Below are 112,754 nucleotides of genomic sequence, written 5' to 3'. Positions count from 1 at the left end.
TTATAAGCTTGCCAAATACTGTTGCTGCCCAAGAGTTAACTAAGAGATTTATTGGCACTTACCAGCTTTTCAACTTAAAATACTCGAAAGTTTGTGTGTGTGCATGTTTGTTACTTCATCAGGCCCAAACTGGTCAACGGATTTTGATGAAATTTACCAGTAATATAGCTTGTACATCAGTCTATCATATAGGCTATTTATAATCCGGGTATAGGAAGCAGTTACATCAAAAGTGGGTGAAACCACCGCTCAAAGTAAGTAACCCAATATATATGTTACCGTAAGATTACAAACATCGTTAGATTACAATCTATCTCGAGAGATTGTAAACTGTCGAATTATTGTGAACCGTAACATCTGATTGCAATTTAACGCATTATTTTTCGCTATATTATAATCTATCGATGAGAAATTGTCAAATTGTCAACTGTCCGAAAGCTCTCTCTGATTGGTCAGTCTTTTTGTAAGATCGACCAATCACGACCAGCCGTTCTGTTCCCATGGAGTTCCCGTAGAGTTAGGAATGAAATAGAGGTGTCAGTTAAATAAAATAAATGCTCTTCAAAAATTTTTCAAGTATTAAATTTATATAAAAATAACTCTTGCATGGAAGTAAGCATGCAACATGCAGCAAGCATAACTTCTGTCACGGCTCCGGCGCTGCGGGGCTCCGGCGGTCCCATGCGAGCTTATCGTCGCAGATGGTTTTCACGCTCACCACCGCAGCTTCGGCTTGCTGGCCGGCTCCGCCGGCCAGCCTCAGCCGCGGCGGCGAGCGCTGAAACTACCTGCGCCTCAGCTCGCAGGCCGCCTCGCCCCTCCGCGCCTACGCGGTTTTGAATTGCACTCTAGGGGTAGGGCAGACAAGACTACGTGGAGTCGGTTTTGCAGCGATTCATTTTCGTCACTAACTTCAATTTTTAATACAATTTTTAATTGTGTGTAATTTGAGTCTTAAAAATTAAGTACAATTTTTGATTTTATAAAAAATTAAACCGTCACTTATTTTTGCACGTCAAAGAGCTGTGACACCGGGAGTTTTGACCGCTCTACATCGCTCTCGATCTTACAAAAAGACTGACCAATCAGGGAGAGCTTTCGGACAGTTGACAATTTGACAATTTCTCATCGATAGATTATAATATAGCGAAAAATAATGCGTTAAATTGCAATCAGGTGTTACGGTTTACAATAATTCGACAGTTTACAATCTCTCGAGATAGATTGTAATCTAACGATGTTTGTAATCTTACGGTGACATATATAAAATTTACATGCTACGTCCACGTCCCTACTTATGAATAATTCATTGTATCACACGGAATGAAAGTATCAGACTGATGCATATGAATGTCTGTCGTATCATTTTGAAGCTTTAGCTTGCGGCTTCAGGCAAATTCTTATAGAATATTATCTTCTATACGTGGTTTCACCTGCATCTTAAAGGAACCTGTATCCATTTGTGAATTGGTATAGCAGTTAAAGCGTGATTGCGTAACACATACAATAAATTCGTGTATGCCTAATAATACATAAGGATTCTTTGGCCTAATATACATTATATTTTTTTTAAGAATATAAGCATAAACAACAATTTAAAGGTGACAATAACTGGTGTTACGTAGCGACGCCAAAACATGGGAATTGTTTTAATTGAAACGTCATGACATATTTTTATCCTTAAGAATACAACATTTAATTTTTTAGAACGTATATTTTTTCATATCACCCAAGCAGGACCTATTGTACCTATTTTGAAAATAATTTAGGTAGATATACGTTCCAAGTCAAAACAAACCAGTATACAGTATCATTATTAAACCAGCAAGCTATCTAGAACTTGGTCAAACCGGCATTACCACATAACTAAACTAAATCAGAATAACTATGTTTTTAGCGTAACAAAGCGACTATTCTTGCAATAAATTTCGCAATCAACTCCCGGCCTACATCCGACCGATGCGAGCGACAGAGATACTAGATATCAAAACTAATTATACTATGGTGTGAAAGAGAAAATAAACCACGAATCTATGTAATGCATTAGTAAGAGTGAGATGGTAAGACGAAACCATGGAGAACGAAATGACTAACGGAGATGTCATAACGTAAAGTCTCCTAAGAGAATAGCGCGTCGACCACCCGCGGGGACCACCCGCGGGGACGAGGAACGTTACTAGTTCTACCCTTACGTACCTTCTATGAAACCCGTCCATTTTTGTCAAAATAAAATCACCAATCAATCAAGACCAATCTTAGACAGATCGGTTTATATTTGACAAAGACGAGTGCCTCGTTGGTTCTAGTAATCATAAGTTTATGACGTGTAAAATTGTTGTTTACAATCTATTTGCAAAGTAAATATGATTTATCAGTGACTGATCACGCTTACTATCGTTACTTGACCTACTACAAGGCACCTGACCTACCTACCTTATGGAATCTCCGCTGTCTTTCCTTCCTCCGTGGACAAAACTAATTATACAGAATGCATGACCAAACGATTAGTATGGAGTGCGATTTATTGTCGCAGATATCACAGCTGTCGCGATTTTTTTGTCGTCGCTAATATTTTGATTTAGTATCGAATTGGATTTGTTTCTTCACGGATTATGATAGAAGGGTGAATAGAATGATTATATTGTTTTGTATTGGGTTCGATACAATTGGTTTAGCGATTTTTTTATTTTGGGGTTAGAATAACGGGGTTTGCGTCTAAAGGAAGTGTAACTTTACAACAGTTGAGCCAATTTCGATAAAACCGCTGGTATTGGATTAAAAGCTTTCTTGCTAGAACTGCATCCAACATTGAAAGACTTTTTAGAAGATTATTGCGTTCAAGTGGTAACTAACACTAACAATAGATTTTTACTGGACTACTCCCAAGTTTCATAAAAAATCGATCAGCCGTTAAAGCATTTATAATTGAGGAACAAACGTCAAAACTTTTATATTTTACTATTTAATCGACTCCATACTTAGTTATCGGTGTCAAAACCACGCGAGTCGCGTGCGCTCTCAGTGCGCCACAGAGTAGACTCACATGTTGTACATACATCTGTTTTATTATGTTTTTTTTTATTTATGTACTTATACTATGTTTTGTATAACGCTTGTTAATTTGATACATACTTGTTAATATAAAAAAGTAAAGCTTAGTATGAAAATCTTTATTTCAAAGAGCTTGTCAGCTGATCATGCATACTTGTTGATAAGTATAATATATGTACTCGGCTTTTCTCATATTTAGATACGATTTAAGAAAAAAACTTGATTGAAAGAATTTAATAAATTGGTAGACAGTCATTCTTACTGAATTCGATTAAATAAAAAAACATCACCTGCGAATTCGCTTTCCGAGAGATCTACGCCTGTCAAAAGTAGCAAATCTTCTTTCGTTAGGATACTACTATTTCTTCACCAAAAGTCATAAACGATTTACTCCATAACTGAAAGAGCAACAAACAAACGATCTCATATTCACATAACTATGACGCAAAAAGTTGACCAATTAATAATGCAATCTCTGACTGCCCCAGCTACTCTGTGATCCTTTATGCAAATGAGTAGTAGGGCCCATTTCGTGTCCTACTGAATTATTTCGTTTTGTGTTACACATTATAAAAATCATGTTCTCCCAGTTTACAATACGGATTGCGTGCCGTTCCCTTAATGGTGGGCTTAGGTTCAATTCCCGTGCGAGGGATTTTGTAATAATGTAACACGCTTTTGTCATATTTTTTAAAAGGGTTTAATAGATGTTCGTGTGATCATAGTATGGAAGTTATCGTCATTTTTATTTCTATAAACAAAAAATCATTATTGTTTCAAGAAAATAATAAATCTTATTTCTAAACGAAAACAAATACTACTAATTCATCGATTTACCAGTCGCAAATGTGATTTAACATTAGGACCTTCAATTTCCCACTCCTAATGGAGTTTCGATCAAGATTGTGTGATGTGAAGTGCAAGTCAATTTACAATCGGCTCTTGTAATAGCTAGGCTAGAAATAGCTGGTAATTTATTAGTTTTTCACCCCGAGACGTAAAGAAAGCTTCTGTGTCTGTCTGTGGCACCGTAGCTTTTATATGGATAAACCGATTTAGGAGCTGTTTCTTTAAATGAAATATTGTGTTCACAAAGGTGAAGGAAAAAATGGTGTCACAGACTGCGTGCCTACACAGAAAGAACGGTCGAATTTATTACACTAGCTCACCTTGGAGACAGCTTAGGTATATAGGAACAATTATTGCTTAAAAGCTCTTGTCAAATAACTTGTGTATTAACTGAAGAAAATGTCGAGTCTGAAAATAAATTCAAAGGTAAATATATCTTGTTCCAATAGCAAAGTTTCTAGATAATAGATTCTCAGTGAAGGAATGTGCATAGATTCAGTCTGACCTGAATACTGAATTAGATGTGAACTTGTAAACAATCGGGAAGAATTCACATATTTATATAATGTGTAGATATAAGTAGGTAGGTATTTATGAACAGAAGATTTGAAAATCGGTATCATGTATAGATCTACATCTATATTTTTTAAATGTATAAGAACTATTGGTTTTAGTGCGAAGTTTGAAATATTTAATATGCAATCCAAAAGAAGTTGGTTTTACGCTCGACCCTTTGTTTGTATATCACGTCAAATCAGAATTTAAAATATTATGTTTCTTAAAATCAAAATCCACATAGATAGAGACACAAACATAAATTCATCCAACTACAGCTGTAATAATGAAATATTTAATGTCGTAGAAGTAATTAGCAAAATAGCACACATCTCGGAACACCGACTTCTAGATTAAGATGTTTTTTCGTTTTCCTATTTATTAAAGTAGAATTTCTTTTTCAGTGTTTGCAGAATTAACATAAGTACATTTCAATTCAAAACATTGAAATACAAAACAATAATAGGTTATATGTCCTAGAATTAATGGCATTCTTAAGATATACTAATCAACATCTTCTCACAAATCCGAACCTCATTTCTTTCATCATTTTCAACCACCAGCCAGTTTTAACCCAAAAACGTATAACGTAAAACGTAAAATCTCACAAACCTAGCCTAACTTATGATACGAACCAGCTGATGTCATTGACCTGTATATTCCGTGAGAGGGGGGCGGGGTGGGGCGACGAGGGAAGGGAGGTGGGGCGAGGTGGGGCGAAGGGGGCAGCTCTGATGTATGGGGTGGGGGTTAGTGAACATTGTTCGTGACGTCACGGGATCACCTGCTTGGGATAGTGTTTTGTTTCGGGATTTGTATGGTGGCTTTGAATAGACCGGTTTGTAGTGACCTGTATGATAGTATAATAGGATGGCAATAATAATGGGTAACGATAAAAGGAATAATTTAAGCAATAAAACTTTGTTATAATTCGTTTGGTCAGGCGAGACTTTGCAAAAGAAAGATAGTATTCTGTGTGTGTAACTGTGTATATAAACTATTAAATAAATAAATAAAGTGTAAGAGAAAGTTCTATTTTAAAATTTTCTTTGCATAATCTTGTTTTGATAAATGCTTTTCGTGTCAATGATAACTCTATGTTCAGTACTATGTTGTAAATACATAACAATATTTAATAAAAGTCAGTGAACTCCAAGTTTGATTTCGAAAATGATACCTACATTTCATTTGTATGACTACGGCGTAGCAAAGCCTTGCTACGATATTTGTAGCCAGGCTACGAAATCATGAGCCTACCTGCTACGCTTTACATTCCAATTCATGTAACAATTTAACGTTCCGTTATACTGAATAGTGGATGACTTCTCACAGCGAGAAGTACATATCACACGACTGTTCTATTTATAGAATGTATAGTGGAAACAAATTGCCACCCTTAAGACATCACTGCAAATGTACAACCGGTAGCAAACCCCCATTTTATTACTATTGAAAACCCAACCTTATAATAAAGCATTAGAGTCGAATTTACTATGGCTTATCATACAAACTTTATTGAATAAAGTGATACGCCATACCAATGCAAAACCGCCTTTCAACCGTTGGTATAAAGTCGATTTTCCTTTGTCTTTTAATTGAAATAGCTAATATTTCCTCTTTGAGGCCAACCATTGGAAATTATACTCTATATCTTAGAGTTAAGGTCGGGTTTTGAATGTGTAAAGTTAAATACATTTAGTATTACAAATACGGCCAGTTTCCTAGAGATTTGATGTCGTTTTTTGCTAGTGTCTCTCTGTACATAATATAGTATATAGGTACTTATGTATAGCTTCTCGTTTCCTTTGACAATTTTCTAACATATAACTGTGAATATTACTGCCGAGGTAATTGCTAGGATGCAGCGACCTTTTCAAAGAATTTGTTATTAGATGTAATGAAAGATAGTTTTCTCTTTGACTTCTTGTTTCTGTTTTCAAAATGGAAGCAAATAGTAAGTGAATATATTCGTTATTATAAATGTAATTATCAATATTTACTTGAAATTATAAATGCGGAGGTAAGTCTGTCTGTCGTGCTTTCCCGCCCAAACTACTGAGCCAATTTTAATAAAATTATATAAAAGTAGCTCTAGAGCTCTCTTTGTCACGTGCCTATAAACTATAAAAATATTGGTTCAATATCATCTTTTTCCTATATATTGTTTACCCAACTTTTCAAAAAGGAGGAAGATCTCAATTCGGATGTTTCTATATTTTTTTCTTTCCCGAACACCTCACATGGCTTTGTTAGTAAATTCTAACCACGTTGTCCTTTACTTTAACCAAAAACACTATCTTATCACGTACTTAAAAGCTAAATAGTTCAAGTTAAGTGTACTTACTGAACTCGTAAGCTATTTACCGAGTAATTTCACCCAGTAAGGTTCAAGTTACTACTTAAGGTCAGCGGTAACGTCAGAAGTTGTATGTATTGTGGAAACTGTTACAGAATCTTGCATTGTAGAGTGTAGACACGCGAAGTTAAAATGTTTTAAGAAACTGAAAAATTTGCTTGTGTAATATGATTAAAACAAGTATTATTATAATGTATTACGCAGGTACCGTAAGCTAACTACTGTAAGCTTTCGCCAGCGTTTTTGCTTAAGTCCGTAGGAACTATCTCACGCATTCGGTTAAAAAAAGCCTTCCACGGTAAATGGGCTATTTAACACTGAAATAAATTTTCAAATCCGTCTTCTAGTTCTTAAAATTGGCGTGTTAAAACTAAGTTACAGCTTTATAGTTTTAGGAAAAAATATTCAAACTTTTACATGATTATAATCTGTTCTCGCTTATTTTCGAAAAATCATAAATTCAATTCCATATTTTAAAAGCAAACTGACCAATCTTATTGCATAAGGTTTCAAAGTATAAGTGCTATGAAATGTCAAGCCTATTATGTATTAAAAGTTTAATGTTACCACAATTTATGTGCCAACACGCGATCATAAACTGAAATACAGCCTGAAATTCAGCTCGAAGTAAGGTGCATTAAAGTCTTCGTGAGTGACGATAAACGGTATAAGCACATACATATTGAATAACCCTTTCGGACCTATATTTTCTTAGCAATTTATATAATCAAATTAATCAGCCTTTTCATCGTATCAACTGCAGGACAGGTCTATTCTTAAGCAGAGAAATAATGAGTGACTTGCTCAAGTCAAGGTGCTATCAAACTTTCTAGTTTTTTACTGTGCGTCCAAAACACACTTTAAATAGTAGGTACTTTAACATTCACTTTTAGATAACATTTAAGATACTTACACCGATGAAAATAGCCACATAAATTAAAAATATTGCGGTTTAACTTGCTGCCTCCGCCTTCATAATCAATGGGCTATATAACAATAAAATAATAGGTACAAGCAAACAAACAAACTTTTCACACTTATATTCACGACATGATCAATCGCTTTGACACAATTATTGTCCCCACAAAGAATTCCCTCAGTCCCTCAGACACAACTCTGCCGAGCTCCCATCGCGCCGTGAAGGTGAATAATAAGCCCTGTGATAGCAAAGAGCCCGCGGCTACAAAATATTACCATTTAAATTGCCCAGTGTTTGTGCTTAGGGCTGTACAAACAGATTTTATATTTTAACAAGGAGATTTTAACAAATAGATCATTATTAGAAGAGGGAATTGAGTATCTTATGATTATATTATGTAAGTCGTTTTAAGAATTGTAGTTAAGATCCCATTCATACGCCTTCTTAGTTGATATCATTTTTGTACCTGTATAAAAAGCAGCATTCCTTGGTAAATGGGCTATCTAGCATGGAGAGAATTATAAAAATCGGACCATTAGTTCCTGAAATCTAAAAATAACTCATCAGCTTTATAATATTAACACGTGCTTTTTATGTTATCCAAAGTAGCGTAAATAGCGCTAACTTAGTATCTCAAATAGTTGGTTGATAAAAGGCCTACGTAACTCGAACAATTAACAATTTATTTAAGCATTGTAGACATTATTTCTGTTATGATAAAACAATTTCAACGAATACATAAGTATGTTTTTTTTTTACAATATTTCTAAATCAAAACACCAAATCTCATCAACGTTTAAAAATAACATCAAAAACAAAAACAACAAAGTTTAGTTAGCAACAAACTTGCACTGAATTAAAAGTTTCCGAGTATAAAACAATAGATTGGTAGTCGCGTGCCACCCCTGACGGCTCGCGGAAACTTTGCATAGTTATTTTACTTGTAAAAGCGTAAAATACCACCTAAGCTACTATGGAGTTGGATAAGTTTGATATAAACTGTGTTATAAAAGGGAGATTCAATGACACTGGGTCAAAAAATGTAAGCGAAATCTCTCAAAAAAGGACTGGCAATCAATATGAATAAAACATTTTAGAAAAATATTCATTGATTTACTTAAAATCTACTCCTAGATCTGACAAATACTACGCTGAAAACTGCATTAAAATAAAACAAGTTTGGTCAAACTGAGAAGCACCTTTTTTAAATCGGTTTAAAACCCGCTAGTGTGAAGCATTCTGTGAAACTGTGACAGACACATGTCTTTGATTTACTCGCTCTAGCAAACAGAAACAAATTGCAAGCGATTACTAAAATCATTCTAACTATTAACAATGGATTCTCACACATTCAAACCGAACAATTCAACCGGATACTCGCCATAATAACAAACTGATGGATTATAACAAAAAGTTGACGCCAAATGTGAATTTGTCCCCACGTCCCAAGCCACAGTAGTATAACTACCCTCACTTTATCTTTTAGCTGCTCGTTAGGTTTGCGCTGAAAATGTTCAAACAGCTCCAACTTTACATGTGTTGTCGTGTATCGTCAAACTGAATATATTCATTCAGTTTTGCCAGATATCTATCCTTTACTAATATAATTTATAGTTATGATGTCAATTGTTATATTGAAAAAAGTGAAAGATGAAATATCTAATAAGAAATCAGACCTCGTGTAGTATGAGCGCGATGTTATTCAATTGTGAAAGGTTAACATGTAAACCTCCAGTTTTTCATCGCAAGTCCTTTGTCGTCATCATCTCTTGAGCCTTTTCCCCTTTGTAGTATGTGACGAAAATTTGGTAGTCAAAATGGCAAGTAGGTAAGTTTGTATGATAATTTTGAAAACCCGTTTTTCAGTATCAACGGAGGTAGATGTCTTGAAATGGGACGACAGTAAAAAGACCGTGATGATTATTTATTCAAAGCTTATCTTCATATTTTTATGAATAAACATGAAGAAATTACCTTCAAAGAAGAATGTAGCCATAAGCGTTCCTCTAGTAGGCTAACCAACACTAAGAGATTTTTCGTGTTTAATTAGCCCAGAAGTACCTGAGAAAGCGTTCAAGCGAACCAACAAACATACTCTTCAGCTTTATAATATTAAGTAGTAGATAAAAGTTTATGAGAAAAATACACAGTTTTGCAAATAATATTTCAGCAGAGAAGTCGCTATTACGCATGACACAAATTGATGGAACAAAGCTCGGGACGCGTCGCCCTGTCTGACGTGACTTACTATCACTGCCCACTTCTTTGTTATAAACGAGGAATTATTAACATTGGTAGTTGTAGGTAATATGCAGGGAAGTTAACTACCAGTGTAATTTGTAAAGTCAATTATCAGTGAACGATTTTAGAAACAGAAAAAAATATTTAATGAACACAGACGTTTTCTGTAGATTTATTGGTGTTTTAGAAAGGTTTATGTAACTTTAAAAACTACTATTTTTTACATACGAATATTTTTTTATCTTTCATCTCGGACGGTTGAGATGTTACGTAAAAGTGGGACAAGGATCAAATAAATCTCATGTTTCTCCCTTTTTATGTTGATTAATAGAAACTATACATGTATATATGTAATAAACATTTATGTATGTATGTCTCTATGTCACATAAAAACAGTAACCTTTCAGAAAAAAACTTTTCTACCAAGCTCACTGCAGGCTCGGTAAATGCTACGGCGTAGCATCGTAGCGGTGTAGCGGCGTAGTAACGTAGGCTACGCCGGTCTCATATTTCAGTTCATAATGTACCTTCATTCAATAGCTCATTGACAATTTGTCAAAGGGAATATTAATTACTACGGTACTTTATTGGAGGTATAATTTATATAAGGGCTCGAATTCCAATTTAGAGAAATACATTACATAATACATAATACATTCTATGGTAAGTTTCAGATATTGTAAGGTCAGTGAACTGCTGGTTACTAACACATTTTTTTTATACGTCAATTTGTGCTCGGTCAGTGCATAAAAGATTTTACATGTATCTGTAACATAACAAAAAAAATATAGAGAAACGTTATTAGGATATTTGATTACCTAACCGACAATACAAAAAAAATAGGTGTGATATTACAAAAATATAATAATAAAAAGCGTAAATCTCATTTAGGAACCCCAAAGAAACCGTACTCCTCAAACAAATCACCAGTACAATTTGACCAACAATCACTTAAACCACTTGACAGGCTACCCTTTGTCAGAAGCCTTCAACTTCCCCTTCCCTCGCAGTTGGTAATTACGCTTAATTCTGATTACAACACATCGGACAATGCAACAACCCCGGCCGGGTCAACACACCTGCCATTGTCGAACAACCCTGCCTCACCCCCTTCCCAGAAATCTATATACAAGGAAATTACTACCATCCACATTTCCCAGCAACGGACTTTATTAATAAACAATTTTGTTGTCACAAATAGCTACCGGTTTCTATGGAACCTTAAAATAGATTCCAAGTTTTGTTTTCGTTTTTGGTCAACTAAGTTTTCCATTCAGAAATGTTGACTCAAATTATTTGTTGAGTAACTCAAAATTTTGTTGGCAAGCACTTGTTTGGTAAAGAATTATGACATTGTCGTCGCCGGTATAATAAGACGTAATAATGTAGAAATGCAACGCTGACACAATGATAAATCCCTCGCGAATTTCCGCGTAATTTTCGGCAACGTTTGTGTAGTACATAGCTCGCGTTCGTTGTCCCCGCAGCTCACGGAACCCAGTTAGGTAGGGGCCGCGGTTCCCGGGTGTCGATCGATTCGCCCGGGGTAGATCTGGTTTTTTCGGACACTATACCAGCGGAGGGTTAACGAACCCAGTTATGTAAGGCGGGTCGATAGGGAGCGACATGCGCGCCGGGCTCGCCGCTACCCCTCAATACCGTTCGCGCGCGCTACCCCGACGGACGTGCACTTTATTTTTATCGCGTTTTTTCGTTCCTCTTTCGTTCTTTCCGTTTATGATTTAAGCCGCCACCATGTCGAAAGGAGACGGTGAACAGCAAAACGGTGGTGGCGAGGAGTCCAAGACTAACCTCATCATAAACTATCTGCCGCAGTCGATGACGCAAGAGGAGATCCGGAGCCTGTTCTCCAGCATCGGCGAGGTGGAGTCATGTAAGCTCATCCGCAACAAGGGCGCGGCCTTCCCCGACGCGCTCAACCACGCGCTGCACGGCGGCGGCCAGAGCCTCGGCTACGCCTTCGTCAACTACCACCGGCCCGAGGACGCCGAGAAGGCCATCGCCACGCTCAACGGCCTGCGCCTGCAGAACAAGACGATCAAAGTGTCGTACGCGCGCCCCAGCAGCGAGGCCATCAAGGGCGCCAACCTGTACGTCTCCGGACTGCCCAAGACTATGACGCAGGCGGAACTAGAGCGGCTATTCAGCCCGTACGGCCGGATCATTACGTCGCGGATTCTGTGCGAGAACTCCGGCGGCCGGCCCTTCACCGGCGGCGAGCAGGGCCTGTCCAAGGGCGTCGGCTTCATCCGCTTCGACCAGCGCGTGGAGGCGGAGCGCGCCATCCAGGAGCTGAACGGGACGGTGCCGAAGGGCGCCACGGAGCCCATCACAGTGAAGTTCGCGAACAACCCCAGCAACAACGGCAAGGCGCTGGCGCCGCTGGCGGCGTACCTGCCGGCCGCGCTGCGCTTCCCCGCGCCGCTGGGCCGGTTCAGCTCAGGCAAGTCCCTCCTAGCCATCAACAAGGGCCTGCAGCGCTACAGCCCGCTGGCCGGCGAGCTGCTGGGCGGCGTGCTGCCGGGCGCCGTGGGCTCCGAGTGGTGCATCTTCGTGTACAACCTGGCGCCCGAGACCGAGGAGAACGTGCTGTGGCAGCTGTTCGGGCCCTTCGGCGCCGTGCAGAGCGTCAAGGTGATCCGCGACCTGCAGACCAACAAGTGCAAGGGCTACGGCTTCATCACCATGACCAACTACGACGAGGCGGTGGTGGCCATCCAGTCGCTCAACGGGTACACGCTCGGCAACCGCGTGCTGCAGGTCAGCTTCAAGACTAATAAGATCAAGACCATCTAAGGGGGTCGCCCCAGATTCGGCCTAGCCGGACGCTAGGACGGCACAGCAGGCGCGCACCCATACATACATACACGTACTGGCATCGGAGAGCCGACATCGCGCCACGGAACCTTCTCACCTTACTGTGAAAATATAGTATTTTGTCGTGTTATATACTTATATGTAAAATATTACGTTTTCACCGTGTTTTTGCGATAGTGGTGGACTTGAACTTTAACGGTGTCGATACAAAATGCCAAATACTTGATAAGCATGAGTCTAACTGTAATATAGACGTAGGTGACATTCCTCATTGGATCTGACTACAGACTGTCTTCCGAGACGGCCCGCCGACGGGCGTTTTTATAATTGTAAAACTAGAGAAACGTTTCGAGTGTAATGTGTGGTAACCCTTTGTTCGGCGCGGGGTACAGTCGGCCGCGAGAATTGGGTTAAGTGTTGAGGAAACAAGATGGCGCCCGGCGAGGCGCGCAGGCGCGGGGAAGATGGCGCCGGCGAGGGAGCCACGGTAGTAGCACGCTCCACATGAGATGTGGGACACCCGGCCATAACGCAACATACATATTGCTAATAGTCAATAACAAAATAATGATATTAAACTTCGCTTATGAACGGTTGTGGTTATCGAGAAAATAGTTTTCGAATATAAAATAATATTAGCAATAATAGCCTAAATGCTATGCTCCAATTTTTTATGCGATCATATCGTAATAATTACATTAACGTACGTATAATACGAGGTAAGGCCGGCTGAGACGCTCGCCGACACACATCCCGCGAGTACAGGCGCGCACACTGGCGTCGTACCGCGCGCGGCCGCCCGACTGGCCGACTAATCGAAGTAAAATAGTGTTATATTGTTAAAGATTGGAAAGAAAAATATATATTATCTATACGTATATTTTAATCATATATTAAAATTAAGGATGAAAAAAAAACTAATCAAAAACTGTGATAGGTTTTGATAAAATTTTAAAGATCACGCGATGGTGGAGGCGACTGTACGAGGTCCGCAGGCCTGACAGTAGTTAGTATTAGAAAAATTTTTGAGATACATTTTCGATTGTGGTATTACGCATAACACGACGGGCGATGCCAAGTCGTACGGGAGTTGACGGATGTTCCGAGCGGAGCTTGCGGAAAATCGATCGAGCCAGTTCTGGGGAGCGCGCACACGGCGAGCGAGGGGGCCGGGCGGGGGCCGGGGAGCCGGGGGAGTCGGGTGCCGGGGGCACGGGGGATAGGGGGGTCCACCCCCGCCCCCGCCCGCCTCGCCAGCGAGGACGAGTCCGTTCGCGGAACAATGGTGCATACTCTAGTCTAACGATATCGTTCCAAAAATATAATTAAATCGATGTCTAAACATATGATCGGTACCTGCTATAATAATAATGTATGGATGCGGCCCTGCGTCTATTCGAACTAGGCTTTAATTGTCTTAGTCTAAATGGAAATTTGTAAATAGAAAAAAAAGTTGTTTAATTTAAATAAATGAATAACTTATCTGTAACGCCGCGTCTCAACACGTCACACTAGTCTCTATGTATCATAAACTTTTACCCGACAAAGACCTACTATGAAACATCGAACTTGAATAGATATTTTAAATATCGTGCCGTCCTAACGACCCTACGATTTTTGTAAAAAAAATATATACTTAATATTATGTAAAAAACAGTTTTGTAACATTTCAAATATTAAATAAATAGGTATCTACTCATTACATACCAAAAGATGGAGATAAAAATTTACAAGTATTTATATATTTATTATAAATGTAAAACGTGCAATAACTAATAGCCACTAATTTAATAAAAAAAATATTATTAAAAAGTCAAAATGGCTCGAAGAGGCGTTGGTTGACAAAGTGTCAAGCGTGAAGCGCCATGGTTGTTTACTATTTATTGTAAACTATTTGTTTATCCGCACTCAGTACGCGCGAATTGAATTACACGGTTTTTTTCCATTAATTTAATAATATAAAAACGACAAAAAAATCGCTTGATTTCGATACAGCTTGATAAATGCTTTGACATTCCATTTTTAGTCTTAATACTTTTATTAGGAGTACTCTTATTAATTTAGAGAAAATTCGTGAGTTACCTATGCATTTCTGGACGTCACTTCACCTGTCGTCGCTGACAGCTGTCAATCCGAAGTGACGTTTCCGGGTGCAAATTATGTTTGATTTAATTCTAATGAAAACGTTCGATTGGCTAAGAAATGAGTATTTGTATGGTCGGCGTGTGAAGCACAAGTTTTGCTATACCTACTTATTATATCTATACTATGTAGTTGTCTCTTAGGTTAAATATAGTTGTTGTGTTTTGTGTTGTTTTCATTCAGCATGAAAATTTCAACTATTCTAGTCATATATTCCGAGAGGAGTCATTATTAAATTATAATAAAAAAAATATTTGATATTTTGAATAGTTGAAGTTAATGATCAATGTTGATAATAATAATCTTAACGATAATTTTGTCATAATATTTTTCATCTTAGATTTACTGTCATTAATTTAGTGTATGTGCAATTAATTGTATTTTATGTGTAAAACTTAGTGTGCATTTAACTTATTTAATATATAATTTATAATTATTATATTCCTAAATATTAATTTTTATCGATGTCGATATTTGTCGAGTTGTCTCGTATCTAGTCATGAATAGTACAGGTGCATAGAAATGTGATTCACCGGTTTGCTTATAAGCGTCGATAAAAATTGATGTTTGTCGTGAATTCGATAAGGTAAACCTAAATTGATTTATTTATTAGGGAAATATAGCGGGCAATTAATCTAGGTCGGAAGCTTGGATGTGCTGAATTTATTTGGAAAACGTGTCAACAACATTCGGTTTAATTACACAATTTTCGAGTCCTTCTTAAAGTTTTTTTCTCAAATATTTGCGTATAATAAAGCTTAATACGTCGTTTTGAATCGAAACATGAAACACCAAAGTATTTTACTGAAATTTCATCGACTTTTTAGATAATAAATAAGAAATAATGAGATTGCAAATGATAAAAAAATGCAAAAATGATATTTTGGAGTGAAATTGTTCGTTAGGAGTTCGGTTAGGTGTTACGTGAGTAGTTAGTAGAATGTTTTGTGCGCCCCTCTTCTTTCGGTAATAATTATAAAAAATAATAATAATTAATAATAGTGCTCAATAGCTTAGAGGGCCATGCCCGTAGTACGTAACGCGAAAAGCAATAAAAATATATGTGAATTTTATAAACAGAACACACGGGTAAAACTACACCATAATTAACTTAATATTTTTGTATGTATTTTAAAAATATACTGTAATTCATATCTTCATAGATGTAAGCGGCAGACACGCAAAACGTTCTACTAATTCCGAATGGCTCGCGTTTTGATTGCTTCACTAATATAATACAAACCAAATCGTGGTCGCAGGTCCCGTGCTAAAAATATGATAAAAATAAAACCTTGCTAGGTAACGCTAGAGCAATCCAAAAAACCTATTTTAAGAAAAATCGCCACGGACCGCGGACTACATGCAATAATAATGAAACCGTCGACTGAAACAGTGATGTGACCATGAATATCGATAAACGTGGAGTAACGAAAACGCGGACCATCGCAGCTATCTACAAAGCTATGATAAATAGGTTGTGGATACAAACGTCGATGCTAAGTAACTAACCCCGCTAAGTGACAAGGGATAATCTGATCAATAGCATAACGGCTACTTTTTGAATGGTGTTTTGATGCATTTTTATGAAATTAAAAAATAATAATATTATTAAAAAATATTAAAAAATCGTAAATTAATTGGCAACACAGAAACAATACTCTAATACGCATAGGCTAATTGACAATGAGGCTGTGAAATTAGCAAAAATAAAGTTAAAGAAACACGTGACGATTGATCGTAATTTAATAAATAAAATATTAACGTAAGTTAAATCACAGAACAGAGATCTAAATGGGAATATTTATTTCACGCGCCACAATACTTGTCGGCACACATCGTTTCCAAATCGTTTCCCAATGTGTCGATATTCATATTTTCCCAATCGAAAGCCTGAGCTTCGCGTAGCATGGAAGATGTCGAGGTGCCATGTTCACTCGTTACCAAACTCTTTCCTGTGTACCATTGAACACCACTTGTATAATATAAGGAATGCATGTATCTCCACGAGGTCGCTCCTAAGGGGCGAGCGCTCCGAGCGACGCGGGCGCCGCGCCGGCGTCGCTCGCGGCTACATGCAGCAATAAAGTGTAATGTAAAGATTGCGATAGGACATAAGATATAGGTTGCTAGCCCATAGCCTGAAAGCCTCTCTGTTCTGTGATTACAATCATGCAATCACGCGTACAAAAACGGTTAAAGCCCATAATTAATAAGTAAATCAATTGAAAATAATACTCCAAACTGTTTGACTGTCCAATGTGAAATAATGATAGAGAAATAGAGGTGCGATGGGAATAAAAGCATATAGAGTTTTTCTATACAGCTTATCGTGTAGAGTGGAATGGCCTTAAACTCGGACGCAAGCACAAAGATATCTGTGGCCGAGATGTACGCGATTCCGATAGTTAGGTCACAAATGAAGAAATGATCTTCCATAGTAAATAAATACGTAAGTTTTATATTTCTGCACGTAAAAATATTTCAGTGCAACATCAGGCCGTGTCTCGATACTGCGCGCGCCACACGATATGCTCAATTTAATAATGGACGCCGCGAGTAGTGTTGGGACACAGCTCCCCGATCGATAACTCACTCAAACGATTGAAATATTTTTCACGTCGTAGAAAACTCGAGACATCGACTAAATGTGTTACTATTACTTCATAAATGTCAAAATTTTCTAGTGAGAATCCAGAACGCATTGCACAACACCTACTAATACTTGTATGCTGCTACAGCTGTATTGTTATAAAATTATTAATAAAATTTAATACTCCATTTGCTCACCTTGTACTTCTTTGTATTTTTGATCCGTTTCTCTAGTAGTATAGCTTGATAGTTTAATGTCTTCGATAATTTTATAAATACAGCTACTTCTAGCGGCCCTCTGCTTCCCTAACATATGATCATCGTCACAAATGTTCCGAACACATAGTGTTGTACGATTTGTTTCGAATAAAATTCCTTTCTGACTAACTAATTAACGATTCTGATTAAAATAGCCCTATGTGTTTTTATCCCTGAATAATCGTTATAGACAGTGAAAACCGGAGCGAGAGTTAAAATAAAATCGACCTGATGTAGGATAAAAAGCTTTATTTACAAACATATTAGAATGAAATTAGCTTGACAATACGCCGTCGGGTAAAAAAACAGATTGCAATAAATATGTAAATAAACATCAAAGGATCGGTCCTGCTTCGGGTAAGCGAATTATGAATAAAAATATTAATAACCAATAGTTTCGAATTTAAAATAAAAAGTAATATCATGTAATATCAATTTCACTGTCTATTTATTAGTATTCGTTTTCGGTGTTGATTCCTCTTAAGCTGCATGATCACAGTTTGTTCCCATTTCGTATTCATCTGTAGTGCTGTTGTTCTGATAAATTCCTATAGTTCCCATTTTGCAATTACGTCGTGGTCATTATCGATAGTGTTCGGGCGAGCGTGAGCGCGTCGCTAGTTCCGCAATAGTTTGACGCGATGGGAACGAACTCAGCGTCATGCAAGTAGATTGTGATACTCCTAGTGCATACTGATAGTCATTACCCATATACCATAGATCAGAAAAGTTTCACTTTTCAAGGTCTCTTCGTGTGAATTTTATAATGTGTAAAATCAATCCGACTTCCCACAGACTCGATAAGGCTAGGAAATAATTTAGAAAAAAATGCATCGTAAGATAAGAATCTCAAAAAATAAAGTATTGAATAAGTATTTTACCAACTTCAAAGTTAAGGTGTACTAGACAATGAAAGCAATGATATTTATAATTAAAAAAATGAGATTATGAATAATTCGGTCAGCCATTTTCCTTGTTCGTACTCGCTGACGTCACTTTGATACAAATACGTATTTTATAAAAGTAATAAAATGCAAAAAAAAGTTTAAAAAAACACTTAAGATCTTCCGGTATTAACATTTAAAAATCAATGTTGAAAATTTCATTTTCGTCTTTTTATGAATTATTATAAAATTAAGAGGTAGATGTCTGTATGTGTTGGTGGTATTAACCGATTTAGTTGATATTGTACCTAAAAGTTAGGTATTTCTATAATAATTATTGTGTCGGTTTAAATAAATTACCTCTACATTATAGCTTTTGTGAGAAAAATTTTACGTTGCACAAGAAATAGTAGATTCGATTAAGGTCGGATCACTAAAACTGCGACTGTCCCTTGTTCCTCGTGGACTTGCCCGCTCGGAGCCAGGACAGTGACTCGTCTCAGACGAGGCGCCGCGTCTAAACGCAGCACCGCGTCTCCGACGGTTCAAAAAGAATAAAAAATGTATCAAATTGTCAAACCGATTGCAATAATATTTGACAGCTAATATATTTTTAATGTCCATTACAGTTTTAGTGTCGTCTTTAGTCATAAATGTTGTTTCCGATAATTTATAAGATCGTTCTAAGGATATTGTGTAGAGTTCTTCAAAGCGGCTAACTTATTCCTCAGAAGAAGCGAGCCTTTGGAAAATTCTACGCGCCATCTTTCTTTCGATAACGGATTAGAAAGATTTTGAATAAAAAAAGAATACTCATTCCTAAAAGTAAGCATTAATAACCAATATATTTACATCAGTAGATACTTGGCTGTTTTTACGTAATTATTAATTAATATTTTCACGTAATTTATGTGTCTATAATTAATTAATTTATTGGAATTAATTATAATAAAAAAATATGGAAAAAATGTCACATTCTTCTCACTTTATACAATAGTTTTTACAATATGATATTTAATATCCTCAATGGTTGTAACTATACATTTCTTGTTCTAAATATATAAAAAACCCGAATTGAGTTTTTTATTCATCCTGAAAGCATGAATCCTAATTTTCTTTCCAATAATCTGCTTCTTTCAAACATATAAAACGTAACACTTTTCTATAATGCTGCCTTCTGTTTATTTCAGTCACATAAAAGCTTGGATAACAATTGAATATCTATCCTGTTTCCATGAACATTTACATATTAGTGTAGGTACACAATTAGAGACTCCATATATGGACAAAATTACGAGGTAGACTCATTCTAAGTAGATTAAACAAGCATCTTCCCGCAGTTGGTAAAAACAATTTCACATAATCCTTACATGCGAAATGCGAAAGTAACTTTATCTGCTGCGCTTTTACCTGAACTTGATATGTTAGGGAGGTACACATACTCTTGTCTTTTATTGCTAGATTTGCTTCTTTTTCAAAATAGTTATTTTATTATTTTAGCCAGGTTCATGATTAGTTTTCTCGATAATCTGACTGTTTATAAGCGAGTGTTGGTTTTCTGGTGCCTTTGGTCGAAATTAATGCCTGAAAAACAAATTGAAAGGCTGATCTGTGCTCATGTTACCTTAGATTACAAGGTGGAAATATTTCTCTAGTGTTTCCCGAACGATGTCTGTACTTATGTATGTAATGGGTGCGCGAAAACTGCTGTAGCGATTTTGAACTTTAAATCGACTCTTTTAGGGTTATAAAGCCAGACAAAATAGGCAGTCAGATCTTTTCTTCGCTTATAGTTTAGCTAGAATTTGAGAACTATTGCCTTGGTAACATAAAAGTTGGTCTGAATCATGATTATACAGATTATGCTCCTTTAAGGTCCCTGCGAAATATTTGGTTTAGCCAAGTCTACTTCACATCAAGCAAAGTTTCATCAAAATCTATTCTATAGTTTTAACTCTTTCACACCGAATACATGGAACCTATTTACTTTACTTCAATGAAAAATACATTATTAATAAATATGCACTACTTACATCTATGGAGAAATCTTGCAGCGCCATCACCCAATAAAATCGGGATAAAGGAAGGAACATGATACTTATGACGGAGATAAATTAAGACCTGAGGCAGAATATTTATTATTCGAATTGTCTTTATTCGCCAATTCTTCAAATACCTACCTTACAAACATTTGATCCTTTTGTCTTTGTCATACAAAGCAAAAAAAGTATCTAGCGGAAGATTCAACGCGTAGGAGGAAAATACAGCGACACGAGTGGGCAGGGAAAGCGGTAGGGCAAAGCTATATAGCGGTATGTAGGTTTTGTATAAAAGCTAAAGGTCACTCGAAATTCAACTAGTAAAAGGTTAAATGTGATATAAAGTTTATTTGAATTTTACATAAGTACAGTAGGTACCTATGTATGTATAAACTTTTTAACGCAAAATGTAACATAATTTCGAAAAGCGTTTGAATTGGTTGATCTTTCGGAGTTAGAGAAAAACATCAGAAATTAAATTACCTACTTTGAGAAATGATATTTTCACGACTTCTCTTCTTCCCGCTTCCCGCCTCATATCTTAGGGAAAATATTTAGAAAACTACATTTGAGGATTACTTATACCAAGTAAATAGGATTATTTCATGCGATTACGTCCCCAACTATAGCTGCTCTTTAAATTTCAATTAATCTTTCTCCATAAAAGTACCATGCGATTACTTCCCCAACTAGCAGCTAAAGTCCTGTTTAGATTTCAATATTTTCCATTAATCTAGCTCCATACACTAACGTCTAAGTACAGGCATATAATATCGCTTTTGAACTAATGGAGATCGCGTATAAGCCGATAGTATTAATTCGCCCTACGGCATGACTCGCATACCTACTATGTATTTAGTTAGGTACTAATTGTTTTGGTTCATCCCTTTGTGTTTGTACCTAGATTATTATATAGCCCCATCTTGTTTCTTGTCTTGTTGTAGGTAAGGAAGTATACAAGTGGCTCAGTTTCTTTAGCTTTCTTGAGTGTTGGTGATGTGTATTTCATAAGTGGATATATGGCAATAGCTTTGCACAATATTCCTAAGTGTTCTGGCTTAAATGGTACTCCAATCACTAATCGAAAGCAAATATATTAGGCTTTTACACCAAAACTACGTATAGACCCGATTTTCATGAACTTTGGCACACTTTGGCAGATAGTCTCGAACCTGAGGAAGGCTCATTTTTATCCGGGTGTTAGAATTACATAGTTGCCTCAGTAGGTAAGTTGTTGGAAACACACAAAACAGCTAGAAGCTAACAAATAACCAATACATATTAACACAAAGAACACTCTATAAAACAATTTAATAACGAACATTTTAAACACCAAAAACATTTCAAAACCACCCTTCACAGACTATATACACAAAAACTACCTTATGTACAGTCTCGCAAATAATCCCCACATTGGAGCTCAAACCCTCAAAGGTACGTTTATGTGGCTACCTCGCTAATTGACTGGCCAGCCCAATCAAAGGCCACGGCAGCCAATATTGATTCAATCTCCGGTTCGCTACAGGCCCTCGGGGTGCAAACGCAAAGAGTTATTAAAACCCTTTGATGGGTGAAAATATTGTGGAGTTGCTAAATTATGTAGTTGGGTTTGGATGTGGCGGAATTTCGAATGGTAGATTTGGTTTTAGGTGATACTTTGATTTATTTGTTATGTTCTAGTTATCAAGGAAACATGTTGCTATATGTTTCTTCTTATCAACTGAAATGCAGTTTTGATCACATTATTCCAAATTTGACTGATGATGGCCTCTGACGTAGAATTGTAACAAGGACTGCTACCGAGTAGCATTTGGGAACATCATCTTAACGTGCCCTCTAAGGCACGGTGATGTAACATCGCCAACTTGAAGACTTCTGACTACTTTGTGAAGATTCCCAAAACCTACAAAGCCATTTCGACCCGTCTTCATTTTATAGCCAAAGGTTTGGGTCCAACTTACAATCGAACAGGCAGTTGGAACGCTTTATGCAACAAGTAGATTTTCTTTCTATAATTTACAATCAAAATAAAACAAATATCGTCCAAATAAGCTAATAAAAAGCCCCGACACCCGTCACCCAGTCGCGGTCACTTACCACAACATCTGGTGATTTACCTCACGCGAGTCAACGCGTGCAGCAAGCCAACCGTGACGTCACGACTTGTAGTTAAATCACTTATCAACTGGGTGCAGCTGATTTGTTACCCGAAGGGGTAGTAAGCTGAATGTATTGTAGGCCTAGCTTTATTTGGGATAGGTATGATAAATAAGATTAGACTTGACTGTGAGACTTGCTAACGTTACTAGTACGATCACTCGAAAATCATCGAATTTAGATTTTATACTTGTTGTCTCTCACTTTGTTAGGGTTTCGGGTTCGGTTGCCGGGTCGAGCCTATTTTTTGGGTTTTAAGATGTTTAGAAGTTGGTGATTAAGACACCCCAATATTTCTCCGATAGAGTGTTGGATTGCCATCCCATCGCGCTATGAGAGTGCAGGACAAAGAAAGCACTTGTGTCTTCGCAAAAGCTTGTCTTAATATGTCTTAAGCTACAATTAGACTGGTAGTCAGTCTACTATTCCCAAATCTTAACATTCAAAAAACCTTTTACGTCAATAAATAGAAATCCTAGAACATCAAAACACCAAATATTCGCAGTAAAGCGTTTGTAGCTCAAAGTCAAAACATGCACCATTCGGACCCACCCCCTCATTGGGCGAGGGGTGCGTGGTCGCTAACAAAAATCCCTTTGGCGACTGGAATTTAATAATGTTTCCCCCTAATAATCTGCCACCTCTAGCAAAGCATAAGGTGGACCGTGAAATAACGGAGAATGCGTATTCAAATTATTTTTATGGAGTTGTCATGTAATGTTGTATAATTTTATTTGTTGGGCATTGAATAAGATCTGTTCAAGTTAAGGTTTGAAGGGGAAAACTGCTTTGTCGCTGTGAGTTAATTAGCTACCTTGAATATACGAGAGTTGTTTTCAGTCTAGATAAAGATATATCGTTTTTCCGCATGAATTAGGATTACAGTTATTTAACTTTATGGAAGGATATTTACGTACATACCAAAAGTACAGCCAGCTATCGGACGTAATCATGTAAACATTATAAATCCTTCTAGGTACATATCTACATTATTAAAACTTATCACAAACGTTTATTTCCCAATACGATGCTACTCTATACTATTAGGTTAGACACTGTTTGGTTTAAAAAGTGCCGATTTATTTAATCATACTAAAAGGTCATCCTTTCTCCATTGGATATGAAAACGATACCTTATCCATACATTGACCAGTTCAATAAAACCCAAAGCAATTACAATCCGTTTACTCTAAACCTTCACATCAAAGGGACCTAACAAAATATTGCCATATTTCCCGTACAAATGTCCCCTTCACAAATAAACATAGCTCTTGCATTTGATGCTTCGATCAATCAAAGTAGTCTCGTCAAAATTAATAATAGCCGCTAGGGTGTTGCCATGGCCACAGACAGACAGACACCCCCTTTTGGGGTAAAAGGGAGTATTTGTATGACGTTAATCCCACTGTACCTGCCGGACGCTGATTTCAATTAGAGGTAGCACTAATTGAAATTTGAGAGCGTATGGAGATTATAGTTTGGGTGGATGTTGCTGTAGGCTAAATCATTTCGGCGTGTGTTTGCTAGTGTAGGTATTTGTATTTTTGTTTTCGATTAAAAACAGGGTGACTATAAACCTAGTTGAGTAGCATCTATCTATACGGTAAAGGACCATGCCCAACCGTGCCCCAGTAACGCCCAGAGAAAGTATATTACAAGATAGCCCTATTAAATAAAAACTAGAATTATGATGATAATTTGAAGTCTTAAAAAGCACCGGTTAAAAAATAAAAAAAATACGACATTCTTGTTGATATTGCAGTACATGACATCGTTTCAATCATGCTTTATTTATTACGGTCTGTAATCTCGTCCTTTGGCCCATGTATATATTCATTTAATGTATACAATATATTCAAATAACTGACATGTTTATCTAATAACATACAATTAAGTCATGAATTTATGATGATCATGAAGTTCCTAGTGAAAAACTAATAGCAATGCTGTCTATAAACGATAAAATGTATAAAAAACCAGTGGGAATTTATCATGTTTAATGTCCAATATCTTTTGAATCGGTGCTTTATATAATATTAAATCTAGATATCTTACAAATATGGCTGTAAAGCTGGAATTTGGGCATTGCATGGCGTTGCTGACTTTTGACTCCATACTAATATGGGCATGATCCTTTTATGACTCTCATAAAATACCCAGTTTCAACAAAAGAATGGTCTGCATGTAACATTGTACCACTTGACATATGGAATGCTAATAAGGAATTGAGCAAATAATTCAAAAATCATCTCAATGCTGATCTTTATTAGAGGATTTCTAAATGCCTATGTCTTATTAAAAACTCATTAATGCAACAAGATGATGATAATGTAGGATATTATATTATCTAACGTTTCTATATTTGGTGTTATCATTTCGTTCCAGGTTACCATCCAGCGGAATTGTACTACTACGTACAAAACAGCTAATGTCCAGAATAAGGGCTGTAAGAACATGAAGAATATAAGCTTAAAGAATAAATTATAACTTGAACGAGTGTGTTTTATATTCCTCTAAAATTTCCCTAATAAAAAAAAGGTTTAAAGAGTAAGAAACTTAAAGGACTGTTTTTATATCTCCATAATATACCACGGTACGCCGATTGGACTGGACTAGACTGGAAGCCGACCCCAAAGTAGTTGGCAAAAAGGCTCGGGAGATGATGATGATGAATATAGCAAGGTAAAAAAACTGCTGATTTTCCGAAATAAACTGTTAGATATAAGTTTCAGTAGACTTTATTTTGAATGCTGAATTTTGAGTAGAACAAATTTTGTTCTATTTTATCAGCTAGGAATGGGAAGGGCTAGGAACTCAAAATACTGATGGCATTAATTGTTAAGCCAAGAAAAACTTCCTGACATCATTTTAGCCTGAAACGTTTTTAGACTTATATACAGTCACTCCGCAGCATCATTATTTTTATATCTCCTTTGGGAGTCTTCAAAATTGCTTACACTTTCTCCATTCTTTCCTTCCCAATTCGATTGTTCCCCTCAAATGACACATCATATACAAGTTCCAATAACGGTGATCCGAAACTGTCAGTACGGACGAACCCTCCGAAGCGAATACCCTCTTTTCAATGTATTGTGTTAGATAGGGGCGGCTCTCGCTTTATTCGAATATCGTGTGGATATCGATACGGGAATTTGAATCGATTTGAAGGGGCATCTCTCGGTTTTAAAATGATTGGGGTTTTTGTGATGTTGTGTAATCTTTGGAAGGATATGTGTGAATTGAAAATAAATCCATATGAAAGTGGTGCCTACTTGAACCTACAAAAAATTGAACCTAAAGGATCATGCCCATATTGGTATGGAGTCAAAAGTCAGCAACGCCATGCAATGCCCAAATTCCAGTTCTATGTCATACGATAGCTTTATAGCCATATTTGTAAGATATCTAGATTTAATATTATATAAAGCACTGATTGAAAAGATATTGGTCATTAAACATGATAACTTCCTACTGGTTTTTATACATTTTATCGTTTATAGACAGTATTGCTATTAGTTTTTCACTAGGAACTTCATGATCATCATGAATTCATGATTTAATTGTATGTTATCAGATAAACATGTCAGTTATTTGAATATATATATATACATTAAATGAATATATACATGGGCCAAAGGACGAGATTCCAGACCGTAATAAATAAAGCATGATTGAAACGATGTCATGTACTGCAATTTCAACAAGAATGTCTTATTTTTTTTATTTTTTAACCGGTGCTTTTTAAGACTTCAAATTATCATCACAATTCTAGATTTTATTTATTAGAGCTATCTTGTAATATACTTTCTCTGGGCGTTACTGGGGCACAGATGGGCATGGTCCTTTGTGAAGGTTACCAACCTTCAAAAATTTAGGTTCAATTTTGAGTAAGTTGAGTAAGATTCATATTTTGAGATAACGTTTAGATGTTTTGGATCTGACGGCAAGTTAAATAGGACTACTACTGACCGGATCATAGCTCTCTGCTGACAAAAAATTGTCGCCTGCTCAGATCAAACTTTGATCTGAGGTCGCGTGTCTAAAAAAGTTGGACACAGACTTAGTAGGGAGCTATTGAAAGAATATCTAGATTGCCTGCTACTATAAACAGTTTTTGACATAATTATAGCAAAGCTTACCTTCTATCAGAAAACAATATATAAAAAATCCACAACAGCAAAATCTGATCTAACAGCATTTCTAACACAATTTCGACCCCAAAATTGGCACCCTAACAGCCCAAAAAAATTGGAGTGACGTAAGCAAGGGAAAGTTCATTGACCTCTCTCTCATCCCTTACGACGTAAACACGAGTCAACGACCTTGCGACGAGGGTTAGAATTTTGTTAGAAAATTTGACAGTGGACTGTGACGTCACGAACCATGGTTTGATGAAAAATGCACCAGTCAATACCCTTAGGGATTAGCGAGTCATAAATTGGGGAGCAACCGATTCAGATAATGGTTTTTTTTTAAACTGCCAAAATGGGATGGCAATCTGTTATGATGTGCCGAAAGTACTTTTTTTAGTCTTATTTTTTATATTACGGACGGTATCTAGTTATTTACACTGGAGAAAAGTTTGGTTAATGGAAACTGTTTTATTTAATTTGATTTTTTCCTAATCGTAAGTTATGTTGGAGTATAATCAGATACAGCCGAGTACTACCTACATTGTACATGGACTCACTTCCCAACCCGGGGATACCCCTTGGTAAGACCGGTTGGATTCTGACTACCCGTAACGACTGCTGAAGATGTTCAAATGAGAGCAGGGTCCAAATGAGCAATTTAACGTATCTTTTAAAATACGGAGGTACACTGAGAAGGTAAAATAAGATGGTGACCCATCCAACGACGGGCCGTCCTAACCGTTACTTAACCTTATGAACGATTAACCACAAACAGTGTACCTACCTTTTACTCAGCCACGAGCTCTTAAGTATACTCCTGTATGAGTTATGCCCGATTCGTCATTTTAGTGATTTGGCATCTATAAAAAACGTGTCCCAGTTGGTCATTCAATAAAATATTTTATTTTGCTTAGTCCCAATTGGTCATCCGTACTTTATTTTGTAAAAAGTACTGTCAACAAGATAAGCTTTACAATATTGTAATATGTTTTTTTTATTTATTTTGGTTATGTTTTTTCCGAATATGGAAGACGCTATTAATAAAATTGCGATTTCAACGGCGTCACACACCACGGCCAAAACCAAAATACCAGGATCGCATAAATCAGATGAGTAATATACCAATCAACGAGTGTCCATGGAACTGCCCACCGTGTACTAGGACCGCATAACTTACAGGAGTATAGCAGTCAAGAGTGTCAGGATTTTAGGTTTTTTTCCTAATTGTAGATAAACATACCAATTTACACCATCATTCATCATTTTTATGTATACAATCTCTTTGCTAGTTATGGGCCCCTGGTACTTTTGTTACCGGCACACACATCACATTTTCGGGTTTATAAAATGCTCAAGTTGTCTTCACCTGTGTTTTAATGTATATTTTATTATATTTATATGAGAGCTATAATATCTACCTTTACCTACATCGAAGTTTTTCATTTAAAATTTCTTTTAACACTTTTATTTCTGACGGTACTCTGATACGTGAAATTTTATGCGGGTGACGAATCGGAACTCAAAATTTAAATATTAAATTATTTATTTTGCTCGAATGACCAATTGGGACTTGTTGTATGGAAAAAATAGTTGGTGACCAATCGGTACTAATGACAAATTGGGAAGAACTCTCCTGTATGTATATGTAAAAGTTGGTTACTTACAACCTTTTATCGTCCCACTGCTGGGCCGCAGCCTCCTCTCACACGGAGGATTGAGCATTAATCACCACGCTTGCTCAATGCGGGTTGGTATATAGTACCCATTTTAAATCAATTTAATAAAAACAAACAATCCAATTGATTAGATAGTGGTTATTGTCAAATCAAATCAAACTTGAAAATCAAACTACTAATCAAACCTAACTTGAATTTGATAGATAGAAACACTCACATATTACCGAGCTAAAATTACATACTTATACATAGTTACAGGTTTTATAGATAAAGGTTAGTTATATGTGTATAAAAAGTTTACGCTAACATTGTTAATTAATTTGATTGGGAACAAAGAACAAATTGGAATTCACGCTAAATAACAACTGTTGGCGCCATCTAGCGGAATACTTTAGCAACATCCACTTAGTTCATTTACCTAATACCGTTCTAGATGGCGCTGTTATAGAACTGCTGATGAAATGGATTCTTGAAATCAGTCCTTACAGCTCTCGAGTTCTACTAACGTAAATCACTAGAATAGCACCCTTGTATAAATGCAAAACTTTATCGTCGTTAAAATTCATTACAAGACCTTTCTAACAAGTCCAAACACGACTATAATACGATGTTCCATCAAGGTTCACTTCATATCTTTCGGCTCCATCATCAGATCAGTTCAACTGTACCATATTATTGTATTGTCATCAGAACTACACAAAGCTACCAATTTTCTCGACGCTATTATCCTTGGGAGATGTTTAAATAACATAGTTACACAGTATATATACAGGTATAAACGCGTTTTAAAAATTAAACGACTATTAGTTGTATCAAATATATTTATTTTCTCATAATTAACATAATCTTACTTTATCCTATCTCGCCAAGTGGTTGCCGACTTCACAAGTGAAGAACTCAGTACCTGAAAAATAAATATAATTTTACTAGTCATACAAATCTACGAATTTACCACCAAATGAACCAAGTTGAAAAATCTATAGTGAAACAATATCCCGTCGCTTTTTCTGTCCCTATATCTCTATCTCCATTTGTACGCTTAAATCTTCAAAACTACGCAACCAATTTTCATGCGTTTTTTTTTATTTTTTATCAGATAGTGTTTCAAGAGAAAGGTTTATGTGTATAATACTTGTATAAAATAGTAGAGAAACACTAATAATTTTAGAGGTTACCGAAGCGCATCGATGGTGGCCCACTAGGCTATACATATTTTAACCTAGGGACGCGAGGTGAAACCACGGGAAAACAGCACAGCTATTGAACAGCTATTGAAGTATAAATTACACAAAGTTTAACGTACCTTGATGCGTAGTTACATGCTGCCTCAAATTCTTGATACTTGGAAACTGTTCGCGACACACTCGACACTTGTAATGGTAGTCCACAATCTGTAATTATAACACAAAAACACATTACAAAAAAAAACACATAAAAACAATGGAATTATAGAATGAAAGATATAGATAGGTACTTACTACGATACTTTTATCATTACAGTGTGTATTTTTAATTCTGCTTATAGTGAGTAAAATCGCTATATGCTATTTTTAAAATACTGACCTCTGCCAAAATAGAAGATATGACAGTCTTATACTTTTGCATATCTTCTGTAGAGTGAGTCTTGAAGTGAGACAGAAGATTGTACACCGTCACGAACGAACGAGAACAGATGGGACATGCAATGCTTTCTGAAAACAAATAAAATGTTGAATATTTTTAACCTATACACGGAAAAATAATTGCTGAGGAGATGACAGACGCTGAGATCAACACCAATACTCTGGTGAGTAAACCACAATGATGTACTAAACCAATTTAGTTGTTCTTTACCATATATAAACAGGAGGGTCATCTTCACAAATCTTACAAAAAGCAGGGAGCCTGAGAAGGAGCAATATCTTTTTAGCTGGTTGCTGAAAGTGGTTCTCACGGGATATGGGCGGAACCGCGAGAAACAGCCGATGGCTGTTATTTTCTACTGGTATGGGAAGCAGGTACCATGGTTTCTACCTACACTGAAAAAAACTAGCCATTAGTGGTGTTAAAGTAAGTATTACAAAACTCACTCCTAGTATTTTTCTTGACCCCTCTCCAAGAGGTCTGGAAGCAAGGTGCACACATCTTGCAGAAGGCCAACTCTTTCATAAACATTTTGAAGTCATCATCGTCTTCTTTATCTTCCGAGTCTTCTTCTTTACCTTCTGATGATTTTCTATAAAGGTAATATGGTTTGAGTTACGTAAATTTGGTAATTAGTCATAATTCGGTTAAAAAATTCATTTCCTATAAGTTGTCAATAGGTCTATACTAAATTTCTATGTATACTAAGTCTGCAATTAAAATATGTAAGAACCTGATTGATAGGTCATCAAACACTAAAAGAATCTTACAAACAAGGCCTGTTATTGACATAAGTATGTTTTTTTTAGTCTAGGACAGATTTAACTCTTCCAAGCTACTATTTTTCATGCCCAAAGTAAATAAAATCAAAAGCATCTTAGCACTACATTGATTTAAAAATAAAGTGTCATACCTATCAGACGCAGTCACCATCTTATAAACCGCAGAAGACGCTTCCTTAGGTTTATATACAACGAGCACCTCTCCGTCCTTACTATCCTCTTTACTCAGAATCACTTCATCAGACAAGTGGAATGGTTTTGGTCTCCGTGCAGCAAGATTGAAGGTCGTCAGCACCTTTTTCTCTTTGTACCGAGGGAGTACGCATTGGAAGATCTCTGACTTTTTGTCACCTTCGTCGTTTTCAACACAGGTTTTGCTCCAAATTGTTGTTTCTGGTTTTCCTGGAATGGTTTGTGTTAAAGTAGTATTAACAACTATGGCATTGGCTATTTTTATAGTGTTAGTTGACCATATAGTGGAGTATATTGCAATAGCTAACCAGATTTGGATAATATTCGAAAACTACTTTTACATACATTTTACTTGTGTAAATACAATAAAATTACCTATTCAAAAAGTATCAGATAACATGTTACAAACCTGTTTGTTTATTAGCAACATTCCTGAAGACAACAGTTCTCACAGAACTATAAGTGTCTCCCCTCTCCGGTTTCAGCAAGCTGTCGCAATGTTTGAAATGCTCCAAACACACGTTATTCCAGTTATTCAACCTTTTCACGTCAGAATCTTCACTTTTAATCGCTTTTACTGGCAAACACAAGGGATCATCATAATCAGGAATCCTAATATTACAAAGTTTTCGATCAATAACCGGCTCTTTGGCGGGAAAATGTTTAGCCTTTCTGCCTGATGATGATCCAACTTTCAAATTTTGAACACCCTCTCCTCTCTGGTAAGATTTAACTTTTTTCACAACATTCTGCCTCTTCTTCTTGCCTTTGGAACTTGGTGGACTCGGCGGCAAAAAGTCATCATTGGGATCATAGTCAGAATCTTCTTCATCTTTCCTCTTTTTCCTTTTTCTTTCAGCCGGCATCCGTTCCACCAGCAACGGGGAAGGCTTCTCAACAACGCGGGGTACTAAATGTGGCACTTGAACTGGAACTACTTGCACACATTGCTGAACAATGTCGGCATCTTCATCCAAATACTCTATATCGCCGTCTGATTCAGCCATAATTACTATACTAATTTCAGTTTATAAACAAATGCAGGAAAAATTACACAGTAAGTAGGTACGATGCGTCCAGCCAGATCTGACACTGACATTGACAGGACAGAACTATTTTTCGAAAAAATTGTTTTTGGTCTCAAATTCGAAAATATAAAACTTTTTTATGATTCATAATCACCATAAATAATCACCAAATTGCTGCTAGTTTGTTTTATTTACAGCCTTACTTATAAACGTGAATTAAATAATAAGTAATACTGCTAATTAACAAAATGGCGGATCTTTACCAGCCACTGACCTCTATATTTACCACACACATGTGTAAATATAGAGGTCAGTGTTACCAGCTGATTTTGAAACATCAAACGTTGCCGTTCCTTGAATAAATTCGCTTGGCGTTTTTTCGAATCGCATGGTGTCTTCTTCACAATGGATATTTTAGAAGATCTTGATGTATTGCGCACTTTTCGTAATGATATAGAGGAAATAAGAAGCTTTAACAGCGGAAGAATGAGAATGATTAGGCGGATTAGGCGGCCAAAACAATACAAGAAAAGAATGAATCCTTTACAAGATTTAAGTGAAAGTGATTTTAGGCAAAGGTACAGATTTAGCAAAGAAAATATGCTAAAAATAATAGATATTTTGAGAAATGACTTGCGTGTGGACAGACGTGGAGGCTCTATACCTGTGGAGTTACAGGTGATGTCTGTTATTAGGTACTGGGGCAGACATGAGGTAGGTTCCTAGGCTTTTATCATAGGTACTTAAACATATTTTTGTTTAGTTTGAATGTCATATTGTACTTACCTAAGAATTGATATTAATCAAGACTATTTACATCTCCAACTTCAGATTCAAGAAGACTGTGCTGAAATCCATGGCATGAGCCAGCAGACTCTATCATATCTATCTAAAAAAATAGGTATTGCACTGGCCTCAAAAAGCTCTATCTACAGTCAAATGCCTTTGGATATAAGAGCTCTAATGGAGTCAATCCAAAATTTGAATCCATATGTGGATTCCCACATGTTATTGGAGCCGAAGATGGAACCCATATAAAAATTCGAAAAGTAGGCGGAGAAGCTGGGCAATACTGTCAAGACAAAAGGACACTACCCTATAAACACTCAGGTAAATAAGTGTAGAAAAACTGTTGCATTTGGGTATTAAAGCAATGCATATGCACTTGTTAAAAATTGTTATGTTAACAGTGTAATTCAATTTTAAAAAATTAACGGTATAAGTATGACCTTGCTCTTAATTTCAGCTAGTTTGTGATGTCGAATTAAAAGTTTGCGATATATGTAGTTTGCCACTAGAGGGGTGATACTCACGATACACGTATTTTTCGTGGAAGTTCTGTCAGACAGACAGAGGTTTGAGAATCAAGAATTCAAAGTACCTCAAGAATTCCTGGTACTCAGCTGAATCCGGTTAGACTGGAAGCCGACCACAACAGAGTTGGGAAAAAGACTCGGAGGATGTATTACATAGCTAAAATAAAATAAATAAAATAAGATAAAAATAGCCTTTATTTACTTAGTACATTACATTACAACTTTTTACATGTAACAAAAAAATAATAATTTAGAACACTTGAATGAATAAATAAATATTGTTAAAATGTTCACTCTGTACTGGTAGTAGTCGCCTCTGCGGCGTAGGCCTCTCCTAAACCTATCCCGATGTTTCTCTCTCTGGCCATTTGCATCCAGTGATTGAAGACATAGCTACTCAATTTTATTTATTTTCTTTTTCCAGTATTCATACTCTAAATCCAAAATACTCATTTTCTTTTTATGTATTTCTTCTGCTCGTTCATATTCTCTCTCCCTAGATTTTTTGGCTAAAAGAAATAGTTTTCGCTCATAGTTCACATTAATCTGCAATGAAAATAAAAAATATCACAATGTAAATGAATGTTTTTATTCTGTGAGCCTAATATCAAGTTTACCTAGGTTACATACCTTATTTTTCTTTGGTATGCATTTCTTCTTCGAGAATGTGTTATGCACACGGTTGGATGCAGAATACAAAATACCTTTTCTTGTTTCTGGCTGACTTACATCTTCAGATATCTACAATAAAAAAATTGGAAATGAATACTAAAAATGCTACAGTTTCAAATTAACGAGTTTGGAATTAATTTTAATTACCTGTTCAGTTTCCTTAAGTTGGTTACTTGTGCCTGGCATTGGCGTCCAAGGATCATAAACTGGAGTAAAATTTATGTTTCCTGATGTCAGTGACTGCAATATTAAATTAATTAGAAAAGTTATTTTGAATGTTTCCTACAAAGATCAGAACCGAATCGTGGAAAAAGTGCATAGTTCTTATAATAACGAAAAAAGCAAATACCTCATTTTTGATATGCACGCTGTCGCTATCAAATTGAATCGTATCAACAATAAATTCATTTGGAATTTCCTGTATTATTGCTAGTTCTTCCGGTGGTGGGCTTGGTGGTCCTCCACCTGTCATTAATTTAGCCTGTTTGTACTCACTCTCTCTGGATTTTACTTTGCCCTTAGTGTTTCTCCACTGGGTTGTTAACTCTTTGAGATCCCGTTTTTTTTTATTTAGATTATTGAAACTGTAAAAAACATTATTTTTTGCTACGCACGACACATTTAACACATTTACTTCGTTATTGAAAGTAAACTAAGTATGTACCAAGACAAAATTTCTTGCCATGATGCTCTCTTTTTCGTATTTGTATTAGTAGATGTATCCTTATTTTCAATTACATCTATTCTTTCTAAAACAAGGTTTATTAGAAGTCTCTGAAATTTAACAAATACAAAGTTATAAATCTTAACTTTTATCAAAATAAAACACCATGCGCGAATAATACAATATTAATATTATAAACATACCTTTTCCTCTTCGTCCCAGTTGCAGGAACGAACTCTTTTTTTTAAAGAAATATCTTCTACACCAGCCATGGCAATAATTATATTTAAATAAAATACAAATGCAATACCTACACTACGATTCAAACAAATACGACAGTCGGTCGACAAACGAGTTTTTTGACAGCTCAACTTTTTAATTTTAACATATATTTTTTTATAATTTGTAATGGCATGGCCATAAAGCCTTCGTGCCAAAATTTTATATTTTACGGGTGCCATTGTTGCCATTACACAACGTTTTGAGGACAAATATTTTTTTAACTACAAACATTCCGGGGTAGTGTTGAGAAATTAGTATGTTTTATGTCATTATCCGTTCATTCGTTGAGAAACACTTAAGCAACGTAATCACTACTTAAAGTAGTAATTATTTAAAACAATGCTTAGAAGATGATTAGTTGATTTTTATAAGTAAGGCTGTTAATGTTTAGAATTACATGTTTTCAGTAACTTTGTTACACAACACTATCCTTCATTTTAGCAAATAATAGACACTGGATTAACTTGAACTGAATCTTGTACACCTACTGTTTCAAACTCAGTAGATTAAAACATCAAGTAATTTTCGACTTTGTTATAACTCATTTTCATAATCACTTTCAAAATATATTTTTCAAGAACCACTGCACTTTATCTATTAGATAGTATCATAATAAGGTCTTCCTTAGCACCATTGAATACCAAATAGGTACCTACACTCAAGTGGTTGACTAACATTGACACATTCCACTTGAGTTTTTCCCACTTCCTTAATTTTATCGCGAAATCTGACTCATTTGCAACTAATATTATAAATGCTATTAGCATGTGAGTTTTTTTTTGTTAGTGACACTTTCATGCTAAAACGTCTTAACCGATTGAGGCGAAAGTCATGGAACTAAGTTAATTTCATATAACATCAACCCCGATACCATTAGAAACTAGAAGGACTCGGATAGAATGTAAATACTTTATATCCGATTGAGGGAATAAGTTCCCTCAGAAAAAAGCTGAGCTGGGGCCCGATTCACCTAAGTAAAAAATGTCAAAATTGAATAGAAATTGAATCGCAATAGCAATTTTAACCTTAACGGGCATTCTGCTACACTTCTACTAATATAAGACCAATTGATACATAAATAATCGAATGTCGTTGGAATACTATTGCGATTCAATTTTTATTCAATTTTGACATCATTAACCTAGGAGAATCGGGCCCCAGGGTAATATAATAAAAGATTTCGCAATCCTTACAAATCTGCAAAACCTATCTTTGAAGGTAAGTATTTATAAATCTATAAAGGTAAGTCCTTATCTCTATACTTGTTGATTGATACTACACTTGATGCAATTCTAATAAGTAGTAACTAACAGTTGCTTAACAATCCACATGGAAATGTAATAGTCTAATCAAAAGTTAGTGCAAGTGTGCGAAATATTTACAAAATGTGTCGGATGCTAGTGAAAATAATTTTGTGTGCAGTTAACTTAATATTTGCGGTATGTCTTATGCTCAGTAAAAATCAGTATAAAATGATCTTCCGAGCCGATTCGCAATGGCACAATAAGTACTTCTGTTAGATTTACTCGACTGTGCCAAAAAGCGAGTCATGATTTTCGATCCATCTGACCGTCCATCTGTCACTAAGATGAACTATGCCATGTGATTTTAGTTTATTTTATAGAGGGTACAGACAGAACCCTGGGTGCGAAGTCCACAGGGCGGTTTTTTTAAACGACAATAACAAAAATCCATACTAACATTCATTTACCTATGTTATAGGCATGACGAATAATTTTCAATTGTTTCACTTTTCAGATTATCGGGCTAGGCCTGATTGGTGTTGGAATAGCATTTTTTTACTACATGGACCAAATACCAAAAGAAATATCCGTAATAATAAACTTGGATTACGTTCCTTACGAAGCCATTGCTGTAGGAATTTTCGTATTCCTTATTGCTTCTTCCGGATTCTTTGGAGCAATTGCTGAACAAACATGTCCACTTATAACTGTAACTATATATTTTTTTACTCAGAATAATTACTGCTATTTCGAACGGTTTCTATAAGTTTATTTATCTATTCTATTGCTTTCAGTATTCTGTATTTATGGGATTTTTCGCAGCCACAAAGATGGCTATTATAATACTATTGGTAATCAAATTGCCTGATTTCACGAATGAAGTGAAAGCTGAAGTAAACAATACTTTCGTGGAGCCCGCTCACAACATGACATTCCACGTCATCGAAATATTGGTAAGTGAAAATGGCAAGTTTGTTTTATCCTCCAAGAGAAAGAAAATATTGTATTAAATATTTTTGCAGTCTTTACGGGTTATGAGAAGTCAGTGAGTCTGACAACCACTCTTAGCAAGGGCAGTGTGTTGCCCGGGTAAATGAGTTGAGGAGGTGAGATAGACAGTCGCTCCTTGTAAACAGTGATACTGAGCTGCATACGGATAGACTGGAGACCTACCCCAACATAGTTGGGAATGTTTATAATAGATATCAGTGGGCGGACAGGGTTAAGCATCATTATGCTTTTCCTTGGGCTCAGAAATTAGTTACGAGCCGCCATCAAGTTTGGCAGGGAATAAAACCACGCTTCATCCACGCCTATTTGTCGAACCGCTTTAGGTATTATTAATCTAATAAAATTCATTATTTTTCCAGTTGCAATGCTGCGGTACAACAGGACCAGATTCTTATGAAAACGACTATAATTTAGTGCCCGTATCATGCTGTAAGGATCCTCAAGAGCAAACTGAATTATTTTGTTCCAAAGAAGACGCCTTCGAAAAAGGATGCACGACTATGATAGCAGAATACTTCAATACTTATGTGACTTATTTTGGATATGGATTAATAGGAATGATGGTTTGGGAGGTAACTAATTATTATATTGTACCTACTTACAAAAGCGTATATGCTTTTCACGTCACTCGAATATTAATTGATGTTAACTTTTTGAATCGTTATAATTTTGTTTTTTTTTTTTGTTTTCAGTTACTGTCCACGAGCTCTTCAATTTATATTTTGACTACTGCAAGATCGAAATTTTTCAGTTAATATTGAAATAACATGTTAGTTTGTTTTAATCGAATTTTTCTGCTCATGACTTTTAATTAAGTGATTGCAGAGAAACTTTTTCAAAACTATTGTTTAAAAGTTAAGATCCTTTGTTATTTTAAATTCTATACTATTTATTAAAGTTATATAAACAACTACGCCTAACCTGCACCTTTCATTGCTTCAATAAAAATATATTGAAATCCCGGAAAGTGTGAGGAAACACCAAGAACGTAGACCTATGTAAACTCGCTATATAATAGTAGAAGATTATTTTTGGCAACTAACGAGTATTTACGAAATCAAACTGCAAGGCGAGATTCATGTACACTATTCCAAAGCGAGGCAGGCTATCTATGTAACTGTGTCAAGATGTCAGTTTCCGAACGAACGATTTTAGCTTGCTCTAACCATAGACAAGCTAAACTTTACTTTTTATTATTGTCAACATGTCGGACAAGTTAGTATTTTTGTGAAATAAATTGTTATTTTTCAATATAAATCTTGCAATTTACACAATTTCATCATGAACATTTGTGATACAAATGTTATTAATACACGATAAATGTAAAAAAGTTGCAAAGTTACACATTTGTGAAGTGTTTTTATGCGTCGTAAATTCTCCAACATGTGTTCCATTTTTGTCGTGATCGATAATGTATGTATTTTCATTGCAGTGAAGACTTGTTAGGCGATGATTTAGGAGACCAGAGTCTCGCGGACTACAACCTTGGTAATGAGGAGGAGGAGCAGCTCTTGGCTGATGATTATGAGAATGCTGCGCCTCAAAATGTTCCAACATCGATTGGGTCCGGGTACCGAGAACCTTTGGACATGGTGCCTTCGGAATACCCCGCTCATGTTATCGAGTACAATAATCAGGTATTTATGTAATTTAGTAATAGCTTCTCAATTGTTCAATTGTTCAATTTGATCTTTAGACTCATGAAATAACTAATATAAATCATGTTGCATTTTATTGTGAAAGTGGGTCCCCTAGTTATACAGTTTCCTTGAAGTTAAAAATTTGTGACATTACATTGGCATGTCTTCATGAGTAATGTTTGAATGGGTATATGAATATCTAAAAATCATTTTCCTGTTATGGTTACCTAAAATACAAGTCATCCAAAGAAAACAAGACTGAATCATTGTTATTGTCAATCATGTTATAAATATTAACAAATGTTACATTCTAATTATTATAACATATTTTATAAGCATAAAGTGGCTTTTTATGGCACTAAAAGTCTAAAAACAAATGACAATATTTTCAAATAACTTTCTAGCCACCGATGCAGTACCAAGCAATGGCAGACACAGAATGTGTGGTTCCCAACATAACGGTAGAAGTACCGGTGGCACCGATACAGGAACTGCCGACGTACGCACCTTATGAACCACCGGCTTATGAGGAGCATGCCGTTCCACCGGCTATTGTAAGTTCCATATTACAACCTACTCGCTTCTGCAAGCGGTTTCAACCGCATACCGTTAGAACTTGTGCAAGAACCCGGATAAAAAGTAGCCTATAGCCTTCCTCGATAAATGGGCTATCTAACGAACAAGACGGGACTAATTACATATTTTAAAAAGTTTATAATTATGGTATTCATTTAAAAATTATGTCAGTTAATTTTTGGGTAATATAACAACAATAAGTATCCAATATAAAAAAAAAAATAAACATGCCTGTAATTATTAAGTTCTAAAGCTGGATTTTGACGCATTTTCTGTTTGTTTCACAGCCAGCGTCTCCCATAGAATCACCACAGATTGTACCAACAGACATGAATGCTCAAATACAAAGTAAGTAACAATACATTTACATATTTATCAACTTTTTTGTGCTGCCTATAGTTTTTATTAATGCGATCCCAGTTACCTGAAGAAGACAGAAAATTGATTTTAATTTAATTATGTTTTTGTGTATAGATGGTGATCTGGTGGGTAACCGCTCTCGCTTCGTGTCGGAGCGGCCGCCCGGCGCCCAGCGCCTGCCGCAAGTCAGGGACATTCCCGATAGCTTAGGTAATATAAATGGATTTACAAGCATTTTCTTGCATTAAACTTCTATGAGTTTTATACAAAAGATCATGAAAGAAAAAAAGTGAAGGCATTATTGCAAAATTCTTTATTAAAATAGTTGATGGATTATGAATTTAAAATCTTAATCACATTTTTTAACAAATCCGATTAATCCTAACTTTAGCTTTCAAAATATTAGCATGGATTTATAACGTGTTTCTTTCAGCAGATTACAGTGGTTTAACGTGCCATATCTCATCCTTAGCAAACTATGATCTTAAAAGAAATAAATTACTTAAACTTATATTAAACTAACATCAAAATTATATATTCAAGTTATTAAACATTTGAACAGACAAAGTGGTAATCCCTCGCGGTGGGTTCAGTCGCGGGCGCAGCACGTGGCGCAACCCACAGTTCGCGCCGCGGTACTCACATCCTTACAGACGGAATAATATGCATCGGGTAAGTACAAGTATCTACATTACAATATTACTTTACGCATGCAACAAAGTGTGTGCTAAGTAAAAATGTAGATGGAAGGCGAGGAAGAGGAAGACCTAAGAAAAGATGAATGGATTGCCTGAAAGATGATATGAATAGGAAGGTGTCAGTATGGCGAGTGACAGGGAAAATCTAAGCGTAAAACATATTGCACCGTTCCCGAATAAAATCGGGAACAGGGCAGGAGGAAGAAGTCCTCTAGTTGCTGACTTCTAGACTGATGTATCTACCAGTTTTTTTTGATAACTTTTAGTGTTTTTAAAAGTCGTTTTTTTAGTTAAAAAAATAAGTCAAAAATTTGTGAGAGAAAGGTAAAAGTAACTTATTTCCATAAATTCACAAAAAATATATATTGAACATCGATATTTCTTCCTAGGGTAACTTCAACCAGCGCGCATCATTCCCACCCCCTCAACTCCGCCCCAGTCCCCCACAAAACAGACCAGAAATTCGCCCTGAAATGCGTCCTGAAATCCACCCCGAAATCCGGCCCGACATGCGACCGGATATCCGCCCCGAAATGCGTCTCGAACCCCCCAACCTACCCCCACAAATGGGCCCCGAAATATCCCCTGAAAGGCCTATCCTACCCCAAGATATACCCATGTTCCGTCCCCCACTAGAGCGTCCGCAATTCATGCCTCGCTTCCAATACCGGCCGCCGATGGACGAGCGGCCTCAATTTGGGCCTATGAGGCCGAATTTCGAGCCTAGGCCTTTCTTTAGGCCTAGTTTCCCCCCTCGACAGTTCGGGCCTCCTATGAGGGAGATAGTGCCAAATGCTAGTCATATGCCTCAAGTGACGATACGTCAGGCGTTGCCATTGCCGGATAAGAAAGAAGTGAGGGAACCAGAAGTCCGGATGTTGCCGGTACCTTTGCCGGCTAATTTGCCTCCCGGTGGTCTAGCCGGCAAAAAGGTGCTCATCAATCCACATTTCAAAGGAAACTTCCAGCCGCCTGTTGAAGGTAATTCTTGCTGTTTTTTTTTTCTAAGTAGCTTTAAGCACATTTTCACTGGTTCCTGATAAAGTTTCGGTTAGTCCAAAAGTTAAGTTTCCGATAGGCTATCAGAAACTTTATGAGTAAGCAGTGCAACTGTCCAAAATTACTTCATATCCCTTTTCTGAAAAATCAAAATTTAATTATTGAAAAAAAAAATATGAACGAATTTTAAACTGGCATTAGTTTTTAATTCGATTTTAGTATCTAAGGATTAATTAGTAGGTATGTGTGTTTGTTACGTAAGATTTTCTCTAGAGATGATATTTTTTCTATATCGATTACATTAGGTGTTGCCATACTTATATAATTCATAGTACAATGTCGATAGGGTTGCCAGTCTACATTCCGACGCGAATACAAAAGTCGCCGCCCCTCAGTCCTACGATTGAGAGCAAATTCGGTAATTTTAGCATTAATTTATATGTATTGCATGGTTTTGTAGCAACCCTAGTGTTAGTGCCGATATCGATAAGTGTTGTGTTAATATCGATAAAAAAGACGTAACTATTTTGGTTTATTTTATTGAAAAAAAAAAGAATATTTTTTTTTGTTTTACAAAAATTTTAGAAGTAGTATATAAAAATACTTTATCGGTACTAGAATAATTGTTCCATATTGCACAGTATTTATCTACCCTGCTTATTGTGATCTAATATTAAGTTCCTACACAATACACAAAGCACTTAAATCTATTTAGAATAATGACGTAACTTGAGAACATAAGTAGTCTTTGAAAATATGACCTTATTGAAATACTCAATTACGTTAGATATAGGTATAAATACGGTCCCTACTTCGCCAACGGATAGGCAGACAAAGTCAAAGTCAAAGTCATTTATTATTTGCAAACATGGGTACAGGTACAGGTGTTAGGTTTATAAAAGTTCTCCATATTCTACCGTCACATGGGCATGCAAATTATATAAAACAGTTTCAGAATGAATAGAAAAAAAAATAGAAACATATCATTCAAATAAAGTAATAATAAAAATTAATATAGTGATAAATAATTGACAATGTAATTAAAAGACAATATAGGAATAGTGATTTTAATAAAATAATGCATTGATGGTGATTAACGTTCATTTCTTCTCTGTATGAGAAGAAAGAAACTCTGCAATGATACGATAAAAATTAAGATTCCAAGATTTTCTGACATAAAAAGTTAGTTACAAGTGAAGCTAATAAACTCTTTTGCAAAAAAAGCGGGCACCTATGCGAAATCTGAGTTTTAAGGACTTTACGTGTATTTTAAAGGGTTTTAATGATTGTAGTATGTTTCTAGCATCAAAAGGGTTAGCCAAGCATGCGTGAGAGTGTATTCTAAATTTGAATTATGTACAATTGCTAAGAAATTGGTTAAACCTTGTTTTGGACTAATTGCTGGCAGAAAGTTCGTCGGTGTTTTGAAAAGTTTTTGAAGTGATTTTCAGAAAACTGATAATGCAGTTTTAAATAATGATTCATGTACCTTTTTGTTTGATCAAAACATTTTTGAAAAACTATGCGTATTTGATAAAATTTTCACCTGCTCTAAATGGGCTATACTGATGATTGATGGCAATGTTAAGAGTTTCGGTATTTTAGTGTAAAGCGTTCTACTGTTTAGATATTGTACCCACGTGTTATAAAATATCGCTTTTTCATAATTAAACACTATTTAGAGGAGTATCAGTACATTGGGCTGCGACAAAACCGATTTAAAGTTAGCAGTGCCGATCACAACTCGTCTCCTATCAGACTTTGACATTTTTAAAAGTCTTGAAATTCTACAAAATACAGAAAATAGCGCATAGACTGTAAGCACGAGGTCTTAAGGTCTCGTAATCACTGATTTTTCTCGTCTCCTGGGAAACTCCGTAGACCACTGAAGATCTACGAGTCTGAGCGTTCAAATAGCGTGTTTTCATCCCACTGACATTTTATTAAATAAACTTGCCTGCACCGAGATTTTCTGACATCTACAGCACTTTCCTGCTTAAATCATAACAATAATAAGCTATCTTCTCATTTCTTAAGAAACATACGTTTGGCCAATAATTTTGAATTCTTGACTCCCTTTCAGCTAAATCATCGTTTAGTAACCGATACCTATGGAGTTATCGAGAGCTTCAACGCGTCAATAATTTGATTTTTTAGATAGCTTAAACCCTCCTCATCATTTTTCATATGGTTAATTTTAACATTTATCACAAAATTTGGTATTTTTTAAATGTCAAAGTCCGATAGGAGAGGAGTTGTGATCGGCACTGCTTACTTTAAATTGGTTTTGTCGCAGCCCAGTGTACTGATACTCCTCTAAATAGTGTTTAATTATGAAAAAGCGATATTTTAAAACACGTGGGTACAATATCTAAACAGTAGAACGCTTTACACTAAAATACCGAAACTCTTAACATTGCTATCAATCATCAGTATAGCCCATTTAGAGCAGGTGAAAATTTTATCAAATACGCATAGTTTTTCAAAAATGTTTTGATCAAACAAAAAGGTACATGAATCATTATTTAAAACTGCATTATCAGTTTTCTGAAAATCACTTCAAAAACTTTTCAAAACACCGACGAACTTTCTGCCAGCAATTAGTCCAAAACAAAGTTTAACCAATTTCTTAGCAATTGTACATAATTCAAATTTAGAATACACTCTCACGCATGCTTGGCTAACCCTTTTGATGCTAGAAACATACTACAATCATTAAAACCCTTTGAAATACACGCAAAGTCCTTAAAACTAAGATTTCGCATAGGTGCCCGCTTTTTTTGCAAAAGAGTGTATAAGCGTGTTAAAAATGAATTCAGTTGGACATTCGAAAATCTGTTTCCTATGGGCAACATCTGTTTCCTATGGGCATGCTATCCTGTATGCATGGGCAAGAAACTCCCTAGTAATTCTCTTTAAATGTTTATTTATACTACACATTGGAATATTTTATGCGGAAATCACGTAGAACCAATAAACTTACCGCAGGAGAAATAAAAAAAGTAAAAAATACACACATAAGTACAAGTTTCGTGCAGTCGGGTAAATAGGTCTACAAACTATGAAGGTAAAAATGTAATGTAATGTAAAAAAAAAAGTTTTTAGGTAAAATAAGGTTATGTTTGCACTGCACATAATATTATTTTATTTATTGCTACATTATTTACTATTCACGTAAATGTTGGTAACATGTTATATAAATAATTAATATTTTTAAGTGTAGCTTACAATAAATATGTACTTGGATATATTCACATAGTTTGCTTGCGAATGCAAAGACTATTTATTTTTTAGATTCATTTTCACTGTGTCTTTATTTTTTCCCAGGTTACTGAATAATTGATTTTTCGTATTTTACGCACTTGGACAAAAGTCCTTTAATATTCCTCGGCAAATGGGCCCTAAAACACTTAATTATTCCCCATTTGTTTCTGAGATTAGCTTCTCTTCAAAACAATTTTTCAACTGTAGTGAAGTTGTTTTCTGTTTCCGTCAAATAACTTTGCTATTCTTAAGTTAGCAGTTTGCGCAATAGTGTTTTTATATTTTCACAAACATGAACTGTAACTAGTAGCTAACTTTGGAAGAAGAAAACTATATAAAGGACCTTATAAAATCCCTGACAGTCTTATATAAGTCATACTTTATAAAAAAAAGTTTTAGGTTATTGTAATTAGTATTAATTAGTTGTGTATTGTTTATGCTAGGTCCAGTGAAAGACATAGATGACGCAGCAGAGAGGTTCATAGCGGAACAGAGAAACGCACTCGCTCGAGCCGCCGGCAGGAAATATAATAGGAGATCACCACAGAGGTTAGTATTCATATACCTGTAATATCCATTGTTCTGATTTCTTGCCTGTTTCGGAAGGCACGATAAATTGGTGGTGTTTGGCTATCATTTGAACGCGTTTGGCAGTCATTACGGGCAGTCAGAAGCCAGAACGTCTGGCAACCAGTCTTGCCCAGGGGTTGTGGGTTGCCTTGGTAACTGAGCTAAGGAGGTCAGATAGGCAGTCGCTCCATATAAAACGCTGGTGCATAAGTTGGACTGTAAGTCGACCCCAATTTAGTTCTGAAAAGGCTAGGAAGGCGCAGATGTAACAGACCTATAAATTATAAAATGTCAGACAGAGTTATTGGATGATTTATCACTATGAAGTCGTACCATATTATAATGGCATATACATTTTCCATAAATATATTTAATTTAGCTATAAGGATTAAAAAAACTATTTAAACGTCTAATACCCATTAGAAGTCACTGTACTCGATTGAGTACAGTCATATTCCTAAGTGTAAATAAAAGATCTCGTAAAGTTAATGTAGTTAACTTGTTATTTTACTTGATTTATAACACCCTTTTATGATATGAAAAATATTATGTGCGTAGCGTGTTTTTTTTTCACAAAAAATCCAATTATTTTCGCAAAAAAAATTTTTTTTTTCATATTTTTCGTGTATTTTGTGTTTTTCTGTTCCCAATTCTATATGAAAACAAAGAAAATTCCAAAATAATATAAGTACTTTTTCTTTGACCTCTAATGGGCAAAAGGGAACTGAACCTAGTATTTTAATATTATATGGTACCCTAAACACGTATATTTACAGCAAATACAATTTTATATTGTCTCCAGATACATAGAGAACACTACGATAGAGATTGAGAATGACTTAGCTCACAGTCAGCACAGGAGAAGCAACGATGATGATGACTTACTGCGGAGACAGGAGGAGTTCATCAATGCTAACAGGGCTGGTTTGAGAAGAAGGTTAGTATTAATAGGTTTATAAGTTAGGAAATATATTTTGGAGGTAGTAAATGCCGTGTTTTTTAGAGTAGGTGTTGTGGAGAAAATTGGGCAAGATTTTTTATTGGTACTTTTAAAGCAAATGTTTTCAAATAACTACTGATTTTTTATATAACACTCATCTTCAAGAAGATCTTCTTATACAAGTTTCGAATTTCAGATTTTTAGGTCCTTGTTTAATATTGTCGTTCTGACATTTTCTTCGTGATATCTTTTGGTGATTGATTAAGTCGTAAAAACACCACGTATAAACCAAAATATTGATCTCTAACTATCCTACAAGCATTTATTGAATTATTTTTAAGAAATATACATAGAATCAGGATATATTTTTTTAATTCAAGATCTATCAATTCATATTCACATCAGCTTATTACCGTTCACTGCTGAATATAGGCCTTTTCAAGACGTATACTCGTATAACATATGGAATGCTAATAAAGAATCGAGTATATGAATATTGTGTGTATGGTATAGGATGCGTTCCCCGTCCCCCGCGCGTCGTTCAGTCTCCCCGCGACGTTCTCCCGAGCGACGCCCCAGACCTGCGACCGACGCTCCTAGGCATAATGATGAGGTAAGGATCATATCACTAATGTCATTAATTATTTAAAACTAGATCAAGGGATGTTTTATCCGCCTAAATTTGGAATTTAAAAAAGATTGTCCCTTGAGTTTGTTTCGGTGTTCCTTCTCAAGGTATTCAAACAGGAAATTCAGACCCATTTGCAAGATAAATATCATGTATCATTTAAAGAAAGAAATTCTTCACCTATCTATACAAAATATAGTTTCTACTACTTGCGGATTGTCTAGCTTACCAACAATAATATACAAACAAACAAAAAAGTCAGACAGTAAGCGCTTATTTTTTGGAGTCTCGAAGTTGGTGATTGATTCACCCATGCATCAGAGAGCACGTTAATGTCGGTCCTGCTTGTGATTATATAAAAATAGCTGCTATGACCGATAATCAGCTAGTAGGACATAATCATCATTATTTACTAAACTGAAAAAATAAAATTTCGATGATTTGTAAATGTTTCTTTGTATGTAACCCTAGGACAGTGAATACAAGCGTCGTCTGCGTGAACAGGAGAGTTTACGTGAGCGAGTGCTGCGAGCTAAGGAAGTGCGGCGCAGGAAGAATGCCGTCGCCATGCATAAGATGATGCAGGACAAGTTAGTATATATGCACGTATATTTGAACTGAAAATAATCATCAAATACTCCAAACGTTAGAAGACGTCTAGTAAAGGGAAAAAATAATTAACTCTCTTCACTACATAGTATAAAAAAAACCCTTTGTGCGCTTAAATCTTCAAAACTTAAACCAATTTTCATGCGGTTTATATCAGATAGTGTTTCAAGAGGAATTAAAACTATGTTGAACATGATTCAAACTTGTCAAGCATTTTACTGCTTTTAAGACACACAACATAAAATAAGATTTTTAACGAAACACTAGACAAACCTTTATAATTCAAAATTAAATACACTTAAAAACCTCTTCCACAAAACTTTATCTTTAACGCTAATTCATCTTTCCAGGGAACGCGAAACTCACGAAAAGGAAAAAGATAAAGAAAAAGTAACCCAGCCCCAACCAGAGCCTCCCATCCAAGTAGCAGTTCCAGACCAACTGGTGACAGCTCCCGCAGAAATACAGCACAACAAACCAGACACAACCCGCACTTCTCCAGACAAGAAGGTGGAGAAGACTGGGAAAGCGGAGAAGGTCGAGAAAGTGGAGAAGGTCAGGGAAAGGTCGCCGGTTAAGGAGGATAGTGTTGAAGTTAATTCTACTTGTGGTGAGTTTTTTCGTTAATTTATTCTTATTTGTATTTTATATTTGGTTCTTGACACACAGTTTATTTTCTATTAATAGTTAGTAGAGTTTACGTATAAGTGCAGAAAATTCAAATATAAAATTGTATTTTTATATTTTACCTAAGTTTGTGAACTTTTCATCTGTGATAATAATTTACCGCAAAGTAATTTTTGATACCCTTGTCTCCGAAAGTTCTTTTAATTCAAAAGGTTCTCTAAAACATTTTAATTCAAATCGGTCTGTGTCTTTGAGTTATCGAACACAACAAAAAATATGCTGTTATATTGAATGCCTCGTTGCACTGGTTGTTGCGTAGCGCGACTGCTGTGTACGAGGGTCTAAATTGCATTGTGAGTTTTAGACACTTTCGCAAAGCCATCGGGAGTAAGAAGTCAGGGATTTAGCGGTGTTAACACAAGGGCTTGTCAGGAGATTAAACACGATAAGCCCTTTTTTATTTTGTTAAAATATCATAATATTAGAAAAAAGTCTTGGATTTTTAATTTTTTTGTTCAAAAATTTCATGAACCTTTTCTTTTTCCACAGAAAACCTAACCCCACCTCACAAGACAACCCAGAAACGGGAATCAGTGGACAGACTGACGCCTCCCCTGCCGGACAGACGGACGGACAGCGACGACGACCTCGACCTTATACTGGGCGACATCGACGGCATACTGTCCGACGATGACGATAGCGGACGGTTCAAGGATAAGAATAAGAAGTTAGTACAGTTTTTAAGTAACTAGCTTCTACCAGTGGTTTCACCCGCATCCCGTGGGAACCTCTGCACGAGCCCAGATAAAAAGTAACCTATAGCCTTCCTCAGTAACCAATTTATCGAGGAACCCATTTGTCTAACACTCAAAGAATAATAAGAATAATGTTTTTGAATCGGACCAGTAGTTGCTGAGATTAGCGCTTTCGTTAGTGTAAATTTATTAGTAATTACTAGCTTCTCTTAATCTTCTGCCTGTACCAGGATAAAAAGTAGCCTTTAGCCTGTTTAGATACAAACGAAGATTTCATTCTCTAAATTATTAAAAATTAGTATAGCTACGCAACGTGAATGCTTCGTCCCTAGTAACTACTTCAGTCTTCTTGATTAAGATTAAAATGTCGTTTTTGTAGGATCGCAGTCTACCTAAATGTATACTATATTATAATTATATTTTTTGTTCAAACGTTAAAGTGTAACTGAGAAATAGACATAGTAAAATTTCAAGCCTACAGAATTTAAACGTCAATAGTATTATGAAGCTTAAGAGTTTGTTTTTTCGCTTAAACGCGCATGTTTGCTCAAGGATAGTGATTTGATAAAATTTTTCAAAGTTAGATAGCCCATCGTCAAACAACGGTGCAACCTAGTATACTAATACGACATCATCAGTTTTGAAAACAGTATTTAATATGTACTCCTTGTTTCAGACCGGACCCGCCGAAGTCCAAGCCTCAAGTGGACTTACGTTCCAAGCTGCCCCCCAAGTCTTCCAGCGAACACAAGAAACAGCAGCGACAGAAGATCGTCTTCACTGACGATAATAAAGACGAGACCAAGACTAAGAAAAAAGGTTCGTATATTATGTTCTTCTCTAAGAACTAAAGTAATGTTGTGATATAGTACATATGCATATGATAATTTATAGAAAAATTGAATACTGACACTAAATACCAACAATAACACTGACCGAGGCCTTTAAAATGGCCAACGGTACTACTACCAAAGACACTGACACTGTAACTAACAACATTGACACTGGGACTACGGACATTGACACTGAAACTACCGACATTGACACTAGCGACATTGACACGGGAACTATCTACATTTATCCTGGAACTACCGATATTGACCCTGAAACTAACGACATTCACACAGAAACTGCCAAAATTGACTCCGATACTACCGAAATTATCACCGATACTACCGACATTGACATTGGAACTACATACTCTAACACTAGGAATACTGGCACTTACAATATTTTTGAAATCAATATTTATTTTACAGAAAGGTCTCCATCGCGTCGAGCCGTAGTAACGAGTTCGACTGTCACAGAAGACTCTACAACGCCTAGCGAAGCTAAAAAGCCAAAGGTATGAATATATTAAAATCATTAAATTAAAACCATCATCGGCCTATCCTTGTTCCAACTATGTTGAGGTCGGCTTCCAGTCCAGTTAGTACCAGTGTTTTACATAGAGTGACTGCCTATCTGACCTCCTCAACCCAGTTGGCAACCCAATGTGATAAGACTGGTAAACTAAAACTAAAAGTGGTTTACTAAAAAAGTACTGTTCTTTGCAGGTAAAAGCAAAGCTGGACGCAGCTGCAAAATCCAGACAAAGGATAACGTATGAGAAAGAGGTATGTATGAGCTGTCTTAAAAAAAAAACTAAACGTTATTTTTTTTACAAAAAGATAGAAAATGACATGGTTTTATTTTGATTCTTTTTTTTATATAAAACACCCACTTTATCGTCGCTCGGTAATTTTAGCTTTACAAATACATTGGCCGTTTTCCCGCGGTTTTTCTCGCGTCCTGTGGGAGCTACTGCCCGTACCGGGATAAAATATAGCCTATGATACTTGGCAAGAGTGTAGCTTTTGAATTGTGGAAGAATTTTTCAAATCGGTAAAGTATTTTTCCATTTCGCAGCAAGCAGAAAAAGAAAAAGAAGACGACAAAAAATCATCGTTCTCAAACCGCAGAGTTATTCTCCAACGCAAGTCAGGAGCTACCAAAGATAAGTCCGTCTTCTCCAGAATTGAGGTCAAAAGTGACCCTTCGAAGCCTAACCCTGGCATTTTCAGCCGGGCTGTCAGGACAGCTATCGGTACAGAAAGTACCCGAATAGTTATTAAAAAAGAGGAACCACAAGTACAATTTGAAAGTGATTCAGAAATTGATGAGGAATCGTTGTTAGAAGACACGGGGAATACTGCAACGGTGTCCAACTTGCCACATGGAATGACTGACACGAGGTTGAAGACTCTGGCCGGGAATGAAATACAGGTAATTAGAAATTTAGGGTCCTTTTTGAATTGTTTCTTTGGTTTTCTAAGGCGGTTCGAATGTTTCGTTTTGGGTGTTGATGGCATTTTTGGTGGGGTGTTTTAGGAAATAGGGGTTTGTTTATGATGGCTAATAGAGGGAATTCAGATTTTTTGAATATACAACAGAGAAGAATGTTCTCAATAAGTATCTAGGGTCTGTATTTTATGCCTAGTTCCACTTAATATGATGAAATCCTCAGACGCGGCTGTATATCTATCTGTTCGCGAAAAACTAAAAAAAAGATTGAACAGATTTAAATACCGCAACTGTAACAAATAAAATAGAATTCTTGAGGAAGATTTACATCTACCATTCCAAGTTCATTTTCAATGAAATGAATATGGCTGAAATGAAATAAAGTGCTCTTCAAGATGAAAAGTTATAATATGACATAGGTATCATCACTGTTGAACGTGTTGAATTTGGCTACAGTGTTCTTACAAAATTGAACGTGAAAAGTGAGTGAGTTTACATAACTTTCTGAACAAGTAAAACGAGCAGTGACCTTGATGATGAGCATTTTTTTTTGTCAAAATCGATTTTTGTGGCCGAACAAAATATAGCCTACATTACTTGGGTATAGACCATCCCGTCAGCGAAAGATTTTTTCAAATTGGTTTAGTACTTTCTAACCTTTAGAGTACAAAAAAAAAATATACATATATTAGTATAGAGTATAGATAGTACAGAAGTGAAGATTAGGAAGTATGAATGAATACATAGTGGATAATATGATCTGGTTAAAAACTGATCAAAAAGATAAAAATGATCTACAAAATTATTCATAAAATAAATGCCCTAGACTGAGTATTATTTATACATTCAAGCTGCCAAGCCTGTGATATTTGATTACAAACGCGCTGTGATATAACGTGTGATATTTATTTATATGTACATATATTCCTATTGCTTAGACATACACTGTAGTACACTGATTTTAGTATATAATCTTTATTGATTTTAATATGCAGGTTTACTATACATATGAGTTTATATATAAAAATTATCTTTTTCAAATATGTACATGATATTTTGAGTGTAGATTTTTAAAATCTTTTGAAAAATGATGTGGTTTGATATTTCTGTATCAAAACTAGATAATTGACTTCAATAGATTCATGATCGTATAAAAAGAGAAATAGCAAAGGCTGTTCAATATGTTCTGTATAGGTGCTAAATGTAAAAAAAAATCTAATAAAGGATCTCTAGCCTAACTATGTACTAAGTTTTATTGAAATCGGTTCTTTAATTTGGCTTTAAAGCGTAAAAAAACACAGATGAGAGGTACTTTCGCACATAAAATAATTTAGGTTAGAGATAAAAAAACTGAAGATAATGGTGGTAAAATAACTAAGAATTTCTGGTCATTTACTGTTACGTTTTTTTTGTATAATAATCTCACAAATAATTTTGATCGAAATATAGTAAGCCTGCATATTAATTGATATTTCTTAGCTAATACTAAATATGTCAACTATGCAAAAATGCAAACATCCTAATTGAGAATCTCCTTCTCTGACATCCAGTTGGTTTAAATAATATATTTAACATAATCCTGGCGTAATTAAAAAAATAAAAGATATTGACAAATATAGTACTAGCTAATGCTGTTTTTGAATAATGTCTTCGAAATGAAGTCTGTTTTTGGAATCTGAAATTATTTTACACTACCACAATATTTTGTTGTATTTTGAAGAAATGTTATATTAATATATGCCTTTTGCCGATTAAAAGATAAACATCACTATTTTAACTTTATCTATTTAGTTTATAAGTGTTGTAAATTTTAATAATAATGGAATATGGTCAAAATAGGATCTATTACCTATACAGTTTTATCATGATCTGAAAGATATGTTACAAAAAAGATCATGAAAAATTATATTAAATTTGTAGAATGGAGAGATTAGCGCGTTTTTTCTTTTATTTTTCCACAATATTCAATGTTGCATGCCATATGTTAAAATCATGTAATATTTTATAATGAATAATACAGTTTTGATGTGTTAAACTAATAATTTTGAATTTTTTAGAAGATTACTGTGTTTATAAAGATTTTTTTATAGTTTGTTAAATTATGTATTATTATTTATCAATTGGAAAATATTTTATTTCACTTAAATCTAGTCAACTCAAAGAGTATGCGAGAAACATGTTAAAATTGTATTATTGTTATTAAAATAGGAAAAGTGTTAAGTGATTGTTATTATTTAAGCCTAAATTAGATTTACTGTAATTGTGAATAAGTTTTTTGCAGAGATACTGTGTGTAGATCATAAGCGTTCATTCTAAAATGTATTGTATTTCATCTATGATATGTGTTGCCATGTATAAAATTACTTAACATTTTTCATATTTTTAACAGCTGTGTATCATGTATTTACTATTATACATTAACCTAAGTTATTAATATAAGAAAAAATATAAGTTCTGAACAAAAAACAAACACCCACGAATTTTCCAGAATTTAGTATTGGATAAAGAAGAACGATCAGCGAAGATAACTTTCAAAACTACAGTAGCTGCTGAAAACTTCAAAAAGAAATTTAATAACAAGATGGTCGCCGCCAGCCGATTGTCCGTCACGTTGCGCTGAACACGAAATGATGAAACTTTTTATCATTAATCATCACGTAGAAATGCGTCTTATGTTCGCTATGTTCAATGTAGTGGATGTTAACAATACTTTGTATGGAATTGTAAACATAGACACATGTTTTAGACTCTGGTAGAATATGTCAAAGTTGTGTCAAAATTGCTTACACATATGTAAAATTACAGAGTATACAATGTTATTGATATTTTTGTAATTAAGCCATGTTTAAGTTAAAACTAGACAGTTATGTTCTTACTTGGTTATCTGTATGTTATTTCTGTAGATTTAGAATCCTGCTACCGTTTGATAGATTGGTAATGTGTGACAGATAATTACCTATATTTGGAGTGACTCCAAAACATGAACACTAAACACCTAGTAGTGGCTCTGTATGTATTAAACGCAAATTTTACAAAAAACCCTGCGATATTTTGAAAAATACTCCTAATGTTCTTTGATCATAATAAAGAAACACTACAATAAACAGATTGTAAAGTAGAATCAGCACATATTTACTCAAACATGAAAAAGTCACTTAACTGATATATTTCATTTTTGGCTTCACTAGAATCATTCGATTGCCAATCTATATCTATGGTAATTTCTTAACATATTCTAACATTTATGTCACGAAATAGAAGATTAAAAAAATTGAGTTAGAGAAATCTAAAATTAATGTTTACAAATTGTACATTTTTAGCATTTAGTTCTAACGTTTTATATAGACAAACTAACTATCAATAAATAGTGTTCTCTTATTTGAAATAGAACTCGCAATATTATATAGTTCACTGCCAATACCGGTCATTGATGTCTTACGACTATTTCCAATATCATATGTATTCGTTAATTTGCTTACTAGACATAGGAAATTTGACATAACTTATATGGGACGTATGTAAAAGTATAGGGAACGTCAAAATGGCAGTTTACCATAAAATTGTTCTGCTTGATAACTGTAATGATATTTACATTACACATGATTTTTTTTTTTCAAAAATTTTGGGTATTTTTCTTTTCTTATTATGGTAAATAGGGGTTTTATTGTAGTATTATTTTTAGGTGTATACTGTTTGTATAATTAGAAGGTCAATTTAACTATTCATCACATTTTAACATGTTCCCAAAATTGTATACTCTTACCTAGGGGTATTGGGTTTCCCAGGAAACTGAGTTAAGGAGGTCAGATAGGCAGTCGCTCCATGTAAAAAGATACAGGGTGACAATTTGACAAAACGAATTCAGGTAAAGCAATATTAGATTTTTAGTTTTATTGCTCAAGTCTTTTATACACAACCTATACCTTTGATTAACACTAATATAAAAGTTTGGAAGTGTTTCAAAGTTATAAATAATTCTGCTAATAGGTTTATATTATATAGGATCACAAGGCTTCCTTTTATCAATAAAGTATTCGAATATACCAAATCTACAAAATGCTTTATGATGAATATTCGTTTTCAGATATATTAATGCCATATTATAATGTTATCTCAAATTATCACCCTGTATTGTTTAACTGTGAATTACAATATTAAAGATTGAAATTTGACATAATTTATATGAAGCCAATCCTCAGTAAGTTGTTGTATCTGTAACAAACTAAATTAATATGTATTTTTAGTTTGTAATTTTGTGTGTTTTTGACCAATAGTTAATTCTCTGCAATCAGTCAACTATGTTTGTAAAATTGCATTGGCAAAATATAAACGATATGGCAAATGGTCCCTACATGCAATATTATTTAAAACATTACATTTTATTTGTATGTTTATCAGGTAAAAACATATTTGATTAGTATAATACTGAATTGTACAAAATTTGCTTCTTTGTGGTTTCCAATTATCTTATACTTACAGAAACTTTGTTACAAGTAATTTATATTCGTTCATGCATATTTAAGTTTTTCATATCAATATATGTAATTTCAAAAATCTTGTATAAACAAATAATTAATAGCTAGTATATTATTTTTGTCTCTTCACTGTTTTCCAATGTTACCTAAACATTGCTTTGTATTGAGACTTACATGTATTACTATATTATCATAGGTGTGACAAAACGAAAATATGAAAAAGTGACACTACAACAAATATTAGCCACTTCACTGTTCACGATGCAGACACAATCTGTGTATCACATATGACTCCTGAGACAGGGGAATTATTAACTGTATTCAAACACAAAGTACTAAAATGCAATAATGTACATGTAGCACTCTATATAACTACATATATATGTACCTACTTACTAAGTTAAAATGTATTGTCGAATGCAAACTTATGTTTTTCTGTGTAAAGGACGCCATTTTATTGAATATTAAAATTATACTAGCTCATACTTAGCATTTTTTGTAAGTATTTCATGATTATGTTATCAAAAGGTTTCATCGACTTTTTAATTATTACTGAAATGTATGATTGACTGTAAAAGCTTCCAACTTTACCATTTACTTGAGTTAAAATTGCTACTAAACAAAGTTTGTATTATTTAACCAAGATATTATAACTATTTGTAGTTTTTCTAACACCAGTGTGACAAGCTATTTTACAACTAAATGTGGTTGTTTATTCACAGTGTAACTAAGAATTAATACATGTATTGTATGGAGAATTTTTACCTGTATCTTACATCCATACAACAGTAGGAAAAAATTGAATATGTTTGTTAACAATACATTAACATGTTTTATTTATATAGACGCTTTTAATAATGTGACTCCTGTTTACTAAACTTGCAAATTAGGTTATGCGTTAGGCACTGTCATAAATAGATGTCGGATTATATGCATCTACATCTTCACGTTATGCAAGTTCATATAAGGCAATTTAAGTGTTATTGCACATTTAGGTACTGTCCTATAAATTGTAATTATTTTAAGGGGTGCAATAAGTCACGCCTGTTTAATTTGGAAACTACGGACAAAGATATTAGGCGTTTATCTCACAAGATCTCTCGGCCAATGCGCTAATTGAAAATTGTGTGTGTTTGAACAGAAAATAATTTCTGTGGATTCCAAAGTGGGTGTTTTTTAAACAGACTTGAATGTCTGATCAGTCATATTTATACAAATTGTGAAAATAAACGTGATTTAACCACTTCACTGTCCACGATTCAGACACAATAGTTAAACAATTGGTGTGTATCATATATGACTCATGGGACAGGGAAGTTATTAAAACAAATATATTTGAACACTGCATTTCTGTACATATTGCCCACTTACTGCATATTTTGGCATTATGACAGTGCATATAATCCGATGTCTAGTCACAAATTACACATTTTTCTTGTGTGTAAAAGTTTTACTTACATAAGTAGGTTGAAAATACATATTTACTTTTTATTCAAATAATGACGAATTATAATGTTGCGATAACTTAGTACCATAGATAAAGTAATATAGGTGCTTTTAATATTTTTCTTGTATCTTTGCATTTATATTTCGGTACTCAAAACGTGTTATTTTAGTACTAAAAATTAGGGAAAATTATTCCTATCAAAGCCATAAAAATTACATTTATCAATTATTTTTATTTAGGCTCTCTTCAATCTAAAAATAAATACAGAAAAGTTTGCTGTATTTTGATGTTCTTCGATAAAAAATGTTGTTCTCTTGTCTTTTATTATAAAATATAACTTAAGTTTGTCTTTTTTAGTGTTTAGACGTGACGAAGTATAATGTTAGACGTAGAGCTAATTTTACTTTCGTCGAGGCCGCCTTGTACTGAGTGATTTTAAGACTTAGGTACATGATTCTTGCGATACTCGGTTTTGAAGCGAGATGGAATATTATAATATAATCGAGATTATTTGAACTATTGTTTATGTACAACAGTCTTTTTTTTACTGATTATTAAAAACTGGTTCAGTATTTTTTTGGCTGATATAAAGGTTTGCCTCGATTCTTTCACTCATTTCGAGGCGACCTCGTCAAAAGCAAATTTTCGCATTGCGACCCATTGTTATTATAATGCAAATAAAACTATGCTAGAAGTGGAAAATTTGTTTATTTTTTTGTACAAAATCCAGTTTCTAAATAATGTGATAGCGTTTTTTATATACTACATACATCGGATCTCAGGAAATAAATATTCAACGTAAATAGATAAAAGTGTTTAATTTCTCTTATTATAAGTGTTACCCTGTACGTTTGTACAAATTAGATTTAAGATTATTTATCGACTTTTTGTAATATTGTTTTTTTGTTGTAAATAGTAACAGAATAGTATTTTGCAATTTTGATGAAAATTGTAAACAGTCAGTACAGTTCACTTGCCAAAAATATGCGAAAAAGTATATGCACTTGTAAATAAATTTTAGCCAAATATTATAATCGAATTTTAAATTATGTTTTCAACATTTGATAAGTGAACCAATTGTTATCTTGTTATTTTTTTTGTTTTTGTGCTGCGGCTATCATAATGCTTTAAAACTATTCTTACGAATACGTTTTGAGCGCCATAAGACTGATTTTTTTACAATAAATGACGTAATTTTTTCAATCTCGTTTTTTATTGAGTGCCTGAAAAAGTAACTAATAATCCTTTACTTTTTTAACAGAGTTTATATTCACAAGGAAACGATCTTAGGACTACATTTTTATTCATTGAAAATAAATAAAACACGTTTTGCTTAAAAAAAATAATATTTATTCACTGGTCAATTCTTACGTAATTACGTATACCTAAATAACTTACAAATAAATTCTAAAAATAAATTAACAACAATCCCATACACATCTAGAAAAGCTTTCATACACACAACCCTCCTTTTACAAAGTTGGGTATAAATTAGACTTACGTGACTCAGTTTTAGAAATTAGTTTCATACAAGATATTTTTGTAAATTCTTCAAGCTTTTAACTCACAACCTTAAGTAGATGTCTAGGCTGTTCATTCGGCGTTTTAAAAAAATCGAGGGGAGTTTTCAGATACTAAGAATTCTACATTATTTAGGATATGTCCTATTTCCTAATAAAATTGTTAATTATTTCACACATCGCAGAGTCCTTTTCGTAATTATACACATTGTATGATGTTGTGAACATTAACATGAAAACATTGTATTTACACAAAAAAAAAACATTGAAACAATTTTTTTTTTGTAAAAATTGGTCCACTTTTTACCCAAATCGTCTCATCATTTTCAATTTCAGTAAAAAAACTCCCTTTACATAAAAATAAAAGTCCAAAATACTATGAAACTAACTCAATGATAATGACTAGAACACATAATTATGCCTGAAGCTAAGGAAGGTGGCTATATTGAAATACCGCGGCATCGCTTGCAGTATGTTCTTGTATTCCGCTGTGAACTCCTCGGGATGGTAGATCTTGTGCGAGTGGTGCGAAACATCCACTATCGGCTGAGATTGAAGGGATTGTGGTACCTGTGAGAATTAAAAAATGATTTTAATATTAGGTAACATTTTTTTGGGCCCCAGTACACCAACAGCTTAAGCGTCAAACGTCTGTTTTTCATTAAAAAAGAACTGTTTAATTTGTAATTGACCATGAAATATTTAATGAATATTTGATGAATAGTTGTTTAGGGAAAATTTTCTTAAATCAATGATGAGTTCTTAATTTTTGTTTTATTTCAAAAAGCTCTCTCGAAACGTCAATTTAGTTGCATGGTTCCGATAAGTGGGTCTCATGGTGAAGAACCGGCAAAAAATCTTCATAAAACATGTGTTCACAATAGTTTTCTTACAGTACAATTTGTCCTTAGAAAGTTTCTACTGAGTTGCATATGGTTAGACTGCAACCTCAACATAGTTGGGAAAAGTATTCAAATGTGATGAACATGTAGATAACTACTGGTTAAATACATTTGCCCTAAGCATCGGTCATTATCTGCCTAAAGAGGTAATGCCAATAAACATCATAGAAAGATCAAAACATCTAAAGTAAGATGAACATCATTTAAATGTTGTAAACTTACATCAAACTTAACTTCCATATTAAACACGGAGGCAGCGCCGCTATACGTTGCTAGCGAGTGGGTCAGCACGTACACCGGTCTGCCGCGCTGGTAGAAGCTCACTTGAGGAGCTGAGTTCAGAGACCAGGAGGATATCGTCACGTTGTCACGCGGCCAGAATGTGAATAAGTTGTGGTTTGCTCCTGTAAATAAAGATGACGAATTCAATGGCAGAATTAAATAAGAATAAGGCCGCCTTCACATTAGGTACGTCGCAAGCAGTGCGGCATCGCATAATTTTCCGTCATATTTGAGTCGTGGCGCGGACTCTGATGATTGATAGGTTACATTTAAGGGCAGAAAAGTTGTTAGACAGGCTGTAGACAGCCAGTAAGTGCAACGGGAATGTAAAATTATTCCATAGATAACTAGCTAATTTGGGAAAGTATTCACCATATTACTTATTACCAAAATACATATTTCAAATTAGGTACTTTACTATTCTACCATAAAATGTACTTACCAGTAAACTGGAACTTGTAAGTACAGACATTGGACTGACAAACTCTCTCCGTGATGTTGAGTGAGACGGGCGGGCTGAACGCGGCCGGCGGACCCGTGTACAAGAACGGAGCATGCTTCCTAAGGTGACAAATAAATCAATTCTTTTAGAAAAAGAAACACGAGTTGTATATTAGTAGCTATAATATTAGTATGTATGCAAGTATTTTATAAATTATTCTTAACTTCGCTTAATAGGTATAATCGAGATTCAGTATCAGTAGGTATTTATTCCCTAAGTTTTTGGGATTCTATGTCTATAACTTGAATATCTAACTAGGTATTGTATAATTTTACAGTTTAAGCCAAAGTTCACCAACCTTTTTCATACAAAGAAAGTAAACACTTTCATGTTCAAGTTTCAAAACAAACTATTGTTTTAAAAAAAAACAGACATTCATATTGTCGGTGAAGACGGGCCATACTTTCATAAAAGTCATACCTATAACTTTAATATAACATTGCCAGAGTATCATTAACTATGACCAACCATGAAATATACTCACAAAAACCTCCCAAAACTGGTTCTAAACAGCGGCAGGCCACAATACACCTGTTCCTCACAGTCGGCACTAAAGTCCTCTCTCGCATTAACATTGTACCCCTGCGCCGAGAGCGCGGGCAGCACGTGCTGCGTGCTGTAGGGATCGTGCTTGGTGACCACGACGCCGGACGTACGAGATGTCGTCGCGTTGTTGTAGTCGAATGAAACTATTTCTGAATGCTATAGGAAAAAAATAGGAATTGAGTCTCTTTTTTGACCAAATAAACTCTTTTGCAAAAAAAACGGGCACCTTTCCGAAATCTTAGTTTTAAGGACTTTACGTGTATTTCAAAGGGTTTTGATGATTGTAGTATGTTTCTACCGTCAAAAGAGTTAGCCGAGCATGCGTGAGAGTGTATTCTAAATTTGAATTTTGTACAATTGCTAAGAAATTGGTTAAACCTTGTTTTTGACTAATTGCTGACAGAAAGTTCGTCGGTGTTTCGAAAAGTTTTTGAAGTGATTTTCAGGAAAATGATAATGCCGTTTTAATTAATGATTAATGTACTTTTTTGTTAGATCAAAACATTTTTGAAAAACTATGCGTATTTGTTAAAATTTTCACCTGCTCTAAATGGGCTAAACTGATGGTTGATGGCAATGTTAAGAGTTTCGGTATTTTAGAGTAAAGCGTTCTATTGTTTAGATATTGTACCCACGTGTTTTAAAATATCGCTTTTTCATAATTCAACTCTATTTAGAAGAGTATCAGTACCTTTGGCTGCGACAAAACGAATTTAAAGTAAGCAGTGCCGATCACAAATCGTCTCCTATCGGACTTTGACATTTTTAAAAGTCTTGAAATTCTACAAAATACAGAAAATAGCGCATCGACTGTGAGCACGAGGTCTTAAGGTCTCGTAATCACTGATTTTTAAACAACCTCGTCTCTTGGGAAACTCCGTAGACCACTGAAGATCTATGAGTCTGAGCGTTCAAATAGCGTGTTTTCATCCCATGGACATTTTATTAAATAAACTTGCCTGCACCGAGATTTTCTGGCATCTATAGCACTTTCCTGCTTAAATCATAACAATAATTGGCTATCTGCTCATTTCTTAAGAAACATACGTTTGGCCAATAATTTTGAATTCTTGACTCCCTTTCGGCTAAATCGTCGTTTAGTAACCCGATACCTATGGAGTTATCGAGAACTTCAACGCGGCAATCATTTGATTTTTCGGATAGCTTTAACACTCCTCATCATTTTTCATGTGGTTAAATTTAACATTTATCACAAAATTAGGTATTTTTTTAATGTCAAAGTCCGATAGGAGACGAGTTGTGATCGGCACTGCTTACTTTAAATTGGTTTTGTCGCAGCCAAAGGTACTGATACTCTTCTAAATAGAGTTGAATTATGAAAAAGCGATATTTTAAAATACGTGGGTACAATATCTAAACAATAGAACGCTTTACTCTAAAATACCGAAACTCTTAACATTGCCATCAACCATCAGTTTAGCCCATTTAGAGCAGGTGAAAATTTTAACAAATACGCATAGTTTTTCAAAAATGTTTTGATCTAACAAAAAAGTACATTAATCATTAATTAAAACGGCATTATCATTTTCCTGAAAATCACTTCAAAAACTTTTCGAAACACCGACGAACTTTCTGTCAGCAATTAGTCAAAAACAAGGTTTAACCAATTTCTTAGCAATTGTACAAAATTCAAATTTAGAATACACTCTCACGCATGCTCGGCTAACTCTTTTGACGGTAGAAACATACTACAATCATCAAAACCCTTTGAAATACACGTAAAGTCCTTAAAACTAAGATTTCGGAAAGGTGCCCGTTTTTTTTGCAAAAGAGTGTATATTGTTTTTTTTTAAGTTTAACGTCCTATTTTATAGGGAGGTTTGAAGTCTGATTCTTTCGTTCGAATTTCGAATTCGCAATTGAAAGCAGCCATATGCAATTTTTTTAGCTTCTTGTATCTGTCAAATTTCTTTAATAGATTTCAACCTTATTACAATAGCGGAAGGTTAATGTTCGATTGGTGAAATTTGACAGCTTCAGGTAGGTGTTAGGTTGGTATATATTGTGTGATAGTGAAAGGTGGGCGTTTTGGGCCCTGTCTTTTATAAAGTTGACATTCGAAAAGTGCTGTTCTGCAGCCAAGTTTGAATAAACTTTTTGACGCGGTTTTCAGCATGATATGTAGGAGTCGGTTATATTTTTTGACCAAAGCTTTTTCCAAATACAAAACACATAAAAATAAGCCATCTATACTCACAAACCAGTAATGTCTCTGTAGCGAAGTGCTGTCTTCATCATAAGGGTTGAAGGGTATGAACATGAGAACAACGCAGATCGCTCCCACGAATGACAACACCATCCATAGACGCTTACGGGAGAATAACAGTTCCAGGCCCGACTGTAGAAAAATATATGGATGACTAAGTTATTGGAAGAATTGATATAGTTGTATTTTTGTTTTGGGCAGGGAGTATGTTGCAGTAACAAGCAACGAAACACAGAACAAGTGCAAACATAAGCAACTAATATAGAGGTAATTTTACGATGGGCTAAAGGAGCGGAAGATTACTGCTCAAAGTAATATTATATACTTCTAATATTACTTTACTTTTTTTTACTTCAAAGGATCCTACAATACTGAACCCATTTGAAAGATTATTTGACTTTTATCCTAATTTAAGTATCATATGCTATATTTTATTCGGGTACCTCCCTCAAAGTTCTCCAAAAACTACAGAAAGGGACGCCTTTCCGCTGAGCTTTTTATACGCAATTTAAACTAATCAATAGAGCTAATTATAAAGAATCCGTTAAACAATACTCACAATAGTAGTAGAAACAAGAATAGCCAGCGCCACATTAAGCATGGCGACCGTGTAGTCCGGCTTATCACTTCCCGACCGCGCCATGGTGGGCAACATCTGAGCATCCAGGCGTAGTGCCAGGGAGAACATTAGCATTACCGACGGGAGAGATAGGCATATCTCGAGGATTAGGTGCTGCCAGCCTGGGGAAAATATTAGAAATTATGTAATAAAATCCATTGCATCCCGCTCTTAATCAATTTTAAATGAAGTAATCATAACGGTATTAGTTCAAAAATACAGCCTCATCATCATCATCATTCCCTCACATTCATCATCATCATCACCCAACATCCATTATCATCCCCCAACATCCATCATCATCATCCTCCGACATCCACCATCATCATCCCCAACATCATCATCACCCAACATCCATCACCATCCCACGACATCCATCATCATCATCCCCACAACATCCATCATCATCACCCCACAACATCCATCATCATAATCCCCCAACATCCATCACCATCATACCCCAATATCCATCATCATCACCCAACATCCATCATCATCCCCCAACATCCATCATCATCCCCCGACATCCATTATCATCCTAGTTTTTTTTGTTTGTAAATTTTTTTTATGTTTACATGCAGTGAATGTTGTGTTCATCTGTTAGAGATTACATAGAAGTTCTCTGTCTCTGTCATATGTAAAAAAAAAAGAATTTCTATGTATATTATTGATGTAAATTATTAAATAAATAAATGTATCATTATCACTGACCTCTAAGCGCCACATATCGTACAGCAGTGAGCGAGAGCACGGCGGTACCCGACATCACGAACAGCGGGGCGCTGAACAAGTAGCGCAGCGATGTCAGCGGAGGTATACAGCATAGTACTAGTAGCGTACAGGATAATAGAAGACGGGTAGCGGCCATGGCTTGCACGCAGCGTAAGGAACGACTCAGACCATTCTGTAAGGAAAAATAACTTATTTTTAACAAATAATGGCGTCCACGGCCGATTTCGGCCACGGCGGCTGTTCTCACTTAAGGAGATCAGCCAGCTGCGCAGGACATATTATAGTGCACGAGCATTTGCGCAGACACAGGTGCACTCCCTATTCCTTCACTCTCATAACCCGATGGGAGTTTTTAACAAGTACGTAGGGTATAAACCGGTTCTTCTAAGTATAGGAGGAACTTTTTTGGTTGGGGAATCATCAAATGATCCTCATCCCGCTATGGGTGTGTATTCCCAAATGTTACACTCTATATGTTTCCTTATGTACACTCAATGTACTCCCCTATGTATTCCCTTATGTACACTTATTTTGTTTATATACACTCTATGTACTCCCCTATGTATTCCTTATGTACACTATATATACTCCTCTATGTACATTCTATGAACTCCCCTATTTATTTCCTTATATACACCTTCCTTGTACTCACCTATTTCCTTATGTACCTACTCCCCCTATATAATGCCTTGCATTCTTCAGCTATATACTCCCTCAATGTACTTTGGTGAACATAATAAACAACTAACATTGAATGTATCTTACCCTCTTAAGTGTCCAAGCATCGAAAGCTTGTGCTGCACCGACTGCGACGATGAGGTATGGCATCCAAAATAACGGTACTACTAGCCATGGTTGTGTCAGGTATCTAGAATATTAATTACTTTTAGTGGTTTGCTCTAATTTGGGAAGTTTTTGATAAAAAAAAATATTTTTTAAGAGATTATAAAGTTGTAGTGTTCGAGGATATAACACATTACCCTTTTGAATCGAAATATATTAGTGGTGAATGGTCGTTGGTACAAAAATTTACCAAATTGGCTACTGGAAAAACGGCTTTACAATAGCTTTCATGTGCTACCATCACTGCTAAAAACTCATTTTTTAAGTTTGTACTCGTAAATAAATAATGGCACATTTGCTCTGAAATCGAATTTGACTGCCACAGATTGAAATATAGTGCTATTATTAAGTACAGATTACATCACTGTGGAACAATGTTGAAAATTAGGTACAGGGTTCATACAAAAGTGTCCGTATAAACCTTTATTTTTGAATCCAATTAACATCAAAACATAACAAAGAACTATAAATTTTTGTCTCAATCCTAGCATAGATTGATAGGTATTTCTTACCTCATCTGTACAGTGGTAGCGACCATGATGAGAGTACATATAGTAACGGCTATAATTCCGCACAGCATGGCGGCCAGCCGACCCAGTGCTGTGACTAGTAGCTTCTGTACTGTTGACCATCCTGCCGGGAAAAATAATATATGTCATTATGGAGAGACTGGCTATACTCCTCGGTAAGACTGTTTGCCAGACTTTATAGTTTCGGTCTAGCAGGAAAAACTGTCGAAGTTGTTCAAATGACAGCCGAGACTTATGAATTTAACGATATGACAGAAGAAATCACTTAACACTTAGCAGGGCGACCCAGTTCTTTAATTCACGAATTAATTGGAAGAAGGATGCAGTTTTTTTCCTATATTTAAGAATATGAGTAGGTATATTTACGGTAAATGCCGATTTACCAACAGACAATAGTTTTTCTGTTGTATCCGGAACCTGGGACTGATGGCATACAAGTAGGTATAAGGGTTTAGCTTACCATGGAACCCTGAAAAACAGTCAATAATATAAAACAGTACTAACTAGGTCTAACCAGCCACACGTAATACGCAACACTGCCCAGCCCGCACAGCGCTACGAACACGTCGATGACGTAGGACGCGTACAGCGCGTACAATAATAGACCTAATAGTATAAAGCAAAACTAACTAGGTCCAACAAGCCACACGTAGTATGCCACACTCCCCAGTCCACACAGCGCCACGAACACGTCGATGACGTAGGACGCGTACAGCGCGTACAATAATAGACCTAACAGTATAAAGCAATACTAACTAGGTCCCACAAGCCACACGTAGTATGCCACAGAGCCCAGTCCGCATAGCGCCACGAACACGTCGATGACGTAGGACGCGTACAGCGCGTACAATAATAGACCTAACAGTATAAAGCAATACTAACTAGGTCCCACAAGCCACACGTAGTATGCCACAGAGCCCAGTCCGCATAGCGCCACGAACACGTCGATGACGTAGGACGCGTACAGCGCGTACAATAATAGACCTAACAGTATAAAGCAATACTAACTAGGTCCCACAAGCCACACGTAGTATGCCACAGAGCCCAGTCCGCATAGCGCCACGAACACGTCGATGACGTAGGACGCGTACAGCGCGTACAATAATAGACCTAACAGTATAAAGCAATACTAACTAGGTCCCACAAGCCACACGTAGTATGCCACAGAGCCCAGTCCGCATAGCGCCACGAACACGTCGATGACGTAGGACGCGTACAGCGCGTACAATAATAGACCTAACAGTATAAAGCAATACTAACTAGGTCCAACAAGCCACACGTAGTATGCCACAGAGCCCAGTCCGCATAGCGCCACGAACACGTCGATGACGTAGGACGCGTACAGCGCGTACGATACTAGGAACACGTTCAAATAGTCGTAGTATACCGCCGCTTCCGGCTCGATCTGTGAAAGAATGAATAGGTTTAGTTTTTGGTACATAGATAGGCAAATTGTTTATTCATCGGAAAAATAAATTAAAAGAAATATGACACTAAAGATATAATCTAAAAAAAGAGATTATTACTACATTAATTAACTAAACGCAAAACAAAAGTTGGACATAAAAATTGGATACGAAATCTAATTCGATGCCGATTTTCAGATTAGTTTTTTTTTTACAAAATCCCCCAATGCCAAGGCAATGCGGAAATTCGTTCGATTGTAAAACAATACCAAGTATTATTTCTGACACTCCGCTTTTATTGTTAACCAATGATAAATTAAAGGCAGAAAAACGGAATTACACGTAAAACGAATCGTAGAGGTACCTGGATTTAGGAATGGTCCACATTTTTGCCCATCAAATACCTTTTTTTGTGGGAAGTCTTCAAATGAGTGTGAATCCCGTTGTGAGTGCAGCGTCAGACTCTTACTGATTAAACCCCATCATGTTCCTTCTGCAACCCTTTATGTACCAGTGCCGCTGTAGCTCCTATAGTATTGTGGAGTATAGTAAAGTTTCCTACCTTAGTATCCAGGTCTTCAATGCCAGCAGTGGCGGCGATGAACTTGAGCAGCATGTCCCCGGCGCCCTGCATGACGCCGTCCTGCAGCAGCTCCGACCTGTCGTTACGTGTGTGGTACACTGCTGCCCACTTCACGAATGCTATGTCCACTCCTACGGGATAAAAAACTGGGTTATAAATAATGGCGTCCACGGCCGATTCCGGCCACGGCTGCTGTTCTCATTTAAGGAGATCAGCCAGCTGCGCAGGACATATTATAGTGCACGAGCATTTGCGCAGACACAGGTGCACTCACTATTCCTTCACTCACATAACCCGATGGGACGGCAATCCGACACGACCGGAGAGAGATCACTCGCAGGACCGACATTTTAACCGAAATTTTAATTATTTTTTATTTAAGACTCAAAACCCCCTCGCAATTATAAGTTAATAAAAATAAAGTTAGAGATAACGTATAGCAACGTCGCGAAGCTTAGCTTCGCGTACCACTTGGAATGCCTCCAAGGACCACCAGTGGTCCGCGGACCACCGGTTAAGAACCACTGTATTACACTAAAACATCATAAGAATTTTAAGTAATTAAAACAAAAAGGTTTTTTTTTCATTAAAATTCCTTGTCATAATTTTCGCAATAATTGTAAAAATACTCCTTAGGTACTATGCTGAAAATGAAACCATATTTTTTTGGATTTATTTTAATACTTTTTTCATCAAGCATAGATTCCCCCCAGCCTAGAACTCATGTATGTACCTATAGATAGTTCAACTCAGATTTGCGCGCGGCCCTATGTGTGCGTCGGCTTGTTAATATACAACTTTCATTCGTGTGACAGTGACGTCGTCCGAGCATGACGTGTTCTTATCGCTTTTTGTTATGGGTACAGTCGTTTACGAAAATACTAGTTATTCACGGAGAAATTATTAAGGAGTCAGATAAAGCGTTTCAAAAAATAAAACAACATTCAAAGCTTTTTATTATTAAATATAGTTTTTCATTATTTTCTCATACGTCTTTTCAAATTGACATTGATAGTATCTAAGAATTAAATACTCCTTAAGTACATAGTTTCTAGCTCGGGGTACGCGGACAATAAATAAAAGTGTGGACTAAGAATGTAAAAAGAGGTACAATCTAGTATAATAATGTAAACAAAATGTGTGGGGAATTTAAAAAAATTATATTGCTTCGCATAATGTCGACCAACATAACAAAATAATGAAACTCATAAATGAACGTTTAAGTCAAATTGATGAAGGGATGTGGCGTAATACTTGTCGACATGTAAAAAAGAAAAAAGAAGAATACTATAGACATTTTGACATGGAAACAGAATTTATAATTCACCTTGGAGAGTAGCAAATCCGAAAATTTATCATTTGATTTTTCAAACAGCGATTCATAATCATTAAAAATAAATAAACATTAAATTACGTAGTAACCGTTTTTCTTTAAACACTCGTATACAACCCCTAAATAACTGTATTGTCCCCGACTGTACCTCTTGTCACGCACACAAAGTCACTGTATATGTACAAGGGTTACCCACACATAAGGCCGCGCGCACGACTGAGTTGAACTTACTATACATTCAATGCAAATAAATGAAAATCAAATCATTATTTGTAAACATAGGTTTAAAAAGGGGGTTCAAATTACATAGTATATTGTTAGTCCATCTATGTCTTGCATTGAAATGTACAAATACATGCATTTTATGGTCATGCAAAGGCAACATTATTTTACATTATTAAACAAAATATTTTATTATATTTATCTTTCCCTCACAAAAACATATTCTAGCACATAAATCCTCACCATATATCCCGCCGAAGTCCCTCCATATCCTGAAGTCTGTATCGGAAGGTATCATGCCGGACGAGAACAGCAGTTCGGCCAAGCTCTGCGCGTTGGGCACGGGGGCCGAGTTGTGGTACGCTTTCAATACCCTGGGGTCTGTTACCTATTGACGTTTTGTTAAAAAAATATTAAAAGGGAAAGGCAAAATTGAGAAAAAATTGGGTCTCAGTAGATAAAGTATAAAATTACATACATTCCTACATGAACAAATCTTTTTGTAAATTACACCAATCACACCTCTCAATTTCGAAGGCGGTTAATTTTTTATATCTGGAAAAGTTTTTCTCATTGTTAGGGCAATGTAAAATAATTATTGAGATTCTATTCAGAATCTAAAAGTCAGGTATAATTAGGTACCAACTCTCTATATGTATTTCGAGTGACATCGGTGATTGAAGATCGGTGAGGAGTGAGTGACAGCGATTTTGACGGTGGCCTCACTTAAAACTAACTTCTATATGTTTACCTGAAATATAGTAGGTTTTCCGTTCATCCCGGCGGCGTCCAAGTTAATGACAGCCACTGCCCCCTTCGCCCAAGGATGCTGCAGGAACGCGTGACTACCCTACAAAACAAGAAAAAAACATTTCCGTCAACATTTCATCATGACAATATTTCTTTACAGAATGTACCTATAATTGCCAAATCAGTACAAAATCAGGTTCAACACGACGTTTTTAGGGTTCATTTTGACCAAAAAAAAAGTACCTACTATAATTTTATTAAAACAAGCATTTTGTAAAAGCTTTAAAAATTGCTTGTTTTGTAAAAGCATTCTGTAAAATTGTCAATACACTATTGCATTAGGTTCCCCTGTAATAATAGTTGTATTTTGTGATAAATAAATAAATTTTTGCAGCATTTCAGCATTCTATCCCAATCATTGCAAAATAAAAGAATACTCGTTCGTAGTTTTTTCGGAAAGATTTTAATATATGGCAATGGAATGAGTATTTGATTCACCCATTTGGTTTAAATACAGACTAAAGACGCTGTTATAATTTACATGCACAATGGTAAAAAGTGGCCTAGTTTCATTACATTGGACCCTTATTAGCGTAATAATATAATCTTCTGAGTGAAAATGTAGCTAATTGCATTGTAATAAAAGTAAAAATATTATGCAACAGAGCCGTAATTTTTGTTGCAATCGGTAATGTCTTAGTAGTCGATTTTCAAAAAATAATAATACAGGGTGTTATTTAAAATACGTGTTACTGAAAGCCCTCCTACAACCCGGATATCACATATTTATCTGAGTATCACAAGGTATTTATTGAATATTTTATTATTATTAATAGCACTATAAACATTATCTAGGCGTATAAAACATAAAATGTTGTAATGTCTTATCACGTTCTCAATTCACGTGATTTTTGCAATATAATGGTTCTGCGCGAAAATCTGGAATTTAAAGTCTGAAATCAGCAACCCGCATTGAGCGAGCGTGGTGATTAACACTCATTCCTTCTCCGTGTGAGAGGAGGCCGCAGCCCAGCAGTGCGACGATTAAAAGCTTGGTGCTGATGATAATACTTAACTCATCCATATCAAGACTCATAAATTTATATCAAGATTGTTTACCTTCAGTTAGTAATTCAAATGGAGTATAATCATTATTATCATCAGCCTTATTTATACTTCTGCCAATATAATAACGAGGATTTTTTTGTTTGTTTGTTTCTACCCTAAAAGCTTCGAAACTACTGATCTGCATTGAAAAACTCTTTCACTGTTGGGAAACTAAGATATTTCCGAGTAACACAGGCTATATTTTGACCGAGCAAGGAAAGACGCTCCCCAGGGACGCGGGAGAAACGACGGGGAAATAGCTAGAAAGAGTTAGGTAGTTTTTTACCTGTAATCCATTTTCTTCAGCTCCATTGAACAAGAATATAACATTTCGTTTGAGTTTCTGTTTGCTGCGAGATAGCTTTGTCAATGTTTCTGCCATTATAGCGCAGAATACTGCGTTGTCTGATGCTCCTGAAATATCAAGAAAAAAGGTTATTGTATGTTAGGGTAAGTTGTGAAAAAATCTGCACTACGTTATTTATTTATTTAAAAAAAAATGGGTATTTTTATTTCACTGAAAAATATTTTGTATCATTGCGTAGGTACCTACTTATACATGTAAGTATAGAAGACAGTAGGTCGGCCTACACGAATCTTTCACATACTACCAATCGTTGTGATAAGGTTGAAAATCTATTAACATAAGTACCTAGTTATTGAACTGGGTTGATGTGCTGTCATTTGTACAATATAATTTAAATTGTATATGTGCTTTTTTGGTGATTAATATTTAGTGCTGGTGTATATTGAAAATAATTTAGCTTAAATAGACAACGTGAAATGAACCTTCTCACCTAGCGCAAAAGGCACAGAATCGTAATGACAGTTGACAAGTATGGAGCTGCCAATAGTTCCATTGTTATGGAAACCGCTCTCCCCCTCGAGTAAGGCGACAATATTCGATGTGTTCTGATATATGTTGAAAAATGATGCTGAAGAGTTGTGCCAGTAATCACCTGAAAAATGAAAATGTATAAAAGACTTCAGAATAAAAAATACAAATGTTCACAAGAAAATGTCTTGTGACAACCACTTCCCGTAGGTAACCTGGTTAAAAGTATCTCCTTTCTAAGGCTATACATTATCGAGTAGTTTGACGTGAAAGCACGACCGATGGAAATACTTTCATAATTATAATATTAGTTATCATTACACAATATATATATATATATATATTAGTTATACTAGGAGTACTAGGTACTCCTTAAAAATGAGGATAGGTAAGTGTTTGGCGACACTATTTTAAAGCTATTTAGAACATGGTAAGTACACAAATTAAATACAAAGTCACTACTGCAAAGAGCAAGTTTAAAAATAATACTAAAGAAAAAGGATTCCAGTAAAATCTAATAAAGCAGTGAGCGAAAGGAAAATACATTTCTTCTTTTACAAAAAGGCTTAAAAGAGAACTTCGTTTTGCCCAAGGCTTAACACGAGCTCAGGAAATGCAATTCTGAGAAATAAGAACTCAACAAAGGCAAAGAAAGAAAACTTCGTGGAAATAATAAACGGGCTTTTATAAAAATAAGCTTCTAGGAATATAAACAGGTAGTTTTAATGAGTTTTCTATCTGTCTAACGGCCAGTTTCTTCATCAAAAGTTAAAGTTAAAGTAATGTCTAAAGTAAAAGTAACGGTCAAATTCGTTTTTTCAAGGCTAAAGTGACAGCAAAACTAATAGAAAAAATGAATTTGACCGTTACTTTTACTTTAGACATTACTTTAGCCATAACTCAACTTTTGATGAAGAAACTGGCCGTAAGATACTAATATTATAGGTAAAACTAACAACAACTAGTTAGTTGGCGCAATGGTCACCAAGCCGGACTGCCGAACCTTCGATTCCCGGTTCGGTCGACATTTGTGTGTACTCATGCTTGCATGTTTATACAAATATCTATTTATGTAGTTATATGCAGTATATCAGTTATTTTAGCGCCCAAAACAAAAGTATATTAATAACTTACCATACCGCTAACCGACCGTGTAAGTTTGTAATGGAAAAAATCAAAAACTACAGGACCGATTTTTAAAATTCACTATTGGAAAGATACTGAAACCGCGGACAAAGAGAGTGGTTAATATAACAAAACTCACCCGAAGCAATCTGCCAATCAGTCCTAATATGCTGGTTGCCTTGCTGAGCAATCTCATCGATCATAGCCTTCAGATCTATGGTTTGGTTCAGGTGGTACGGCGTACCGGAGACGCGAGGCTCCTTGCCTATGATCCGGACTAGGTAGCGCCAGGCCGCCATTTCGCTGAATGTGTTTGAATTCTGAAATGTTTTATGTTCTTGCAATGTTTTTCTGGTCTGTTCTAACTTTTTTGTGTTCCGCGAAATATGTTTTTTTTTAAATTCTTCTCTATCAGGCTACGTACTTATATTGACTCTAATTTCCCTTTTCAGGAAATCTACCCATGTTTTACACATTCACGTCCTGGCGCTAGCGCCAGGGACTCTCAGACTCCCTCAAATATTTTCATTCCTCACCCTATCCATCATATATCGGGTGTGTCTTTCACAATTGCATTGAATCAAATGCGATTGTGACGAAAATATACTGGTGAATATATATAAATTAACACAAAGAAAAAAAATATATATTTTTTAAACAAAGTAAATAGAATAAAAATGTGCGAAAATTAGAACACACTTAACTACTGAACAACTGAAATTCTCCCTTGGAAACTGACAGCTGTCAACTGATCAAAACATTGGATACTCCTAACTTTATCTCTGCTTTACACATGATGTTGTAAATTATAAAAACGAAAAATGACTCTTGTGGTTGAACCACTGATTCGGATTAGGTTATTTTTTTTACAATTCGCCATAGAATATCATAAAGTATATGCGATAGGATTTAATGTGATTGTGAACGACACGCCCTGTATATCCACCTCATCATATATCACCTATTGCTCACTCTTTTCTCACCCCATTTTTTCAATACCCAACACTGATACATACAGGTCTAATTAAGGTTTTGCAAACTTTGCCCTTCAATTTGAGGGGTATCTGTGGGTAATACATATTGTTCCTATTACCTGTCGCCATTTCATCCATGCTCTTGTAATGTCTATGCTATAACATTTGACGAGTAAAAAGAAATAAAAGCTCACATCTCTAGGAACGTTCGCCTCCCACACGACCGACGGCATACCATCTTCTACGAGTTGCGTCAAAAATCCTAGCAGTAAGTATATCCCTAACACCAGTATTATCAATGTGCTTGGTACCTGAAACATTATTAATTTACACATTAAAAATAAAGGTAGACTGACAGAGCAAGCCTAAGGATTAAATTCCGCCATTTTACATTCTTGAAAAAGTATAAATAAATAATTTCACTGTTTTGCATCCACATCTGCCATTTTGAAGGGAGTACTTTTGGTCACTATAAAGTGCCTTCAACTTTACAGTGGATATATAAGTCCCCTTTAAAACAATAAAAAAAAACAAAAGACGCCACAAACGTATAAACAAATAGCATGCAAACGACATATTTCCTACCTATACGACATACGTATTAATATTACCCTTTTGTTATTCTCTACCAGACCTCGGGAACGGCGAACGTGGGGCCGAAGCCAACACGCTGAAGCCCTTTTGAGACAACTTTAATAGAGTGGTGACACAAACCGTACCTATTATTATAAAAGTAACCACTTTTTCTTAGTTTCTTTTCTTAAAACCACTGTTTAGTTTGAAACGTGAAAATTGTTGTTTTAAGTGAAAACAGTTGTTTTTAGAAAACTGACGTTTATCTTGGTGGTCAACTTGGATCTTATATACATAATTGTCGCGATAAAGTTTTGTATTTTTGGTTGCATACTTATTGATAATTTGGATATATTTTTATCAATTTGGATAATGTGTATGTAATAAATGTCAAATAAGTTCGATAGCACTTGTACACACCTCTGTACTCTTACCACGGATTCAATAACTTATCTGTATAACTTACAAAAGATAGGAATTTGACATACTGTAAGTGAGCAAAGCCACAGATATTGTAACACTCATACGGTACGGTGGACGATTTTGGGCCCTTATGAAGGGAATATTGAGACTTCTACAATACCGTGAATATACATATAACGGGTGATTTTTTAAGAGGTATAGGATTTGATTTTCAAAAAAAACACAAAAAGTTTGAAAAATTTGATGAAATCTTTATTGGAATCGATAGAACGGTCAATATAATTTAATGTTTGAAGATGATTTCATGCAAATGCTGGCCGCGGCTCCGGTTTAGATGGCCCATTCGCAAGGCCCAATTTCGGCACACCCTCTCCAACATATCAGCCGGTATTTTACGAATAAATGCTTCAATATTGGCTCCCAGTGCGTCAATCGTTGCTGGGTTCTCCCACAAGAAATAGTCCAAAGGCGTTAGATCACACGATCTAGGCGGCCAATTGACGGGCCCAAAACGTGAGATAAACTGTTCACCGAAGGCGGCTCTCAATTGGACCATTGTTTCGCGTGCCGTGTGGCATGTGGCACCGTCTTGTTGAAACCACATGTCAGGCATGTCCAATTCTTCCATTTTGGGCAAAAAAAAATCGCCAATCATCACACGGTAGCGCTCGCCATTCACAGTAACGTTTCGGCCATTGTCGTCTTTGATAGTAAAATTTAATCATTTGCAAGCGTTGTTCGTTCGTAAGTCGATTCATGGTTAAATTATAGACCATACTGAACAAGTTTGACAATGACACAAGACACGATTCACGCGTGATCTGTCCAAAACAGTGTTGCCAAAAAGATACCAGCAAAAAAATCACCCGTTATATTATAATTTACATTTATCCCTTTTAAAATAAAGACGCCACAAAATGAACAAAAATAACATGCAACACACATACAAAGGAAAACTATAAACGACAAAATCATCCCTAAAAGAGTAATTTAAAAATAATAATAAAAAATATATCATAAGAGCCGTAAGTACCTATATAAAGTCATTGTGTCAATCATCAAGTCATATTTATTGAAATGACAATTTGTTGTTAGTTTGATTTAGTTAGAAATGTAATGAGAAATGCTGGTTAAGCTTCCCTTTTATAAGTAAGTACCTACGTTTTCTTAGGGAAAGTCGCTCCATTTAAGTAATTAATAAGGATACCAAACCAGATCCAGCCGTGAAATTACCAACTTTTAACCGGTAATTCGACAACTGAAAATGATTTGGTTATCGTTACTAAAGTTAAACGGTACAACTCAACGTACATGTTGAAATACATATTTTTTTTTGTTAAACGGAATTAAAACAGCAGTTACAATATTCACTGCGATTTTAAATAAATACAAATAACATTTTGTATCTTTACCTTTTCTACTTCAAGATCTGGTATCGTTCTCATAAAAATATGATTGACTACGTAAATAGTTTTATATTTTTCTTTTTATCGTTACATTAAGTAGATCTTTATATATTTTCCCCATACACACATGATTTACTTTTTATTATCGCTACATTCTTCAATGTCGTGATTCCACAGTTTGATTAAAAGATAACTCAGATTGTAGGTACACTATTGATAATAAATTAATTAGGTTACCCAGTTTTTTTATTGACCGGTCTTAAATATATTCTTACATTATTCAATTCAAAATAATGCAGTCTTAAGATTTTTTTAAAATAATTGGGAAGTAGGTACCGAAAGATAGTGTTACCATATATTAAAATATATTACAAAATTATTTATACTGTATCTGACCTATCCTATAAGTAATTATTACGTGCAAATATATAAATAAATGTAAATGCGGATAACAAATAGCTTTAAATCATATCAAATGTGGATTTTTGTATCCATTTTAAGCAGTAAACAACACATTATTGCAAGCCCCTTTTTAATTATTCAATACTATACACATTATATTTACACCAAGAAAATAATAGAAAATCAAAACTGTCGTATAGGTTTTGATTTATTTATAATTTACCCATTTTATTATAAAAAATATAACAATCACTAAACATGAACCCCCTTGACAAAACAACGATTTACAAATATAACACCCTGTGTTTCATTATAAAACTTACGGATCTGACAGGATCATTTATACTACTGCTGTTTTTTCTCAGCCCATCGAAAACCTAAAATAATACATACTCTTAAAATAATCCGACGATAAGTAAACTTCATCTAGGAATATGCAAATGATTATGAACCTTAACTCAGAAAATATAAGGTTAAAATGTCTATGCCCTGATTTTTTTAAAAGTAATGTAGCTCTATAAGTTAGAACTTATTTTAAACTTTTAAATATAATTTTTAGGTTGCAAGGAAATCGTTCTTGGTTTTATATTTCAACTGCAATATAAGTATATCAAAAAATAATTTAAAATGAAATAATAAAAAAGAAACTAAAGGAAAAATGACTGAAAAAGCGTATGTAAGTCTTGTTATACATACCAAAAAGCCTGTTAAGGATGATATAATGTATTTTGTATGGTTAAAGGCGCATGAATAAATTAGTGGAATGAGAAAAGCATGTATGGAAACGAAAAGAATACCATATAGAAGGTTTTATAAATATTCTTTTCAGTTGAACGAATGTACCTAATAATAATGAAGAAGTAATAATTCTGAATGTTAGGCGAAAAAAAAATGCTTGAAAAGTGAAGTTACACTGTGAATTTTGAGGCTATTTTCAAAATTGTGGTATCAATTAATGAAAGACTAGATATTGAAATACATATAATATACATTTTTATGAGCAACATAAAAATATACAAGAACAGAATTTTCAAATAATTCCACAGTTACAAAAATAGCCACGAAAAGTAGTTGTTAACCGTGTAAAAATGAATGAAAAGTGAAGTAAGACCGAATGATTAGTAGAGTGAATGAGTTAACCCGTTCGTGGGGCTTTTCCGCTATCTCGTCTTCAAACTCAGCGGTGGGCACTCCTTGGTATTCATGAATATGCATCTGAAATGTAATAGTTATAGTTTTAGTTATAGAATAGGAAAGCTGAAGGGATGTTTTAGAAAATAAGAGACAGTTGTGATACTGCGGGAGCTGCGGGGACATGACTCTAGAAGGAACATGGGTTTTAGATTAAAAAAAACTAGTCTAAAAGGACTGTTTTCATCGGTGTTATGTTAGCATTGCCACCTGCTATGCATATTTAACATTTTAGCGACAAAAGACTGTTGATTTTGTGACATATACTTATTTAGAAATAAGTATTCAGTATGGTTAGGCACAAGCACAAAAGGTTAGTTAGTCTGAGTCACCAGTCAAAGACAAACTCATTTATCGAGAACTTTAGATCGGTTGGTTTGAAAAAGTTTAATACACTGTTTTGCAAAAAAACGGGCACTAGTGAGAATCTTTGTTTTAAGGACTTTAAATTGCCATACAGTTGCCCGTTTTTTTTACAAAACTTTTTATATCCGTAGCGCGATTCAATCTTTGGTAAGCCTAATCTTGATAAAATACCTAAGTAGCTAGTCACTTTTTCAGCATATTAGAAAACTATTTGTTCGCAGAAAAGGTGTGGTGTCATACAAACGTCCGGCGCCCTGGCTTAGCGTTATCTCGTACGTTGCCCTGTTTCGCAAGTCAGTCAATATTGCTGAAGATAATCATTGATATGATCGACCGTCGCGTCGTTTGTTTAAAGACAATTGATGCTTTGTTTTAATTATAAAGGTCGTTTTGAAAGGAAAGAAAGGCGGTGAAGCAGACTCAGTGAATAAAAAATCTGTGAAGGTTGATTTCTGACTCAAGCCATTGCAGTCAAAACAAACTTTAAACATATCACAAAGCTAATATCAAGTGACATTTAGCTGCGCTAAATTTGACCGATCTTGCTAGGTGCTAGCTGGGTACTAATTTTACACAGAGCTAGATGCTGTCTATGTTATAAAATACAAGCTACCATAATAATCAATGCGGTTGTCAGACAGTTTGGCGTCTAACCAGTCATCTTACATTTTCATGGCGGTTACAAAAGTAAGACAAACTTCACCCTACTTGCGTCTACATATGTCTAGCTACCAATTTGTTTGAGGATCATCCACGGCAAAGACTATAAAACCACTTGACTGCGCATACAGTGCCCCGACGCTCGCCAGACTTTAGTGATTTTGGGCGTACTATGAGGCTACGATCAGTACGATCCTTTAGTAGCGACCAAGTCTATGACCTGCGAACACACTAAATTATTGAGGATTTTATTTAGTAAAAAATAAAAAAAAATGCCTACATGCGCGATGAAATGGTGCGGGAAACAATCCAGGACATCTAGTTACAAAAAGGATGGCATCGGCAAGTATCAATACCAAAAGGCTTTGATTTAATTATATTACGAAATACCACAGGGGTCTATTTAAATTGGTGGTTGGTGAACCGCGCTCACGCTCGTTGATGTCTTTTGAAAAAGTCATTTCTTTCATTAAGAAATTCTAATAAGTCCATCTCTTTCTTGCCCTATGTATTCCTATCGATGAAATTCGGGCTGTTACCTTTAAGGATGAAGTGGATATCGATAATAGTAAAACATTAATTAAAAAATATGTTTTATTTTGGCTAATAAGTTAATTAACTGACCATAGCGACGTTAGAGGCAGCTGTTCTTGGTGCCTCCACAAATTACTTTTAATGTAATTTAAAACAATGTCGACGTTTATTTAGTTCAGCGATTCCAACAATGTTTTTGCCTATCTTAGTAAGTTTTTATAAACCTCCTTGGAATAATTACATCGTGTATCTATTTAAAATATATCAAGAAATATGTAGACGTTCGATTATCGTTTTTTACCAAAAACAATCAGGACCCTAAAACAATAATTCGAAAAACTTATACTAAATTAATACATTTTAAGAATCAAAAAGTTTATTTTTTGTAATAGACTGATTTTTATTTCTTATTCGATTTTTATTGAGTTTTTATTACTACGATGAAATACATTTTATCGATATTTTTTAATTGAAAGAGAGCAATCCCTTGCTGAGCGCACTCATGCGGCTCGACCTTGAACTGACCAATAGTAGCCGCGGATTACGTCGCGTCCCCCGGCCCGCAGCGGTGAGTCGTGTTCTTAGAAGAAATTGGCGAGTGCGCTCTCTAGTGGTTATTTACATTATGATCCACGGTAATCGTAGCAAATCTCTGATTGGTAAGTAATCTAGCGACACCTACCTAAGCCGACTACATCACGAATGCACGTAAAAATTCATGGTAAATACATACATAGTTGTTTTAAGAAAACTGATGTTTAAATTGTCGGTGGAATTAGGCTTTTCTGTTACTACGCCGACGAATTATTTTTGAAGGATCAATGACATTCAATAACCTTGCTCTATAATTTAATTGCTAATCAATTAAAAACATAATTAAGTGTACTTAAATTCATAAGTTTATTAATGTTTTTGTACACAGTGTTTTGTCTGTTAATCCATGGATTAGATAAGCTCGTTGGCATGGATGTGAAAATGCAGTGCCTATTAATAATTTAATTACCTTCTTATATTTTTAATTAGGCGTTTTACCTATTTAGCAGCAGGATTGATGGAAGAAAGGGATGGATTGATGACATTGTCACTACATCTTTGCTTTTTAATTTGAGTCACACACTTACGGAATTATTTTCAGTTTAGATAAGTGTAGCTGACATTTTAATAACCATTGGTTTAGCGGATTTTACAACGCACCGATAAAAAGATGACTCAAAAATTTTGTACATAGGCTTTTTAATTTGCTATCCGTCAAATGCAATAAATTAAAATTGACATTTCCTATATTGTTGACTTGTGGACTTTTTGCGGAAATCGTTTCTTAATCTCTATTGCAGGAACGAGATAAAAATAATTATACTTAGGTACCTAAATGTTATCCCTTTTACCTGTCTCTGAGTATCACAATTAATCACAAAGTCATCATACTCAGTCTTACTTAAAAGCAGTTTCCAAAGACTTTTACAGAGATTGGAGTGCAAACTATAAGTTTACCCTAGTCCTAACTTATTTAGCTCTCTAAGTAAGAAACGTTGTTCATCAAAGTTTTATAATAAGTTTAGCTAGCTGTTTTCTCTTCTTTAATAACTATGAAGACGTAAAATTTGTTGCGTTTGTGACGTTGAAGATAATATGTGAACCGACTTTAATTATACTGGCCCGATTTTTTTATGTATAGTGTATTTGAAAGCAAAACACATTTGAGATTGGTAGTTGCGATACAATAAAGAGTTATCGCAGCCCTGGAAAAGGGCTCAAAAAAGAACCTGAGTCTGACACTCCCTCATACTGCACCATAACAGAGGGGTGATTTAATGACTTCCCACCAAAAAAAAACAAAAGTATTTAGGATTAACTGAATGGTACCGACTTGGCTACTAGGTACTCAATATCTTGGTTAGTACTGAGATTTAGCGGTGTAGATAACTTTATCAATAAGATACGGCATTATCAATGGTGTTGTAAAAATTATTTGTAGCTTGTATCTATGTGACATACATACCTGTAAATTTTTTGCAAAATATGTTGTGTTCGAGTTTGTATAAGCCAAATTAATTGGCTACTGGTTATCTTCAGAATAGCAAAGTAATTTAGCGGCTACTGTATCGTTTTTATCGAGTTTTTTTTTTCTTTTTGTCCTACAACAGATTTTCAACCTTATCTTAATATAGGAAGGTTAATGATCGATCGGTAAAATTTGACAGATTCTGGTAGGACGACCAGCCATTTGAGACAGACGCCAGTCTGTAGGTAGGTACCTGAGGTAGGTATTTGAGGTAAAATTCCTAATTCGTGACTTTACTTTCGTACTCATTATCATTGCAATAAAACGATAAGTTTAGTTTAAAATTTACAACTGCAATTACACCCGTTTATTGACTGATTAGAAGCAACGGACAAAATTGGCAATAATAATACTTTAGATTAAACGTTGTAATATTTAAATGAGGAAGAATGAACTGCGAATTTTATAATTGAATAGATGGAATTTGGACTTGCTTTTATCTATTTGTGAAGATGAAAAAAAAAATTAACATAATTTGTTGTTTTATTTACCTACACAGGAATCAAACTGACCATTTCTAAACGAATTTAATTAAATATGAATTAAATAACTTTCAATTATAGCTGCTAATTAGAATACCTACTTTGAACTACTTTTGATTTGTTTGAGACAAATAAATAATTTTAGATAAATTAAAAAAAATTGGAATGAAATTTTCATGTTTTTTTTTGTTACATTAAGTCATATTATGCTAGATTTTTCTGCAAGACAGTGTATTTTAAGATAACTGTCTGTGAAAGTAAATAGAAAAACAACATTATTTATTTTTTCTTTTATCACAATATAAATACCAACCTCTTTTATTATCTTTTATAACTCTGCAAAGAACTGATACATTTTGTTGTAAGTAAATAAAAAGTACCAATGTTCGATGTTTCAATCACGTTTTCATTAGTGACGTGCCTAGCAAGTCTGGCACGGGGGAACAGCCATGCATTCCCCCAACTCCCCCTGTGTAATTAATACAATTCCAATAACAATGGGATGCTGATGGACTGACGGTATGTGGACGGGGGAATTTTAGGCTTGCTGTGTTAATCAAAACGGTTGAATGCTTTTACTGGCTTTGGTTGTTATTTAAAGCATGTGCCGTAGCTACCAACCTATTTGATTATTGTGTATATATGTATTTGCAAGTTTTAATTGTTTAAATGACAGATATTTTCAAGAGTTGAGAGTTTGAGCTGAAAAGGTTTTGAGTTTAATCCGGACTTGTGGAAAGAAAATAATCATCTTATGCTTGTAGTTATAGTGATAAATTAAAAATATATTGTATTTGGATTTAAATATTTCTGGTGTTTACTGGTAACTAAGGTATCCACTTCTACTATTTTAACTTATAAGTACTTTATGTGTGTTAAGATGAGGTAAAGGGTTAAAATGAGGTAAATAGTTGAAATTGGGTATCCTTTCAGTTACTTTTGAGGAGTTTTTCAATGCCTTGTAATTATTTAGTTTGAATACATTTGATTATTATACTTAGGTACCCGTATAATTATAGCAAACTGTTTAAAAAACAGTCATTATTTTTTTCAGTGACAGCATAAAACACAAATTAATTGGCTGAATAGCTCTTTCCTTAAGCCAACAGCAACCTGATTATTGTTATCTAAGTTACTTATCAACATCTAAGCTGTATCCAATCTTTATTAAGTTGTAAATTGATAGATAGATAAGTTAAAAAATACTTTTATTTAAAAATGCTACAACTACCTAAGTTATAAGTTTTTATACATATAAATACATTCCATTGCTTGGTATGAGTTCAAGGATTTAGTTATATTTATTTGTATGAGAAATACAATTATTTTTAATATTTAAAGAAATAAGATATGGTTGTTACACATAAACACCAACTTTTGTAACTCTAACAGTAATTAAAAAGCATATAATTCACCATTTTATGTAATAAATCTATAAAAAGAAAATAGAATTTAAATAAATATAGAAACATACCGCAGCCAAACCCCTGTTTCTGCTATCATTCTTATTGTCCGGGTCACTCATTTTGATTTTTTACACACAAATTCTCACAAAGCACATAAAATAAATTAAAATATAATCTTTTGAATTGTATTACGTCTTTCACAAAGTTATAAAATGACACGACTGACAGACAAGAAAACACACCGGCTTCGCTGATAACAAATGGTAAGAAATTGACGTTCTTATCAAAAAATGTTACCACTTAAGACCAATTGCTAAGATTATAGAAGTTTTTTCATTACTAAGTTAAATATATTTTCGGTAATCTTTTGACGTTTTGTGCTCATGGTAGCTCCGATTGGGTAAATGGATATCAATAAAATGAGTATTAATTAAATAAAACAAAACACAGGTAGGTATTTATTTTTCCTTCCCTTTCGATTTCGTATAATTATGATTTGGCTGTCAAAACCACGGAGCAAGGAAAAAAACAACTTTTAATCCACTGTAATATGGTACAGTCAACTTCAGGTCAGTGGTAACAGTTTTATAGGAAAATCGTACTTATTACTATTGAGTTAAGGTGCATGACAGTTACCACTGATGTGCGGTCTACCGTACTTAAAGGTAGATACCTAGACAGGTATGAATAGGTAGGTATGTTTTCGGTAATACGATTCTCCCCTCGCATTCAGTCAGCCCCAGGCATAATCCCTTTGTACTAACATTATTGGACTGGACTTTGATACTAATTGCATGTTGAGAGCTGCAGGGATTATTAATTGGGGTTTGGTCTTACTTACTGCTGTTATTAACAGTATTGTTATAATACTGATCATTTTAGGTATAGTGTAGGTACTACGTATATTAAGTGGGCACCTCTTAGTTTGAGTCTGACTGTATGACTTATCAGTCGAAGAAAATACAATGCTCTTTAAACTAAATATTTTTTGGTTTCAGACTAAGGACAGTTATTCTTCGTTATAGCTTATGTTCCTATCTCCAACTCAGATCACTCCTTACGAGTAATATTACCCCACCCTTTTACCTCACATGATCATCATAAAAAAGTCAAAAAGTCGTGGTGGCCTAGTGGGTAAAGAACCAACCTATCAAGTATGAGTGCGTGGGTTCGATTTCCAAGTCAGGCAAGTACCAATGCAACTTTTCTAAGTTTGTATGTACTTTCTAAGTAAATCTTAGACCAAAATGACTGTGTTTCGGATGGCACGTTAAACTGTAGGTCCCGGCTGTCATTGAACATCCTTGGCAATCGTTACGGGTAGTTAGAAGCCAGGAAGTCTGACACTAGTCTAACCAAGGGGTATTGGGTTGCCCAGGTAACTGGGTTGAGGAGGTCAGATGGGCAGTCGCTCCTTGCTCAGGTGAATCTGGTTAAACTGGAAGCCGACCCCAACATAGTTGGGAAAAGGCTCGGAAGATGATGGATGATGATCATCACAATAATATTCCTAGCCTTTCCCCAAGTATGTTGAGGTCTGCTTTTAGCTTTTACCGGTATATACGGCATACCGGCGTTTAACAAGAAGCGACTGCCTATCTAAAATCCTCAACCCGGGCAACTCGATTACCCCTTGGTAGTACTTAAGACTTTCTAGTTTCTGATGATTCGTGACGATTGCCAAAGGTGTACAAATGACAGCAGAGACCCACCAATAATGTATGTGAAATTTTCATCTCTTTTTCTATTTGAACTCCAAACAAAGAAACGACGCCATCAAACAAAGAACGCCATTCAACAGGTCAAAATCTAGAAAAACCTCATTAAAAAAAGCACCAAAACCATTTCCCTCTACACCTGTGACCACTAAACAAACAATTAGGCGGTCCATCCGAAACAATACCACGCAATTAATTACTATTCAATATCGAGAGCTCTGGGTGTGGTACGTGCGTTGTCAGGGGTAGTACATCAGGGGTCAGAGGGAAAAGGGGGAAAGGGGGAAGGGGGAAATGTCAGAGGTCGAGCTCGCCCGGGACGCTGCGTACGGCGCAAGTGCAGCCTGCAATAGAGGTGCGCCGCGCGGACAGATTTCAATCAATAGTGTCTGTCTGTTATACTGTAGATGTCTGTGTTAAATGGGAGGCTGCCCCCCCTTGTAGGATTCCGCAATAAATCATGTAAATCGGTGTTGCATAATATTTCATTTTATGTGGTGGGTCAGCTATCAGATCGTCGCTCACGGTTATTGGGGCAAAAAGCCACAAAAATATGCCATTGTTATGCTGAGTCTGTGCCATGAAAATGCATTAACCCCTACCCACTTTTTTCTGAAGGTTAGCGAACTTAACGGGTTGTGCACCCCTGAAAGTCTGCACAAGTGAGCAAGGGTAGTGTGTTAGTCGGTTAAGTGGTAGTGGAGGTAGCGGTCGCCACTTGTGAAACAATGAAAACCAAACCCTAAAACGATAGAATTTAGAACTCATTTCAATTGCATCGTAAGAGGTCATTCTTATTAGAACTTTGGTATTTTAAATGCCACTTACAAAGTTTGACGTTTCTTTAGTGCCTAAAGATAGTAAAGGGTGACCATTACAAAAAAATAAAGCCTTTTTAGTAGAAATTATTTATACAAACCTACGGATTATTGCAACATAGTTCCGGTTCGTGCTTTATCAGTTTTCGTTGTATATTGAGTTTCGAGTACATAATGTACTTGTAAGCTTATGTACTGTATGTTGCAGAGTAATTGAAGGGGGATAGTGGGGTTGTAAATTCCTCCCGCTCTTTGAAGTAGCCTTTCAATAGGTATTACAGGGGTGGCTTTTCCGAGTACCAATTAGTTTGCAATCTCATGTCCGGTAGTCTGTATTTCTAGGTATATTAATATTACCTGTAGAAGAGGAAATATTTTTTTGTCTGTTGGTTTGTACCCTAAAAGCTTCGAAACAACTGAAGCTTCGAAAAAATCTTTCTTTATTGTGAAACTACACTCTTCCCGAGTAATACCTATAGAAAGATTTTTTCTAATCACTTCAGTTTCCGTTGTTTCGAAGCCTTTAGATTAAGTCCAAACAAACACACAAAATAAAATATTTTTATCTATATTTTATCCCAGTACGGGCAGTAGTTCCCATGGGACGCGGGTGAAACCGCGGGAAAGGGATATTACTTTTCTAAAAGAGGAAACAATTTCTTGTCTGTTTGTTTGTAAAGACTCTGAAACTACCGAAACTATTAACAAAAAATTCTCCTTCTGTGGGGAAGCTACACCATCCCTGAGTAACATAAGCTGGGTATATTTTATTTTCCGGGTGTCGGAAAAGGTTCTCCTGGTAGGCAAGCTCAGGTAAAATCGGGGGAAAAGCTAGACAAGTAATAACATTTGAGTACTATATACCTGTGTATATACATAGTTTGTTTATATAGTGTTTCCATTGCAGCAGTAAGTAAATATCATCCCCCGGCGCTGTTTGTGAAACTCAAATGTTTTTACTGTGAATATATGTCGGCTGTTTACTTTAAAGCCTTTGACAGTGCTGTAGGCACTGGCAATATTTGAACAAGGCTTTTGATGAAGTCCATTTCATTTGGTTAGTGCTCTGAAGTGATTTATTAGGTGCGTTTGGCGCAGTGGTTAAGCGGGCAACTGTTGAGCACCAAGGATTTGATTCCCGCACGGTGCAATTAAGGGTGCGTCTACATGGTGTATGTTAAGGTGTCTACACACCAAAGCCGCTGATGCCGGCGGCACAGCCCGGCGGCCCAACCCGCCGGCCGTATTTTGTACAATCATGCCGCCGGCTTTCATAGAGTATTTGACAATTACTAGAACACCACATGCCGCTGCAGTTGTGCCGCCGTGCTGTGCCGCCGGGTCAGCGGCTTTGGTGTGTAGACCCCTTAACTGGAGCAAGTTAACATGCGCAAATGAAAAGTGATAAATGACAGAGCACGCGGGTAGTTATTTTGCTTTGGTACATGCGCGAGTAACCTGCATGTGTGCCTCAACATGCGCAAGCTACTTGCACCGTGTAGATGCACCCTAAAATTGTACAGACGCCAGCAGACCAAATCACGCGAAGCTGTCAAATTATACCAATCGAAGATAAGAGATAAGGTTGAAAATCTATTGAAGATTGAAGTAAGTTGATGTGCTTTCCTCTATACAAGCAACTGCGCCAGGACCCCAGGTACCTATCTGTTACTAAGCCATAAACTGTTATAAGTAGGTATTTGGAAGATAAAAACTGTTATTGTAAGTATATTAAAGGAAAGGAATTTTCCCTGTCTCATAGGTACGCCTACTTTCTAAGCAAGTGGGCGTATTTTTCTCAATAATAAGCTTATCGTTAGAAGGTCACTACGTATTTATAGAAAATAATAACCGAATCATATTTTATTGATCCAATCTTATAGGGTTTCTAAACTTCCACCCACAATATCATCTGCGTAACAATTTAGTTCTTAAAGTAAGCACAGATTTGCAAATAAGCAAGCTCTTTCAGAGTAAAAAGCACAAAATTATGCTCGTAACATCTGGTTAAATAACATAAGAAAATTCTCTCGCATAAACTCAAAAAAGGTGAAAATTACCTTCAACAGGTTAGTAACAAGTGGCTCCCTCTACACGCGAGTGAAAGACAAGGGAAACAGCTGTTTAGCGCGTCAAAGCCTTCTATTGTGGTTTGTAAACACACACACTGTTTACAAACATTTGAACACGTCACCGCACTTACACAAACAAACATTGTCTTAGGCGGGAATCGAACCCGGGATATGTAGCGTTGAGCAGCTGATAACTCTACTATTACGCCATGAAAACATCCAATCAATTTCCCAAATAAAGAACCACAACATTTCATCAGCAAAACTTAAAAACCAAACAAACATACAAACAGTTTCGCAACAGTCTATTTATTTAATATTCGCTACCACCCAATCCTTCAAAGAGACGCACACATAAACAATTTAATAACTGCCGTTTATAACGCAGCTTATATACACTTGCATCTGTGAGTGAGTATAGGGTGGCAGCCTCAATTTAGTGCCCATATTTCGCTGTATTGATCGGGTCTAGACTTCCCAGCTACATTGCATCCCCCACTTCATCCACCCTTTTATACCGAGGGAAGCTCCCAGATTTGAGGCTCGCGGTTCAGTCTGAATTCGACTGTCACTCGGGAAAGACGCGCGTAGCTTTTAGGGAATTTTCCTTTGTGTAACTTAGAGTCAGTGATTTTTTGGGGGTGTAATAAAGCCTTTTTATCGGGAATAATGAAAATCTTGTCTAAAACAATATTTTAGAGCCATTGATCGAGTCTAATTTAAACATCAAAATCAGATTTTGCTAAACTTAATTTCGTCTTCATAAATAATAATTTGATCTCAGCCTACGCAAAAAATCTAAACATTTCCGCGTTAAAATAAGAACTCTTTTGACAAATTAGGCGCGAAAAAAAAACCGGGAAAAAATGTGTGCGTTCCTGTACTGAAGATGGTGTGATAATCAACATTTTATATGTAAGTACTATGATTATTTAGGTATATAAGTAAAAGCTGGAGTCTGGAGGTCTCAACAATTTGGATACAGGTAAGTAGGTATATAGTTTTCTAATTATCCTGTCTTCATAGAGTCGCAGATGTCAACCACTTTGGAAACATGGTAAGTAATTTACACAGAAATGTCAGATAGTCTTATGTTTATTTTGTCTGTCACGATGCTGGGTGGTATCACACGTATGTAGTAAGGTAGGTACCTATCAATTATCTTACTATAGCGGCTGCGGGATTCGAAGGAGCTACCGCGGCGCTGGTACAGAAAGGGCTTAAGAAGGGACATTCAGTTGACAAACAAATGCTCCACGTTGTTATGGTTGCTATGGCAACGCTCATCGTCAATTCTACGTCTTGTTGGTACATTTTGATGTTTTTTGAATATTTTTTGAATAAGTAGGAACCTACAAAAGTTAATGTACCTAGGTATTGAATTTTATAGACACCAATTAGGTATAATTTAGGGTTGCACCCTTTTTAGGGTTCCGTACCCAAATGGTAAAACGGGACCCTATTGTTTTCGCTCCTCTGTGCGTCTCAGTCCGTGTCTGTCACCAGGCTGTATCTCATGAACCGTGATAGTTGAAATTTTCACAGACGATGTATTTCTATTGCCGTTATAACAACAAATACTGAAAACTATAATAAAATAAATATTTTGGGGGGCTATACAACAAACGTAATTTTTTTGCTCATTTTTGCAATTATAAATTACGGAACCTTTCATGCGCGATTCCGATTCGCACTTGGCCGGTTTTTTTTTTTTAACAAATAGTATTGTTCACAAGAATACTAAAATTATATATTAAGTAGATAGATACATTGGAGGAAATCGGGTGAAATCAAATTATATTTGTATTTATTTTTAATATTTATTTCACTATGCCCATTTCGTCGTGGTGGTTGTGGTGGCCTAGTGGGTAAAGAACCAAACTCTCAAGCACAAATGCGCAGGTTCGATTCGAGGTCAGGCGACTTTTCTAAGTTGTACTTATGTACTTTCCAAGCATATCTTGGACACCAATGACTGTGTTTCGGATGGCAGGTTGAAGTGTAGGTCCCGGCTGTCATTGAACATGTTTGGTATCCGTACGAGTAGTCAGAAGCCAAAAAGACTGACAACCAGTCTTACCCATGGGTATTGGGTCGAACTGGTTTGAGGAGGTCAGATAGGCAGTCGCTCCACGTGGCACACTGAGGTTCAGCTGCAATATTGACATCTCGTTAGACTGGTAGCGGCCCCAACATATGTGGTTGGTAAATGGCTAGGCAGATGATGAAGAAAATTGGTCTTGTTTCGATCTCTAGTTTCTTGTTCGTTCGTTCATAATAGAAGTCCAGCCAGAACATAAAGTTGCACTAGCACAACGGGTTTTAAAGATATACCCCTCCTAAATGTCTTGTCTCGAAAGAGATAGCGGGATGACCTGGATGCCTACAACCCTGATTGGTGGGAGGTCTCAAAAGATTGAGATGTGTGGAGGCAAAATGGGGAGGCCTTTGCCCAGCAGTGGGTCAGTACGGGCTAAGAAAAAAAAAATCTTTGTAACTTTTTGGACACTTTTGCAGATTTGCTTATCTTCCATCGCCAGCAATAATGTTCACTCTTTTCTTGCCAATTTTGTGTGACAGTATTACAAAATTTGCAAGAAAAGACAGCACGGTTCCCGCACTCTTCCACCGCGAGCAATAGTGTGAATCCTTTAATTGCCAACATCGTGTGACAATACTACCATGCTGGCAATTAAAGCCACCACAATGTTGCTATAATCAACGGTCGTCGAACTGAGGAAAATGTTATATCGGGTGTGTTGTACCTAATTACATTAAATCCTATCACACATACTTTATGATATTCTATGGCGAATTGTAATAAAAAAAATAGGTAAGTGGTTTAGCCACAGGAGACATTTTTTGTTTTCATTTCATGTGTAAGATAAAGTTACGAGTATCGAAGGTTTTGACAACTGTCAGTTTGACTGTTGATGACTGACTCATATAATATAGTGTTCAAATTCTCGCCCATTTTTATTCTTTTTAGTTTGTTTGAAACATTTTTATTATTAAGTATTTTATTTTTTTCTTTGTGCTAACCGACATGTGCTAATCAGTGTATGACGTATTTCATTTATATTTTGTAATTTTAATCAGATTTGATTTTCTTCCACCGCGAGCAATAGTGTTCACTCTTTTCTTGCCAATTTTGTGTGACAGTATTACAAAATTTGCAAGAAAAGACAGCACAATATTGCTACAGTCAACGTCTTCGGCAGCACGGTTCCCGTACTCTTCCACCGCGAGCAATAGTGTGAATCCTTTAATTGCCAACATCGTGTGACAATACTACCATGCTGGCAATTAAAGCCACCACAATGTTGCTATAATCAAAAAAAAAGTTATGAGGGACCACTTTAACTAATGTTTTTCTTGCCGGGGACCACCTCATCGGCTTACCTTAGTTAGCACTCTGCCAAACTCATGTCGGCAGTTGTGTAGTAAAGAAAAACGTGCCTATGTAGCTTCCAAATGCGCGAGCGAAGCGAGCGCGAAATTTTTATCGGACTTAAACCAAATATTACGTAAAATTTAGCCCAAACGTACTTAACTATTTGTTTGTTGATAGATGCAAAAACGAGGGCACATCGTTTTTGAATACGCGAGCGAAGCGAGCGCGAAATTTTTGTCGGACTAAAAACAAAAATTACGTAAAATGTTGCCCAAACATACGTTTTCATGAATGGGGGGACTAGGTACGACACATACGATATGCGTCCATGCGAAAACCCCCGCTCGCAATTATAAGTCAATAAAAATAAAGTTCGATAACGTATAGCAGCGTCGCGAAGCAATGCTTCGCGGGCCACTTGGAATGCCTCCAGGGACCACTGGTTAAAAACCACTGTTTTAATCTTTGTAACTTTCTAAATTGCATGCTTTCGCAGATTTGATTCCTTCCAACGCCAGTAATAGTGTTTACTCTTTTCTTGCCAATTTTGTGTGACGGTATTACAAAATTTGCAAGAAAAGACAGCACAATATTGCTACAGTCAACGTCTTCGGCAGCACGGTTCCCGTACTCTTCCACCGCGAGCAATAGTGTGAATCCTTTAATTGCCAACATCGTGTGACAATACTACCATGCTGGCAATTAAAGCCACCACAATGTTGCTATAATCAACGGTCATCGAAGTGTGTGACATTCAAGATGAAAATGCTTGGAAACATGCTGATCCTGCTCCATAGGACATGCTGACAATATCACATTAATTGAAAATTTAAAATTACACCAGCTATCTAAATTGTATTCTTCTTTTAATTGTTTGTTTGTGACCTTGTACCAAAATAGAAACCGGTTTGTAAATGTGAATACCATGCAGCATTTTAGTTTTGTCATTTTATTCTTATATTTTTTGTCTGTGATTCTACATGATCTTCGCATGTTAGTATTGTATGTATCAATTCATTCCTGCCCTGTTCCCAATTCATTTGGTGTCGGCGCAACATGTCTTTTTCTTCAATTTGTCTCGGTCAGACGTCAAACTTACATCCACTCCCTTCTGCTTCATGTCCTCTTTCAGGCAATCAGTCCATCTTTTCCTCGGTGTACCTCTGCCTCGCCATCCTTCCACATTCATACTTAGCACACTTTTTGTAGCATGCGTTTCACACCGTCTCATCACATGCCCATACCACGACAAATGCTGACCTCTCATTTTTTCTGTCACTGGTGCTACCTTCAGGCTTCGTCTGATATACTCATTCCTCACATTATTTTTAAAAGAGTAACCATCGAGTTTCTTGCCTGTTCTTCTCCACAGGAAACTTCTTTTGGAATGGGAAACTAGAATCAAACATTTACAATTTTTAACGTTCACACATGCTTTTAAAGGCCTAAGTGAATTAACTGATTTGAATTTGACTTTGAGGAAAATGCTATATTTTGTAATTTTAATCTTTGTAACTTTTTGGACACTTTTGCAGATTTGCTTATCTTCCATCGCCAGCAATAATGTTAACTCTTTTCTTGCCAATTTTGTGTGACAGTATTACAAAATTTGCAAGAAAAGACAGCACAATATTGCTACAGTCAACGTCTTCGGCAGCACGGTTCCCGTACTCTTCCACCGCGAGCAATAGTGTGAATCCTTTAATTGCCAACATCGTGTGACAATACTACCATGCTGGCAATTAAAGCCACCACAATGTTGCTATAATCAACGGTCGTCGAACTGAGGAAAATGCTATATTTTGTCATTTTTATCTATGTAACTTTTTGCAAACTTTCGCAGATTTGCTCTTCTTCCATGGTCAGCAATAGTGTTCACTCTTTTCTTGCCAATTTTGTGTGACAATATTACAAAATTTGCAAGAAAAGACAGCACAATATTGCTACAGTCAACGTCTTTGGCAGCACGGTTCCTGTACTATTCCACTGCAAGCAATACCAACTTCGTGTGTTACATTGCGTGTATGACAATGCCACCATGCTGTTAACACTGGTCTTCAAATTATTATATATTTTTTTGTCACAATGTTGAAATACATGCATTCTTATAGAATATTTGAAATGTTATCTTTCCGTGACGTTCCCGGATTAGAATAGGACGTCCCCATCTCTCTCCCGTGGGTGTCGTAAGAGGCGACTAAAGGGAACCTAAAGGCCAGTGCATAACATCTGCACTTTGGGTCACCCGCACGGTGACGGGTAAATCACCACAACAGCATTCCTAAAGAGGGTTGGTGTCGGGTAGGCGGCCGACCATAAAACCTAAGCCGAAACTTATGCAGCATGAGGATGGAAGGAGAAAACAGGCTGCGCCGACCCCAAATAAAATTGGGATAAGGGCAGGAGGATGATGATTTGACATGTCATCGAAGTCCAGAACATAAAATCCCACTAGCACATCGGATTTTAAAGATAAACATTAAATATTAATAATCATCAACATTATAATAAATGTGAAAGTTTGTGAGAATGTATGGATGTACGTTTGTTATTCTTTCAAGCAAATACGGCTGAACTGATTTGGTTGAAATTTGGTACAGTAGACTGCACGTCAGTGGTAACTGTCATGCACGTTAACTCAATAGTAATAAGTACGATTTTCCTATAAAACTGTTACCACTGACCTGAAGTTGACTGTACGTAGATAGATGATACTCTGGATTAACGTATTTTATTCTTTGTGCTAACCGATATGTGTTAATCAGTATATAATGTATTTCATTTGTATTTTGTAATTTTTATCAGATTTGCTTTTCTTCCATCGCCAGCAATAGTGTTCACTCTTTTCTTGCCAATTTTGTGTGACAGTATTACAAAATTTGCAAGAAAAGACAGCACAATATTGCTACAGTCAACGTCTTCGGCAGCACGGTTCCCGTACTCTTCCACCGCGAGCAATAGTGTGAATCCTTTAATTGCCAACATCGTGTGACAATACTACCATGCTGGCAATTAAAGCCACCACAATGTTGCTATAATCAACGGTCGACGAACTGAGGAAAATGTTATATTTTGTAATTTTAATCTTACTCAATACTCAATTCTTTATAAGCAATCCATATTATGTTATGAGAGGTGGAACATTAAGATTAGTGACAATATGGACACCCTATAGGGCACAGCTTAAAGAAGAAGGAGATTTTTAATACTAGCTCATCAATCAATTATGTATAATTATATTTAAAAACACATTAATTAGTGTACATGTGAGTGTCGGTGTGAATGGGTGTGTGCGTTTGTGTGTGTGTGTATGTTTGTGTTATGACTTGTATGTGTGTACTTTTATATAGTTTTCATTTATTGAAGGATTTGTCTTCCATGTATTCCTTTATTGTATAATAACATTTGTCGTTGAGGAAATGCTTTAATTTCTTATTACTTTTTGTAACTTTTTGCACATTCACAGGTTTGCTCTTCGTCCATCGCCAGCAATAGTGTTCACTCTTTTCTTGCCAATTTTGTGTGACAGTATTACAAAATTTGCAAGAAAAGACAGCACAATATTGCTACAGTCAACGTCTTCGGCAGCACGGTTTCCGTACTCTTCCACCGCGAGCAATAGTGTAAATCCTTTAATTGCCAACATCGTGTGACAATACTACCATGCTGGCAATTAAAGCCACCACAATGTTGCTATAATCAACGGTCGTCGAACTGAGGAAAACGCTATAATTTGCAATTTAAACAATCACCAAGTCTCCAGTTTCAAAATAATCTACACTCATTTTTAATAGATAGATGTTACTATGATGTCAAAGATTACTTGTGTGACAAAAATATTATATTCCAATGACAAGAAAAAACAACTATCATTTGTATTTCAATTGCTTGTGTTTCCTCTTTTCTTAAAATATTTGTTAATTTTTTTTATTGAGTTAGTAATATACTTATTAGTGAACTGTGACATGAAATTGGATTTGTATATTTACTAATAATTTGAATATTTTAATAATGTATCGAGACTAATGACTGTGTATAACCTCTGATTGGTATTTTTTTATTGTTTGCTTCAGCGGCGGGACATAGCTGAACTTATGATTATTATTTATAACCTGTATTTTATGATGCATACCTATCGTCCACAATAAAGATGATTTGATTTGAATTTTTGTAACTTTTTGCAAGCTTTCGCAGATTTGCTTATCTCTCATCGCCAGCAATAGTGTTCACTCTTTTCTTGCCAATTTTGTGTGACAGTATTACAAAATTTGCAAGAAAAGACAGCACAATATTGCTACAGTCAACGTCTTCGGCAGCACGGTTCCCGTACTCTTCCACCGCGAGCAATAGTGTGAATCCTTTAATTGCCAACATCGTGTGACAATACTACCATGCTGGCAATTAAAGCCACCACAATTTTGCTATAATCAACGGTCGTCGAACTGAGGAAAATGCTATATTTTGTCATTTTAATCTTTGTAACTTTTTGCACACCTGATGTCGTGTATGGATCAGATTGCTGGCCCACAAAAGCGACGAATGAAAGGCAATTTCATGCGGAAGAGATGAGAATGATAAGGGGAATGAGAGTCATGTAGGGAGGAAGGTGATGAGCATGAACTTGGACGGGTATAGGGGAAGAGGACGACCGAAGAAATGATGGATGGATTTTGTAAAAGTGGATATGATTAGAAAGAATGTTACTTGGTCTATGACGGCAGATAGAACAGTTTGGAAGGAGAAAACATGCTGCGCCAACCACAAATAACTTTGAGAAAGTGGCAGGACGATGATGATGATGTAACTTTTTGCTCACTTTCGCAGATTTGCTCTTCTTCCATCGTGTACTTTTGTGCACTTTTATATAGTTTTCATTTATTAAAGGATTTGTCTTCCATGTATTCCTTTATTGTATTGATTTGTGTATTGTCGTTGAGGAATTGCTTTAATTTCTTTTTGTAACTTTTTGCACATTTACAGGTATGCTTTTCGTCCATCGCCAGCAATAATGTTCACTCTTTTCTTGCCAATTTTGTGTGACAGTATTACAAAATTTGCAAGAAAAGACAGCACAATATTGCTACAGTCAACGTCTTCGGCAGCACGGTTCCCGTACTCTTCCACCGCGAGCAATAGTGTGAATCCTTTAATTGCCAACATCGTGTGACAATACTACCATGCTGGCAATTAAAGCCACCACAATGTTGCTATAATCAACGGTCGTCGAACTGAGGAAAATGCTATATTTTGTCATTTTTATCTCTGTAACTTTTTGCAAACTTTCGCAGATTTGCTCTTCTTCCATGGTCAGCAATAGTGTTCACTCTTTTCTTGCCAATTTTGTGTGACAATATTACAAAATTTGCAAGAAAAGACAGCACAATATTGCTACCGTCAACGTCTTCGGCAGCACGGTTCCCGTACTCTTCCACCGCGAGCAATAGTGTGAATCCTTTAATTGCCAACATCGTGTGACAATACTACCATGCTGGCAATTAAAGCCACAACAATGTTGCTATAATCAACGGTCGTCGAACTGAGGAAAATGCTATATTTTATCATTTTTATCTTTGTAACTTTTTGCAAACTTTCGCAGATTTGCTCTTCTTCCATGGTCAGCAATAGTGTCAACTCTTTTCTTGCCAATTTTGTGTGACAGTATTACAAAATTTACAAGAAAAGACAGCACAATATTGCTACAGTCAACGTCTTCGGCAGCACGGTTCCCGTACTCTTCCACCGCGAGCAATAGTGTGAATCCTTTAATTGCCAACATCGTGTGACAATACTACCATGCTGGCAATTAAAGCCACCACAATGTTGCTATAATCAACGGTCGTCGAAGTGTGTGACATTCAAGATGAAAATGCTTGGAAACATGCTGGTCTTGCTCCATAGGACATACTGACAATATCACATTAATTGCCAATTTAAAATTACACCAGCTAGTAAAATTGTATTCTTCTTTTAATTGTTTGTTTGTGACCTTGTACCAAAATATAAACCGTTTTGTAAGTGTGAATGCCATGTAGCAATTTGGTTTTGTCATTTTATTCTCATATTTTTTTTCTGTGATTCTATATGATATTCGCATTTTATTATGGTATGTATCAATACATACACACTGTAATACCTCATCATCATAATCCTGCCCTGTTCCCAATTCATTTGGTGTCGGCGCAACATGTCTTTTTCTTCGATTTGTCTCGGTCAGACGTCTTACATCCACTCCCTTCTGCTTCATGTCCTCTTTCAGGAAATCAATCCATCTTTTTCTCGGTCTACCTCTGACTCGCCATCCTTCCTCATTCATAATTAGCACACTCTTAGTAGCATGCGTTTCACACCGTCTCATCACATGCCCATACCACGACAAATGCTGACCTCTCATTTTTTCTGTCACTGGCGCTACCTGTGTACATGGTGACACTCACACATAATTATTTCATTTATAACATGTTTGGACTTTAAAAGAGACTATGACCCTTGAGTTTGTTTCGGCGTTTCTTCTCAGGGATCAGTCAGTTAGGAAATGCCGGCCTCAGCGTTCTTAAAATGACGTGTAAAAGTGATGTAATGTCCAACTTGCAAAATAAACAATTTCATTTCATTTCATTTCATTTCACCTTCAGGCTTCGTCTGATATACTCATTTCTCACAATATTTTTAAAAGAGTAACCATCGAGTTTCTTGCCTGTTCTTCTCCATAGAAATCTACTTTTGGAATGGGAAACTAGAATCAAACATTGACAATTTTTGACGTTCATAAGTGCTTTTAAAAGCCTAAATGAAATAAGTGATTTGACTTTGACTTTGAGGAAAATGCTATATTTTGTAATTTTAATCTTTGTAAATTTTTGGACATTTTCGCAGATTTGCTCTTCTTCTATCGCCAGCAATAGTGTTTACTCTTTTCTTGCCAATTTTGTGTGACAGTATTACAAAATTTGCAAGAAAAGACAGCACAATATTGCTACAGTCAACGTCTTCGGCAGCACGGTTCCCGTACTCTTCCACCGCGAGCAATAGTGTGAATCCTTTAATTGCCAACATCGTGTGACAATACTACCATGCTGGCAATTAAAGCCACCACAATTTTGCTATAATCAACGGTCGTCGAAGTGTGTGACATTCGAGATGAAAATGCTGGTCCTGCTCTATAGGACATGCTGACAACATCAAAATTACACCAGCCAGTAAAATTGTATTCTTCTTTTGATTGTTTGTTTGTGACCTTGTACCAAAATATAAACCGATTTGTAAATGTGAATACCATGTAGCATTTTAGTTTTGTCATTTTATTTTCATATTTTTTGTCTGTGATTCTATATGATCTTCGCATGTTATTAGGTATTGTATGTATGTATCAATACATTCACACTGTAATACCTCTTATTTTTTAAAAGAGTAACCATGGAGTTTCTTGCCCGTTCTACTCCATAGAAAACTACTTTCGAAATAATAATAATAGTGTATGCCCCGCAGGGCATCTGAGGCGGATGACGGGGAGTAGCGACCCCGCGGGGCTATTATATCCGAGTGCTCCAGGGAGAGTATACTGTCCCCCATCTCCGGCCTTCCGGAGTGAAGCATGACGGGGGATAGGTCTCCCGCCTCTTGGCTTGCCTTCATCGGCTGGTCAGAGTGGAGTCGCTAGAGCAGGGTTAGCAGCCCGCTCGGAGGGTAGGAGCCTCGTGGTAAGTGGCGAGTGGGCCGGTGATGCTGGACCCACAGGGAGCGCGTGATCTGCGCTTAAAGTCCGCCGAGGTATATTCACCCTTCAGCCGCTCATGTACCTGTTGCCCTCTTGTTGCGATTTAGCGACTGTTTCCCGGGGGCCCAGTAAGTGAGGTGGCGAGTCTCCACCTGCCATTTTTACATGTATTAATACATTGTCATCGGCAGGTGCCATAGTTCCCGTAGTTTCCCCATTCCTTGTCCATTGGCATTCCATCACAAAAGCCCAAGTAGTTTTCATCCATAGTTAGCAATAGTTTAGCACAGAACCGGGGATTGTCCTTGGGTACATTTCTATAGTGTATACAGGGATAGTCGTCGGTTTTTTGTCACCATTTCATTAAAGTTGTCTCAAAAGGGCTTCAGCGTGTTGGTTTCGGCCCTACGTTCGCCTCCCAAAAATCCGGGACTCTGTAGTCCCGAGGTCTGGAAGAGACATACATGTATAATAAATAATAATAATAAATTCTTTATTCACTGGTTTTACAATTTCTAAGGTTTTACAGGTTTTTTAAACACTAAAGATATACAAGAATGACAATAAATAAATTGTAAGAGATCTCTGAGTTGTGACCACTAGCAGTCAAGCTAAGAGTAAACTTGTGTTATGAGTGTCAGGGCTCTCTCTGAATATCTTGACTTTTTGAATTTATCCAACAGGAGATGCAGTGTTTACAAGAAAAAAAGGGGGGCGATTGTATTATTATATGAATGAAATGGGCAACTAGAATCAAAACTATTTATAATTTTTGGCGTTCATAGGTGCTTGTAAAGGCCTAAATGAAATAAATGATTTGATTTTGAGGAAAATGCTATATTTTGTAATTTTAATATTTGTAACTTTTTGCACGCTTTCGCAGATTTACTCTTCTTCAATCACCAGCAATAGTGTTCACTCTTTTCTTGCCAATTTTGTGTGACAGTATTACAAAATTTGCAAGAAAAGACAGCACAATATTGCTACAGTCAACGTCTTCGGCAGCACGGTTCCCGTACTCTTCCACCGCGAGCAATAGTGTGAATCCTTTAATTGCCAACATCGTGTGACAATACTACCATGCTGGCAATTAAAGCCACCACAATGTTGCTACAATCAACGGTCGTCGAAGTCACGAAAATAATGCTGGTAACATTGGTCGTTGAATTATTATTTTTTTTTTGTTACACAGGTGAAATACATAATTTCTTTGAATAATAATAATAATCGATGTCCACAACATAAAATTCCAATAGCACGTCGCGATTTGAAGATAAACATATGTCATAAAAATTATGTCTCGTAGCTTTAGAAAGTTAATTAGATTAAACTACATATATAATGTCTAAGTCACCAAAAAAAATTTGCTGTCCTAAAAAAAATCGACAAATAACGTTAAAATTCATGTTTGTAATACTGTGTTCAACTTTATGTTCTGGACTACGATTACGTGTCAAATATTCTACAAGAAATCCACAAAAATGTTGTTATATCTACCGTCAATGCAGCTTCCAATAAAGTTTGGAATTATCTATTTCATTAATATATTGCATTTTACATTCATGTGTTTCCACAGTTGCGTTTTTCTTCCACCGTCAGCAATAGTGTTAACTCTTTTCATGCCAATTTTGTGTGACAGTATTACAAAATTTGCAAGAAAAGACAGCACAATATTGCTACAGTCAACGTCTCCGGCAGCACGGTTCCCGTACTCTTCCACCGCGAGCAATAGTGTGAATCCTTTAATTGCCAACATCGTGTGACAATACTACCATGCTGGCAATTAAAGCCACCACAATGTTGCTTAATCAACGGTCGTCGAAGTGTGTGACATTCAATATGAAAATGCTGGTCCTGCTCCATAGGACATACTGACAATATCAAATTAATTGCGAATATAAAATTATACCAGCCAGGAAAATTGTATTCTTCTTTTGATTGTTTGTTTGTGACTTGTACCAAACTATAAACCGTTTTGTAAATGTGAATGCCATGTAGCATTTTGGTTATGTCATTTTATTCTCATATTTTTTGTCTGTAATTCTACATGATTTTCGCATATTATTGTTGTATATAGCAATACATGACATAGTAAATGAAATAAATGATTTGACTTTGACTTTGAGGAAAATGCTTTATTTTGTAATTATGTAATTAATCTTTGTGACCTTTTGCACACTTTCGCAGATTTGCTCTTCTTTCATCGCCAGCAATAGTGTTAACTCTTTTCATGCCAATTTTGTGTGACAGTATTACAAAATTTGCAAGAAAAGACAGCACAATATTGCTACAGTCAACGTCTTCGGCAGCACGGTTCCCGTACTCTTCCACCGCGAGCAATAGTGTGAATCCTTTAATTGCCAACATCGTGTGACAATACTACCATGCTGGCAATTAAAGCCACCACAATGTTGCTATAATCAACGGTCGTCGAACTGAGGAAAATGCTATATTTTGTAATTTTTATCTTTGTAACTTTTTGCACACCTGCTGTCGTGTCTCTCATCAGACTGCTGGCCCACAAAAGTGACGTATGAAAGGAAATTTCACGCGGAAGAGATGAAAATGTTAAGAAGAATGAGAGTCATGTTGGGAGGAAGGTGATGAGCATGAAAGTGAACGGGTATAGGGGAAGAGGACGACCGAAGAAACGATGGATGGATTGTGTGAAAGTGGATATGATTAGAAAGAATGTTACTTGGGAGATGTCGGCAGATAGACAAGTATGGAAGGAGAAATCATGCTGGGCCAACCCAAATAACATTGGATTGGAGGAGGATGATAATGATGTAACTTTTTGCACGCTTTCGCAGATTTGCTTTTCTTCCATCGCCAGCAATAGTGTTCACTCTTTTCTTGCCAATTTTGTGTGACAGTATTACAAAATTTGCAAGAAAAGACATCACAATATTGCTACAGTCAACGTCTTCGGCAGCACGGTTCCCGTACTCTTCCACCGCGAGCAATAGTGTGAATCCTTTAATTGCCAACATCGTGTGACAATACTACCATGCTGGCAATTAAAGCCAACACAATATTGCTACAGTCATCGTCTTCAGCGGCATGCTTTTAAGGCACAAATGCTATATATCCGTGCTACTTATGTTTGGTCTACAAATCTCAGTTAGCTGCAAACCGCTCTTTATAAAACATATTATCCTGACATTGCCATCTTTGTATATTTGTCAAAAATAATTCGCAACTGTTTCCTCTTCAGTCAAGTATGTCTAAACGTAATAGACGTAAAAACAACGGACTATGTTTACCACCCTCATGTGAAGAAATTTATTTTGTATGGCTCCTAAAATTTATAATAAAGTATCAGATGCATATAAAATATTAAGTACTAGCTTCTGCCCGCGACTTCGTACGCGGATCCTGTCCCTTATGCCAGCGACGGGGTTAGCAAAATCAAAGATCTGAATCGTCTGATATTGAATTTTAAGGGCCGGTGACTTGTAAACAACGGAATACGCATAGCCATTAGTTCCATATATTTAATTTTTGTACTTCAACGGCAAAAGCACAGCAGACTAAACAAAACGCTGAGAACTGAAGCGCAATAGGCGTGACCGTGATAAAAGTAGTGATTCTAATTAGTCCGCATTTATGTTGTGTGTGGCAAAAATATTACACGTATTATTACGTAAAAAAACATTAAATGTTACTGAGACGACAAAGTCGTGATGACTTAGTGGAAGTTGTGGTGGTTTAGTGGGTAGAGAACCAATCTCTCAAGTATGAGCGTGCGTCTTTGATTCCAGGTCTGGCAAGTACCTGCCAATGCAACTTTTCTAAGTTCGTATGTACTTTCTATGTATGTATATTTTGGATACCAATGACCGTTATTTGGAGGGGATGTTAAACTGTAGGTTCCGGCTGTCATTGCACATTCTTGGCAGTCATTATGGGTAGTCAGAAGCCAGTAAATCTGACCAGTTTTACCAAGGGGCGTAGGGTTGAGCGGTTAACCGGTTTGTGGAGGTCAGATAGGCAGTCGCTCCTTGTAAAACACTGGTACTCAGTTGCATCGTGACTGGAAGTCGACCCTAACATAATTGGGATAAAGGCACTTGAGATAATAACGACAATAATAATGAGATATAAGCACCGCAGGGCATTTGAGGCTGATGACGGGGAGTAGCGACCCCGCGAGGAATATATACTGAATTCTCCAGGGAGAGTATACTGTCCCCCATCTCTGGCCGGTCGGAGTGAACCATGACGGGGGTAGGTCTCACGCCTCTGGCTTGGCTTGACCGTCCAGAGTGGAATCGCTAGAGCAGAGTTAGTAGCCCTGCTCGGAGGATAGGTGCCTCGTGGTAAGTGACCCACAGGGAGCGCGTAATCTGCGTTTGAAATCCGCCGAGGTATCCTCACACTTCAGCCGCTCATGTCCCTGTTGCCCTCCTAGTCTCCACCTGCCATTTTTACATGTATCTAATACATTGTCATCGGCAGGTGCCATAGTTCCCGTAGTTCCCCATTCCTAGTCCATTAGCATCCCATCACAATAGCCCCAGTAGTATTCATCCACAGTTAGCAATGGTATAGCACAGAACCGGGGATTGACTTTTTTTTTTAACGACGTCCACCGGGGATTGTCCTTGGGTTCATTTCTATAGTGTATAAAGGGATAATCGTCGGTTTTGTGTCACCATTTCATTAAAGTTGTCTCGAAAGGGCTTCAGCATGTTGGCTTCGGCGTCACGTTTGCCTCCCGAAAATTCGGAATTCTGTAGTCCCGAGGTCTGGAAGAGACATACAAAATAATAATGATATATATATAATGCAACAAATTCGGAGAGTGGGGGCTCGTGACGCCACGTCTAGGTATGTAAAATTTGTACTAAGGAGTGACTTAACACAAAATTCAAGCGTGTTATATCTTCGTTATTGTCTTGTTTGTGTGAGAGAGAAATGACAAAATACGTGTCCATTATTTTAGGGTTATCTAAAAGACGGACTAATTACTTTTTTTGATTCACCATACCTATTTCATATCATTCATTTCTATACATTTCAAGTGTAGTATTGCTCTTGAAATTCCACATCAGGTGTTCCAGATCTTCGATGTTTATACGTCAACAGAGAGTGCTTATCAGATTGAACAACTTTTGCTAAAACGTCATACCTCTATATGCTATAGTCTAGCTGGGCCCCTGGAGTTCCACATCAGGTGTTTTAGATCTTCAATTTGTATAAGTCAATAGAAAGTGCTTATCAAATTGAACAACTTTTGCTAAAACGTCATACCTGTATATGGTATAGAGAAGCTGGGCTCTTGGGGTTCCACATCAGGTGTTCCAGATCTTCAAATTTATTATCTCAGCTGAAAATGCTCATCATATGAAACAATTTTTGCCATGGCACAATTTTTGTATCTCTTATAGTTTTGTTGGTCTGTTGGTGTTCTGCATCAGGTCTTCAAGTTTCGAAGATAAATTATAGCCTATATGTTGACCAGGCTTAATACTGACACAACAAAGAAAAAATCATTGAAATCGGTTCAGTAGTTCCGAAGATTAGCGTGTACAAACAAACAGACATACAGACATACAGACATACAGACAGAATTTTTTTTTTGGATTTGTGCTCCATTACTGTTTCTAAACCCCACCCAATTATTATTTTTTTAATATATTCAATGTACAGACACAGTTTTTTTACAGATTTATTATATGTATAGATTTCGAAGATAAATTATAGCCTATATGTTGACCAGGCTTAATACTGACACAACAAAGAAAAAATCATTGAAATCGGTTCAGTAGTTCCGAAGATTAGCGTGTACAAACAAACAGACATACAGACATACAGACATACAGACATACAGACAGAATTTTTTTTTTGGATTTGTGCTCCATTACTGTTTCTAAACCCCACCCAATTATTATTTTTTTAATATATTCAATGTACAGACACAGTTTTTTTACAGATTTATTATATGTATAGATTAACCTATTTAAAAATAAACTAAAAAACTTTTATGTAAAAGAGCTTACTACCAGCTAGACGAATTCTTAAAAGATTTTAAAATTGTACCTTGCTCTTTTCCACATATTTTGCTTTTTGTTTAGATTAAGAACCTGAGTATAGATTTTAAGTTTAGTAATGTGTATTTGTAAATGGATCATTTAACATTTGGTACAGAATCATGAATGTGTTTCCACAGTTGCGTCTTTCCTCCATCGTCAGCAATAGTGTTAACTCTTTTCATGCCAATTTTGTGTGACAGTATTACAAAATTTGCAAGAAAAGACAGCACAATATTGCTACAGTCAACGTCTTCGGCAGCACGGTTCCCGTACTCTTCCACCGCGAGCAATAGTGTGAATCCTTTAATTGCCAACATCGTGTGACAATACTACCATGCTGGCAATTAAAGCCACCACAATTTTGCTATAATCAACGGTCGTTGAACTGAGGAAAATGCTATATTTTGTCATTTTAATCTTTGTAACTATTTGCATGCTTTCGCAGATTTGAACTGAGACTTTTCTTTCACCGCCAGCAATAGTGTTCACTCTTTTCTTGCCAATTTTGTGTGACAGTATTACAAAGTTTGCAAGATGAGACGGCACAATATTGCTACAGTCATCTTTTGTTCGTCAAAAGTGATCAAATAGGTAGTCATGTGATAGAGTTGAATTTTCTTTCTTTCTGTGTCAGAATGTATTCATAAAGGTTCATGTTTTTTACCCGACTGCCAAAGAAGGAGGGTAATGTTTTTCGAGTGTATGTAAGTATGTATGTATGTCTGTTCCTTTGTGACCTCCTGTAGCCTAAACGGCTTGATGGATTTTGATGTATGAGGTATCGTTAGATTTGTCTTGATTACGGGAGTGTCATAGGATACATTTTATCCTAAAAGTCCCACGGGATATTTTTTCTAAATTTCCTTTAAAAAATATGTATGCGGTATCATTAGATTCATTTCAATCACGGGAGTAATTAATATAGGATACGTTTTTTCTCAAAATTCCCACGGGAACATGTTAATTCTGCGTCAACGCAAAGCAACTCATGCGTTAGCAAGCAAAAAGATAGGGCGTGGCCTGGCATGCGGCGCGCGGCGCGGTGCGGAGGGGGATATGCTCGAGTATACAGCCCGAATGCGGGCACACGCATAAGGGCACACGTCGTTGACGGTCGTCTCTAAATAGCGATTTTTTCGATACTTCGTCGTCTGACGCGAAACTTATAAAGTATAAATAACTCGTTCTTTTTCTTTCGTGTTTCTCTCTAATTAATTTATGTTGCGGAGTAACATCACTCGTAATCTAAAGCCAAATGTCGTCGAAATAATTTAAAATGGTACTTACATATACATAGTCTTCTACATCTACAACATTTTCGTTAAATAAAAACAGCTAAAAGTTATAAATAAAGAATTATTATTAAAAACAAAATACCCGACTGCACACTAAAAAAAGAGTAAAACAAGCCCCACAATAATATTGATCAATCAAATGCTAAAAACTAATTATGTAATACCGTTTAAACAATACCTATATTAAAATACACTACAATATGTGTTCGTAATCGATAGTTAAATAAACAGAAACTTATTTTGAATACAAATTTACTGAATATAATTTATAAATATTGATGGAAAGCATCGCAGGCGGGGACCACCTTGACCGCCACCAACGAAAATTCTGCTAAATGGTGCACAACCGAAATGACTATAAATAAGCCTCTGTTGGTCCCCGCCTGCGATGCTTTCCATCAATATTTATAAATTATATTCAGTAAATTTGTATTCAAAATAAGTTTCTGTTTAATTAACTATCGATTACGAACACATATTGTTGTGTATTTTAATATAGGTATTGTTTAAACGGTATTACATAATTAGTTTTTAGCATTTGATTGATCAATATTATTGTGGGGCTTGTTTTACTCTTTTTTTAGTGTGCAGTCGGGTATTTTGTTTTTTTAATAATAATTCTTTTTTTCCATAGATATTAAATATGACTTTTTTTCTGTAACAGAAATGTATTAAGAAGACACTTCGTCAAACAATGTTTTATTACAATGATGGGAAATTATTATTTAATTGTCTTTACTTTGTGATAATGTCAAATAAAATTTTATTTGTGAAACTGTTGTTTTATTTTGAATACTGAAGAAAAACCTCAAAATAAATAAAGTTTAGTATGACGAGAAATTCGTGGGTATCACAACCTTTTTCTTGCAACTTTGATTTATCATCATCTGCCTAGCCTTTTCCCAACTATGTTGGGGTCGGCTTGCAGTCTGACCTGATGCAGCTGAGTAATAGTGTTTTCAAGGAGCGACTGCCTATCTGACCTCTTCAAACCATCTATCCGGTAACCCATACACCTAGGTAAGACTACGCTCCTTATAAAACACTGGTACTGGTACTGGTACTCTACTCAGCTGCATCCGATTAGACTGGAAGTCGACCCCTTACATAGTTTGGAAAAGGCTGGGGAGATGATGAGATTTCATGTCAGAATCTTCAAAGGTGGATAATCTTCCATGTAGGTCTGACTATGATTTGAGAAAATATAGGCCTTATTGAATATTTGAAAACATGTCTGTATGTCTTTCGATATAAGGTCTGATACCAAACAATGATTTGAAGAGGTATAGTGCAAGCTATACTGTAGATCGTTTTTGCTATATTGATACCAAACTTTACTAGACACCCTTCATAAGAAAATGAACCCTCTAGTTTGGTCAATAAAGAGCTCATAAATACAACTCGCTTAAGATTGCTCTCCTTAAAGGGTTCCATACAAGGGATGTACCATAAATGTTGTTTTTAGTCCTTTTTAAAATGCACTTTGTTTTTGACAAGACAGAATACGCCAAGATTGGTGTAGATAATATCTTCGAAAGACGAGTTCTAGATTTCACATGGTAATTAGTGCATTTTGTTAAAAAAATTACCTACAAGCCATGGTTATTGAAATCCAGTTAAAATATAAGTATATGTAGGTACTATGGCAGGACTGATTTTCCCTTAGTTAGTACTGTCAGTAGTATAGCATGTATGCTAGAAAATACGATTTTTATTTAAACATACCTACATTGAGTTTTCACGCCCTCTCTATAAGTAAGGATGCATTGGCCCTAGAACGAAAGTTTTCACTCTCAAAACGATTAGGGAAGAAAGGGTTACAATTTGCAAAGGACCCACTGAATAGTCTTCAGAACCACCACTAGATGGCACTGCGTTTACTATAACTAAAAATACAAAATGATTACCAATTTTAGCTGCTCCAAGCACTAACATCCACCTATTTAAAAAAGTTTTTTTAAGTACTTCAAAAATATAAAAGTAAAATATATAAACTCAAAAGCTAATTTACCAAACCAACGCTGTACCGGCTAGGGGAAAGGGGATGAGTAACATACATACATACACCACATACAAACTATAAAACAAACAACCAACATAAAATGACCCATGACAAAATACGGAACTCCATAATATCTGTCCTTAACATTTTCCATACTAGTCCTTTGAGCTTGAACACAGAACATATATAAGGACCAAGTTATATTAGCCAGGGTCCCGATTCTGCTAAATTAATAATGTGAAAATTTAATAACAGTTGAATCGCAATAGCAGTTTAAACCTTAGCGGGCATTCTGCTACTAATATAAGACCAATCGTATTCCTATGACATTCGATTGGTTTGTCATTGGTCTGCCATTTAGTCTATACGGTAGTTCGCTGTACAATCATATTGCAATCGTTAATCATTTGCAGACAGTATGATTCATTGTTGAATCACAGAAAAGAATAAAGACATTTATTTAAAAGAAAAAATAGCGGAATGCCACATACGCTTCAATCGTAATTGAGTCATGATTGGATCTCAGTCGGATGTGAATCGTATGTCGTTTAAGTAAAATTTGCAGAATCGCGCCCCAGATGACACAAGGACCAAGTTATACTAGCCAGAAGGTACAGTCAACTTCAGGTCAGTGGTAACAGTTTTATAGGAAAATCGTACTTATTACTATTGAGTTAAGGTGCATGACAGTTACCACTGATGTGCAGTCTACGGTACACTAGGACCAATAGGAAGTCTGCTTGTTGGACGCTAGATTTATTGATTGCCGTAAGTCTAGATTCAGGTCACACCCAGCGGTAGTCTAGATTTTGCTTCCGTAGAGGCAACCCGTACCTTGAATTTTGAAATATTAATTTAGGTAAATTCAGTGTTGCTGCGAATTTTAATTGTGTAGCGGATTTTTGCTGATCAGGTAATTATTTTTAAAATTAATCAAGATATTTAAAAGAATTATCTTTTTGTTACAAATTGACCGAATTTCCTTTGTCTCTTTGTTTATTTTTAACAATGTCTTAGCATTTGATGTTATTTATTCATGTTCAAGCCGGTGTTTTCCCACGCGTTCTTGAGTCATTTTCCAACTTATGTATCGTTTCTTGTGTTTCAATATGGAGTTTGTAGTTTATTGAGACAATGCAACAGATGGTTTTGAGACCGTTTTTGCCTCGTTATTATTATTTCTTTGACTTTGTAAATGATATGAAAAATAAGTTCAGAAGCAGTGCAAGATTAAGTTGAAAGTATTTTTGGGCAACGCAACTGTGCATTTCTTTGTTTGAGATAACTGGCGGTGCGGTTTTCGCGCTAGACATAGCATTCATGAATTTCTTTGATAAGGAGCACAGCAGCTTATGTATAACTTAATAACTGTATATAAATAAATATAAAGCTCTACCACTCAGATAATCACATTAATCCTCCACTCTCATTAATTAAAATACCGTTTTAGCCAACAGCCTATTTCAACAAATCAGCACTCAGGAACTTCCAAATACTAATCCCACAATTATCTATCATTTCAGAGACTCCAGTTTCAACCGACACCATGAACCAAGCAGCCGCACCCATGGAGCCACCAATCTTCACCACGACCCTCACCATCTCTTCAAAATCTCCCCTCTACACCCGCACGGAGAAGATTGACCTCATCAATAAGGAACTGCTTGAAGAACTGACTATCAAAGCAATAGACCCCAACCATGAGTTCAGTCATGCCCAAGACATGATCGCTCTCCTTGGAGACATCAAACAGTATGAAGAGTCCATCATTCTCAGCAAGGTTATCACAATCATTGACAGAGGTGTACAACGGATGAAGAACTCAGGTCGTCCTTTCGGGATTGAGATATCAGAACTGACAAAGCTTCGAGAAGAGCTAATGAAGCATCTGTCTGAGCGTCAGGATATGTGCATGGAGACTCGCAGGATCTGCCAGGAGGTGACCAGGGAGACCAGTAACCAACGCTTGCGCTTGGAGATACAGCTCAAGAGAGTTGAACAACCGGCTATCCAAATGTAAACTATTTGGAAACTGCATAATATTGAGTAGAAGACTTATCATTTGTCATTCATTGTCGAGCCGTTTCTGATCAGGTTAAAAGTTTTTGAGTAAGTTTGTTGATGTTAATGCCTCAATTACAAATTTTACTGCAATACCTTGTGCTAAATAAAATTATGAAAGTGCCAAAAGCGTACCTAATACATTTGATTTGGTTCAAACAAATATTCACCTACTTTGATCCTTTTTGATCCAAAAATATTGGCGGATTAATTCTAACAAGAATCATAATAAGCTTATCTAATTGAGGATAAATTAAAAATCTTAATCTCAAAACATTGTTGCCAACTGTTCATTATTATAGGGTCTACAATGGTCTGAAAGCATTTCATCAGTTCATGTGTGTAAATTATTCACATTTAGATACAATTTTGGCATTTCAGAGTAAATAATGTGTCATTTATAGTACCTACCATTGTCATTACAATTATGTATGTGTATATTGAGAGAATTGATAATTTAGATCATGTAGGTTTTACCAAACGAAGGATTTCAATCATTCTCATTAATACGTACAATCATCAAGTCAGTACCGTATACTTTCGTGTTCAATCGATGTGAAGTGATTTCGATTTTGTAGTTTATAAGCACATTAGGTATACAATTCACGACAATTGAGGAGTTTGAAATCAAAAACAGCTATTTGAAACATCGTGGGTCCAAGCTGATATCATCATCCTATTTATTGTCCCACTGCAGGGCACAGACCTCTTCTTGAGTGGTAATCACCACACATGCCCAATACAGGGACATTTATGGCACCGCAAAACTGCTCCTTATGACATTAGCAATAAAATTTACTATTGCATAGCATAATGTGATCATTCTAACTATACTGTTTGCTGTGAACTCCTTCGCTGTCGTGCAATGTATAAGTAGTAAATATTCGTGTGGTGTAGTATATTGCATTCTTGTGAAGAACTGTCCATTCACTAATGTTGGGTTCCTATATTACTTAGTCGTGTCAGTTCCTTTATAAAACAATCTACTAAGTATCTTAGGTCAGACTAACAATTATTCTAACAGTGAGATTCCACCAATGCGCGTTACTGTGACTCGTATAAATAAATCTTTTGGTTTAATTAAAATTTACACATTTTGAAATATCCGCGAAACCTTTGTTCACGAACAATTTTGCTGGAATCTCGGCATAACAGATACTAGATTTGAAAACACGTATAAAACATAAACCCTATTAAAGTATAGAAACCGAACAAAAGTGAAAGCTATTTTAATTGTCAATCACTATCACTTTTAGGTAATACATAATGTACGCATATGTAATGTAATGTATTCACTTAAATTATACTGAAAATAAATAACATTCTTGTTTTATTTCTACAACCCTATTCTTTGCATATAAAACAAATGGTAACCAGCTGCCCTAATAAGATTGAAAGTCAGCAAAGTTGCAAGGTTTGTAGAAGGTTGACAGATACATTTTTTAAATCCTTTTTATAATGCAAAAGTAAGTAAAGAGTTTTACCTGTCTGTCTACCATGCTTTCAAAACTACAGATCTATATAATGTGCGGTTAATTGGTTGAAGATTTTTGAGATTGGTTAATTGGATAAAGGACACAGGTTACTTTTTATCCAGCTGCGGGAGCTAGTTCCCTTGGGTTGGGTCTTTTTGCTTCGTGTAGACAAAACTAGTTTTATAATAGCCATATGGCTTTACAGCTACGCGAATGCCATGTACTAAGCAAAGCCTAGACCTACAATAATAT

The 112,754-nt window shown here is 35.8% G+C and overlaps 7 protein-coding genes across 13 annotated transcripts; 4 read left to right on the top strand and 3 right to left on the bottom strand.

Moving 5' to 3' along the window:
* Positions 1–11,610: 11,610 nt before the first annotated feature.
* LOC110371132 (ELAV-like protein 2) lies at positions 11,611–19,756 on the top strand. Its single transcript, XM_049850129.2, has one exon. It carries the CDS (start codon positions 11,727–11,729, stop codon positions 12,786–12,788), a length of 1,062 nt encoding a protein of 353 aa, XP_049706086.1. The 5' UTR covers positions 11,611–11,726; the 3' UTR covers positions 12,789–19,756.
* A 9,738-nt stretch (positions 19,757–29,494) lies between these two features.
* Positions 29,495–32,580, bottom strand: LOC110371143 (uncharacterized). Its single transcript, XM_021327260.3, has 6 exons — positions 31,694–32,580; positions 31,224–31,494; positions 30,757–30,902; positions 30,251–30,378; positions 29,991–30,078; positions 29,495–29,591 (listed from the first exon to the last, which is right to left on the bottom strand). The coding sequence occupies exons 1-6, from the start codon at positions 32,289–32,291 to the stop codon at positions 29,545–29,547; spliced, it is 1,278 nt and encodes a 425-aa protein (XP_021182935.3). The 5' UTR covers positions 32,292–32,580; the 3' UTR covers positions 29,495–29,544.
* A 1,225-nt stretch (positions 32,581–33,805) lies between these two features.
* On the bottom strand, positions 33,806–35,454 carry LOC110371144 (myb/SANT-like DNA-binding domain-containing protein 3). Of its 2 annotated transcripts, XM_021327261.3 has the most exons (6): positions 35,168–35,454; positions 34,965–35,074; positions 34,650–34,884; positions 34,448–34,540; positions 34,259–34,369; positions 33,806–34,174 (listed from the first exon to the last, which is right to left on the bottom strand). In XM_021327261.3, the coding sequence occupies exons 1-6, from the start codon at positions 35,432–35,434 to the stop codon at positions 34,022–34,024; spliced, it is 969 nt and encodes a 322-aa protein (XP_021182936.3). In that variant the 5' UTR covers positions 35,435–35,454; the 3' UTR covers positions 33,806–34,021. The 2 variants fall into 2 exon arrangements, with proteins under 2 accessions (XP_021182936.3, XP_063897243.1); XM_064041173.1 differs by lacking the exon at positions 34,965–35,074 and having other exon boundaries at positions 35,168–35,277.
* Positions 35,455–36,023: 569 nt separating this feature from the next.
* Positions 36,024–38,412, top strand: LOC110371145 (CD63 antigen). Of its 2 annotated transcripts, none has more exons than XM_064041174.1 (5): positions 36,024–36,147; positions 37,005–37,199; positions 37,285–37,443; positions 37,861–38,073; positions 38,194–38,412. In XM_064041174.1, exons 2-5 carry the CDS (start codon positions 37,053–37,055, stop codon positions 38,254–38,256), a joined length of 582 nt encoding a protein of 193 aa, XP_063897244.1. In that variant the 5' UTR covers positions 36,024–36,147; positions 37,005–37,052; the 3' UTR covers positions 38,257–38,412. The 2 variants fall into 2 exon arrangements, with proteins under 2 accessions (XP_063897244.1, XP_049706097.2); XM_049850140.2 differs by lacking the exon at positions 36,024–36,147 and adding an exon at positions 36,378–36,685.
* Positions 38,413–38,592: 180 nt separating this feature from the next.
* Positions 38,593–58,074, top strand: LOC110371140 (serine/arginine repetitive matrix protein 1). 2 transcript variants are annotated; one of them, XM_064041040.1, is made up of 19 exons: positions 38,593–38,716; positions 38,934–39,138; positions 39,546–39,695; positions 40,005–40,065; positions 40,192–40,287; positions 40,640–40,749; positions 41,165–41,756; positions 42,121–42,192; positions 45,482–45,587; positions 46,411–46,545; positions 47,062–47,161; positions 47,648–47,766; positions 48,136–48,395; positions 48,962–49,139; positions 49,844–49,986; positions 50,427–50,512; positions 50,724–50,783; positions 51,076–51,432; positions 53,939–58,074. In XM_064041040.1, exons 1-19 carry the CDS (start codon positions 38,706–38,708, stop codon positions 54,068–54,070), a joined length of 2,973 nt encoding a protein of 990 aa, XP_063897110.1. In that variant the 5' UTR covers positions 38,593–38,705; the 3' UTR covers positions 54,071–58,074. The 2 variants fall into 2 exon arrangements, with proteins under 2 accessions (XP_063897110.1, XP_063897111.1); XM_064041041.1 differs by lacking the exon at positions 42,121–42,192.
* Positions 58,075–58,699: 625 nt separating this feature from the next.
* On the bottom strand, positions 58,700–84,303 carry LOC110371182 (endoplasmic reticulum metallopeptidase 1). Of its 4 annotated transcripts, XM_064041042.1 has the most exons (20): positions 83,984–84,302; positions 78,355–78,429; positions 77,538–77,591; positions 74,605–74,721; positions 73,576–73,756; positions 72,274–72,435; positions 71,763–71,890; positions 70,371–70,469; positions 69,863–70,007; positions 68,044–68,195; positions 67,336–67,480; positions 66,058–66,178; positions 65,468–65,570; positions 64,682–64,874; positions 63,911–64,092; positions 63,343–63,483; positions 61,063–61,280; positions 60,519–60,637; positions 60,017–60,198; positions 58,700–59,462 (listed from the first exon to the last, which is right to left on the bottom strand). In XM_064041042.1, exons 1-20 carry the CDS (start codon positions 84,032–84,034, stop codon positions 59,295–59,297), a joined length of 2,736 nt encoding a protein of 911 aa, XP_063897112.1. In that variant the 5' UTR covers positions 84,035–84,302; the 3' UTR covers positions 58,700–59,294. The 4 variants fall into 4 exon arrangements, with proteins under 4 accessions (XP_063897112.1, XP_063897113.1, XP_063897114.1 ...); XM_064041043.1 differs by lacking the exon at positions 77,538–77,591 and having other exon boundaries at positions 83,984–84,303; XM_064041044.1 differs by lacking the exon at positions 78,355–78,429 and having other exon boundaries at positions 83,984–84,303.
* Positions 84,304–109,767: 25,464 nt separating this feature from the next.
* LOC135118656 (uncharacterized) lies at positions 109,768–111,036 on the top strand. Its single transcript, XM_064041226.1, has 2 exons — positions 109,768–109,879; positions 110,490–111,036. Exon 2 carries the CDS (start codon positions 110,513–110,515, stop codon positions 110,984–110,986), a length of 474 nt encoding a protein of 157 aa, XP_063897296.1. The 5' UTR covers positions 109,768–109,879; positions 110,490–110,512; the 3' UTR covers positions 110,987–111,036.
* The last annotated feature ends 1,718 nt before the right edge of the window (positions 111,037–112,754 follow it).

This window comes from Helicoverpa armigera, chromosome 24 (genome assembly GCF_030705265.1).
Source record: "Helicoverpa armigera isolate CAAS_96S chromosome 24, ASM3070526v1, whole genome shotgun sequence".
Taxonomy (NCBI): domain Eukaryota; kingdom Metazoa; phylum Arthropoda; class Insecta; order Lepidoptera; family Noctuidae; genus Helicoverpa; species Helicoverpa armigera.
Note: the sequence above shows the minus strand (reverse complement) of the source record. Positions and strands in the feature narration are given on the sequence as shown.

Coding starts and splice junctions, on each gene's coding strand:
- LOC110371140 (XM_064041040.1), top strand. Junction 40,288..40,639: donor GGACATTCCCGATAGCTTAG/GTAATATAAATG, acceptor ACATTTGAACAG/ACAAAGTGGTAATCCCTCGC. Junction 47,767..48,135: donor CATAAGATGATGCAGGACAA/GTTAGTATATAT, acceptor TCATCTTTCCAG/GGAACGCGAAACTCACGAAA.
- LOC135118656 (XM_064041226.1), top strand. CDS start 110,513: ATGAACCAAGCAGCCGCACCCATGGAGCCACCAATCTTCACCACGACC.
- LOC110371132 (XM_049850129.2), top strand. CDS start 11,727: ATGTCGAAAGGAGACGGTGAACAGCAAAACGGTGGTGGCGAGGAGTCC.
- LOC110371145 (XM_049850140.2), top strand. CDS start 36,632: ATGTGTCGGATGCTAGTGAAAATAATTTTGTGTGCAGTTAACTTAATA. Junction 36,686..37,004: donor CAGTTAACTTAATATTTGCG/GTATGTCTTATG, acceptor TTCACTTTTCAG/ATTATCGGGCTAGGCCTGAT. Junction 37,200..37,284: donor AAACATGTCCACTTATAACT/GTAACTATATAT, acceptor TATTGCTTTCAG/TATTCTGTATTTATGGGATT.
- LOC110371143 (XM_021327260.3), bottom strand. CDS start 32,291: ATGGCTGAATCAGACGGCGATATAGAGTATTTGGATGAAGATGCCGAC. Junction 30,903..31,223: donor ATGGTGACTGCGTCTGATAG/GTATGACACTTT, acceptor TTACCTTTATAG/AAAATCATCAGAAGGTAAAG. Junction 30,379..30,756: donor GGTCAAGAAAAATACTAGGA/GTGAGTTTTGTA, acceptor ATTTGTTTTCAG/AAAGCATTGCATGTCCCATC.
- LOC110371182 (XM_064041042.1), bottom strand. CDS start 84,034: ATGAGTGACCCGGACAATAAGAATGATAGCAGAAACAGGGGTTTGGCT. Junction 77,592..78,354: donor CGGAAAAGCCCCACGAACGG/GTTAACTCATTC, acceptor GTATTATTTTAG/GTTTTCGATGGGCTGAGAAA. Junction 70,470..71,762: donor CTGAAGAAAATGGATTACAG/GTAAAAAACTAC, acceptor CTTGTTTTGTAG/GGTAGTCACGCGTTCCTGCA.
- LOC110371144 (XM_021327261.3), bottom strand. CDS start 35,434: ATGGCAACAATGGCACCCGTAAAATATAAAATTTTGGCACGAAGGCTT. Junction 35,075..35,167: donor ACTGGGACGAAGAGGAAAAG/GTATGTTTATAA, acceptor GTTAAATTTCAG/AGACTTCTAATAAACCTTGT. Junction 34,885..34,964: donor TGGCAAGAAATTTTGTCTTG/GTACATACTTAG, acceptor TGTTTTTTACAG/TTTCAATAATCTAAATAAAA.